This window comes from Neoarius graeffei, chromosome 1 (assembly GCF_027579695.1).
Source record: "Neoarius graeffei isolate fNeoGra1 chromosome 1, fNeoGra1.pri, whole genome shotgun sequence".
In the NCBI taxonomy this organism is placed as follows: Eukaryota; Metazoa; Chordata; class Actinopteri; order Siluriformes; family Ariidae; genus Neoarius; species Neoarius graeffei.
In genome coordinates this window covers 22676779-22820957 of record NC_083569.1, presented here as the reverse complement: position 1 = coordinate 22820957, position 144179 = coordinate 22676779, and the positions used below count along the sequence as shown (strand labels likewise).

The following is a 144179-nucleotide window of genomic DNA, read 5'->3' as shown; positions in this document are numbered from 1 at the left end:
AGAATACAGTTTTCATCGCAGACAGTGTTACAGCTGCACAGGGTGCTGTCTCTGATTCTTCTGAATGTAGTAAGGGTAGGAGGGGTGAGGTTTGCTCTGCTGTATTTACAGGAAATTAAGACAGTGCTGGGATTTTTCTGGCCCAGGTGAGATCTTCTGTGATGTGCCCCAAAGACTGTCTCCATGATCACAGCAGCAGAGGAACACAGATTGACCACTTGGGTTCTCCTGAGCTGTACTTTGCAGCAGTGTTGTGAGTCATCAGAGGAATTATGATCTCAGCATCTAATGAAATGTACAACCCCGATTCCAAAAAAGTTAGGACAAAGTACAAATTGTAAATAAAAATGGAATGCAATAATTTACAAATTTCAAAAACTGATATTGTATTCACAATAGAACATAGACAACATATCAAATGTCGAAAGTGAGACATTTTGAAATTTCATGTCAAATATTGGCTCATTTGAAATTTCATGACAGCAACACATCTCAAAAAAGTTGGGACAGGGGCAATAAGAGGCTGGAAAAGTTAAAGATACAAAAAAGGAACAGCTGGAGGACCAAATTGCAACTCATTAGGTCAATTGGCAATAGGTCATTAACATGACTGGGTATAAAAAGAGCATCTTGGAGTGGCAGCGGCTCTCAGAAGTAAAGATGGGAAGAGGATTACCAATCCCCCTAATTCTGAGCCGACAAATAGTGGAGCAATATCAGAAAGGAGTTCGACAGTGTAAAATTGCAAAGAGTTTGAACATATCATCATCTACAGTGCATAATATCATCAATAGATTCAGAGAATCTGGAAGAATCTCTGTGAGTAAGGGTCAAGGCCGGAAAACCATACTGGGTGCCTGTGATCTTCAGGCCCTTAGACGGCACTGCATCACATACAGGCATGCTTCTGTATTGGAAATCACAAAATGGGCTCAGGAATATTTCCAGAGAACATTATCTGTGAACACAATTCATCCGCCGTTGCCAGCTAAAACTCTATAGTTCAAAGAAGAAGAAGCCGTATCTAAACATGATCCAGAAGCGCAGACGTCTTCTCTGGGCCAAGGCTCATTTAAAATGGACTGTGGCAAAGTGGAAAACTGTTCTGTGGTCTGACGAATCAAAATTTGAAATTCTTTATGGAAATCAGGGACGCCGTGTCATTCGGACTAAAGAGGAGAAGGACGACCCAAGTTGTTATCAGCGTTCAGTTCAGAAGCCTGCATCTCTGATGGTATGGGGTTGCATTAGTGCATGTGGCATGGGCAGCTTACACATCTGGAAAGACACCATCAATGCTGAAAGGTATATCCAGGTTCTACAGCAACATATGCTCCCATCCAGACGACATTTCTTTCAGGGAAGACGTTCCATTTTCCAACATGACAATGCCAAACCACATACTGCATCAATTACAGCATCATGGCTGCGTAGAAGAAGGGTCCGGGTACTGAACTGGCCAGCCTGCAGTCCAGATCTTTCACCCATAGAAAACATTTGGCGCATCATAAAACAGAAGATACGACAAAAAAAGACCTAAGACAGTTGAGCAACTAGAATCCTACATTAGACAAGAATGGGTTAACATTCCTATCCCTAAACTTGAGCAACTTGTCTCCTCAGTCCCCAGACATTTACAGACTGCTGTAAAGAGAAAAGGGGATGTCTCACAGTGGTAAACATGGCCTTGTCCCAACTTTTTTGAGATGTGTTTGTAGTATGAGAGCGGGTGGGTGGAGCACAGAAGTACGGCAGGCCAGAACTGAGCTCCAAAAACTCTTTATTTTCCACTTTTCAGTGTAAACTTATTCTCCCAGGCACACACACACAAGTTGCCTGGTTGGGGAGAGAGCTCCCTTCATCTGCTCTTTCTCTCCTTATATAGGGTGCGGTCACTGGGGGAAGACACACAAACACAGATTAACAGACATCACGTGCAGTGATTCTGCCACGTACCTTCCCTGACTCTGCCATCCGGTCACAGACCGACGCTTGACCATGCCCCTGCTGCCACAGTGGTGTTGTCATGAAATTTAAAATCACCTAATCTTTCTCTTTAAATGATACATTTTCTCAGTTTAAACATTTGATATGTCCTCTATGTTCTATTCTGAATAAAATATGGAGTTTTGAAACTTCCACATCATTGCATTCCGTTTTTATTTACAATTTGTACTTTGCCCCAACTTTTTTGGAATCGGGGTTGTAGTGTTCAAACAGATTCGCAATTTCGAACTCCTGCCTAAAAACTCAAAACCAAATCAGAGTGAAAGTTACTCTTAAAATTTATCGTACTTATATTATTAGTTGCTGTGATTAAAAACAAAAGCCAAACCATTGTACAATTTCCACTTTTCAGGGACAGTTGAGCTGTGGGTAGTATTGCTGCCCAGTTCAATGCTGAGCTCAGGTTACTGTCGATGTCGAGGTTTGCATTTTCTCCCCATATTTGTTGAGGTTTCCTTCATGTTTTCTGCTTTAATCATATTCCTCCCTCACTCCCAGTTTTCCCATGAATGAATCATGGGATGAATGAATGAATGAATGAACTGATATCTAATAATCCAGTATATGCTAAGAATAGAAACTTCATAAATCATGAAATAATCACCCCCAAAAGTGCATGTAGATTTCTCAAAATCATTGGCAGAACTGCTTTCAAAGGAATAAAACTGTGTGAAAGTTTTTGTACAGTGCAGTGGGATTTCCTGTCACTGTGGGCTGCAGAGCACAGTAGTATAGTGCAGAGTCTGATACAGCAGCAGAGGAGATGAGCAGATGCACTTGGTTATTTTCCTGAACTTTAGCAGTCATTCGTGGGGGGAGGTCAGGACTTCGAAATCCAGTTGGAGAAATATAAAGAAGGAACTTGGGTTTAGATTTTGGATATTGCCTGTACCACTGCAGGTAGTTGTTTCCTGAAACACTGCTGAATTTGTAGCTGCAGGACAGAGTAACATCATCACCTTCATCAACAACTTTCTGAGTGAAAAGTGGCTCTATTGAATCTGCCATGGAGTCACCTGTCATACAGAAGAGAACATAATGTTTTTAATCAAGCCAGGACTACATGTCAGACCTATGTTCTGAATTAATCACTAGTTCAACACTTAATTTCTGAAACAACAAAAAGTCAAAGTAAACTCACTCAGTGAAAGCCACAGACAAAGGAATATAACAGTGAACATGCTGAATGTTGTTAGATGAATAAAAATATTCCGAGGTCTTTCTGTACTCTCATATGTTAACATCATAAAGCTTCATGAAGCTCCACCCCACAGCATCACATGACAGTGTCACCAATGTTACTGTCAGACTGTTGAGTTGCTGCAGCGTTCTGGCTTTACACTGAGCATCACGTGGGACCCTGACCAGGATAAATCACTGACTAAAGATGAATCAGCATGTGTGTATATTTGGGTGTGAGTGAGGTTTACTGAATCAAATAAAGTTTGCAGTGATATTTGCTTGGAGAGTGTGTGATAATTTGTTTTATGTGTTTTACTTCCTTCATGTGTGCAGCAGCAGCTTAATGTTAGAACTGCTAAGTGGAAGAGAACCAGGTTTACTTGAGAATTAGGAAGAAATTAATATATATTACATTTTTTTACTTGTTAACAGTGGCATCGTTAGGCCCTATCACTCGGGACTATAGCCCCGGGTATTTTCACTCTCAAAAAAGTAAGCCATTAATCGAAAACAACTGACTGAAACAGATTGGAACTTGACTTGCAGCGTCCAAAGACAAAGGGAGGAGGGGGACCAAAACTTTGGTGACTGCCAACAGAAGAACATTCAGAACTGGTTGGAAGATGGCTTAAAAAACAATCCACTATTGTTGGATTTTTCAAGCTGAAACCAGATAGTCAGTCACTGACCATGGGCGTATATAGAATGTATCAACAATTTAACCTGTCAAATTATGCTGATGCACAAAAACCACTCCATGTAGCCTGCTGATGTTGGATTTACAGCGTAGGCTCTGTATGATTAGTGTGCCAGGTGAGCTCAAAACTTCCAGTGGTTCAAAGGTAACTTTATTGTCCCCAAGGGGCAATTATTTGTGCAGCCAGCAGACAGGACAAGACACACAAAAATACAGCAAAAACATAAAATACCCACAATACTAAAACACAGTAATAAATAAAACTAAAAAAAAATAAATTTAAAATAATTCAGACAAATTATTTAAAATGGAGATGGAAAATGGGATAAAAGAATTCCTGAGTCTATTTGACCTACATCTGGGCATGGAGTACCTGCGGCCTGAGGGGAGTAGCTTGAACTGGCAAGACAAGGGGTGGCTAGAATCAGCTGCAATAGATTGGGCCTTCTTTGCCACTCTGTTTGAATAGATGTGGGAGAGAGTGGGGAAGTTAATGCCAGCAATCTTGCTACATGTCTTGACAATGCTCTCTAGTCTGTTTTTGTTTCTCATAGACAAACAACCAAACCACCAGATAAAACAGAAGGTTAAAACAGACTCAATAAAACAGGAATAAAACATCCTCATAAAAGTGGGATCAATGTTAAAATTTCTCAATTTGCGATAAAAGTACATGCGCTGATGGGCTTTGGCACATACAGCCTCAGAGTGTGATTCAAAACATAACTTGCTGTCAATTATTGTGCCAAGGTACTTGTACTCTTGTACTATCTCAACAAGTTGACCATCTATGGTAGTAGACGGAAGAGGGGGGCACTTTTTCCTAAAATCAATGACTAATTCTTTGGTCTTGGAGACATTTATGTTTAAAAAGGAGCACTTACACCAGTCGCTGAAATCCTTCACTACTGGTCCATGTTCAATCACACTTTCATCCAGAAGAGAGACAATAACAGAGTCATCTGCAAATTTAAAAATCTGACTTCCATCACATTGGGAACGGCATTCATTTGTATATAAAACAAAGAGGAGAGGGGAGAGGACACATCCTTGGGGGGAGCCAGTAGAGGATAAGAGATTACCAGATAGGACACCATTTACTTTAACCCTTTGGGATCTGGAGGTTAAAAAGCCAACTAGCCAGGCTATAAGCCCTGGGTTAATGTTGTGTGTCTTTAAAAGTCTGTCTGCTAAAATGTGAGGTTGAATACAATTAAAAGCTGATGAAAAATCAATAAACAATAAACGTGCAAATTTCTTTGCACCTTCCAAGTGGTCATTGTTTCCGAAAAAAACGTATGACATATAAAATTTTAAACTGACAATGAACTGTTAGTAATCACACACAATCATTAGAAAAAGCAAACAAACAAACTTAACGCGCACAACTGCTGCTGCGTGTCGCCATTGAACAGTGGTTTAATGAATATCAATCGTGGTCTATTTGTAGACACCAGTAGTTGCCCTGACATCATTTAACCATATGTTTTAATGCTTTGGGTAGCCTACGCAGAACCAGCCAGCCGACTGAACCATAGCCAGCCTTTAGCAGATTAGTCACATATAGGAAGAATTTTTTTTTTCCACACAATATTAATGTGAACATAAATTTGTGTTGTCCAGACATCACAAATGAGCTGCTGCAGTAAACTGAGCCTGCATGCATTGGAGAAAATGGTATTTATGTGTGTGCGAGAGAGACAGACAGAGAGAGAGACTTGGAAGACATAAATATGATCATAATCTTGTGAGATGGGATATCATTTGAGATTTTGAATACTGCAATATAATAATGTAGCTTAGAATGATTGTGGTCCTAAATTATATATTTTCAGTAAAATTTATCAGCACTTTAATCGTGATATTTAATAGTCAGTTGGCACATGCCTCAGTTTCCTGAGACATTATAGGTGTTGATGATAATAAAGGAAACAGAAACTGAACTACATACATTTAAAAAGATCAGTGCAAAAATCAGTAATAATAAAGATGAGTGTGGCAGTGAGGGTGTGGTCGAGTGTCGGCTGTGAACGGAGAGGAGTCAGATTGAACCAGCAGGCAACATGGGACGAGATCCAACTGTGTTTAATTACTGGCGGTCTATTAATGCGTGTCTCTGTGTGTCTTTCAGATGGCCAGGAATGAGAAAGAGAGTGAGTTGAAGTAGTGGCCCTGAAAATTGACCATTAGAAATAAAAGTGCACCTTGGATTGTAGCGCCTGTCTCCATTTCCTCATTTGTCCCAGCATAAACACTGTCACAATGATATAACCTGTGAATGTGTGTGGGTGATAATATTTCTTGTAAAGTTAGATATAACCTCCCCAACCTATCTATGCCAATCTCCTTTAAAAGAAATACAAGCCCCAGGAAAGCTTGACTGAGCCCCTGGTCTTTTCAATAGCTAGAAACGCCCCTGCTTGTTAATTAACGTTCATTAAAACCCTTAATACTCAGCCCTAACAACACAAGTTTATAGGGTGTTAGATATGAAAAATAAAACGTTCCTTTTCTCAAGATAGCATCAAGAGAGCAGAAGAGAACTACAGGTACTTCACTTTGTCAAAAAAACAAGAATGCCATTCGATGAATATGTATTCTTATTACAGTTTACTCTTAAGTGGACAGTTGTGTTGTTTTATCAGAATAGTATCTCTGTAAATGAGCTTAGCGACTCAGAGTAACCAGCGCAGCTACAAAAGCAAAATGTTTGTGGCAGATTTGCAGCAAACAAATTAGTTTGCCAAAAAAATGTTGTCACAAGTTTGCAATGTTCACCACTAGAGACAAACTTCCAGCAGCATTCTGGCAATAATGAGAAGTTTGCCACGACTAGCAAACATTCACCAGTGGAGGATGTAAGCAGGGTTGGACATTTCTGGAGGATGTAAGCAGGGTTGTGTGATCACTGACTGCGCCATCTTGTGTTCACCAAAGGGAAAAACCTTAACACATGAATAAATGTTCACCAATCATACAGAGCAGGGTTTTTTTTTAAATACATAAATTTAAAAATATTCATTCTTTCTCCCTCTCTCTCTCTTTCACACACACACACACACCAGATGCATCGTTTGTGCATTATGTGTGTGTTACAGAGAAAAGGAGACAAAGTTCATGTCTTAAATGAAGGGTCACTTGTTCGAATCTGCTATTCAAATCAGCAAACACCTTTGGAACACCTTCGTCTGTTTAGGTCTTCACACTAATATGGATCTGCACCTTGGAGAGTGCTGTATTAATCACACTTTTTTTTGCTTGTTTTTTTAATAACATTGCAGCAAATCATGAAGTATTGTAACACAGTAATAGTGTACCATGGTAAGACAAATGTTGACTATTAACCACAAAAATAAGTAAAGAGTTCAAAAAATAAATTCACAGCTTACGCAGGTGGCTGTTTGTAAACAGAAAAGATAAGTGACTATACAGTACATGCATGAATATTTAATGTAAGTGAATATAGTTTGATTTTATTTAATGTTTCTCAGGTTTCAGGCACAATTAAACTGTTCACATCCTGTGGCTCAGTCTTTCACCAAAGAGGTAATTCTTCTGCCAGACCATACATCTGCACGTGTGTCAAGAAAGCTTGGCTTTTTGAAAATGGACACATAAAGTCTGCCTTGGGATTTGGCTGTGACTGGGACTCCAACAGAGTAATGCAGGAAATAACGGCAACCTTCTATTCAATCGTGGAGGGATGCAGGTAAGCTTTTGATCTGTTTTGTCACATTTACCTGTTTTATGTGCTTTGTGTTTTTGCAATGATAACATGATGTACTATGAAAGGATAATTTTGAGTGTTTATTTTAAATTGAAATATTTTTGATATTCCCTTTTGCCTACTCATCACTCAGCTCTGTCCTCCCTCTCTTCTGCCAACCTCTGGCTGACTAAAACAGGTTTTCCTCCAGAACTGTCCTGTATTTAGTGCCATCCATCTTTCCTTCAGTCCTGACCAGCTTTCCTGTCCCTGCAGATGAAAAAATATCCCCACAGCATGATGCTGCCGCCACCATGCTTGACTGTAGGAATGGTGTTCTCAGGGTGTTGGGTTTGCGCCACACATGGCATTTCCCATGATGGCCAAAAAAATCAAGTCCAGGGTGTACCCGGCTTCTCGGTCATGGTCAGCTCGGATTGGCTCCAGCTCACTGATGACCTACAATGGAAATGCAGTATAGAAAATGGATGGAGGGAGAGAACAATATACTCTGATAAGTACATAAATGAATATTTTAATTATGTGTTTTAGTGGTGCCTCTACATGTGCCTTTACTCCAGATATCTGTTTTTTCATCTTAATTCTTGTTAGTGTCACAATAAAACAAATACAAAGGGAGATGAACACTTTTGCAAGACAATGTAAGTTTGATTCTTCAGATACAAATATGTGAAAGATGAATGAATAAGCATCTAAACTATTTAAAGAAGAATCTTGCCAGTAATCAGATATTGGCAATGACACATCTGGCTGTGAGAAGACCTCTGCACATCCATAAGGTATGAGAGGGTATTTTTGCACTGCCGGGATTTTTTATTTCTTAATTTTTTTTTTTTTTTATTGGAGAGTGATAAGTAGTTATTCAGTCACTTTCATCACCTTCTCTCTCACACAGCTCACCGTTTCCTGGCTCTGTGGGGTGGCTTCAGGCCGGTTTGTCTAGCCAAAGGCTGAACACCACTGGTGCCTGACTTTGATTAACCTGTAACATTAAAATGAGAAAATAACTAAACTTTCCAACCGTTTAATTTTTCGCGACTTGTTTGAGACCTGACCGTTTTTTTTTTTTCTTCTCCTACATGTAAAGATTTACGATGGAAGCTACTATAGTAGGCTACTATTATATACAGTATCTTGGCTATACATATCACAGATGTAGGCCTATAAATTAAATATGAAAACGTCAGCTGGAGTTTGATTATTGACAGGAACGCTGTTGACCCCAGCAGTAAGTGATTTCCATACCACATTTTTTCTGCCTTCCTGTGATGCTACTGTTCAGGCTGCCAAATAGAAATAATTTATTCCATTGGATTTGTGATTTTAAAGCTTCTATTCTGAGGGCAGATAAGTTTCTCTTCTTGACCATATTACGCCTCTCCATGCTGTAAAGTCAAGGAGCAAGGTCTCTAAACCGATAATATTTAGGATTGTGATATTTAAATGACAATGGTTTTCACCCACCACATTTATCAATGCCCAATCATTCTTACACTGTGATTGGCAAGATACAAACGTTTCATGAATCACACATGAACCCTGTCATATGGTGATTTCTACACTTTGACCTGCACTGGTTTCTACATTAGATTGATAAATGAGGATTATTGTATCATCCTTGTTAGTATAGTGGACAGTATCTCCACCTGTTATGTGGACAACCGGGGTTCAATTCCCTGATGGGGAGGCTTTAAAAATTTACTAATGTGGGTGGCTCAGTTTAAAGGCATGAAGTTTACATGGGCTGGTCTTGGGCTGAAGTGCCCTTGAGTAAGGTACTGAAAGGAGGTACACAGAATCATGGCCTCGCTTTTCAATGCCTTGGGACCTCAAGTATGGCATCGGAATAGATCATACACACCACCTAGTGGCCAGTGTTAGTAATTAGCAGTCATACACTCCGCCTAGTGGCCAGTGTTAGTAATTACCAGTCATGCACACCGCCTAGTGGACAGTGTTAGTAATTACCAGTCATACACACCGCCTAGTGGCCAGTGTTAGTAATTACCAGTCATACACACCATACACACCGCCTAGTGGCCAGTGTTAGTAATTACCAGTCATACACACCGCCTCGTGGCCAGTGCTAGCAGAGCCCCATATGCATAGAGTGTGGATATATAAAGAAACCCATCGAGTTGTTTTCTGATGGTTTTGGTTCTGTGCCACCACAGGAAACCCAACAACTGAGTCGTGAGAAACCCATCGAGTTGTTTTCTGATTTCTTGCCATGATGAATTTCATTGTACCGCTTACCTTTAACTGACAAGCGTAATTTTATCATTTAAAGAAGTGTATGCTTATTTACATATCTGATTTTCTTTCAGCTCACCAGCAACCAGTTACTTTCTCTTTTGGATGAAAAGAAGCCCAAAGATTCCAGCCTGCAGAAGTTGTCTAAAAATACAGCCAGATGCATACATGTCAACCTATACGGAATGTCCGTATTTTATACGGATTTGATTCAATAAACGTAGTATACGGGTGTATAAATAAAGTTATATGGATTCTTTAAAAAAACTTCAATATTTATTTAGAGCTATAATCAATTCCCACGATGATAAACGTACTGTACTGTACACCACAGACAGCCAGTAAAGAGTCTTATGAAATCGCGCGTTATCTTGTGGTAGCGAGACTTTGCTCCACTTTTGATCATGCGCACACCGCATTGCGAGAATCCCGCCAACCGTGAAGTCATAGACATATAAACATAGACGCCGCCTTCTGCGTAGACTCATACGTCATCCTCGCCGCCATATTGGATGTGGCAAAGTGGAGATTCTTCAACCATCTCTGGTATAGCGTCTAGACAGTAGCCGAGAATAAAGATGCCTCATTCATGTGCTGCGTTTAACTGTACCAACAGGTTTACTGCCCAAACGAGATCACATGGGATAACCTTTCACAGGTGAGACTGGAAAAATACTTTGTATTCATTCTGAAGGTTTATTGTTATTAATATTGAATAAAAAGTAACTGGGATATATCATTGTTAATTATCATTCAAATTTTAGGTAAATTATTTTAATTTGCATCTTATACGGATTTTATAAGGGAAATACGGATTTTGGAGGTTGGTTATACAGGTTTGATTGACCAAAGGTTGACATGTATGCAGATGGCCAATCACTGGAGTTCATTCTGTCTCAACATGCTATATTATGTGCATTATTCATTTTGATAACCGTGTAATAAGGACCTGAGACCTTCGTGCAAAACGTGCACACTTCTAAAAAAATATGTTCATCTTTTACAAACAAACTATAACTCAACTATAACTATAACTCAAACTATAACTCTTTAATGGTCTTTCTAGTTTCATAACACAATTTCTTAATATTAGTATGTTGATAATGCTGATGCTGAGGGTTTTAAATATTTCCTCAACTGCACTTTTTTTTGACAAAACCTCGATCATCTTTTCAAAGTTAAAGCTCGAATCCCCGGAGCTCCCTGTGCTGCATTCGGACGAGGAGTCCGTTCCCGGGAGGTTCTAATCCCACTGCGGTTTTATCCCTGGATTTTGTACCGGGCAGCGGATTCAATGTATTATATTTAGTTTTCAAAATGATATTATTTTTCCAATATGTTTTTTTTTGTATTCTTGTCTCAGCAATGGTGAAATCGAATTTGTAAGTAAAATCAGTGCCCTGACTCTACTCATCAGGCCAGAGCTATTCTCTTTCTGTGTCTGTTTTGTACAACATAAGGAAACAGTATAGTAACTATAACGGTAAAGAAATAAAACAAGAGAGGCTGGCTATGATATAAGAAAATTCTACAACCCAGAAACAGATGGGCTTTTAGGCAGTGCCTCAATCTATATATTACCGCTTAAAACTATCCCTATGCCATTCTTGAGGTCTCAAGGCATTTAAAAGCAAGAAGTGAGGCCATGGTTCTGCACATCTCCTTTCAGTACCTTAAACTCAAGGGCACTTCAGCCTGAGACCAGCCCATGTTAACTGAACTCCATGTCTTTGAACCGTGGGGTTAACCAGAGCTGACACAGGGAGAACACGCAAACTCCACACAGAAAGGCCCCCACCAGCCGCTGGGCTCAAACCCAGAACCTTCTTGCTGTGAGGCGACAGTGTGAACCACTCCATCCCCCTGCTGCACAAGTTAATAAATTGCTAAAGTCTCCCCGTCGGGGAATCGAACCCCGGTCTTCCGCGTGACAGGCGGAGATACTGTCCACTATACTAACGAGGATGACGCAACAACCCTCATTTATCAATCTAACATAGAAACCAGCGCAGATCAAAGTGTAGAAATCACCGTATGACAGGGTTCACTTCCGTTGATGAGGGAAAGGAACATACACCCTCCCGACAGTCAATGCGTTATTCGCTTAAAACACATTTGCAAATTGGTAGAATGAGTTAATCATCACATGCAAGATTTGCAATTAATCAAATGAATTTATTATTATTATTATTATTATTCATGAGTTAGTACAATTCTGAACTTCAAATTTTAAAAGTCTGGACTTTGGAGAGATGATGGATCTCTTTTGGTGGAACACAACGGGGCAAAATATTGTGACTCTAATGTTGACCGGAAGTTGGCGCCACTGGGGGTTGGCATTGGGTTTCTGTCCCCACCAGTGTTAAGACCAAACCTGCGCCCCTGGCTGAGAGTCTCCCAGCCTCCAATCCAGTGTCACTAACCTGATCCAGTGTTCAGTGCAGCTCAGGTTTCTCTGCACTGACCGCAAATCTTTTACTAAACATTTCCGGGGAGAGGGATGTTAATGAGCTCAGCTTATTTTTGCAGGCTTTGCTCTGGTAGAGCTGGACATGTTTCATGGTCAAATGTTAGAAATATCGAACCTTTTGCATGGAAACCACACACACACACACGGTGACATCTCTCTTCAAAAGGATCCAGCTGTTGGGGGCGGAGTCTAGCTGTGTTCACCTTTCTGGAGTTTAATATTTGGAAGTGGTTTATTTAAAGCTATTAACTACAGCAAGCTGTTGCTTTTTGGCTAAGATCAAGTGTGGTATCTGTTTTTATTAGTTTAATATCTGGTATGTTCTGTAAATATGAATGTTATATTAAGCAAATTTTTATAACAGAGCTAAAGTAGGAGCTTGTTCTATAGTATTGAAGTGTCTCCAAAAATAGAGTTTTTGTTCAAGAAAGATACCTTTTTTTTTAGTAGATGATTTCAATGTTTGGTATGTTTTCCTTATAAGAAGAGTAGCTAGATACAACCCCGATTCCAAAAAAGTTGGGACAAAGTACAAATTGTAAATAAAAACGGAATGCAATGATGTGGAAGTTTCAAAATTCCATATTTTATTCAGAATAGAACATAGATGACATATCAAATGTTTAAACTGAGAAAATGTATCATTTAAAGAGAAAAATTAGGTGATTTTAAATTTCATGACAACAACACATCTCAAAAAAGTTGGGACAAGGCCATGTTTCCCACTGTGAGACATCTTTTCTCTTTACAACAGTCTGTAAAAGTCTGGGGACTGAGGAGACAAGTTGCTCAAGTTTAGGGATAGGAATGTTAACCCATTCTTGTCTAATGGAGGATTCTAGTTGCTCAACTGTCTTAGGTCTTTTTTGTCGTATCTTCCGTTTTATGATGCGCCAAATGTTTTCTATGGGTGAAAGATCTGGACTGCAGGCTGGCCAGTTCAGTACCCGGACCCTTCTTCTACGCAGCCATGATGCTGTAATTGATGCAGTATGTGGTTTGGCATTGTCACGTTGGAAAATGCAAGGTCTTCCCTGAAAGAGACGTCGTCTGGATGGGAGCATATGTTGCTCTAGAACCTGGATATACCTTTCAGCATTGATGGTGTCTTTCCAGATGTGTAAGCTGCCCATGCCACACGCACTAATGCAACCCCATACCATCAGAGATGCAGGCTTCTGAACTGAGCGCTGATAACAAATCGGGTCATCCTTCTCCTCTTTAGTCCGAATGACACGGCGTCCCTGATTTCCATAAAGAACTTCAAATTTTGATTCGTCTGACCACAGAACAGTTTTCCACTTTGCCACAGTCCATTTTAAATGAGCCTTGGCCCAGAGAAGACGTCTGCGCTTCTGGATCATGTTTAGATATGGCTTCTTCTTTGAACTATAGAGTTTTAGCCGGCAACGGCGGATGGCACGGTGAATTGTGTTCACAGATAATGTTCTCTGGAAATATTCCTGAGCCCATTTTGTGATTTCCAATACAGAAGCATGCCTGTATGTGATGCAGTGCCGTCTAAGGGCCCGAAGATCACGGGCACCCAGTATGGTTTTCCGGCCTTGACCCTTACACACAGAGATTCTTCCAGATTCTCTGAATCTTTTGATGATATTATGCACTGTAGATGATGATATGTTCAAACTCTGCAATTTTACACTGTCGAACTCCTTTCTGATATTGCTCCACTATTTGTCGGCGCAGAATTAGGGGGATTGGTGATCCTCTTCCCATCTTTACTTCTGAGAGCCGCTACCACTCCAAGATGCTCTTTTTATACCCAGTCATGTTAATGACCTATTGCCAATTGACCTAATGAGTTGCAATTTGGTCCTCCAGCTGTTCCTTTTTTGTACTTTTAACTTTTCCAGCCTCTTATTGCCCCTGTCCCAACTTTTTTGAGATGTGTTGCTGTCATGAAATTTCAAATGAACCAATATTTGGCATGAAATTTCAAAATGTCTCACTTTCGACATTTTATATGTTGTCTATGTTCTATTGTGAATACAATATCAGTTTTTGAGATTTGTAAATTATTGCATTCTGTTTTTATTTACAATTTGTACTTTGTCCCAACTTTTTTGGAATTGGGGTTGTATTTTACAGTGAAAAATTAGTATTAGGGCTGGCTTTTACTATTCTATGCATCTTCATGGTGTTGGAGTAGTTCTAGAAATAGTTATCTTAAAAAAATTCTTTCTTTGCTTAGTTTAACTTTTCTCCATGCTCAACAAGCAACTGGACTGTTAGTCTGCAGTAATTCTTTTCCCTACTTTTTCATTAAACAGATCACACAACACCCCCTACCCCTTCTTTTTTATCTATCTATCTATCTATCTATCTATCTATCTATCAAGAACGCTTGTTGGCCAGACATTTCTCTGCCTGTTTGTAATGGCTAACAAAGCTGCAAAGGTGCAAGAGATGGGCCCAGGCCACCTTACCCTATACCAGCTTTCTGGACCTCCAATACAGTGTTCTCACTGATGCCACCAAAACATGAAAGTTCTGGATGCGTGCAATATTAGAGATATTGATTTCCATAAACAAACAATGCTTGCATTTCATGCAGAAAAGAAAAAAATCTTGATTTTGTAATAGTATTGACTAAAAAACTTTGCAATAAGAAGACAGAAGCTGCTAGAAAGTATGTAGAAAGCCTAGAGCCCAGTGCAAGAGCCTGCTATATGGCGAAATTGCAGTTAATCAATAGTCTGGAACCATATGAAATGGGAGAGGAGCTGAGTGAAGACAGCGCATTGCTGCTGGCTGTGACATACCCACACATCATCAACTACTTTTTTTTTTTGCTAAGTCCCCACACTGCTGAGGATCTGAAGTGTTTCAAGGGACCAGAAGCTTATTACCAGATGTGCTGTGGCTGGGTCAGGGAATGAAAAGCATGGAAATTTGGTGACAAATATCTGGTGAAAGCAAAGGTGTGTACTGTGTACATTACATGTACAGTGATATACTGTAGGTCATGAATCACATCCCCTGTGGGCCTACCTCAGCTGACAGCAGATGGCTGATTGTGATTTTTAACTTAACTTCCTCTCAAGAGAACATACAGAAGCACCATCACAGCTAGACAGTAGAAATATGGTGTCATGTTTAATTTTCAGGCATTGATCAAAACTTAAAAAAAAACTCATACCTGATACAAAGTGAACTGAACACGCTCTTATGTTGTGTGGATTTTTGTTGCTCAGATCTTGGTTTAGTTTGGCAAGCCAGAGACAACAACACTCCTCTGACAATTTTCTGATTTCCTCCCCCTGATTTTCAATTATTTTAGGTAATCGGTAGAAGTGCAGATGTTTCTCATGATCTGAGCGATTGTGGCAACCCAAAACTGTGCAAGTTAGGAGAGGTTGAATACAGAATCTTGCTTTAAGCTGACAACATATTACTGTTCATTAATAACCCTGAGAATTTCATCCCTACTTTAAAATAAATCATAAATCAATTTGACCTGATTTCAGGGTATAAAATTAGCTATAACAAGTTGAAGGCCTTACCGTTGGGTGACTTGGGGGACTGGGTAACTCCTGTCAGTTTCCTTTTCAGGTGGTCAACCTCAGGTTTTACATATCTGGGCATCAGAGTTTCAGCAGACATTAAAGAGCTGTATAAACGAAAATTTAAAGCAATTGTAACATCTGTCAAAGATAACCTTAACAGGTGGTTTGATCTTCCGATGTCTTGGATGGGTAGAATAAGTTTGATTACAATGAATATATTTCCCAGGATATTATACCCTACGCAAATGTTGCCACTTAAGATGAATAGGAAAGTCATTTTAGATGTTGAAGGATCTCTGTCAAAATTTATATGGCATGGAAAGAAACCTCGGAGAAGGATGAAGACCTTACAGATGTCAAAAGACAGTGGGGGTCAGGCACCTCCCAATTTCCTTTACTACAATTGGGCTCGTAATGCCCGAATAATATCAAGCTGGCTGAAAAATGTGAGTTGGAGATACTGAGGTCAGTCAGCAATTCAAGAAATAAAGACAAGCAAGCTGAAAGGAATCTGTGATAGCTAACCTTTGCAGTTCATCAGAGGAGCATATCAGCAGAAAAATAGTGTGCAATGAGTTGATTTGGTCATTGTTGCAAACAATGCCAAGGTTGTGGGTTTAATCCGAATAGTGGCTGTTTTCACAGATGTGCTGTTTTGAATGTGGTGAAAGAAATTTGATCTTGACTTGGCTGAAAGTGCAGAGGATTCAGATGGTTTGCAAGATGACAAGAAAGTTTTTCTCTCTAAAATGCAAGCAAGGTGGTAGTTGCTGCTTTGGAGAATGTGGGTATCGATCCCACTACCTCTTACATGCGAAGCAAGCGCTCTACCACTTGAGCTAATTCCCCTGCAGCTGGTTAGGGTTTGTCCAACTAACTACCATGAGTTTCCCAAACTGCCCTTCCTAACCTGCTCGTTGTTCTCTGGAACCATGCCTGAGTTTCCATTGGTTGGTTGTTTATTTTCAAGTGCGCGATTGCCCAGAAGCGGATTTTATTCTGGGGGAGTGTATTTTGACTCCCATTTGCATGAATACCAGTCAGTGAGCTTCAAGGGTTTTGCCACTAAAACAACCCAATCTCCTCACATGGAGTCCCTGGCATGCTTCTCACACTTTTGGGGCATGCCTCAGGAAGCATTTGTTGCTTCATTGTTCAATGAGAGCAGTTGGGTAGAAGGTGGTGAAAAGTGCCTTTTCAGGACAGCAGCTTGTTTTTCACCAGCAGGTTTAAGAATACAAGCAGGTAAGCATCATATTTTCACTTTGTAAAAGCTGTCTAAGCTGACTTTGCACACGAGCGAGAGTTAGAATTTCGTAGTGGATGGTGGGAATATGACAACCCTGTTGAAAAATGTGAGTCGGAGATACTGAGGTCAGTCGGCAATTCAAGAAATAAAGACAAGCAAACTGAAAGGAATCTGTGATAGCTAACCTTCAGAGCTCATCAGAGGAGTATATCAGCAGAAAAGTAGCGTGCAGTTAGTTGATTTGGTCATTGTTGCAAACAGTGCCAAGGTTGTGGGTTTAACCCAAATAATGGCTGTTTTCACAGATGTGCTGATTTGAATGTGGTGAAAGAAATTTGATTTTGACTTGGCTGAAAGTGCAGAGGATTCAGATGTTTTGCAAGATGACAAGAAAGTTTTTTTTTCTCTCTAAGATGTTAGCAAGGTAGCAGCTGCTGTTTTGGAGAACGTGGGCATCAATCCCACTACTGCTTACATGCTAAGCAAGCACTCTACCACTTGAGCTAATTCCCCTACTATGCTTCTGGGTTTGTCCAGCTAACTATGGCAAGCCCCCCAAACTGCCCTTCCTGGCCTGCTCGTTGGTCTCTGGAACCATGCCTGAGTTTCCATTGGTTCATGCAAAACATGCACACTTCTAAAACAATATTTTCATCTTTTACAAACAAACTATAACTCCAGAAAACTCTTTAATGGTCTTTCTAGTTTCATAACACAACTTCTTAATATTAGTATGCTGATAATGCCGATGCTGAGTGTTTTAAATATTTCCTCAATTGCATTTTTTTTTTAACAAAACCTTGATCATCTTTTCAAAATCAAAGCTTGAATCCCCGGAGCTACATGCACTGCATTCGGACAAGGAGTCCGTTCCCGGGAGGTTCTAATCCCACTGGGGTTTTATCCCGGGGTAAACTGTCATTTTGAAATAGCATTTTGCTTCTTGAAATAGCATCTAAATCCACCCTATATATTTCATAAATACATTCAGTCGGTAAACAGATAGTTGATGTGCTACAGACCTGAAAACGGTATACACAGTATAGAACCCCAAGTTGAAGTTCAGTACCAAATATCAAGCAGTTGTGATTTGTAGTTGCTGAGAAAAGTGTTTTGAAAATTTTGTAAATCCACCCTATATGTTTTGTAAATACATTCATTTGGTAAACAGGAAGTCGATGTGGGACAGACCTGAAAATGGTATACACGGTATAGAACCCCAAGCTGAAGTTTGGTACTAAGTGGCTATGATGGTTGCTGAGAAAAATGGTGTTTCGGATGGATGGAGATACAGACGGACAAATGGAGGTAAACCAGTATATCCCCCCATCTTTGGAGTGGGGGTATAAAAAAAATTAATTGTAATTATCAGGCTGTGTAATCACTAAGATAGATAGATAGCTCCCAAGCTGGGAATTTGTTTTGTTGCAGCAGCAAGTTATCAAACATGTGAAAAGAAAAAGACACACTGTGCAACATAAAATAGAATTAAAAAAAGAACAAGCTGACTTTACAATATACAGATAAAAATGTAACAGTAAAAAAAACCCTATATATGCACTTTGTACATGTGACTGTGCATTAATAGTGCTAAAATCAAGAATTGTGATAAATGAAGATAAAAACTGTGCAAAAGTGTCAGTATTGAACGGAAGACAAATAAATAAATAAAAACAAATCAACTCTAACAGTGCAAATGAGTAATGACAGTAAACCCAAAATTATACCTCTTCAGATAACTTTTTTTCCTTTGCCATGACCTGGATTCGAACCAGGGTTGCTGCAGCCACAACGCAGAGTACTAACCACTATACGATCATGGCAAACTACTCAGATACTTACTTTCAAGACCATACCACTCATAATTTTCACGTTCTGCTCCGGAAACAAAACCTCCCCCTCAGACTAACCTGAGAGACTAAGTCTGAAATTGTTTCCATGGAAACATGAAAAATTAAAATTTCTCAAATTTCTTTGTATGAAAAGACACATCTACATCACCTTCTTAATATGTATACCAAGTTTCAAATCCGTATCATGAATAGTTTTGGATATATGCTCCGGAAACAAACATTGCTCTTAAAAACTAAGTCAAAATCTATTTATGTAAAAATTTGAAAAATACTTGAGAAAGTAGCCAGAATGTACAGTCCACAGCCCACTCTACGATTGACACACTGCATTATTTAAAATGTGTGTCCTTTTTTTGTGAGGCAAATAGTAAACAGAAGCTAACTGCAGTTAGGAACTTAAGTTGTGAGTGATGTTCCAGTAGGTTCTGTGGGCCGTTTTGAGGATCAGCACAGGGGCTCCATAGCTCAGTGGTGAGAGCACTGGTCTAGTACAACCTTTCTCAACTGGGGTGCCATCAAAAAATTATATATTCTAACATTGAAATAAATAAAATGAATTAAAATTCCAAAAAATGATAGTTACACTAATGCAGATCATCGCCGCCTCATGCATTATCAAAATCTGTCTCATGGCCCCCTTTCCCCTATCACAATGTCACTGCCGGGGTCAGCGTGGCTGCGTATATTTTATATGGGGGTGCCTTGAGAATTTGCATACTTCTGAAGGGTGCCGTGACTGAAAAAAGGTTGAGAAATGCTGGTCTAGTAAACCAGGGGTTATGAGTTCAATCCTCACTGGGGCCTGTCAGGGATATTTTGAAGGTGGAAAGATGATCCAGATAAAAGAGGGGATATTGAGAACACTGACACCAGAAGGTGAGCAAGTGCTGCTCATGATTTCTCATCACCTGAAGACCACTTTCTGCTGGTGAGAATGGCCTCATATGGACAGTTTGAAGATCAGTGAGATCACTGTGGATGAGACTGAGGACCTGAAGGTGTCTTTGGTGTGCAATTTCTGCAAAGCACTTTGCCATCAATGCACATAGTCAGGTGGTGTTTGTTTATATTTGGAGGCTATTTTGCAAAATTTACCAAGTCTTGTTTTTGGTAATAATATACAAGTTCAGATATAAATTCATAAATCTGGACTTCTTGTAATGTTTGTAGGCTGCTGTTTCATAGTTAATTATGCAGCAGAACTTTGCGCATAAAAAGATCCCTGAAACCACATATAGGAAATTGGTATAAAAGTATTACATCATTAATATGCAATTATTATATCCATAATAGCGGAGCTCCCAGTGGAGCGCCACACCTCAGAAAAAATGGTAAACCCATCGAGTTGATTTTTTTTGTGGTTTGTCCGTGTACGTGTAACACCAGTCATGCACACCGCCTAGTGGTCAGTGCAAGTAATTACCAGTCATACACACCGCCTAGTGGTCAGTGTTAGTAATTACCAGTCATACACACCGCCTAGTGGTCAGTGTTAGTAATTACCAGTCATACACACCGCCTAGTGGTCAGTGTTCGTACCAGTCATACACACCGCCTAGTGGCCAGTGCAAGTAATTACCAGTCATACACACCGCCTAGTGGCAAGTGTTAGTAATTACCAGTCATACACACCGCCTAGTGGCAAGTGTTAGTAATTACCAGTCATACACACTGCCTAGTAGCCAGTGCTAGTCAGTAAAGAAATAAAACAAAGGAGACTGGCTATGATATAAGAAAATTCTACAACCCAGAAACAGATGGGAGCTCCGCTTTTAGGCAGAGCCTCAATCTATATATTAGGTGTTATTTGTGGCACACAAACTTTTTACTCAGGTCAAAAGCAGGGTTCATACATTAGATACCCATTTAACCCTAAAAGGACCTAAACTACTGAGTGGGATCAGTTAGAACCTCAGAGGTGGTGTGCTGCTCAGTCTATTCAACTGACATAACTTTTTGCTTTTAGGAGTTTGTTACTCTATAGATTCTTTATCTAAAAGTATGTTTGTTTCAAGATTGATGAAAAAAAGTGTTTAACAAGGTGACTGATTTTCTCTTTGGGTCCCATAACTCTGTGAGATTTGTTGCAAAAATATTTCAGCAAGTTAGTCGCTTCTTTGTGTGTCTATCTTTGCCTATCTGTATGTTTGCATGCTTGTCTCAGATATCTGCCATAATTAAGAATATAACTCTTTCTTACAAATTGTAGATAACTAGTGAACCTGTTAGTTATAGAGTTACTGAAATGTCTGATGTCTGATGCTTATCTGTCCATGCACTCTCCATACAGAACAACAGACAGTCCAGCAGGTACAGAGGAAACTGACATTGTCTAGTTGTGAAAGTGACATTGTTTACTTTTGAAAATAGTCCAGTGGCTGTTCTGGTCATAATATGTGTTACCAATAACTGCTTTTATCTTCGTGTTTTGTGTTTGAATCCTTACACAAAGTATTACTTCTTGATGTAGTTTGGACATTAAAAAAAAACTGTGAGCAGCTTTGTAATAAATGTATCATAGAAATTTCTAAAATGAGAGATTGTGAGCTGAGTTCTGGAATGTAGATAAGCTATAAATATTCTCAAGTTCTGTAGCAATAGTGTAAAATATTACTGGCTTTTTTATGTTCTCTGTACTTAAATGTCTCATTTTAAACTTAACTTGATAATATCATGTAAATATATGATTTCTATTCACATAAAGTTAGTAAATGGGTAATTTAAAAAAAATACAGATTTTATTATGGACTTAAGTGATACGGATATATGGTGGGGGTTTTTTTTACATTTTTCCATGCGATATTTAGCATTTCCTTTTTGGTGAAAATGGTGATTGCTTACATTACAACAAGTAAAAATAATTTGTTTGCGATGTCAATAAAGGATTAATACTGAGAAACCAGACTTGGCAAATTTTGCAAAGTAGGTTACATATGCTCCCTGACTATAAAGTTGATACGTCAACAACAAAAAAGACCTTGCTATGGAATTTGTCTCACATACAAAGACAATTTAATTATAGCCCTGGTTGAACAGAGCAAAATCAGTAAAGCCAGAGAGATTTTCTCAACTCAACTCAACTGAACTTTATTTATATAGCACTTTCAAACAACCGTAATTGAAAACAAGGTGCTGTACATAAAAGACATAAAACAATTAAAAGCAATGAAATAAATAAAAACAGACAGTTGAACAGTTGTTTCATTGTTTTTAAAAGCAATTAGAAACACTAAAACAATAAATAAAAGCAAAACATAAAACACTAAAACAAGAGCAGAGTCTCATGCGGAGTTAAAAGCCAAGGAGTAAAAATGGGTTTTAAGACTAGTTTTAAAAATGGACAGTGAGGAAGCTTGCCTAATGTGCAATGGTAGCTTGTTCCATAATTTTGGAGCAGCAGTGGAGAAAGCTCTGTCCCCTCTGAGCTTCCGTTTGGACCTCGGTACCTCCAGGAGCAGCAAGTCAGCTGACCTGAGGCACCGAGCAGGAGCATAGGGTTGAAGGAGCTCAGAGAGGCGGGGGGGGGGGGGGGGGGGCGAGACCATTTAAAGACTTAAAAACAAATAAAAGATTCTTAAAATGGACTCTAAAGTGCACAGGCAGCCAGTGGAGGGAGGCCAGGATGGGAGTTATGTGCTCCCTCTTACGTGCTCCAGTTAGGAGGCGAGCGGCTGCATTTTGCACCAGCTGGAGACGTGCGAGGGAGGACTGGCTAACTCTAAAATAAAGTGCATTACAGTAATCCAGCCGAGATGTTATGAAGGCGTGGATTACTGTCTCAAAGTGTGTTTGTGCAAGGAAAGGCTTCACCTTTGCCAGCTGCCTAATTTGAAAGAAGCTAGACTTCACTACGGAACTAATTTGCTGATCCAATTTAAAATCACTTTCCATCTTAAAACCCAAGTTTGTGACTGTTGGCTTTACATAGTCTGCCAAAGGGCCCAAATCAATGGACAAGGGTTCACAAGAGCCACTGGGGCCAAACACCATCACTTCTGTTTTATTTTCATTAATATTTAAAAAGTTCAGGGCCATCCAGGCCTTGATGTCTTCAAGACATGACAGAAGTGGTGTGAGGGAGAAAGCATTTTTTTCTTCAGTGGCACATATATCTGACTATCATCTGCGTAACAATGAAAGGAGATGCCATGCTTTCTCAGGATGGAGCCCAGGGGCAATAAATACAAAGAAAAAAGCAGCAGCCCTAAAATGGACCCCTGTGGAACCCCATACAACAGTGGAGCAGAACTGGACTCCAAATTTCCAAGGCTTACACTCATGCTTCTGTCAGCCAGATATGATTTTAACAATTCCAGAGCAGTACCATGAATACCCACTAGGCGGTGTAACCAAGCCACTAAGATGTTGTGGTCCACGGTGTCAAAGGCCGCAGTTAGGTCCAACAGAACAAGAATTACATGGTCACCAGAGTCATTAGCCTTGAGGATGTCATTAAAAACCCTTAATAGAGCTGACTCTGTGCTATGCAGAGTTTTAAAACCGGACTGAAAGACCTCCAGGACACCATGCTCATCTAAAAATGACTTCAACTGAGCATGAACAACTTTCTCCAAAATTTTTGAAATAAAAGGCAGCTTAGAGATGGGTCTGAAATTGACCAGCACACTACGATCAAGGCCAGGTTTCTTAAGTAGTGGTTGCACCACTGCATGTTTAAAACTCAGAGGGACAACACCAGAAGACAGACTGCTGTTTATGATAGCCAGGACTGACTGCCCTATACTAGGAAAAACCTCTTTAAAGAGACAAGGAGAGACAGCGTCACAGGGAGAACCTGAAGGCTTAATATGGCTGACCAGATCTTCTAAAAATGACAGAGACACAGGCTCAAATTTATCAAGAACTACAGAACAAGGAGCAGAGTCCAAGGGGTCCGATGCAGGAGCTGAGATGAGAGCCCTAGCAGTAGCAACCTTCTCAATAAAAAAGTGGAGGAAGCTATTGCACATTTCAGGAGATGCCTCCACGCTGACAGGCTGTGGGGCATTAAGAACAGTGTCAATGGTCTTAAATAGCACTCGTGGGTTTTGATGATTGGACTCAATGATATTTGACAGGTATTGTCTTTTGGTCTCCTTAACGGTGTTCTGGTAGCATCGCCAGCAGCTTTTTAGGATTTAGAAGGAAACCTCCAGCCTGTCCTTCTTCCACTTTCGCTCAGCTTTGCGGCACTCCCGCCTAGCCGGGCAAGTTTCCTCATTGAACCACGGCTCAGATTTAGTTTTGGACTGCACAGTTTTTATTGGAGCCACAGAGTCCAGTATGGTACGGCAGGAGGAATGAAACCAGGAGCTGAGCTCCTCTGTGTTAACAGAGGCAGGATGGTCACAGAGCTGATCAAAAGCAACAGAGAACTGACCAGCAGTACAAGAGTTAACAATCCAACGTTTCTGAACAGGAGCGCCAGTTTTAACCTCAGCACTGGAAAAGGCAACTTCAAACAACACAGGCATATGATCAGAAATCACACTGTCACAGATCTCCAAGTTACACACAGATAGACCATAAGAGGACAAGACCTAATGTGTGTCCTTGTTCATGTGTGGGACCAGACACACACTGCACCAAATTAAATGACTCAATAAGGCCTAAAAACTCCTTCACCAACAGCTTTTCAGGACAACACACGTGAATATTAAAGTCCCCAAGAAAAAGGGCACGGTCATACTTCGGCATAATTTCAGCCAAAAGAGCAGAAAAGTCATTCACGAAGTCCTTGTTGTATTTGGGGGGTCGGTAGCTGACGGCGCACAGCACCGGGTCGGAACAACCCATCTCAAATAAAGTCACCTCAAAGCTGGAGGGTGGGGATGAGACGATGCGCTGTTTACATTTAAAATCATTTTTGTAAACTATCGCTGTTTCCCCCACCACGACCCGACATCCGCAGGGAGTTGAAGTAAAAACAGTCAGCGGGTAAAAGTTGGACCAGAGCGCTGCACTCACCGGCACCGATCCAGGTCTCTGTCACACAGAGGAAATCCAGGTCACGGGAGCTGAAAAAATCCCTCAGGAGGAAAGTTTTGTTTGCCAGGGATCTAACGTTTACCAAGCCAGTCCTGGTGAGAGCTGGAGCCTGTGGTCCGGTGGATCGGGGAGCCCAGGGCAGTGTCCTCAGGAGCCGGTGGTTTACCCCGCGCTGAGACAGCTGAAGAGGGCAGCGGCGTCGGGGCTGGAGTCCATCAAAAACGCCAGCGACAGGTACCAGGCAGGCGTCGATTGGGTCCAGGAAGCACCGGGGCACCGCAGAAGGAGGGAATAACCCATGCCCTGTCCGGAAAGTGGACGAAGAGCGTGCCAGATAAAGTTTCAGCTTCAGCTGGAAGAGGAAGAGTGCATGGAGGAGATGGAGGAGGACGTGGGAGACGAGGAGGAGGACGTTGGAGATATGATAGGTTTTTTCTGATGTAAAAAAAATAGACCACGATAAATAATTTCAAAACATTTCCCACCTTTAATGTGACCTATAACCTGTACAATTCAATTGTACAACAAACAAATCTGTTAGGGGGAAAACATAAAGAAATAAAAAATGTACAGTAAACTGGTTGCATAAGTGTGCACACCCTTAAACTAATACTTTGTTGAAGCACCTTTTGATTTAATTATGGTATTCAGTATATAGCCTAGTGGCCAGTGTTATTAATTAGCAGTTCTAAACACCGCCTAGTGGCCAGTCGGCATAGAGTGTGGATACATAAAGAAACCCATCGAGTTGTTTTCTGATGGTTTTGGTTGTGTGTGTTTCTGCCACCACAGGAAACCCAACAACTAGTGAAGTGAGTAATGAAGTGTGAATGCCTAAGGCCTAATGGATGTGCAGAGGTCTTCTAACAGAGCCAGATGTGTCATTGCCAAGATCTGACTACTGGCAAGGCTCTTTAAATAGTTTAGATGCTTATTCATTCATCTTTCACATAATTGTATCTGAAGAATCAAACTTACATTGTCTTGCAAAAGTATTCATCTCCCTTCATTTTTGTTGCATTACAAGCTGGAATTAAAATGGATTTTTAGGGGTTAGCATCATTTGATTTACTCAACATGCCTCCCACTTTAAAGGTGAAAACTGTTGTTTTATTGTGACACAAACAATAATTAAGATGAAAAAAACAAACATCGAGAGGAGAGGCACATGATCTGCTTTGGTTTCTACGTTAGACTGATAAATGACATGATAATATTTAGGATTGTGATATTTAAATGACAATGGTTTTCACCCACCACATTTATCAATTCCCAAGCATTCTTACGCTGTGATTGGCAACATACAAACGTTTCATGAATCACATGTGAACCCTGTCATATGATAATTTCTGCACTTTGATCTGCGCTGGTTTCTACATTAGATCCATAAATGAAGCATCTAATGTCATCCTTGTTAGTATAGTGGACAGAATCTCTGCCTATCACGTGAAAGACTGGGGTTTGATTCCCTGAAGTGAAAAGGAAAACTGAGAGTTCATTGCTGCCGGTGGGGAATAAACCCAGCGGTGCTGCAGGAATAACCGCTGTGTCAGAGTCGCTGCTGGGATCCTGATCTCGCCGCTGCTACAAATGAGCGTTTTGTGGGGATTTCCAAACATTTAAACACAAACACCTTTCAATTTCAGCGAGGTGGGCGGGGATTTCATGAATATTCATGAGGAAAGTGCTGCCTGATTGGCCGGTGAAGTCTTTCTGTTCCACCGCGTTGCTTTATGAGGAAGCGGTTTTGTTTGGTTCCGAACCCATCAGTCCGAGTCCAATAATTATTCTACCATCAGGAAAAGCAGCACAGAATTTACTGCGATTGGTTTCAGCTGCATTTTGTTGTGGTTCGTGGATTATTATCCGTGAATAAAGTTGGACTTTTCTTCAAAAGGAGTGAAATAAAAGATTTGTACAAAACACAGGTTTATGGCCCAAACCAGCATTATGTAATAATTCATTTACTGTGTTTTGATCCAATCCTATAATTAGCCTCTGATCAGGAAAAGGAGCACAAAATTTACTGCGATTGGTTTCAAATGATGATAATTTCATTTTCAGTCAGACTTCAGATGAGCATTTTAGACGGATTTATTTTTGAATATGTAGTTTTCACATTTTCATAACAGGCTTATTAAATAAATATACAGCAATAATGTTCCAACAAATATTGTAATGAGTCTGAGTTTTGACTTTGACAGAGTTACTGACACACCAAAGATCATTGCATCAGACAAAATAAATAAGCACACACATATTAATGTGGCCGAGAGGTTAAGGCGATGGACTGCTAATCCATTGTACTCTGCATGCGTGGGTTCGCGTCCCACCCTCGTCGCATGCCTGTTGTTTTGCATGTTCTCCCCGTGTCTGTGTGGGTTTCCTCCGGGTGCTCTGGTTTCCCCCACAATCCAAAAACATGCAGTTAGGTTGACGTGGGGCGGTCTTGGGCTGAGGTGCCCTTGAGCAAGGTTCCGAACCCCCGGGCACTCTGGGCTGCTCACTGGGTGTGTGCATGTGTTCACTGCTTCAGATGGGTTAAATGCAGAGGATGAATTTCACTGTGCTTGAAGTGTGCATGTGACGAATAAAGGTTTAAAAATAAATATTAACATAGAGAATATAAAATGCAATTTTAACAAACAAACAAAGGTTTAGGAAAAATGTAAACACCTGTAACTGAATTCATGACACCTTTTCTCGTTATCTGTCCAAAGATCTGTACTATTAATTCAGATTTATTCCCTTTGCAGACTTTTTAATTCAAATCAATGTCTTTAAGTGTCAGATAGAAACACATCCTGGCTGATCGCTTCATCAGGGGGAAATGGGGGAACTGTCCTTAAACTGCTCACACACAAAATACATTATGATTTAATGCTGTGGCAAAATACAGACAGACAATAATCAGCAATTATTGGTCGATAGTGATGGCCGTCTGAAGCCGAGGCTCCGAAGCGCGTGCCAAGTATAAGGGGGCGTGGCAGATGAAGCCCCGCCTCGAGGCGTGGCAGAAAACCACATGAGCCATGATAAACAAGGCCTCGATTGTGATTCACTTAAAGGTTCATTACTCAGACTCTCATTCAGCAGACTTCACTAGCGACCTACTGCTAAGAGAAATGTACAGCATGTTTAATTTCTACCTCACGTCAATGTTCTGCCACTTTACATTATTATCACCCAGTGAGCAGCCCAGAATTATGAAATGTGAGGGGGACATGTCCCCTTCACATTCAATGGTGGCGACGCCCATGGTCTTTAGCTGATTTGAGGCCATCGCACACGTGCTACATGATGCAGCACGAGAGCTGCATCCAACGCTGGGATAAACCTAAAAGCTTCATAGCTCAGTGTTGAGAGCACTGGTCTTGTTCGTGAGTTCAATTCTCACTGGGGCCTGTAAAGGACATTTTGAAAGTAGAATGATGATCCAGACAGAAGAGAGAATATTAAGAACACTGCCACCAGAAGGTGAGCAAGTGTTGCTCATGATTTCTCATCACCTGAAGACCACTTTCTGCTGGTGAGAATGGCCCCATGTGGACAGTTTGAAGATCCATGAGATTAGAAATACTTTTATACTAATAAAATTCAATTCAAACCATTCTTGTCTACTGATAATTGAGTAAAATGATGTTCCTGCCTATCAAAAACAAGTAGACTTTACTTGATTTGTTTAAATAAATATAACTGAAAACTTAGATGTAATTAAGTAAATGTTACTTAATATCTTCACAACTGTTATGTTAAGTAAAATTTACTTAATACTGGCAAGTGAGTGTTACTTGATATTGCAGCATTAAATTTTACTTAAATCATTTGCGTGCAAATACTTACAATATTTTTTAAGTAAATGTTATGAGTTATTTTTGTCAGTGTCCCTCACTATCATGAGGCATGCAGTGGAACCCCTGGGCTACCGAGGCGCAGCTACTAAAGAGTCCCTGCCGTTTCCCCTTCACATAAATCACCTGTCAGATCTGTTGAATTAATGTTTAATTATATTGACATTGTGCAGCAGTGTTATGTTTCTTTCAGAAAACAATTCAAACTGGCTGTATGAGCGCATTAAAATCTTATGGCTTTTTAACTCGCGGTGAAAGTCCTCCGGGTTGAATTAACTCACTGAAATCAGCTGCTCTCAGCGTTTGATAAACCTGCTTTGTGAAACGGACAATCACTGCGCCTCCCCGTGGACAAATGAGGGATAGCAGCTGGTTTTCACACAAGCTGCTTAGGGGCGTCACCAGTCAGGACTGCATTGACTACGTCATTGTGGGGATAAATTACCTGCACTGACCAATCGGCAGACAGTCAAGAACCAGTCAGGGGCCGGCCAAGGGCCTGCAGAGGGCCAGTCACGGAAACACGGGGAAAAAAAACAATGGCTCCTAGGCGTATGACGTGGTGTTTCTGGTAATGATAATGTTTTGGTGATGACATCAATTAACAAAATAGCATATTATAATCAACCAAAATAGAGAGAACCGGGGTTAGATTCCCTGATGGGGAGGCTTTAAAAATTTATTAACTTGGTTAGCACTGTAGCCTCACAGCAAGAAGGTTCTGGCCTTTCTGTATGGAGTTTGCATGTTCTCCCTGTGTCAGTGTAGGATTTCCTTGAGGTGTTCTGGTGAGCCAGAGCTGACACAGGGAGAACATGCAAACTCCACACAGAAAGGCCCTCACCAGCCGCTGGGCTCAAACCCAGAACCTTCTTGCTGTGAGGCTACAGTGCGAACCACTCCATCCCCCTGCTGCACAAGTTAATACATTTTTAAAAGTCTCACCATCAGGGAATCGAACCCCAGTCTTCCGCATAACAGGCGGAGATACTGTACACTATACTAACGAAGATAACACAATAACCCTCATTTATCAATCTAACGTAGAAACCAGTGCAGATCAAAGTGTAGAAATCACCGTATTCACGTGTGATTCATGAAACGTTTGTATCTGGCCAATCACAGCGTAAGAATGATTGGGCATTGATAAATGTGATTGTCATTTAAATATCACAATCCTAAATATTATCAGTTTAGAGGCCTTGCAACTGAAAAAATTGTAAAGATTTAAACACAAACATTCCAAATGCATCTTTCAATTTCCGCGAGGTGGGAGGGGAAATCATGACTATTCATGAGGAAAGTGCTGCCTGATTGGCTGGTGAAGTCTTTCTGTTCCACCGCGTTGCTTTATGAGGAAGCGGTTTTGTTTGGTTCCGAACCCATCAGTCCGAGTCCAATAATTATTCTACCATCAGGAAAAGCAGCACAGAATTTATCGCGATTGGTTTCAACTGCATTTTGTTGTGGTTCGTGGATTATTATCCGTAAATAAAGTTGGACTTTTCTTCAAAAGGAATGAAATAAAAGATTTGTACAAAACACAGGTTTATGCCCCAAACCAGCATTATGTAATAATTCATTTACTGTGTTTTGATCCAATCCTATAATTAGCCTCTGATCAGGAAAAGCAGCACAGAATTTACTGCGATTGGTTTCAAATGATTATAATTTCATTTTCAGTCAGACTTCAGATGAGCATTTTAGACGGATTTATTTTTGAATATGTAGTTTTCACATTTTCATAACAGGCTTATTAAATAAATATACAGCAATAATGTTCCAACAAATATTTTAATGAGTCTGAGTTTTGACTTTGACAGAGTTACTCGCACGCCAAAGATCATTGCATCAGACAAAATAAATAAACACACACACATATATGTGGGCGAGGTGGCTGAGAGGTTAAGGCGATGGACTGCTAATCCATTGTGCTCTGCATGCGTGGGTTCGAGTCCCACCCTCGTCGCATGGTTGTTGTTTTGGGCGGCATGGCGTTGTAGTGGTTAGCACGGTTGTCTCACAGCAAGAAGGTTCTGGGTCGAACCCAGCGGCCGGTGAGGGCCTTTCTGTGTGGAGTTGGCATGTTCTGTCTGCGTGGGTTTCCTCCAGGTGCTCTGCTTTCCCCCACAATCCAAAGACATGCAGTTTGGTTGACGTGGGGCGGCCTTGAGCAAGGTGCTGAACCCCTGGCTGCTCACTGGGTGTGTGCGCGTGTGTTCACTGCTTCAGATGGGTTAAATGCAGCGAATGAATTTCACTGTGCTTGAAGTGTGCATGTGATGAATAAAGGTTTAAAAATAAATAAATATTAACACAGAGTATGTAAAATGCAATTTAAACAAACAAATGTTTAGGAAAAATGCTGTAACTGAATTCATGACACCTTTTCTCGTTATCTGTCCAGAGATCTGTACTATTAATTCAGATTTATTCCCTTTGCAGACTTTTTAATTCAAATCAATGTCTTTAAGTGTCAGATAGAAACACATCCTGGCTGATCGCTTCATCAGGGGGAAATGGGGGAACTGTCCTTAAACTGCTCACACACACAAAATACATTATGATTTAATGCTGTGGCAAAATACAGACAGACAATAATCAGCAATTATTGGTCGATAGTGATGGCCGTCTGAAGCCGAGGCTCCGAAGCGCGTGCCGAGTATAAGAGAAACTTTGGGTTTCTCTTACAGTCAGGTCTGAGCAGTATTTATTTGTCACATAATTCACTGTCACAATATTCATGCAGCTTGTGACAAATAAATACTGTTCAGACCTGACTGTAAGAGAAAGATAAACTGAAATAATTTCCGTAAAAATAATTATAGCAGTGGGAAAAAAGTCAGGAGAAACTTGTCTTGGGGCCAGTTTGATCGGATATGACGGTTTAACACACAAACCAAATCCCCGCGATGTGAGGGGTAAGATGGCGGCCAGATGGCTTCACTCTGACGAGCCTATGAGCTCTCGGTCCGGGAGAGAAGATGTAAAGCCGCCCACACAGAACACTGAATGGGCTACTGAGCAACACAGAGCGATCAGGATGCTCTCTCTCTCTCTCTCTCTCTCTCTCTCTCTCTCTCTCAGGGAGCTGATGTCACCTGGTCACATGACCTGGGTTTTCCCCTAAAGTTTAGGGGAAAACCCAGGTCACATGATTCAGACAGTTTAATTAGTTTAAATGAAAACAGTTTAATTAGTTATGTTTCAAAATCTGCAGCTATATAAGAGCCACACATCCACACAGAGCTTCAGAGTGACACAAACCTTCACAGCGAGTAACAGCGAGTTTCCAGCGATTTAATCTTCTCCTTCGTAGTAAGTCACCTTGTACTAACTGAGTGATTTGTATTTTTTTTTTTAAGTTTTAATAGTTTACTAACACGACACACACTAATCTCATGACTGTCTATTCTCATTCCTTGTTCTTTACCTTCATACTGATCAGGGATGGGTTTCCCAAAAGCCTCTTAACGCTAAGACATTCTTAACTAGGGGAGAGAGAGAGAGAGAGAGAGTGCATTGTGCTGCTTGCTCTACCATTTACCGATAATCTTTTTGCTGCGATGCTTTTGGGAAACCGACGTTCAGCCTTTACGTCCTTACGTTTTACGATTCCTCCAGTCTCCATCGAGAAATGCATTTTAGTGTACTTATCCTCAGCTTTGTCTGTTTAAAACAGGAGGTTACCGTGTCGATGCTGACAATGTTCTGTCCATCATTCAGTTGGTCTCCTTGCTTTTCTCCACCACTGAAAGTCTGATTTTTCTCTCTCTCTAGGTAAAATGAACTCAAACTCCACAATGACCTCACTGTATGTGGGTGATCTGCACCCTGATGTCACCGAGATGATGTTGGTGGAGATGGTGAGCCGTGCAGGACCCATTCACTCTGTCCACATGTGCAGGGACAAGAAGACCTTCTCCTCACGCGGCTACACTTTCATCAACTTTCTGCATCGAGCTGATGGTAAGACAGTACAAACCATACAAAAGACAGGAGAAGGCTGTTCCCGACACTATTTCTGCATTTTTAATACCAGTTTATATCCTGCTCAAGGATCCATGTGTGATTTATGTATGATGTTACTGCTTTCATACATGGATAAGTTAAAATCTGTGCCTCTAAAAAGCTTAATTTTTTGAAGTTTTTTAAATTCTCTTAGAATACATATAAAATCAGGGCTTTACATTAGCACCCGCCAAATGCGGAGAAAATTGGGCTTTGGCGAGTAATGACTTTAGTCTCACTAGCCACTTTGGCGGGAGGTTTATTCTGTGGTATGACAATATATTTTTTGTAGTTTTCTCTGAAGGCATCTGATATAATAAACACATTGCAATGTAATATTATGCGCCTACAACTCCCATGAGCACCTGCGTAAACATTCTGACAACATGTTAGAATTGTTTAGAACGTACTTTAACGTCTCAGGTAAAATCAGTGATGCGGTAACCTGCGGTTAATGACCGAAGCAACAAAGTTGCTGATGACTGACAAGTGCACTATGTGGCGGCATATAGCTGGAGTTTCAAACCCTGCTGCTCAGGGAAAAAGGGGCAGAGATGATCAGGGCCGGAGCAGCATTTTAAAATCACCGAGGTCCGTGATGCGCAAAGCGCGCGCCGAAACATTTTCTCCATATTTAAATGAGAGGGTGAATTACACATCACACAAGAGATCTATTCCTGAAGTTACTTTTAATGGTGTTTGAACTGAATATCATCAGTTTTGAAAAAAAAATCATGTATGTGGCAAGAGTAAGAATAATTGAAGCTTGTTTAATGGTTTCCTCTGGCCCAAGCAATGAGGACAAAAGATCCCCTAACCATGTAGCCTATGGAACTGAGATACATTAACAATCTGGCATCACCTTACACACAACACATACACCTCAGGACTGTGCACCTTACACACAACACATACACCTCAGGACTGTGCACCTTACACACAGCACATACACCTCAGGACTGTGCACCTTTCACACAACACATACACCTCAGACTGTGCACCTTACACCCCCCTTTTATTTTATTTATTTTTATTTATTTAATTAATTATTTTTCTTTTTCCCCCTTCCCCTCTCTCTCTCTCTCTCTGTCTCTACACGCTGTTTGCACTGTTATTGGAGATGCTTTAATCTCATTGTACATGTGTATAGTGACAATAAAGGCATTCTATCTACCTTCTATTCCATAATGGGGTGTAGGTGTGTGTGTGTGAGAGAGAGAGAGAGAGTGTTTGTGTGTGTGTGTGTGTGTGTGTGTGGGGGGGGGGGGGGTAGAGAAAGAGAGAGGTATGAGTTTTTAAAGGTTGCAGCCAGTACATTACTGAAAAGTCCTTAATCTCCAAATGTCCATTGTTCATCATAATCATATGAGAAAGAAAGTCCTACTTGAAAGTCTGCCTCCTCCACACGAACACATTCCTCAACAGAGTCAACAGCGGAGGTTGAGGCTGTAGCAGACTCAGGCGATTTGAAAAATGTAGTTAGTTTCAGAAGTGCAGCTGCATTCTTTTTGCTTTGTGCCCTTTTTTTTCGTTTAGCGCAACCACTGTCATAACTGCGCTTCATCTTGTTTACAGTTCCCTCTGCTTTGGTTTGAATTTCCGTCGCGCACCTGTCTATGTCTTCAGATCATGGACTAGTCCAGTGTAAAACAATCAGGGTGTGTGTGTGTGCTGGGACAAATACTATATACACATGAATTCGATATTCTGATGCTATTTTGGTGTGTTTTTCCATTTATATTGTTGACTACTTAATATCAGAGACAAATTAAGATTACATATATATTGTTTGGTGTTTACCGTGACGGGGCTGACCTTTAGGGGCCCCCAAATTTTGGGGGCCCTAGGCAACCGCCTTGGTTTGCCTAATGGTAAGTCCGCCCCTGCGGGGCCCTACGCAACGTGCGTAATGTGCGTATTGGGTGAACCGGTACTACACACACACACACACCAAGACGATGTCTGTCTTCAAAAGGATCCAGCTGTTGGGGGCGGAGTCTAGCTGTGTTTACCTTTCTGGAGTTTAATATTTGGAAGTGGTTTATTTAAAGCTATTGACTACAGCAGGATATCGCTTCTCAGCCTTTTGGCTAAGATCAAGTGTAGTATCTGTTCTTATCAGTTTAATATCTGATATGTTCTCTAAATGAAGACGATATATTAAACAGATTTTTAGAACAGAGAGCTGGAATAAGGGCTTGCTCTTTCTACTCCACGCATCAACCTGGTATTGCAGTATCTCCAAGAATGGTGCCTTTGTTTAAAAACTAAAAAAAAAAAAGCAAACTTTTCTTTAATATGTCAGTTTAATGCTTGTGTTTTTTATATAAGAGTATATGTTTGACAGTAGAGAGCTAAAAGAGGGGTTTGCTTTTTCTGTTCTATGTATCTGTGTGATATTATAGTAGTCCTAGAAAGAGTTATTTTGCTCAAAAAATAAAGAAAATTCTTTCTTTTTTTTGTCTGGTCTGATTCTTCCCTGTTTTCTGGTTTTCTCCATGTTTAACAAGCAACTGGACTGTTAGTCTGCAGTAATTATTTTTCTTACTTTTTCATGAGACACAATATTTCCTACCTTCTACTTTCTTTTTATTTACTTACTGGCTTATTTTTTTTTTCTCTGCCTGTTTGCAATGGCTAAGAAAGCTGTAAAGATGCAAGAGACTGGCCCAGGCCACCTTACCCTATATAGACAGGGCTGAGCCAGGTAAAAACTGCCCTTTTTTCCTGTCAAAGTTTTTTCAACAGATTCTGGTACTTCAGACCATACTGATCAAATTAAGATTTTGCGCCATCTTGAAATGTGCTCAGAATCCAAGATAGCTGCCAAAATTCCTAGATGGCCGCCAGGATACCTAAAATCGGTCCTGTGTGGGAGGAAATTGTCCAAAGATCTGTTTTTTTGGCCTAAATTGATGATTTATGGTGAGAGAAATAAGATTCCATGGCTTTCAAATCCTTACCCAGTTTTTTCATCATGCAAATCCAAGATGGCCGCCGTATGCGGCCCCCTAAACTACAAAGTATCATATCTCCTGTTCTAGAAGGACTACAGCCGTAATTCTGGTGTCTATTCATAGGTTTTCATGGTCAGGGAATCCATTTCTGAAGGTATTTTGCAAATCTGACCATTTGGTCAATCAGAAAATCCAAAATGGCGCCCCACCATGGAGAAATGGTCTTGTGTGATTTGTGATCAAGGGACATAGTTTGTTGAATTCAAATGAATTGTATGATATTCTCATGTTCATGTAAGGTTTCATGTCCTGTTTCTGTGTATTAGATAACTGCGGGATAACTGGTTATCTCTAATTGACATCTAATCTATCTCTAATCCCAGTTTTTAGAAAACTAAAATCATAGAAATATCACCCAGTTCACAAATTTTAATGGGGATAAATAACTGTGATTTCTTTTCCAGCATCACCAGAGTCTCTGTGATGCTGTTGGCAGGCAAGCAATAGACTTTTGTGTAAACCACAGTAATGGCAGCAAAACCGCTTTTGAGCCAGGGAGCCAGTGACGGAGAATTGTGTGTTCTTTGCAATAGTTGCATTAAAGCGAAAGAAGATTTTTCCAAAGTGGCAAAAGATGGGCTGAAACGGTATCAGGAGTTAGCAGACAGGTGGTCAAGAATAGATAGCAGTTTGGATGAGGAATAATTTCTGCAGACCAGAATACGGATGTACAGCAAGCAGAAGGTTAAATCGAGTTCAGGGATCTTGCCAGATGAGAGCAGCGCTGATGAGCACATAAAGAGGAGTAACTTCCAGGCACAGATATGGTACCAGTGTCTGCAGCCAAATATAGAGTACCCATCCATCGACAGTGGCAGCGGTTGGGAAAGAACAGACGAGGGTATCCAGCCAATTTGGTTTACATGTCCACAACTGCCACCAAGTCTCTCCAAGAAAAAGACCAAGAGAAAGGATCAACAGAAGGGTAAGCAGTGTTTCTCTAATTTGATCTAATTCTTTTCAAATTTAAGAACAAAGTGCATTTACATTGAATCCAATGTTCTGTCTTGCAGGCTCAGCTGAATATGATGCAGATCTTGAGACAGTAGATGAGAGTGGCCCAGCTCGACCAAAGAACAGGAAATCCTCCAGAAAACGACAAGTTTATGGTAGATAAATTTCTTTATCCAGGTCCAAGTCAGTTCTTTTCATTTTTCTTCTCTTAAATTTTCACCTTGCTCAAAATGTTAACATCACTTTCAGGTTCAACTGATTGTACAGATGAGACCCTGGAAGAGAGTGAACCACTTCATGAGGAACAAAGCGAAGGAGAACATGCTTCAAGAACTGGTGACGAGTGCTTTGGTGACGATGAAACGTCTGAAACAGAGGATACAGATACGGAGAATATTTCTGATAGTGACATTTCTGAATTTTTAACATCTGAGAGTGATGACTTTACTGATCTTGACATTAGTGATTAAGGAGACAGTGCATATTCATAGTTAACAGATGGAATATCCCAAAAGAATGGTGTACTGAATACTCAAGGGCCTTTGGACTTTTAATAGGACAGCAATGTTAGAGCTATTTTGTGCATAAGGTGTCCTATGATTACAAGAGCACTGAACAGACATTACCCACTTTTTGTTTTTTTGTATCAGTTGAATCAACAGGTCTTGAGTATGGTTGAATCAACAGACTGCGGCAATAGCCCCAATCACGGGCGTATCAAGCTTTCCAAAAGTGGGGGTGTTCTGGAATGGGGAAGCCATATCATTAGAAATCGGTTTATGGCTATATACACGCCTGGCGTGTACACTGTGATGTACTGTCAATGACCGATATGGAACTTTTTCATACCCATGGTCCATGGATGCAAATGAAAGGGAGGACAGCAGAAAGCCTATAAATCCAGTTGACTCCAGCCGAGTTCTGCATTTCATGCAGAGATCTATGGTATCATGTTGGGTTTTGGTGTTGTTACTGCCAGGGCTATGTAATTATTCAGTAAGTGAAGGCAAAAAGTATTGAGTGATAATTCTAGGTAACAGGATACTGTTCTATAACAGAGATGTCAGTATTGCTGCCTACACTGGTATACACTGATATAAACAAAACCAAAAACTTCACATAGCCCAAGAAGTCATACACAGTGTATAGATCATACACCATCATGCATAACAGTTTGGACTGGGATCGCTTTGTGTGAGCAGGAGGCATGGCTAATCAGTTCATGTTGGAGAAGCGCAGCATCCTGGAAGGACCTCTTTAGTATAGCATTCAAATAAGACGGGGCAGTTCCTGCTTTTAATGTCTTTAATTATTCAAACTCGTGTACAAAACTTGTTTGCATCATGCATTACATCAGGTTTAATGCTTAAAATTTGAAAATGATGCAATAGACTACACATACAACAAACACTTAATGGCCAAATAACATTACTGTACAACATTTATTGAACATTCATTCGATTTGAAATGCCTTTAAATCTCAATTGAAAAACTCTTCTAAAAAGTGATAAACAGTAATAATGCATGAAAAGTAGACTTGGTACAAACACACACACTTGTAATAAAAAACTTGCCTCAACTGACTTTACAACTAGTAACTACTACTATTTAACATCACTGTCAACAAATCCTGACAACCTTACTTTACCCTGACACACTATTTGTGTTTGAAACAACCAAATGTGTTTTTTCTTTGCTCCTTATAAGAAACAAATTGTTGAGCAATCATTTGTCTGTCCAACAGGTCAAGTTTGTTCTTCTGAACATGACACACAGCTACACTATTAAGACGTGTTTGTGTCATGCTACTTCGCAGCCATGTTTACAGCCTTCTTAGAATAGATCATTCATACATTACTCACTTTTTAATATTATACAGACATTTAAGTGCACATGTCAAGCAAACCTATCCAAGTTGCTTTGGATAAAAGTGTCTGCTGCTACTAAGTATAATGTAATGGAACTTAACATTTTTGGATGACATAATCAAGAGCAGTAATATAATCAATGTAGGTTCATATAATCAATCAAGGTTTTGGAGGTTGTTGATATGGACATGCACCATTAAAATGGTGTACCCCTACTTCAAAACCAAAAAGTTAGCCACTCACAGGAGATTGAGGAGGACTCAATATGGTTCTACAAAATAGCTTAATTATCCCCAACGTGATCACACAAAAGCCTAAAAACATGTTCTACTTCTCTATGTACTCAGGGACCTCGTGGCGCAATGGTAGCGCGTCTGACTCCAGATCAGAAGGCTGCGTGTTCAAATCACGTCGAGGTCAAGCTTATTTGGACCTTCCGGCAAGATGGCGTGCTGAGTAGTCACGCATTTGGTATGCTCTGCAAGCCTAGTCCAACATTAAAATATTCTCCCAACGTTTACCTCGTTTTTAGTCAGCCGAAGCCAGAAAAATGATGTTCGAGGAAGTTAAAGCCTCGGGAAGTGAAATAAAGTTGATGCTGGAAATAGGGGCCGAGCTGAGCCTAGCATTGGCTAACGAAGTTAACGTTCGCCAAGAAGAAACAGAGGATATGGAGGCAACTTGCTCTGTGGTAAGAAGAAGACAACACAGCCCTCCATCCAATGTCACCGTCTCTGCTAAGAAACAGAAGGGAATGCCGAAACTACAGCCGGAATTCGTGTCTAATGTGGACGTCCTAGCTGCTACCCAGAACTTAACGGCATTAGTAGAGGACTTCGGTGCACAGCTAAAACAGAACAACATCATGATAGCTAACGTCGCAAAGGCAGCGGAGTTTAACGCTGCGAACATCAAAGAGGGACAAGAAAAGACTAAATTGCTTGAAAATGCGGTGCAGGAGCTTCAGAAGGAGAATTTGGAGCTGCAAGAAAAAACTGAGGAATTGGAGCGATATCAAAGAAGATGGAACCTCCGTCTAAATGGGCTCCCCGAAACTGAGGGCGAGAATACCCGACAGGAGGTAGCAGAGCTAATAACAAGGATGATACCAGAATGGTCACACAAAATGGACATAATTCTGGACACTGTTCACAGACTGGGGAAACCAAAACCAGGAAAGACTCGTCAGATCATCTTACAATTCACCTCAAGAACCCACCGCGACGCACTTTGGAAACAAGCGAAGGACGACAGGGTGTGCGCCGAGAGGAAGGTACGCTTCAAAGAGGACCTCACCACAGCGGAACGAGATGCTCGCAACGCGCTCTGGCCAAAGATTGAAAGAGCGAGACAGCAGGGAATGAAGGCATTCTTCAGAGGACCCTTCGGATTCATCAACGGACAACGCATTCAGGAATAGGAAAGGTGATCGGGTATACCAGCTGACTACGATAAAATGTAAAGGGAGGAAAATGTTTATTAGGGGCGTTGCTGAAGTTAAAAACTTACCGTTACTTTTGACGGCAGGTGCTTGATTTAAAGCCACTAGAGTAGCCTGTTTGGCTCTTTTCTTTTATTTTTTTGTCCATCGTTCTTTTATTTATGTTGTTGTTTACCACAGAAGTTTCAGTTACATCTCTAAATGTAAGGGGTCTTAAAGACAACACGGAAAGGAAAACTTTGTTTTTGTTTTGCAAAGGGCAGAAAAATACTTTCACGTTTATGCAGGAGACACATTCTATGAGGGAGGATGAAACGTTTTGGACACAACAATGGGGAGAAAAGATTTTTTTCAGTCATGGCACAGAACGGTCAGGAGGAATGGCAATTTTGCTAAATAACTTCTGGGAAACACTTGTATGTGAAGGCAGACGAACATGGACATTGGTTGATTGCAGTGATGGACTTAGTAAGTAAGTAAGTAAGTAAGCTTAATTTGTATAGCACATTTAAACACAGCATACACTGACCAAAGTGCTGTACAGAGTCAGTATTAAAAGACAAATGATCAAAAAGAAAAATAAAAAGAAATAAATAAAATAAAACTATAATGATAACAACAATAACAATAAGCTGATGGTTAGGGAAAGGCCAAGGAATAGAGATGGGTTTTTAGCCTAGATTTAAAGGCAGAGATGGAGGGAGCAGATCTAATGTCCGGTGGGAGCTGATTCCAGAGACGTGGAGCAGCAACAGAAAAAGCTCTGTCACTTCTCTGCTTCAGCCGCGAGCGAGGTACATGAAGAAGCCCTGTGTTAGAGGATCTTAGAGACCTTTGGACTGAGTGGGGCTGTAAAAGGTCATTGATGTAGGCTGGGGCCAGCCCACTGAGTGCTTTAAAAACAAATAATAAGACTTTAAATTGTATTCTGAAAAAGATTGGGAGCCAGTGCAAGGAGGCCAGAATGGGAGTGATGTGCTCACGTCTCCTGGTGCCAGTTAACAGACGTGCAGCTGCATTTTGGACCAGCTGTAAACGTCTAAGTGAGGTTTGAGGGAGGCCAAGATAAAGGGAATTGCAGTAATCCAGTCGTGATGTGATAAAAGCATGGATGACTATTTCAAGATCATTATGAGATAGGAAGGATTTGAGGCAGGAAATCACTCTGAGTTGGTAAAAACTATTTTTGAGTCACTTAAATGACTCAAGGCTCATTTTGCTGAATGTGTATGGGTACAACAACAGACAGAAGAATTTGGACTTGTTAAAAGACATGACAAACGAAATAGAGAGATGCAAACTATCTTACCAATGTGAAAATGTATTAATAGGAGGGGATCTTAATTTGGTAAATGATGAATGGTTGGATAGGTCTCCCCCAAGAGGCCATACTTATTCACCGAATAAGACATTTCAAGAATTCTGCCATTCAAATGCGCTACAAGACGCCTGGAGGCACTACACAAAGTACAATTTTCTTGGTTTCAACCAAATGGGAGTCATCTGTCTAGGTTGGATTACTGGTTGCTATCAGACCCTCTTTTAGGACTGGTGTCTGATGTAAGAATGTCAGCAGCTCCGTTAACAGATCATTCAGTTATCTCTCTGGTACTAAAACCCCCGAACCACAATTTCATTCTAAGGGTTATTGGAAATTTAACTCAGAGTTACTTTCACATGATTGTTACTGTACGGGTGTCAATCAACTTATAAAAGAGGTTATGGATATGGAGGATTTTTCCTCATACATACTGAAATGGGAATTCTGTACGTATAAAATAAGACAATATTCAATCGCTTACAGTAAAAATCTTAAAAAGTCTCAAAGACAAGAGGAACTGCAGCTCATTAAGGAGCTGAATGCCACATGCAACAAGCCCACACTTACAGATAATGACAAACAAACTCTATTGACTCTGCAGACAAAGTTGGATGATATGTATGCAAGAAAAGCCAAGGGTGCTTGTGTTAGATCTCGGGCTAGGTGGATAGAAGAGGGGGAAAAAAACTCAGCATATTTTTGTCGCCTTGAAAAAACCAGACAGCAAAGGAATGAAATACGATCTTTACTGATTGATAATAACCTATGCAAGGATCAAAGGGTTATTTCTAAAGAGATTCTAACCTTCTATAGCCAACTGTATACTTCCAAGTTCTCAGAGAACGAGGCACTCACTTTCTTTGAAGGTATTAAACACCACATTCCACAAATTACAGAAGTATTCAGGGACACTTGTGATGGAGAGTTACAGATTCAAGAAATGGATGCAGTTATCAGTAAAATTAAAATTAACAAATCCCCGGGGGTTGATGGCTTAACTGCCAATTTCTACAAACATTTTTGGCCAGACGTGCACCATTTTCTTTTCCATACATTCCTTGAAATATTAAACAGCCACACACTTTCCCCATCCATGAAACAAGGTATTATAATACTAATTCCCAAACCAGGGAAAAATTCACTGGTTTTAGATAATAGAAGACCTATTACACTTCTCACAACAGACTACAAGATTTTAACTTATGTTTTTGCAAACCGTCTTAAAACAGGTATTGAACAATGTGTTAGTGAGTCTCAGTCAGGCTTTATGAAGAATAGATCTATTCATAATAACATCAAGTTAATTCTGGACATTATAGATTACAGTGATATGATAGAAAATGAAGGTTTTATACTGTTTCTAGATTTTTTCAAAGCATTTGATACTTTAGAACATAACTTCCTCTTTCAGTCTCTTGAATACTTTGGTTTTGGGAATGGATTCTGTAATTTTGTCAAGACATGTTACAAGGACATAAATGGTGTGGTTGCTCTACCCAGCGGAACAACCACACGTTTTCCAATTCAAGTAGGGGTAAGACAAGGCTGTCCTATTAGCCCATACCTATTTATCTTGGCAGTAGAAATGTTGGCTATTCATATTAAAAATTACACAGAACTAACAGCACTCCGTGTGCTTGATACAGATATAGTCATAAGTCAATTAGTGGATGACACAACAATTTTTCTGAAGGATAAACATCAAATCCCAGTGGCGATTAAAGGGATTGAAATGTTCTCCAAAGCCTCAGGTTTATGCCTTAAAGGAACAGTCCACCGTACTTCCATAATGAAATATGTTCTTATCTGAATTGAGACGAGCTGCTCCGTACCTCTCCGAGCTTTGCGCGACCTCCCAGTCAGTCAGATGCAGTCAGACGCGCTGTCACTCCTGTTAGCAATGTAGCTAGGCTCAGTATGGCCAATGGTATTTTTTGGGGCTGTAGTTAGATGCGACCAAACTCTTCCGCATTTTTCCTGTTTACATAGGTTATATGACCAGTGATATGAAACAAGTTCAGTTACACAAATTGAAACATAGCGATTTTCTATGCTATGGAAAGTCCGCACTATAATGACAGGCGTACTAACACCTTCTGCGCGCTTCGGCAGCGCATTGATATCTGAGCTCCGTATCAATGCGCTGCCGAAGCGCGCAGAAGGTGTTAGTACGCCTGTCATTATAGTGCGGACTTTCCATAGCATAGAAAATCGCTACGTTTCAATTTGTGTAATTGAACTTGTTTCATGTCACTGGTCATATAACCTATGTAAACAGGAAAAATGCGGAAGAGTTTGGTCGCATCTAACTACAGCCCCAAAAAATACCATTGGCCATACTGAGCCTAGCTACATTGCTAACAGGAGTGACAGCGCGTCTGACTGCGTCTGACTGACTGAGAGGTCGCGCAAAGCTCGGAGAGGTATGGAGCAGCTCGTCTCAATTCAGATAAGAGCATATTTCCTTATGGAAGTACGGTGGACTGTTCCTTTAATATCACCAAATGTGAGCTCATGCCTATCAAACAATGTGAAGAGTTGGTCATTAATAGTATACCAGTTAAAAGGGAAATAAAATACTTGACAAACAGAGAAGAATCAAGCTTAATATAACAGACACCATTCAGAAAGGGAAAACAAGGCTGGATATATGGCAGCAAAGAGACTTGTCTGTTTTTGGCAGGGTGTACCTAACAAAAATGGAATTTTTATCTAGGTGCATCTATCCTTCACACTCCTTAGCCATCCCAAAAGATGAAATTAAAGCTGTTAATCAAGCTAATTTCAGCTTTATATGGAGGAATAAAACTCACTATTTACAGAAAGCATACATTGTCAAGGACTTTAAAGAGGGGGGGGGGGGGTTAAAAGTTATTGACTTTAACTGTTTAAATGGCATGATTAAACTTAACTGGATTAAGGAGTACTTGAAGAAGAGTGAAGCCTTTTGGTACTGTATACCCAGACTGATCTTTAGTAGAGTTGGTGGCTTGCCTTATCTCCTGTCATGTGACTTTGCCATTTCAAAATTACCAATCAAATTGTCAGACTTTCACCAGCAAGTTCTAATGTACTGGAAACTTATCTACAAGCACAATTTCACACCCCATTCTTCCTCTATTTTGAACAATACATATGTTACATTGAGTCGTAAATCCTTGTATATAAAAGAATGGAAAGAGAAGAATATTTGTTCCATATTGGATATTTTGGATGATGAAGGGAACATTTTTTCTTATAATACATTTTGTGTTAAGTATGGTTCCCCCCCCCCCCCCCCCCGAAACGACAATTTCATAATGTCATTAAAGCTATCCCTGAAGGTTTGATTAAAACTATCCAAAACTATTTGAAATATGACAGTTTACAACCCAAGTTGCCTGATTTAATTGTGAAAGGTGTGCATCTACTAGATATTAAAAGTACAAACAAGTTTATAAGAGAATGCTTACGAGAAGAGTTTCACCCGGTGAGACCAATAAGAAATACAACTTCTTTTACTGAAAGCCAGTTAGTCTCACTCAGAACTAAATATTTGAAGTTCCCAATTCCACCAAAAGCAAAAGAGGTGCATTTTAAAACCATTAATAACATATATCCATCAAAAGAATTGCTACACCACAGATTTAATATTGATTTAGAGCTATGTGTGTTCTGTAAGAAAGAAATAGATGCAACTGTACACATTTTCAGTGATTGTTTGGGAACACAAAGTTTTTGGGTTGCTGTGAAGAACTGGTTGGCAATATCTGGACCTAGACTTACAGCTGAAGAAATTCTTTTTGGCACCACAAGGGGAAACTCAGAAGAGAATTACATGGTGAATGTTGTTATAATTTTAGGTAAATTCTTTATTCATAAAACCAGATATCTAAAAACGTTCCCTCACTTTATAGTATTTAAAACAGAATTTAATACATACTGGAATTCACTTAATAAAATGACAAGTAAGAAAGCAACTGTCCTTAAAAATATTATCTGCAATTTTATCTAACAGCCCTTGTACATGTAGAAATGAAATTACTGTCCTATTTTTATTGTCTGTGGTAGTTGTGTTAGTACAAAGAGACTTGGCTATGTAGATGGCAGTGTTTTTTTTCTTCTTTCTTTGTTCTTTTCTTTCTCTTTTTCTTTCTTTCTTTCTTTGTTTTGTGTTTGTCTTGTTTGTTTTATGTTTTTTGACTACAAGTGAGATGTAATGTTAAGTTCTTTAAAATACTCTTATATGAGCATGTAACATGTACTGGGTTATAATCTTAAGTGTGCACATGCTTTGTATTGAGATTGAATTTCAATTTAAAAAAAACTTTACATACTCGATTGGAATACTAAATACTGGCGTGGTGACACAAACAAGACAGTTTTGGTGACTGAGCGAGTCCGCCAAGTTCGGGTGAGAAAAACTGTTTTGAGTCCGTTGCGTGGCTGTTTTTTGTCTAACGTTATGGCAATAGTTTACTTCCTTGTTACACATTTTATAGTAGCTGTATAATTTTCATAATGATGTCATTTTAATCTGACAAAAGTGCGGGGGATGAAATTGTGTTTCAACAAAAGTGGGGGGGATGAAACGTACGCATCCCCCGCGGGTGATACGCCCCTGATCACAGGTGTTCAGCTGAGGCTTGTGCACTGAAACTCCTCCATATTCCTTGAATAAGTTAATGATATAATGCAATGTAGAGGGTGAAATATCCAAATCCCTTCCTTTATTTCTTTGAGGAACATTTGTTTTTCAACATTTCAATAATTTTCTCACGCATTTGTTGACAAACTGGAAATCCTCGGCCCATCTTTGCTCCTCAAAGACTAGGCTTTTCCTGGATATCGATTTTGTACCAAATCATGATTACAATCACCTGTTGGCATCATCTGTTTTAAATTACATCATTGTTTAATTGTTTTACCCCATCACTAGCCCTAAATTTCCCTGTCCCAACTTTTTTTTGGAATGTGTTGCAGACGTGAAATGCAGGAATTGATGTATATTAGTAAATGAAATGAAGTTGATCAGGCACATGCTCTCTCTCACAGCTCGTGGTTGGTTGGCTCTGTGGGTGGCTCCAGACCAGTTTGTCTAGCTGAAGGCTGAACACCACTGCTGCCTGAAACGTCATGAAAATGAGGAAATAAGAAACTCCACAACTGTATAATTTTTGTGGCTTGTTTGAGATCTGACAATTATTTCTTCACCCACATCTAAAGATTTGCGATATAAGCTAGTATATCCTTATTATTATGGACAGAATATAGGCTATATATCTCATGGATGTATAAATTAAATAATCAAACAGCTGGATTTCAGTTGTTGATGGCAAAATGCTGTTGACCGCAGCAGTGATTTCAATATAGCATTTTTCTGACTTTCTATGATGCTACTTTTCTGGCTGCCAAATAGAAATAATTTGTTCAATTGGACATTTGAGCTTCTATTTGGAGGGTGGAGAAATGTTTCTTCTTGAACGTATCATGCCTATCCATGTTGGAAAGTCTTGGGCACAGACTCTAAACCGAGAATATTTAGGGGTGTGATATTTAAATGACGATGATTTACAGATGCTACATTTATCAATGACCGATCAGTCTTATGCCGTGATTGGCAATATAGGAATGTTTCATGAATCACACATGAACACTGCCATATTCTGATTTCTACACTTGGACCTGGTTTCTATGCTTGATTGGTAAATGAGGGCCATTATACAAATTATTCACATGTTGGTAACATTACCATAAGCCTACAGCTTTACATAGCCAGCTACTCTGTGGCATAACACACCAATTTATGTGTAAGTTAGCTTATGCTGTTAAACTGTCCCTAGCTGGAGCTGTCTCTGGAAATGTCCCCATTTTTAACCATGACCACAAACCCGAAAAAAAAATACTGAAACATTTACCAGATTTCAGCAGACGCCTCACATATTGTTTTGTGGATCACTTTAAGATGGGCTCAGGCCGATAGCAGAGATGTTCTAGAACACCTCTGGCCATAGCCTTTCCAGTATTTTGATCGGTTGACCTGAGGAACAACTGTTTTAGCGGAGGGCTATAATCTTTGCCTAAACTCAAGTCATTTATTCAGCTTTGACAGACCACTTCATTCGCTCCTGGACAGGTGAACCATCATCTTTTCTTGTAGGCCTAAGTGACATTGTTTGTCATCTGTTATTTAACCTTTAAATGTGTAAGCTACATTTTGCGATCTTGTCACACTGCATTGAGATGTAGCGGTTGACCAAACAAACCGTAGCCTACTGCGGCCAATGCTAGCAGGAGAAAGCTCAGTGAGCGCCAATCAGTCAGCTGAAGTTGTTGCTAGATGTAGCGTTGCTGTAACAGAAATCCAGCTGAGCTAAAATTTTAACAGTTTAACAGCATAAGCTAACTTACACACAAATTGGTGTGTTATGCCACAGAGTAGCTGGCTCTGTAAAGCTGTAGGCTTATGGTAAGGTGACCAAAGTGTCAGTAATCTAAATAATTTTTTGTGATGTGTAGCGGACTACACGTTTTGCAGACTACACATTTTGCACACTACACGTTTTGATTAAGGCTACTCATTTACCGTAGGTGAGGCCATCAGTTCAGCTTTGGCTACAATTTAGGCTACAGGAGATTGGGAATCATATGTATCCTCAATAATAATAATAATAATAATAATAATGTTACCATAGGGGCGGCACGGTGGTGTAGTGGTTAGCGCTGTTGCCTCACAGCAAGAAGGTCCTGGGTTCGAGCCCCGGGGCTGGCGAGGGCCTTTCTGTGCGGAGTTTGCATGTTCTCCCCGTGTCCGCGTGGGTTTCCTCCGGGTGCTCCGTTTTCCCCCACAGTCCAAAGACATGCAAGTTAGGTTAACTGGTGACTCTAAATTGACCGTGAGTGTGAATGGTTGTCTGTGTCTATGTGTCAGCCCTGTGGTGACCTGGCGACTTGTCCAGGGTGTACCCCGCCTTTCGCCCATAGTCAGCTGGGATAGGCTCCAGCTTGCCTGCGACCCTGTAAAAGGATAAAGCGGCTAGAGATAATGAGATGAGATGTTACCATACCTTAAAATTGCTTGTATTGAAGTAAACTGTTTATTTATATTGTGTAGTGTGTTTTGTATATTTTTAAATACATTGTCCATTACTAGTGGCAGATATGGTAATTAATTTAAAATATTTACTTTGATAAATCTAAAACAGGGCGGCACGTGGTGTAGTGGTTAGCGCTGTCGCCTCACAGCAAGAAGGTCCTGGGTTTGAGCCCTGGGGCCGGCGAGGGCCTTTCTGTGTGGAGCTTGCATGTTCTCCCCGTGTCCGCGTGGGTTTCCTCCGGGTGCTCTGGTTTCCCCCACAGTCCAAAGACATGCAGGTTAGGTTAACTGGTGACTCTAAATTGACCGTGAGTGTGAATGGTTGTCTGTGTCTATGTGTCAGCCCTGTGATGACCTGGCAACTTGTCCAGGGTGTACCCCGCCTTTCACCCGTAGTCAGCTGGGATAGGCTCCAGCTTGCCTGCGACCCTGTAGAAGGATAAAGCGGCTTGAGATAATGAGATGAGAAATCTAAAACATCTATTTCAGCTCACCTACAATTTAAGAGTCTATAAATGTAAACTATGTACCCATACCAGAGATTTTCACATTGTCTTTAATGAATGTGATCCTAAAGCAGTTGCAGAATTGGCCTATGGTGCACTCAGTGAGGAAAATGCCACTTTTTATGCAATGCATGATCAAAATACATGAAGACCAGAAATGTTGCACCTTCTTATCACAAAGATGAAAACATTAGATGTTTTAATGATATTTTCACTGCTGAACCGAAAATGACCCCGGTTTTCTTCTCAGAAATCTGGTCACCTAATAATATGGCTCCAAAAGTAGCTGGGAGAAAAACTGTGGGGAAACTGGTGTGTTTTTCCATAATTATACTCTGTATGGATATTTTGTTTTGAATTCGGCAAATCTGTGTTTATTTACTGATCATCCCATGATCTCATGTTATTTCTCTCCTTTTTCTTCTTGCTTTGTTTCTTAAAGGAACAGTCCACCGTACTTCCATAATGAAATATGTTCTTCTCTGAATTGAGATGAGCTGATCCGTACCTCTCCGAGCTTTGCGCGACCTCCCAGTCAGTCAGACGCGCTGTTACTCCTGTTAGCAATGTAGCTAGGCTCAGCATGGCCAATGGTATTTTTTGGGGCTGTAGTTAGATGCGACCAAACTCTTCCACGTTTTTCCTGTTTACATAGGTTTATATGACCAGTGACATGAAACAAAGTTCAGTTACACAAATTGAAACGTAGTGATTTTCTATGCTATGGAAAGTCCGCACTATAATGGTACAACTCCTGAGTGAAGGTATCAATGCGCTGCCGAAGCGCGCAGAAGGTGTTAGTACGCCTGTCATTATAGTGCGGACTTTCCATAGCATAGAAAATCGCCACGTTTCAATTTGTGTAACTGAACTTTGTTTCATGTCACTGGTCATATAAACCTATGTAAACAGGAAAAACGTGGAAGAGTTTGGTCGCATCTAACTACAGCCCCAAAAAATACCATTGGCCATGCTGAGCCTAGCTACATTGCTAACAGGAGTAACAGCGCGTCTGACTGACTGGGAGGTCGCACAAAGTTCGGAGAGGTATGGATCAGCTCGTCTCAATTCAGAGAAGAACATATTTCATTATGGAAGTACGGTGGACTGTTCCTTTAACTGCTTCTTACTAGTTGTTCTTAACATATAAAAAAGGTTTAAAAATAAAAAGTTTAAAAAAAAGAGAGAATTCAGTAAAATTAGGTTCAGAGAGCATGCAAATTATGGAACTTATTAGTTCACTTGTCTTCAGTATAATAAAACTGTTTTAATGTTTTATGATACTATTATACAACATGTGGCATCAATATAATCCCTTTATAAATATTCAGAGAGAAAGTGAGATTCTCATCAAAAACTTCTCAAAATCATCAGCAGAACTGCCGACAGTATAAACAAAACTGTGTGAAAGTTTTTGTACAGTGCAGTTGGATTTCCTGTCACTGTGGGCTGCAGAGCACAGTAGTATAGTGCAGAGTCTGATACAGCAGCAGAGGAGATGAGCAGATCCACTTGTTTCTTCTTTTCATTAACTTTAGCAGACATTCTTGGGGGACGGTTGGGACTTAGAGTTCCACTTGGAAAAATATAAAGAAGGAACTCAGGTGTAGATTTTGGATGCTGTATGTACCAGTGCAGGTTGGTTACTGGATCAGTGAATTTTCTGTAGCTGCAGGACAGAGTGACATCATCACCTTCATGTACAACTTTACGAGTGAAAAGTGGCTCTATTGAATCTGCCATGGAGTCACCTGTCATAGAGAACATACTGTTTTTAACCTTTACATAATCAAGCCAGAACTACACAAGTCAGATCCACATTCTGCTGTTTCTTAACACCACACAGACTAATTAATTAATAATTCAACACATAATGTTTTTGAAAAAAAAAATCAGAACTCACCAAGTGAAAGCCACAGACACATTAATATAACAGTGAACATGATGAATGGGCTTAGCTGAATTAAACTATTCTGAGGACTTTCTGTAAGCTAATATGGAAACATCATAAAGGTTCAAGAAGCATCATGAAGCTCCGCCCCCACAACACATGACAGTGTCACTTACAGTGTTGTCAGATTGTTGAGTTGTTGCAGCATCCTTGCTTTACATTCAATTCAATTTAATTTGTATAGCACTTTTAATAATAGACATTGTCGCAAAGCAACTTTACAGAACTATATAAATGCCAGATATAAATTTATGCCGACTGAGCAAACCTGAGGTGACAGTGGCAACTCCTGAGACGACAAAAGGAAGAAACCTTGAGGGAACCCATCCTCATTTGGGTGATAACAGACAGTGTGATTATAAATACCTCACTTCTATAACTGTGTCCTATATAGTGAAAAGGGGCAACCGGGTAACCAGGAAATTCATTGTAGCTTTGGCATGAAGTCTATTTTGTTGAAGTTATCAACTGTTTACTGATTGAGACTTGAGTGCAAAACTGTTCATGGCAACTGCAGTCTTGAGCCATCGTAGCAAAACTGTTTTTCTCCAACACTATCTTCTAAGTGGATCTTTAGGCTGTCCATAAGGGGTCATCCTCCACAGGAGTGAAGAGATGAGAACTAAGTAACGCATCCGATCATCATCACTGGTATCTCAGGAGTGGCATGTGTAGCACGAGAGAGAGAGAAACACAGATTGATAGGTATGCTCACTGTCATGTAATGGTTACGAACAGTGAACATTGTGTGCTGAGTGCAAGTGGGGACTCCAGCAAGACTAAATATGATGGCATAACTAAAAGGGAGAGTCAGAACGTAACAGAGACTTGAGGGTGTACATAAGGCCATTCTACCGTCAACAAACCTCAATTAACGTGTAAGGGGGGCAGCATCCAAACATCCCATTTTACCATTACATTACATTACAGACATTTCACAGATTGATGTATGTGGCAGTGGGGGCGTGGTCAAGTGTCGGTCTGTGACAGGAGGGCGGAGTCAGGGAAGGTAAGTGACAGAATCACTACACCTGATGTTAGTTAACCTGTGTTTGTGTGTCTTCCCCAGGGACCGCACCCTATATAAAGAGAGAGAGAGCAGAGGAAGAGAGCTCTCTCCCCGACCAGATGACTTATGTGTGTGTGTATGCGTGTGGCTGGTAGAGTGTGTTTGCGACTGAAAAGTGCAAATAAAAAGAGTTTTTGGAACTCAGTTCTGGCCTGCCGTACTTCTGTGCTCCACCCACCCGCTCTGATTACCACAATCAGGTGTAGTGATTCTGCCACTTACCTTCCCTGACTCCGCCCTCCTGTCACAGACCGACGCTTGACCACGCCCCCACTGCCACAATGTACAACATACCCAGAGCAGTCTGTGGAGCAGTTGGGGGTTAGGTGCCTTGGTCAAGGGCACTTCAATACACTCTTCAAAACACTTATCAAAACATTCTCTGCCCAAGAACCCTCCATATCTGCTACTTTATGTCATAAAAAGCTGTTGACAAAAGGCTTGACTAAACAAATATATTTTCAGCCAAGACGTAAACACTGAGACTGTGTCTGAGACCCGAACACGACGTGGAAGGCTGTTGCATAACTGGGGGGATTTGTGAGAGAAGGCTGTCCCTCTACTGGAGCCTTCACTATTTGAGGTACCAACAGATAGCTTGCACCTTTTGATCTAAGTCAGTGTGGCAAGTCATGAAGGACCAGAAATTCATTCAGGTACTGTGGCGCAAGATCAAGCACATTTAGTGCTTTATAGTTAAATAGTAGTAGTTTATAATCAGTGTGAAATTTGATTGGGAGCCACTGCAGTGTGGATAAGATAGGGGTGATGTGGTCATATCTTCTAGTTTTAGTAAGGACTCTCGCTGGAGCTTGTATATGCATCTGTTAGATCATTCAGACAGTAAGGCATCACAATAATCCAACCTGGAGGTAAAAAAAGCATGAACTAGGTTTAATGCATCATGGAGTGGCATTATATTTCTTACCTGAGCAATATTTCTGAGATGAAAGAAGGCTATAGTGATATTATCTACATCCAGCCTCACATGGGGAACGTGTCCTGAGCACATTGAAGCAAACACATACTGAAAAGAGGGAATTCATGTTTTTACATAATTACAGTCATTTTAATGTATAAACTACACTCGGGTGGCACAGAGGTGCAGTGTCACCGTCGACTCACAGCAAGCAGGTTCCTAGTTTGAACACACCAGTCAATCGGGGGTCTTTCTGTGTGGAGTTTGCATGTTCTCCTTGTGCCTGTGTGGGTTTCCTCTGTGTGCTCCAGTTTCCTCCCCCCAGAGCACTTGCCCCCCAAAATGTCTGTGCACGCCACTGATTACTCCAGTCAGAACAGAGAGACTCATGGGTCCACAGTCATTGTGGAATTCTGGTATGAGGATTGAGCCAAGCCTTGTCTTTAGTGCACTGGCTATTGAGGAATATGGAATTGTACCATGAGGGTACAAAGATTTCTTTATGATAAAAAAATGACATAACAGCACACCGCAACACATTTTAAGCAGACAATTTGTAAAAATTTGATAATTTGATGAGAATTTGGGGTGGCATGGTGGTGTAGTGGTTAACGCTGTTGCCTCACAGCAAGAAAGTCCGGGTTCGAGCCCCATGGCAGGCGAGGGCCTTTCCGTGTGGAGTTTGCATGTTCTCCCCGTGTCTGCGTGGGTTTCCTCCGGGTGCTCTGGTTTCCCCCACAGTCCAAAGACATGCAGGTTAGGTTAACTGGTGACTCTAAATTGACCGTAGGTGTGAGTGTGAATGGTTGTCTGTGTCTATGTGTCAGCCCTGTGATGACCTGGCAACTTGTCCAGGGTGTACCCCACCTTTCGCCCATAGTCAGCTTGGATAGGCTCCAGCTTGCCCGCAACCCTGTAGAACAGGATAAAGCGGCTAGAGATAATGAGATGAGTATTTGTTTTACTGGCAGCACTGTGACGTGCGCAGTTTTACATGTTCACCCCACATGGGTTCTTTGTCCCTATGTGTGAATGAGCATGCGAAATGGTCTGTACATGGTGCTCTGTCAAGTTATAGTTATGGTAGCTAAGTTATAGGGCTAGTGGCGCAATGGATAATGTGTCTGACTACGGAGCAGAAGATTCTAGGTTTGACTCCTGGCTGGCTTGAAAACTTTAAAGGGTGGCATAGTGGTTAGCACTTTTGCCTTACAGCAAAAAGGTTCTGGGTTCGAGCCCAGTGGCTGGTGTGGGCCTTTCTGTGTGGAGTTTGCATGTTCTCCCTGTGTCTCCTCCGGGTGTTCCGGTTTCCCCCACAGTTCAAAGACATGCAGTTAGGTTAACATGGGGTGGCCTTGGGTTGAAGTGCCCTTGAGCAAGGTACCTAACCCCTGACTGCTCCCTGGGCGCTGTCGTGTGGCTGCCCACTGCTCTAGGTGTGTGTGCATGCGTTCACTGCTTCAGATGGGTTAAATGCAGAGGATAAATTTCACTGTGCTTGAAGTGTGCATGTGACAAATAAAGGTTTCTTCTTCTAAGTTAGCATATAAATAAAAAATTGGTTTGAAAAATAAATATTTGCATATGAATTCTGCTCCAAAAATCACTAAACTTTTCCACCATTATTAGATCGCAGCGATTTACAGGTTAGCGGTGCTGCATGCATGACGTCATGTGCACCAATGCCTTTTTTGTGTCCACATGGACTCTATACTATTCTCTGCAGTGGTGTCCGTTCTTGAAACCAATTCTGTTGAAAGAGACAAAAAGGCTCTTCAAATTCGTCCCCAATCTTTGGTTGGCTGTCTGAGGATGATTTAGAACCTATAGCCACGGAGAAAGAGGGGGACAAATATACAAGCCAAGTTGCTCGTGAAGAAGAAGAGCAACAGGGGGGCAGCCAACATGGCATCAGTGTAATATGTGATTTGTGGAGCTCCGCAACATGATAAACGAAACCTAATGTGCTGAATTGCTAAATATGCTTAAGGGCTGATTAGAATGAACCTAATTGATAAACTAAATAGCTACTACAAGGACCTCGCTCAGAAACAATTTTTTAATCCTTGTTTTCTTTCATTTTATTCACGGTTATCCAACTAGTGCCTCAAGTTAACCATTCAGTGAACCTGCTAACTAAAGGAGAAGTGAACATATCACTATACGAACTAAACCGACAGGAGTTGGTAAGCATACTTGCTACTTTTTTCAGGTTATCCATCAATATGGAAACAGAGGAAGGTAGCTGCGCTGTAATGCATTTCTATGCCAGAAAGTCTCTGAGTGAAAAGTTTGAACCAGATGCTTTACAAGACAAAATGGAACAGTGTTTGGTGCAACTACCAGAAACTCTGAAACCATGACCAGCCAAAAGGTCGAAGACACGTGCCAGTGACGAGGATTATAAAGAGGCTGTGCCCATCTCGCTTTTGCTAATAATAATGGAAAGAATTGAAAAGATGCAAGAAGAATCTCTCAAACGGCTGCAGTCACTTGAGGCAAAGGTTAAAGATAAGACAAATTCCATTAAAAGTGTCACTGACGTCCCTGATTCTATGGGGAAACAGGTAGAAGATGTGACAAATCAAGTCATCGCCTTACAAAGTAAAGTCCACATCTTAGAAACAGAGAACAGTGTCCTCAGAAACAATGCAGTGACCTGGATGCCTATAAAAGAAGATGGAATCTATGAGTGTCTGGCATTCCGGAGCAAGCAGGTGAGAAAGTGAAGAATATCATTGTTGACATTTTCAAACACGTCTCCCAGGACATTGTGAACCAGCTGGCTTACTCAGTGGACACTGCTCACAGATTAGGTCCCTGCTCTGCAGAGGTGCGCTCCAGCCGTTGCATCATAGTTCAATTCCTGTCACGAGCACACAGGGACATTGGCAGTGGCATTTCCAAAACCCAAGGGCTGTCTTGAGATCACTGAAATATGCACAACTCACAGCAAACCCAAGGAAGTGTGCAATTTGGTGGGTGGAAGTACAGTATCTGGGCTTTCACTTGGGTCATGGGCAGGTGCGTCCCTAAATTGATAAGAATGCAGTGGTTGTGGCCTGCTCAAGACCAAAAAGGGGGTGAGGCAGTTCCTGGGGCTGGCTGGCTATTACAGGAGGTTTTTCTTAATTTTTTGGACTTTACCAGCCTGCTGACTGAGCTCACTAAAAAGGGAGCACTAGAGCTTATCTAGTGAACAGAGCAACTATGCAACGGAAGACGGATCAATGCAAACAGGCTTTTTCACAGATTGAAATATTGTTTCTCCAAGACCCTCGGTGTAAACATAAATACACAAACAAAACAAGCACTGATCTTAAAAAAAAGCATACACATACAATACCACACAAGCAGAAATAGTGCAAATTATATTAGTGCAAATGGTAATTGTAACAGTGCAAAATGGCTAAGGATATGTGAGTATCTGCAATATGCAAATCATGATCCATTTACAGGATGAGTCGTGAGCAGATGTTGAGGTGAGGAAGTGTCATAAAGTGACAAGTGCTTTATTACTTGACAATACTACAGATGAATTGGAGTAACAGACTGAGTTATTTGGAGATAGGGGAGAGAGAGAGAATTCAGCATCCCAACAGCATGGTATATAAAGCTGTTCGCCAGTCTGGTGGAGCTAGCTTGGAGGCTCTGGTACCTTTTTCCAGAAGGCAGAGGACTGAAGAAGGTGTGTGAAGGGTTAGTAGGTCGATGTTTTGGTTGTACATGGCTGCCTGCATCACTGTCCCAGTCTGTAATGTCAAAAAAGTTCTGAAGTGCAGAAGTAGCACCTCTGGCTGCACACGTATCTCTTTCAGAACTGATTTGGTCACTTTCACCCTTGGCCTGTATGCTGGCTTTAGCATAACTGTGATGTGGTCAGAGAGTCCGAGGTGGGGGACGGGGGCAGCCTTGTATGCTCCTTTGTTGTTAGTGAAAACAAGGTCCAGTGTATTATTTCCTCTTGTCGGGAAATCAACATGTTTGTGTAGCTTGGGTAAAACAGACTTTGGATTGGCAGAGTTAAAATCCCCAGCAAGACTAAGAAATCTATCTGGGCGGGCTGGCTCTTGCTCACGGATAGCTTGGTACAGTTCACTTAGTGCTGCCTCTCTGTTGCTGTTATTAGTGCTGGGTGGAATGTATACAGTTACTAACAAAATAGCTGTAAATTCCATCAGCAGGTAAAAAGTTCAGCACTTCATGATCATAAACTCCACCAGAGCTGAACAGTGTTTAGAAACCACTATCATATCCCGACACTGAGCATTGCTTGGTCTTACCTCCCACTTCCCAGGCTCCGTCAGCTATGTGGCACATTAGCCAGTCTAGCTGTATGGCGGAGTCCGGGATGGTGTTATTTAGCCATGTTTCTGTGAAAATACAAACACATTTTCTTGTGTTGCACTGGGTGGCTCTCAGAAGGTGTGCATGGTCCATCTTATTGTCTATGGAATGAACATTGGCGAATATGATGGTACTGCCGGTCTATTTGGATGAGCCGCTAGCCTAGCCCATGTCCCTCTGCACTTTCCCGTTTCCTGCTTCCTCTCACAATGCCTGCAGTGCCCCCTCTCCTGATAGGAAACAGTACTTGAAGTCAGTGATGTTGTGTTCTGGCAGAGTCAGCTGAGGCTCTAGAGTTTTTGTTCTTGTGCTGCTTGTCAAGCTGTGTTCACTTGTTCTGCCAATATTCACCAGAAACTGGCGACTGTACTTGTGTCTTAACGTATACAGACATGTAGACATTGATGAAGAAACATTTCAAAACACCATGTTATTGGGTTTGCGAGGGGCTGCTGCATCCATACATGCCGCCGTCTTGAAACCATCTAATAACCATTAGATAAACCACCTTTTTTTTTTGAGTGTGTTGCAGGCATCAAATTCTGAGTTTGTTTATATTTACAAAATACAATTAAGTTGGTCAGTAAAATTATTGAAAATCTCTTCTTTGTCCTTTTGTCAGTTAAATAAAGGTTCACATGAATTAACACATCACAGATATTTGTTTTAATTGCTTTTTGGAAAATATCTAAACTTTTCTGGAAATGGGGTTAGTATTAGTCCATATGGAGATTATAACTAGGGGGTGGGTCACTCTGTGTAATCATCTGACAAGGCTGTTCCTGATTCACTGAGTGAATCTACAGCGCTGGGCTCATTCAGTTTGCCCAAAGCCTCATTTTATATCATTGTTTATTTTTCTTTTCTTCTTCTTTATGATGGTGCTGTTGTACTTGGCTTCACAAAAGTCCAAAATAGTAATCTTTAAAACATGTGTTAACCAAAATAAGACAATGTAGAAGCCAAAAAATGAAATATTATACTGATTTTTTTTCTTTGAAAGACAGGAGGGCTTAGTCCTGCTAGCCCACAAGCTGCCGCTGGTGATTATACAGTTGAAGATTACTGGGGAAAAAAATCTCGTCTGTCTCTAAATCTTCAACTGTCCAGTTTCAGTGAGTCTATTGCCATTGTATCCTCAGATTCCGGTTCTTGGCTGACAGGACTGGAACTTGATGTGGTCTTCTGCTGTTGTAGCTCATCCAACTTAATGTTCGATGTGTTGTGCATTTTGAGATGGTTTTCTGCTCACCATGATTGTAAAATTTGGTTATTTGAATTGTCAGAGTGTAACACTTTGGCAGCTTATGTAATTTCTAACAGCTGGAATACAGATATCACATTTCTGTATATTGTATATATCAGATACTCACTGTGAATGTCTAAAATTCCTCGTGGTGTTTGCTATTCAGTGGGGCATAGTGGTGTTTTCTCTGTTTCAGATTAGAAAACTGACATCAGGATGGATGCCTTAGGCCAAGCGGTCTAAGGTGCTATTGCAGTCTCCTCTGGAGTTGTGGGTTCAAATCCCACTTCTGACAGCCGCTGTAGCGGGTTGTTGATGGGCCTTGTGGCCTGTGCTTGGTGTGAAAACAGAGGCTTTGGCTGGTGTGCCTTTGCAAAAGAAAAAAAGTGCTCAAAGCAATTTTTTGTTGCACTTGAATTTCAGTGCCTCCAGTAGTCGTGGCCGAGTGGCGAAAGCGACGGACTTGAAATCCGTTGGGGTTTCCCCGCGCAGGTTCGAATCCTGCTGGCTACGTGCGGTGTGAAATTTGGGGCCTGTCGAGTGTTGCCCGGCTGGTGGTGGATGGGTTTCGCCAGGGCCCCTGTGCTCTCGGCCTGAAACGGGGCGGCGGTCTTCCTTTGATCAGCGAATATAGGCATTTGAGCAGTGAGCCTAGTGCATTGCCAACTCACGTGGCCGGCTCAAGACCTGGGCGTGGTCAACGATGCGTCTCGCTTTGGTGTCTGGCCGAGCGGACTAGGAGCAGCGTCCGGCTAGCGGTGTCCAGTGAAGAAGCGTTCTTCTATCTTGATCCTGAGGTCTGTTGAGTCCTGCTTACTAATGTTCGGGATGGTGTACTGATAGCACGCTGAAATCCAGTTTTGCATCTTAAGGTACTGAAACGGATGCCTTGAGGTTTCCCTACGCGATACAGCATGCTTACGAGTAAGTCTGAGATTCCGTTTGCCGTACGATGGGTGAAAACTGGTCATTGCAGTCCATTCAGGGGTTTCATTTTACAACCCTGGCTTTGTTTAGCAGCGCTGCCCACAGACGGTTGTACGTCCAGTGAATCAACGAGGCTAGGCCGTAGACTCGTTCATGTCCAACCTGAGGATTTTGCCTCCCTGAAGCGTATGCGTTTTGAAACGAAGTGCACCGAAGCGTCTCCTGATAATTCGTCCACGCTGTCCCGAGGCCCCGTGTGCAGTCGTGGCCACCTGCTTAAAGTGATGTCCTCGACGTCCGCTCGACGTCTCCCACGCTGCTTTGAGTGTGCTGCCGACGCCATCTGAAATCGGGTTTGTTGAAAGGCAGCCGGAGCCTTGTTCTGTGGCGGCTTTTACCCGAGCTTGTCTGGCAAAAGACGGAGCGGGTCCAAGTCCAGGAATCTGCCCGAAACGGAAAGGGCTCCTCTCCCGGACAGGTCGAGTCAAAGCACGGCCGTAAAACGTTTGCCGGAAAGTCCGTGTTTTCTGCAAACTTGTAAAAGCACTGCCCAGAGTATTGCAATAGTGAGCCAAGCGCATGGCCCACGCGAGAGCAGCATGAGACCTCAGCATGTTCCACGCCGGATTCGCGCTAGGCGTGGTGAGTCAGGGTGGCCGAGAGGTCTAAGGCGCTGCGTTCAAGTTGCAGTCTTCTCTGGAGGCGTGGGTTCGAATCCCACTTCTGACATTTGCTGCAGAGGGTTGTTGATGGGCCTCGTGGCGTGAAAACGGAGGCTTTGGCTGGTGTGCCTTTGCAAAAGAAAAAAAAGTTGCTCAAAGCAATTTTTTGTCGCACTTGAATTTCGGCGCCTCCAGTAGTCATGGCCGAGTGGTGAAGGCGACGGACTTGAAGTCCATTGGGGTTTCCCCGCGCAGGTTCGAATCCTGCTGGCTACGTGCGGTGTGAAATTTGGGGCCCGTCGAGTGTTGCCCGGCTGGCGGCGGATGGGTTTCGCCAGGGCCCCTGTGCTCTCGGCCTGAAACGGGGCGGCGGTCTTCCTTTGATCAGCGAATATAGGCATTTGAGCAGTGAGCCTAGTGCATTGCCAACTCACGTGGCCGGCTCAAGACCTGGGCGTGGTCAACGATGCGTCTCGCTTTGGTGTCTGGCCGAGCGGACTAGGAGCAGCGTCCGGCTAGCGGTGTCCAGTGAAGAAGCGTTCTTCTATCTTGATCCTGAGGTCTGTTGAGTCCTGCTTACTAATGTTCGGGATGGTGTACTGATAGCACGCTGAAATCCAGTTTTGCATCTTAAGGTACTGAAACGGATGCCTTGAGGTTTCCCTACGCGATACAGCATGCTTACGAATAAGTCTGAGATTCCGTTTGCCGTACGATGGGTGAAAACTGGTCATTGCAGTCCATTCAGGGGTTTCATTTTACAACCCTGGCTTTGTTTAGCAGCGCTGCCCACAGATGCACGCTGAAATCCAGTTTTGCATCTTAAGGTACTCAATGAATGAATGACCAAGTATAATATTTTTGTCTCATTTGTTTAACTGGGTTCTCTTTATCTACTTTTAGGACTTGTGTGAAAATCTGATGTTGTTTTAGGTCATATTTATGCAGAAATATAGAAAATTCTAAAGGGTTCACAAACTTTCAAGCACCACTGTACATGTAAAAAGAAATTGAATAAGTTTAATTCACATTTCATGGCACGAATTGGCAAGTTCAACTCCAAGCATAGGTCAACCATCACCGCTTCAGCACGTGTCACGTTCCGTGTCTTTTCATCCACAGATTTCGTAAAAAACTGCTGGATACCCCCAGATTTACTTTCCGCCTGACTCGCCATTTCAGCATACTCCATGTTTTTTTTGTAGTTGACATGCCGCATGCAGTCATCGCAACCACCATGAGTGATGTTAATGTCAGTTCTACACAGTTTGCAGTGCGCGTATCCGTTGCCCTTTTTACACCCAGTCATGCACGGCCATTCTACCGCATCGAAAATAGCGCGAACAAATGTGCGGAATCTGCGCATGTCACACACAGCATGTGCGATTGTCGGAAAAATAAATAGCCTAGCCGTGAATCGCGCATGGATTGAAAAAGTCGCTTGGACATTTAAAAACAACTCACTGGAATTTAAGACTTTATAATAATTCCATACAGAATAACACTGTTTGCCGTAACATCGTATTTACGTAACTTTTCCGTACAAAATACGGCCAATCCGTACTAGTAGGCATCTCTGGTAAAAGAAAGAAAGAGTACCTGGTGGCACTTTGCCTGTCCCACTCAGGTTCGCTTGCCTGTAAAACAAAGAGTACCTGGCTGCACTTTACCTGTCCCACTCACATTCGCTTGCCTGTAAAACAAAGAGTACCTGGCTGCACTTTGCCTGTCCCACTCACGTTCACTTGCCAGTAAAACAAAGAAAGAGTACCTGGCTGCACTTTGCCTGTCCCACTCACGTTCTCTTGCCTGTAAAAGAAAGAAAGAGTACCTGGCTGCAGTTTGCCTGTCCCACTCACGTTCGCTTGCCAGTAAAACAAAGAAAGAGTACCTCGCTGCACTTTGCCTGTCCCACTCACGTTCTCTTGCCTGTAAAAGAAAGAAAGAGTACCTGGCTGCAGTTTGCCTGTCCCACTCACGTTCGCTTGCCTGTAAAACAAAGAAAGAGTACCTGGCTGCAGTTTGCCTGTCCCACTCACGTTCGCTTGCCTGTAAAAGAAAGAAAGAGTACCTCGCTGCACTTTGCCTGTCCCACTCACATTCGCTTGCCTGTAAAACAAAGAAAGAGTACCTGGCTGCAGTTTGCCTGTCCCACTCACGTTCGCTTGCCTGTAAAAGAAAGAAAGAGTACCTCGCTGCACTTTGCCTGTCCCACTCACATTCGCTTGCCTGTAAAACAAAGAAAGAGTACCTGGCTGCAGTTTGCCTGTCCCACTCACGTTCGCTTGCCTGTAAAAGAAAGAAAGAGTAACTGGCGGCACTTTGCCTGTCCCACTCACATTCACTTGTCTGTAAAAGAAAGAAAGAGTACCTGGCTGCACTTTGCCTGTCCCACTCACGTTCGCTTGCCTGTAAAAGAAAGAAAGAGTACCTGGCTGCACTTTGCCTGTCCCACTCACAAATGAGCGTTAACTCTATACCTGAGAGCGTTTCCGCCTGTTCACTGCTATTTTTGACCCTTTTTGTAATAATGAGGTGTTTAAAGTGCTTGTTGTTGAAGTGAAAAGGAAAACTGAGAGTTCATTGCTGCCAGTGCGGGAATAAACCCAGTGGTGCTGCAGGAATAACCGCTGTGTCAGAGTCGCTGCTGGGATCCTGATCTCGCTGCTTCTACAAATGAGCGTTTTGTGGGGATTTCCAAACATTTAAACTAGTTCTGTCAAAAGTGTCGCGTTATTAACGCGTTAACTTGACTCAATTTTAATGGCGATAATTTTTTTATCGCGAGATTAACGCTCTGTGACATGATGTAGGTTTTTCATAAGCTTTTGAAACTGCCAGGAACTTGGAACAGAGACTTTGCTTAGAAAAACGATAGCAGCTAGACTGTAATGCCACACCCCGCACAGCCAGAGTCCTCTGCCCTCCCCGAAGAGCCACGGTGCTCGGCTTAGGTTTCGTTTTCCCATTGGCGGCTCCAGCCCCACTTTGCAGTGGCTCTGACACATTGGTACAACCAGTGTTCGAACTATGCCAATATTTTCGGGGGGTCCCTTTTTTTCCCTTGGGGGGGTGCTTGTGCTTGTCTCAGAGCGCGGATCTCCATTGCGCGCTCACTTCAGATATGCAAATGCTTCCCGTTACACACGATTGCTATGTCAATAAACATCATTTTGCCAATATTTTAGAGACCCCCCAACATTTCCCAAATCATGTTTTCAAGGGATCTCATGTCTGTTTCAGGGGATCTCGGATCCCCCAAGTACCCCCGTAGTTCGAACAGTGAGCAAGCCCATTCACTTTTTTATGCTGATAAGAGAATTACATGGTTTTTCATGTGACAAAAATGTGCGATTAAATTGCGATTAATCGCGAGTTAACTATGACAGTCGAGACATTAATCGCAATTAAATATTTTAATCGCTTGACAGCACTAATTTAAACACAAACACCTTTCAATTTCAGCGAGGTGGGCGGGGACTTCATGAATATTCATTAGGAAAGTGCCGCCTGATTGGCCAGTGAAGTCTTTCTGTTCCACCGCGTTACTTTATGAGGAAGCGGTTTTGTTTGGTTCCGAACCCATCAGTCCGAGTCCAATAATTATTCTACCATCAGGAAAAGCAGCACAGAATTTACTGCGATTGGTTTCAAATGCATGTTGTTGTGGTTCGTGGATTATTATCCGTAAATAAAGTTGGACTTTTCTTCAAAAGGAGCTAAATCAGTGGCGGATTTAGCAAATTGGGGGCCCCAGGCGAAGGTATGTATGGGGTCCCCCTCATCCGATCCGAAACAAAAAAAAAATGTACCGACTGCATGGTGGATAAGCAGGTAAAGCTAATCTATAGGGAAGTAAAGGTTGGAGAGGAGAAAAAAAAACATTCCCCTTTAAACCCTGCATACACTTCTTTACTCCAAAATGAAGATGGAAAGCAGAGAACACAAAAAGTGTAGCACTACACAAACTAATAGTCATGATGGAACCCAACAGAGAATAAGATTTCAGATAACATCTGTCTTTGCCAAAATGCCAGGAAAACCAGCACTGTTTATTTTTTTTTAAAGATCAGAACATTTCAAACATTCTATAAATAAAACTATGTACATAGTTGTGTGTGTGTGTGTGTGTGAGTGAGTTAGTGTTTGTGAGTGTATGTGTGAGTGAGTGAGTTAGTGTGTGTGTGAGTTAGTGTTTGTGAGAGGAGGTAAGAAGTGTGGACTGAGGAGAGATGAGGTGGCATTTGGCTCTAAGCAACTCCATATCCCTGTGAATGTATGTTTCAGTGAGTGAGAGAGAGTGTTCTGTGTGTGAGTGAGTGAGTGAGTGAGTGAATGAATGAGAGTCATTTTCTTCGTGGTGGTCAACAGAAACGGGACACGCGCTCACCACCTCCGCTATGTTTTTTTTTTCAGACTTATTAGTCTGCTGCTCGTCTGCTGTGTTGGAGCTCGATGCCGCTCGCTCCCCTCCTGAATCAACAGCAGCTCCTCCTGCTCCGCTACAGCATCCGAGTCAACCGACGGTGTTGACACATTAAAGAAAGTTGTAAGCTTGGGAAGCGCATCATTCTTTGATTTCGCCTCATCCCGCTTCCTCCTTTTCGTAGCACCACTTGGAAAGTGGCGCTTCATTTCGCTGATCACAAGTTCAAAACAATTCAGCACAGTCGCTATTAGAAGTTCCCTGAATTCACTCACTCAGGTTCAGTTCACGTTCGTCGCGCAATGTTCTCGGACTCGCGCGATCATTGCATGGAATAGTCCATTTCAACACAAACGGGGGGGGGGGGGGTGTACAAATACTTCATTCCTTTGTATTTTAGTTTTTTGTCTTTGTTTCCGATTTAAACATACGAAATTACAATTTACAAACACAATGGCTGAGGAATGGATCGCTGTCCAAAGGCCCCCAAATCCCCAGCTGATTCGGGAAGGGGCAGCTGGTCTGGGGCCCCTGCCGAATGGGAAAGTTGGAGGGGCCCAAGGCAATTGCCTACTTCGCCTCTATTGTAAGAGCGCCTCTGAGTGAAATAAAAGATTTGTACAAAACACAGGTTTATGGCCCAAACCAGCATTATGTAATAATTCATTTACTGTGTTTTGATCCAATCCTATAAGGGGGGTTAGACCAAAATTTTTTTCTACCCCCTCCAAAATATGGAGATGATCTATCTATGGAAATACCAATATTTGGCCAACTGAAAAATGCTAACCCCCCTGTACATACCCTCTGAAGTTAATAACCCCTCCAAATAGTCAAAAACTTCCTTTTTCACTAATATAAGCATTCCTTAACGGAAATAACTCTTAAACATAACATCAAAAATCACAGTAATAACATTTATTTCTCACAAAAAGAGTTGTTAGAAACCCTCATTTTGTCTCTGTTTACGGGTTTGAATCAGAGTAACAAATTCTCCATAAAGTTTCAGGATATGCTTCTTTATATGTCTGGTGTGGATGGTGTATAAGTTCCAAAATAACCAGTGCTCTTGAACAAGTTCTGCCAGCAACTGAGCAGCAGCATCCCTGGATCTCTGTGCTTGACCAGCACGCTTCGGCCGCAGCAGATCGAGCATATTCTGAATGATGTCCTTCCCTGTTGGAAGCATCCCAGAAGGGAACTCAGCCTGCTCTATGTACTCTACTACACCTAGTATCTTCTTAGCTTTTGACCGTGTTGCAACAGAAGCCATTATTTACCTGCAAGAATACAAATAATGACTATTTATACACTGGGAGATATAATTCAGATATGAATCATTTGTGCATACTGGTTCTTAAAACTAAATTAGTAACCTTAAGTAATGATCCTCTGTGCTTAAAAATAGTTCATATTTGAGGTATTACTGAAGAGTGTGACATTCATCAATAACTTTAAAACTTGCTGAAAAAGAGCAGAATTACCATATGTTTAATTTACTTGAATGTAAGTTTACGGTACTTACCACTAAGCTTATTACCTTAAAATAATGATCACCTGCACTGAAAATGTTGTAGTCGTACCTAGTGGCATACCTGAAGAGGTTCACATTCATCGATAACTTTAAAACACATTAAAAAAAGCAGCATTCTAATATCAAACAGCACTGTAATGTATTTTGTCATGAATGGAAACTTTCAGAGGGTATGTACAGGGGGGTTAGCAAGGTTCAATTTAATAAAATTTTACATTTTCCCACATAGATGGACCATCTCCATATTTCTAGGGGGGTAAAACATGGAAAAGTCAAAATTCTTAACCCACCACCACCACCACCTATAATTAGCCTCTGATCAGGAAAAGGAGCACAAAATTTACTGCGATTGGTTTCAAATGATTATAATTTCATTTTCAGTCAGACTTCAGATGAGCATTTTAGACAGATTTATTTTTGAATATGTAGTTTTCACATTTTCATAACAGGCTTATTAAATAAATATACAGCAACAATGTTCCAACAAATATTTTAATGAGTCTGAGTTTTGACTTTGACAGAATTACTCACTCTGTCAAAGTCCAAAGATCATTGCATCATACAAAATAGATAAACACACACATAAATGTGGGTGAGGTGGCCGAGAGGTTAAGGCGATGGACTGCTAATCCGTTGTGCTCTGCATGCGTGGGTTCGAGTCCCACCCTCACCGCATGTCTGTTCTTTTGGGTGGCACGGTGGTGTAGTGGTTAGCACGGTCGCCTCACAGCAAGAAGGTTCCAGGTTGAACCCAGCGGCTGGCGAGGGCCTTTCTGTGTGGAGTTTTCATGTTGTGTCTGTGTGGGTTTCCTCCGGGTGCTCCGGTTTCCCCCACAATCCAAAGACATGCAGTTGGGTTGACGTGGGGCGGCCTTGGGTTGAGGTGCCCTTGAGCAAGGTGCTGCTCACTGGGTGTGTGCGCATGTGTTCACTGCTTCAGATGGGTTAAATGCAGAGGATGAATTTCACTGTGCTTGAAGTGTGCATATGACAAAGGTTTAAAAATAAATATTAACATAGAGTATATAAAATGCAATTTTAACAAACAAAGGTTTAGGAAAAATGTAAACACCTGTAACTTAATTCATGACACCTTTTCTCGTTATCTGTGCAAAGATCTGTACTATTAATTCAGATTTATTCCCTTTGCAGACTTTTTAATTCAAATCAATGTCTTGAAGTGTCAGATAGAAACACATCCTGGCTGATCGCTTCATCAGGGGGAAATGGGGGAACTGTAGCCTGGGCCCGCCCATCCTAAGCGTGACGCAACACAAGGGCCTGTTCCGAGCTTAGTCTGGCCAGGCAGGCTATCTACAGCATTTCCAAGCTCCCGAAAAATCGGGAACCAATCAACTTTGAGCATCTCCAACGGCCCTGGGTAGAGGCGTGTTCAAGGCAGTGACGTAGTAGAACTGCGACCGGAAGCCATAGATTGTTTACAGAATCTATGCCGGAAGCGCTTCATTCACACCACGAACATGGAGCAGCGGCAAGCCTTTAACACAGCGGTAGATGCTGTATTGAAAGCATTCAACGGGAAGTTCTCATTGAAAACGGAGCAAAGAGCAGCCCTGGAGGTATTTATTGAAAGGAAGGACGTTTTTGCCTTGCTCCCGACCGGCTTCGGTAAGAGTTTAATCGACCAGTTAGCCCCGTCGCGTCGCATACGTCAGAGGAAAGAGTGATGTGATTGGTTTAAGCTTCGTCACAGCCTTTTCTGGCTTCAATCAGTAGCAAACTGAGGCATTTCAGGGAGGCGGGTCAACCACGGGCTCTGGGAAACGGTTTGGCTTAATAGCTTGGCCAGACCAAATGCTCGGAGAGCTTTGAAGTCGCGTTAGCCAGGCTAGGGGAACTGTCCTTAGACTGCTCACACACACAAAATACATTATGATTTAATGCTGTGACAAAACACAGACAGACAATAATCAGCAATTATTGGTCAGTAGTGATGGCCATCTGAAGCCGAGGCTCCGAAGCGCGTGTCGAGTATAAGGGGGTGTGGCAGATGAAGCCCCGCCTCGAGGCATGGATCGTTCGGAAGAAAACCACGTGAGGGAACCACGTGAGGCTGGGGAGGGAATTTCGAAGAAAAGGAATCACCTCAATCCAAACACAGTGAAAAAAAATCTGTTCCTCAACAAAAATCAATAAAGGTTCCCCTAAAAGTTACTCTGTGCACTGCACGGCTGCAGTAGCACTCACAGTCCCATCACACAAGCACTGAACACAAAGCTTACTCCGTTTATGTACACCTTTTTATTGTGCAGACAAAATTATACTGATCATTAATCCATAGAAAGACACAAAGTGTGTGTGTGTGTGTGTGTGTAAGAGAGAGACAGAGGGTCAACACCAAATAACATACAGGCAAATAAGTAAAACAAACAAGCAAAAAAAATCTGATGACATAAGTTATTTTAACCTCCTAAGGCCCAAGCTGTTTTTTTTTACATGCATTTTTTATTTCTCTTTGCTATTTGGGCTTATTAGAACCTGATTAGAATAAAAACTAAGCATCATCTTTTGATAAGATGTACTTTTAGAGAAAAAGTATGTCCACATATGTGGATTCTTGTTCCGAATTTCCATAAAGTGCTGTCCACGCATGTGACCACTAAGCCCTAGGAGGTTAAAATGGAACATTTTGCAAATTACTGTACATGTAAAGAATAATGTAAAATGGCAGAACATTGTAGTCGTACCTAGTGGCATACCTGAAGAGGTTCACATTCATCGATAACTTTAAAACACATTAAAAAAAGCAGCATTCTAATATCAAACAGCACTGTAATGTATTTTGTCATGAATGGAAACTTTCAGAGGGTATGTACAGGGGGGTTAGCAAGGTTCAATTTAATAAAATTTTACATTTTCCCACATAGATGGACCATCTCCATATTTCTAGGGGGGTAAAACATGGAAAAGTCAAAATTCTTAACCCACCACCACCACCACCTATAATTAGCCTCTGATCAGGAAAAGGAGCACAAAATTTACTGCGATTGGTTTCAAATGATTATAATTTCATTTTCAGTCAGACTTCAGATGAGCATTTTAGACAGATTTATTTTTGAATATGTAGTTTTCACATTTTCATAACAGGCTTATTAAATAAATATACAGCAACAATGTTCCAACAAATATTTTAATGAGTCTGAGTTTTGACTTTGACAGAATTACTCACTCTGTCAAAGTCCAAAGATCATTGCATCATACAAAATAGATAAACACACACATAAATGTGGGTGAGGTGGCCGAGAGGTTAAGGCGATGGACTGCTAATCCGTTGTGCTCTGCATGCGTGGGTTCGAGTCCCACCCTCACCGCATGTCTGTTCTTTTGGGTGGCACGGTGGTGTAGTGGTTAGCACGGTCGCCTCACAGCAAGAAGGTTCCAGGTTGAACCCAGCGGCTGGCGAGGGCCTTTCTGTGTGGAGTTTTCATGTTGTGTCTGTGTGGGTTTCCTCCGGGTGCTCCGGTTTCCCCCACAATCCAAAGACATGCAGTTGGGTTGACGTGGGGCGGCCTTGGGTTGAGGTGCCCTTGAGCAAGGTGCTGCTCACTGGGTGTGTGCGCATGTGTTCACTGCTTCAGATGGGTTAAATGCAGAGGATGAATTTCACTGTGCTTGAAGTGTGCATATGACAAAGGTTTAAAAATAAATATTAACATAGAGTATATAAAATGCAATTTTAACAAACAAAGGTTTAGGAAAAATGTAAACACCTGTAACTTAATTCATGACACCTTTTCTCGTTATCTGTGCAAAGATCTGTACTATTAATTCAGATTTATTCCCTTTGCAGACTTTTTAATTCAAATCAATGTCTTGAAGTGTCAGATAGAAACACATCCTGGCTGATCGCTTCATCAGGGGGAAATGGGGGAACTGTAGCCTGGGCCCGCCCATCCTAAGCGTGACGCAACACAAGGGCCTGTTCCGAGCTTAGTCTGGCCAGGCAGGCTATCTACAGCATTTCCAAGCTCCCGAAAAATCGGGAACCAATCAACTTTGAGCATCTCCAACGGCCCTGGGTAGAGGCGTGTTCAAGGCAGTGACGTAGTAGAACTGCGACCGGAAGCCATAGATTGTTTACAGAATCTATGCCGGAAGCGCTTCATTCACACCACGAACATGGAGCAGCGGCAAGCCTTTAACACAGCGGTAGATGCTGTATTGAAAGCATTCAACGGGAAGTTCTCATTGAAAACGGAGCAAAGAGCAGCCCTGGAGGTATTTATTGAAAGGAAGGACGTTTTTGCCTTGCTCCCGACCGGCTTCGGTAAGAGTTTAATCGACCAGTTAGCCCCGTCGCGTCGCATACGTCAGAGGAAAGAGTGATGTGATTGGTTTAAGCTTCGTCACAGCCTTTTCTGGCTTCAATCAGTAGCAAACTGAGGCATTTCAGGGAGGCGGGTCAACCACGGGCTCTGGGAAACGGTTTGGCTTAATAGCTTGGCCAGACCAAATGCTCGGAGAGCTTTGAAGTCGCGTTAGCCAGGCTAGGGGAACTGTCCTTAGACTGCTCACACACACAAAATACATTATGATTTAATGCTGTGACAAAACACAGACAGACAATAATCAGCAATTATTGGTCAGTAGTGATGGCCATCTGAAGCCGAGGCTCCGAAGCGCGTGTCGAGTATAAGGGGGTGTGGCAGATGAAGCCCCGCCTCGAGGCATGGATCGTTCGGAAGAAAACCACGTGAGGGAACCACGTGAGGCTGGGGAGGGAATTTCGAAGAAAAGGAATCACCTCAATCCAAACACAGTGAAAAAAAATCTGTTCCTCAACAAAAATCAATAAAGGTTCCCCTAAAAGTTACTCTGTGCACTGCACGGCTGCAGTAGCACTCACAGTCCCATCACACAAGCACTGAACACAAAGCTTACTCCGTTTATGTACACCTTTTTATTGTGCAGACAAAATTATACTGATCATTAATCCATAGAAAGACACAAAGTGTGTGTGTGTGTGTGTGTGTAAGAGAGAGACAGAGGGTCAACACCAAATAACATACAGGCAAATAAGTAAAACAAACAAGCAAAAAAAATCTGATGACATAAGTTATTTTAACCTCCTAAGGCCCAAGCTGTTTTTTTTTACATGCATTTTTTATTTCTCTTTGCTATTTGGGCTTATTAGAACCTGATTAGAATAAAAACTAAGCATCATCTTTTGATAAGATGTACTTTTAGAGAAAAAGTATGTCCACATATGTGGATTCTTGTTCCGAATTTCCATAAAGTGCTGTCCACGCATGTGACCACTAAGCCCTAGGAGGTTAAAATGGAACATTTTGCAAATTACTGTACATGTAAAGAATAATGTAAAATGGCAGAACATTGACGCGAGGTAGAAATTAAACATGCTGTACATTTCTCTTAGCAGTAGGTCGCAAGTGAAGTCTGCTGAATGAGAGTCTGAGTAATGAACCTTTTAGTGAATCACAACCGAGGCCTTGTTTATCATGGGTCATGTGGTTTTCTGCTCAATGATACAAAGCCTCAAAGCGGGGCTTCATCTGCCCCCTTATTCTTGATATGCGCTTCGAAGTCTCATTTGGCCATCACGATCTTTAAACAGTGATATCAATGAAAACTATGGTCAGGCAAGGCAAGACTAAAATGGCCATTATGAGTCTTGAAAGTATTTGTGTGTGTGTGTGTTTTGAATATATTATGAAGCCATTGACAACAATAACAAAAATCTACGAAATCATTGTACTTAGCAACCAAAAAGTGTGATCCTGAGTGTGAACATAGAGCTGGAGCAGGAAACCGAGCCAAGACACTTCATCTCATCTCATTATCTCTAGCCGCTTTATCCTGTTCTACAGGGTTGCAGGCAAGCTGGAGCCTATCCCAGCTGACTATGGGCGAAAGGCGGGGTACACCCTGGACAAGTCGCCAGGTCATCACAGGGCTGACACATAGACACAGACAACCATTCACGCTCACACCTATGGTCAATTTAGAGTCACCAGTTAACCTAACCTGCATGTCTTTGGACTGTGGGGGAAACCGGAGCACCCAGAAGAAACCCAAACGGACACGGCGAGAACATACAAACTCCACACAGAAAGGCCCTTGCCGGCTATGGGGCTCAAACACGGACCTCCTTGCAGGGAGGCGACAGCGCTAACCACTACACCACTGTGCCACCCCGAGCCAAGACACACTGAATATATATTTTATTGACTGATCTAACCCCCCAGTTATTTATTTTAACTCATTATATCATTGATATTATATCATCTGGAATTATGTAACTTTGACAAGTGATCAGCCTTCAGTATAACATAACTGTGTGAAAGTTTTTGTACAGTGCAGTTGGATTTCCTGTCACTGTGGGCTCCAGAGCACAGTAGTATAGTGCAGAGTCTGATACAGCAGCAGAGGAGATGAGCAGATCCACTTGGTTATTCTTTTCATCAACTTCAGCAGAGAGACGTGGTGGGATTGAATCACTTTTATGTCCACTTTGTGATATAAAAAGAAGGAAGTCAGGTTTAGATTTTGGATATTGTCTGTACCAGTGCAGGTAGTTTCCTGTACCACTTGATTTGTTGCTGCAGGACAGAGTAACGTCACTGCCTTCATCTATAATTGTATGAGTGAAAAGTGGCTTTATTGAAGCTGCCATGGAGTCACCTGTCATAGAGAAGAGAGCATGCACATTCTCATTTTTCTTCCCACCACAAAGATGAATAAATCACTAATTCAATGCTTAATATTTCTGCAATAACGAAAAGTCAAAGTTAACTCACCGAGTGAAAGCCACAGACACATGAATATAACAGTGAACATGATGAATGGTCTCAGCTGAGTGAAAGTATTCTTTCTGTACTATGATATGTTCACATCATAAAGGTTCATGAAGCTCCAGCCCACAGCACCACATGACAGTGTCACCATTGTTACTGACAGATTGTTGATTCTTATTGAAGCATCCTGGCTTTACATTCAGCCTCACATGGGGAACCTGTCTTCAACTCCGACTGTCAGCAGAATTCATGGAATTATGAAAAATCAATCATTCTGTTCTGTAAAAATATACCGTAATTGAATAAATAAATCATTAAATCTTTAAATTTCATGTTGCATTTGTTTTATAAGTGGTTTTGCTGCATTAGGGACTTTAGCCTTATCAGAAATTGCTGTGAATAAGTCATGATAAATAATTTAGTATAAAAGCTATTATTACTATTATTATAATGCGATTGATTTATTGACTTTGTAATAATGAAGCCTGAGGTGAGGAACAAACCAGCTGCTGCTCTTGGTAATATTACGAAAGATGCCACCAAGCCATTAGCTTATAATCAAAGGCTCGAATTTAGCTTTTCCCTGCTATTAAAAAACACAACCTACATAGTTACTGATATTACATTACTGCACCGACGCTTAATGGAAAAATAGTGAATTAAAGATTATTAAACTCAGCTGGCACTGATGCTGCATGAAAAACTCACGCGTCTCTCGACAATCCGGTTTTCCAGTTGCACTCAGTACAGACAGTGTTGTATTGCTCCGCTTATTTTAACAGGCCATTGTTAGGGAAATAGTCTTCTTCCGCCGGTGGAAGAAGTCCCTTCTTGTTTACTGCAAAATGTGTATATTTTGGATAGAATTCGAAATATGACTTATCTGCAATGTATTCCCATTCTTCAATGTTGCCTTAAAGACACTGCAAACAGTTGTTTTTTTCTGTAGCTCCCATCCCCCATTCCCGCCTTATTTTTCCTCTCCTTTTTTCCAACTGATGACTTACAAACCCAAGTTCAATCAACACATACAAATCTGCAAAATTCTCAAATAGTCAACACAATGGATAGCAATATGTTTTACTTTCTAAAACTCATAAAGTTGAGTTCAAAATCCAAAAATTGTCAGAGCTCTTTGTGTTAAAGAGAGGTAGTAAGTGGACAGAACTAAATGAGGCTGCAATTTTTTACAGTGTACGGTTATTCCGCAGTGCCAAATACATTACTGTTTCTGAAATGTGATCAGGAAATTTTACTGGATCACAGCAGATATATATTGGGGCATGTGCTCCAGTAAAATGGGTCTGGCGACACCGATGGACAACTCATAAATTCAAGCAACAGGTTAAACGCAAGCTTGACCCTTCCTGTGCGGTGAGCTCTTTGGGATGGCGCTTCTGACTTTTGTTTCCAGATCGTAGAAACTGCTCCACGTACCAGACATCAATCAAATCCTTCTATGTGAATCTGCCTCACAAATTTATCTTTTGCAAAATGTATGGAGCAGACACCAAACTGTCCTGTCGGCTTGAAGTTACCTCTCTTTGTTGGTACAAATCAAACCCATTCATTCTGCAAGTGTCCTGCTGACTTTGGGCTACAATGGATCAAAATTCTGCTTTTTTTCATCATCTACACTTGAACAACACACCTCTTAAGTGTCAAAGGCTTAGATGAACACACCCCAGTGCCAAAACCCGGGATTGAACCAGGGACCTTTAGATCTTCAGTCTAACGCTCTCCCTACTGAGCTATTTCGGCAAGATCATGCCACCATCTGAGCAGTCATGTCATCGATATAAACATGAGTAGTTGCTAAATCCAATCGGTAAGGTCACATGGTGTTCCTTTTGAACCAAAATCTAATGAAATATAAAGTGTTTAAAATAATAGATAGTATCATCTGGAAGCATTACATATGTAATGTGGTAATTGATTAATAAAACTCTTTTATGTTGTTGGCAATTTGTTTTATTCCAAGCATGTTTTTAATTAAATGAACAAATGTTCACATGAAAGAATGAGCAAATAATAAGCTAAATAATGAGGTAAATGTATTCTCTGTGCTCGCTCATTTCACTGTTACCCCCCAATCATGCAGTCTTGATTATTTCAACTGTTATCCACAGTGTCAAGTGGATAATGATCTCCCTTATAAGTGCACACACGCACACAGAGAGAGAGAGAGAGAGAGAGAGGTTTTGATCTGTGTGTAGTGTATAAAATAGATTGTGAAATAAAAAACTGAATAAAGAATAGGGAGATTTTGATTATATGATCAAAATCTTTGTCTCTCTCACACACACACACACACACAATGTTAGATGTGCAGGAGAGATGGCATGAGGTCGTTGCAGTGCAGTTCGAGGACAAAGCTGCGCACTGGTGTCGGCTCTACTCTCCCGTTTGCTGCCCTGTGTTTGGTCTGTCTGGGGTCCTGGAGGCGGTGATGTGGCCCATCAGTGGTTGCTGTGTCTGTATCGGGCCCCTGCCTGCTTCGCCGGTGGCTGGTGGGATGATGGGGTTTTTGCACTATCTTTTACTGTTCTTTTGTATTGTGATCATTGTGTAGGTATTGTGTAGGTTTTGTCATTGTTCTTTTATTTCTATTGTCCCTGTTGTTCTAATTTTTGTATCCCCTTGTTTCTTATGCGGTCTGTCATTCCTGTGGGAATTTTTTTTTTTACTTTTTTTGTATGTCACATAGTTCTGTGTGTGTTCCATATGTTTTGGGTTTTTTTTCAAAGTTTTGGTGTCTCCAGTATTGTTCTGCGGTGTAGAAAATGGTAATAGAAAAAAAAACTGATACAAATCACTGTATAAATCACTTAAGGATTTAATTTGCACTTTTGAAAATCTACCTATTCATTTGGTTCATTGCACATCTTGTGTTCATTGTTTGTGCACTGTTATCTTTGTCTATTGTCTTTGTTTTGTTGTACTGTATAGCTTTTGTGTTGGTATAAAAAAATAGATTATGAAAAAAAACCCTGAAAAAAGAATATAAACCCCAAATATCCAAACTCACTTTTAACAGAAGTCATCAAGGAATCACTGAACATTTTTGTGAAACAGTATTTTTCATTGAAAAACTGTCATTAAACATAAGAAGTACATTAAAAGGATGACTTAAAATCCAACAATCAAGACAATGATGGAATCAGTTTTCATGCTCTCATTATGTTAAAGAAGAGTTTTGCTTATGGATCCTCTCAGAAATGAAAGTTCTTATGAAAAGAACTGGTAACTGGTGCCAATGTTCGGCTGTTACCAATGTTGCTGAAAGATTTTCTCTCATCATTTCGTCTTTGTTCGCAGAAATATTTTTACAAGCCTTGAGACATATTGAAGCATTTAAGAATAATTCACCAATAAACAGTTTATTATAAAAAGAGGAAACACTGAAAGTAGATTGCACACAAGCATGACAATTTTCTCATTTTAAGTAAATATATAAAAGGTACAAGATTATATTCTGTGTAATAGCTGTTCCTAGTTGTACTGTGTATCCAGCAGGCTAATATATATCAGAAATTCTCAATAATGACTTCATTTCACTAAAACACACCTCACTGTGTAAAATCACTGTGGATTACAAAAAGCTAACACACAAATATCATTGTAAAATTCAGACTCTGCAGGATCTTGACTTTAGAAAGTGGGATGTATATGAACTTATTGAAAACTTGTTTAGTGCTTTTAGCAAGGATATCGCAACTCACAGCAACTCTTTACAACCATGGTGAGCAGAAAAGCAGCTCAGCAATCAACAGCAGAAGACCACACTGGGTTCCACTCCTGCAGCCAAGAACAGGAATCTTCAAATCAAGAACAAGTTCCTATTACACTGGCAGGTGAGTGTATATTTTTATTGACCTCTCAAACCATCCATTTATTTATTTTTAACTGATTATCATTGGTATTATATCATCCGGAATTGTGTAACCTTAGCAGTTGATCAGCCTTCAGTATAATATAACTGTGTGAAAGTTTTTGTACAGTGCAGTTGGATTTCCTGTCACTGTGGGCTGCAGAGCACAGTAGTATAGTGCAGAGTCTGATACAGCAGCAGAGGAGATGAGCAGATCCACTTGTTTCTTCTTTTCATCAACTTCAGCAGAGAGACGTGGTGGGATTGAATCACTTTTATGTCCACTTTGGGATATAAAAAGAAGGAACTCCAGTTTAGATTTTGTCTGTACCATTGCAGGTAGTTTCCTGTACCACTTGATTTGTAGCTGCAGGACAGAGTAACATCACTGCCTTCATCTATAACTGTACGTGTGAAAAGTGGCTTTGTTGAAGCTGCCATGGAGTCACCTGTCATGGAGAAGAGAGCATGCGCATTCTCATTTTTCTGACCACCACACAGAAGAATAAATCACTAATTCAACACTTAATATTTCTGCAGTGACAAAAAAAAGGTCAAAGTTAACTCACCGAGTGAAAGCCACAGACACATGAATATAACAGTGAACATGATGAATGGTCTCAGCTGAGTGAAAGTATTCTTTCTGTACTATGATATGTTCACATCATAAAGGTTCATGAAGCTCCAGCCCACAGCACCACATGACAGTGTCACCATTGTTACTGACAGATTGTTGATTCTTACTGAAGCATCCTGGCTTTACATTCAGCCTCACATGGGGAACCTGTCTTCAACTCCGACTGTCAGCAGAATTCATGGAATTATGAAAAATCAATCATTCTAATCTGTAAAAATATAATCTAATTAATACATTATTAAATGTTTAAATTCCCTGTTATATTTGTTTTATCAGTGGTTTTGCTGCATTAGGAGATTTGGCCTGATCTGAAATTGCTGTAAATAAGTATAAATCATGACAAATAATTTAGTATGACAAGTTATTATTATTATTACAATGTGATTGATTTATTGACTTTGTAAAAATGAAGCCTGTTATTTCACTGAGGTGAGGAAGAAACCAGCTGCTGCTCTTTGTAATATTATGAAAGATGCCACCAAGCCATTAGGCCTTAAGAGGTTTGATGCATTTTGTGTGTGTAGTTTGCTGGATCGAGTGAAGGTTGCACAGAGAGAGAGAAAGAAACTGGGTGTTTTATTTATTTGTGTTTCTTATTTCCTCCTTCAATCCTCATTGGGGCCTTTGACAGACCTGAAGGGAGAAAGATTCCGTCTCAGGTTCTGATCTAAAAATATTGGGACCTGAGAGAAGTGGTGCTTGTGAGTTCTTGCTGCTGAGGAAGGAGAAGTTTCTTCAAAACATGTTACACTTAAGTCTCTATCATCGAGCCTTTGACACCAACAAAAATACTTCAGTTAAAGCTCTAAAGGATTCTTATAATGCTGTAAATATTTGTAAGTTCCTGGTTACATAGCACTAGGAAACTCGGGACAAGAACTCCATGAGATGTACATGGAAAAAGCATGAGGTTGAGAAAATTACAAGTTAAAAAAGACAAGAAGACAGAGTCATCTATATCCCTCACCCTATATACCAACTATATACCAAGTTTCAAGATATTATTTGTCACATTTTTCAAGTTCTGCTGCAGGAAACCAACCCTACCTCTTTACACTGACCTCAGCAGCCCATGGCATAAGCCCACCAGACCTTTGGTCCAGGTGAGCTAAAAATTAAAATTTCTCACATTTCTTCATCTCAAAAGGCACATATACATTACTTAATCAACACATAAAGAAAAGAAAGAAAGCACAACTTTATTCATCATACACTTGTGAAATTTCCTCTCTGCATTTAACCCATCTGAAGCAGTGAACCCACACACGCATACCTAGAGCAGTGGGCAGCCATGCTAACAGTGCCCGGGGAGCAGTTGGGAGTTAGGTGCCTCGCTCAAGGCCATCCCATATTAACCTAATCGCATGTCTTTGAACTGTGGGGGAAACCAGAGCACCCAGACACAGGGAGAGCATGCAAACTCCATACAGAAAGGCCCCCTCTGGCTGCAAACCCAGAACCTTCTTGCTGTGAGGCAACCATGCTAACCACCATGCCACCCAAAATTATGCCTACTCAGGTAGCTTTTTTTTTTTCTTGCCATGACGCGGATTCAAACCTGGGTTGCTACAGCCACACCGCAGAGTACTAACCACTATATGACCATGGCAAACTACTCAGAGATAGGCATAGACAAATGCCGCTTTTCCACTACAAACGCGGCTGAGCCGTGCCGTGCCGAGTCGAGCTGAGTCGAGCTGAGCGGGGCTATTGAAGTTGCATTTCGACTACAACCGCGCTGAACCATGCTGGCTGGAAGTGGGTGGACACATTGGGTGGAGTTAGCGAAAGTGGGTGGACGTCATGTGATGTCGTTAAGCAGCGCAAACAGTGACATCAGTGACAGTGGCGGAACAAGTCAGAGCCGGGCCGGGGGTGGGGCAAATGACCGGGCCCTTTATTAAAGCTTATCATAACATCATTTTAGGCTACAAAATGTCCGCAACTGCGGTGTTTACCAATTTCAACACTACCGGGTGCAACTATGTTATTTAGTACATCAAGTCCTTCAAACGAACATGTAACTCAGAAACAAAAAACATTAGGATACTGTACATGGCTCATAATAAAACATCAATAGCCTATACTGCGCACATTATTTGAAGGGCATACGAATGCGCGCTCAGAGTGGTGACAGGAAGAGTCAGAAATAAAAGGAGGGTGGTGCAAACCTCACTGAATGCACTGTGTTTACCAATTTCAACACTACGGGGTGCAACTATGTTATTTTGTACATTAAGTCCTTCAAACGAACATGTAACTCAGAAACAAAAAAACATTAGGCGACATACTGTACATGGCTCATAATAAAACATCAATAGCCTATACTGCGCACATTATTTGAAGGGCATACGAATGAGCGCTCAGAGTGGTGACAGGAAGAGTCAGAAATAAAAGGAGGGCGGTGCAAACCTCACTGAATGCACTGTGTTTACCAATTTCAACACTACGGGGTGCAACTATGTTATTTTGTACATTAAGTCCTTCAAACGAACATGTAACTCAAACAAAAAAACATTCGGCGACATACTGTACATGGCTCATAATAAAACATCAATAGCCTACTGCGCGCATTATTTGAAGGGCATACGACGAGCCTTGCGCTCCGCGAACTCGTGCACGATGCTCTGTATGTCACTGATTCAGTGATCTTTTAAGCAGTAGTCTCACGACCCGAATAGTAAACAATAAACATGGAGGACATGGAGTCGTTAGTGTTGCTGGTCTTGGTGCTGTGGCTTGTTGTCACCGACAACGCCAACAGATACTGGCAAGAGCGTATAGATGAGGCGAGGCACATAAGGCTTCAGAAATTCTCGTAATTCGTAATTATTCTTCTTCCGGGTTTGCGGTGTTTACAGATCCCAGCGCGCTCGCGGGGCGTGTGTGGGCATGTGAGGACACGCCTCCTCACCAATCAGTGCACAGGGGAGTGTCTGCTCACGCCCCCAACCTCAGTCAGCACGGTTTGGCTCGCTTCAGCCCCACTCCAAAACGGTGCGAGTTTTAGGGGCTAAGCAGGGCTGAAACGAGCTGAGTCGTACTGGTTTTTGGTAGTCGAAACGCGAGCCGTGTCGGGCTGAAGTGAGCTGAAGCGAGCTGAAGTGAGCTGAAAAAGGGTAGTGGAAAAGGGCCATAACTTTCAAGACCATACCACTCACAGTTTTCAAGTTCTGCTCTGGAAACAAAACCTCAGACGAACCAGAGAGACTTAGTCTGAAATTGTTTCCATGGAAACATGAAAAATTTAAATTTCTCAAATTTCTTAGTATGAAAAGGCACATGTACATCACCTTGTTAATATGTATACCAAGTTTCAAATCCATATCATGAATAGTTTTGGATATATGCTCTGGAAACAAACATTGCTCTTAGAAACTAAGTCAAAATCTATTTATGTAAAAATTTGAAAAATACTTGAGCAAGTAGCCAGAATGTACAGTCCATTGACACACTGCATTATTTAAAATGTGTGGCCTTTTTTTGTGAGGCAAATAGTAATTATGATTATAAAATAAATTCATTGAAAGATGTGTAAAGTTGTGACACGGTGGTGTAGTGGTTAGCGCTGTCGTCTCACAGCAAGAAGGTCTGGGCTCGAGCCCTGTGGCCGGCGAGGGCTTTTCTGTGCGGAGTTTGCATGTTGTCTGCGTGGGTTTCCTCCAGGTGCTCCAGTTTCCCCTGCAGTCCAAAGACATGCAGGTTAGGTTAACTGGTGACTCTAAATTGACCGTGAGTGTGAATGGTTGTCTGTGTCTATGTGTCAGCCCTGTGATGACCTGGTGACTTGTCCAGGGTGTACCCTGCCTTTCGCCCGTAGTCAGCTGGGATAGGCTCCAGCTTGCCTGTGACCCTGTAGAACAGGATAAAGCGGCTAGAGATAATGAGATGTGTAAAGTACTTTTATATAACAATAAATTGCTTAACAATTGTTGTAATAATTACAACAATTGTTAAGCAATTTATTGTTATATAAAAGTACTTTACACATTTTTCAATGAATTTATTTTATAATCATGATTTATTTCTTTAATATACATGTATTTATCAAAAGTGAGGTGATGTTGGGTGGGGGAGGTTTTTGCATGACCCAATAAAAATAACTTCAAAAAAGTAATATATGAGTAAAAGTTCACCAAATGCAACATCAGGAAAGTAGAAATTTTGAAAACACTTTCACAATCATAACCCCAGTGCAGGGGCTTCAAGGTTCTGCTGTGGCCCCAAGCTTCAGCAGCTGTGAAAAAGAGTTAAGGCTCCATAGCTCAGTGGTGAGAGCACTGGTCTAGTCAACCAGGGGTTGTGAGTTCAATTCTCATTGGGGCCTGGAAGGAATGCTTTGAAGGTGGAAGGATGATCTAGGTAAAAGAGGGGATATTGAGAGCACTGACACCAGAAAGTGCTGCTCATGATTTTTCATCACCTGAAGACCACTTTCTGCTGGTCAGAAGGGCCTCATATGGACAGTTTGAAGATCAGTGAGATTGCTGAGGATCTGAAGGTGTCTTTGGTGTGTAATTTCTGCAAAGCACTTTGCCCTCAAGTCTCCATCAATGCCCATTGTCAGGTGGTATTTGTTTATATTTGGAGGCTACTTTGCAAAATTTACCAAATCTTGTTTTTGGTAATAATATACAAGTTCAGATATGAATTCATAAATCTGGGCTTGTTGTAATGTTTGTAGGCTGCTGTTTCATAGTTAATTATGCAGGGGAACTTTGCGCATAAAAAGAGCCCTGAAACCACATATAGAAACTTGGTATAAAAGTATTACATAATTAATATGCAATTATTATATTCTTAATAGGTGTTATTTGTGGCACGCAACCTTTTTACTCAGGTCAAAAGCAGGGTTCATACATTAGATACCCATTTAACCCTAAAAGGGCCTAAACTACTGAGTGGGATCAGTTAGAACCTCAGAGGTGGTGTGCTGCTCAGTCTATTCAACTGACATAACTTTTTGCTTTTAGGAGTATGTTACTCTATAGATTCTTTATCTAAAAAGTATGTTTGTTTCAAGATTGATGAAAAAAAGTGTTTAACAAGGTGACTGATTTTCTGTTGGGGTCCCATAACTGTGAGATTTGTTGCAAAAAATATTTCAGCAAGTTAGTCACTTCGTTGTGTGTCTATCTTTGCCTGTCTGTACGTTTGCATGCTTGTGTTAGATGTCTGCCATAATTAAGAATATAACTCTTTCTTACAAATTGTAGATAACTAGTGAACCTGTTAGTTATAGAGTTGCTGAAATGCCTGATGCTTATCTGTCCATGCACTCTCCATACAGAACAACAGACAGTCCAGCAGATACAGAGGAAACTGACATTGTCTAGTTGTGAAAGTGACATTGTTTACTTTTGAAAATAGTCCAGTGGCTGTTTTGGTCATAATGTGTTACCAATAACTGCTTTTATCTTCATGTTTTGTGTTTGAATCCTTAGGCAACGTGTTACTTCTTGATGTAGTTTGGAAATAAAAAAAATAAAAATAAAAACTGTGAGCAGCTTAGTAATAAATGTATCACAGAAATTTCTAAAATGAGAGATTGTGAGCTGAGTTCTGGAATGTAGATAAGCTATAAATATTCTCAAGTTCTGTAGCAATAGTGTAAAATATTTCTGGCTTTTTTATGTTCTCTATGTACTTAAATGTCTCATTTTAAACTTAACTTGATAATATGTAAATATATGATTTCTAAATCATATAAAAAGTTAGTAAATGGGTAATTTAAAAAAAATACAGATGCTATAATGGACTTAAGTGATACGGATATATGGTTGTTGTTGTTTTTTTTACATTTTTACATGCGATATTTAGCATTTCCTTTTTTTGGTGAAAATGGTGATTGCTAACATTACAACAAGTAAAAATAATTTGTTTGGGATGTAAATAAAGGGTTAATACTGAGAAACCAGACTTGGCAAATTTTGCAAAGTAGGTTACATATGCTCCCTGACTATAAAGTTTCTTCAAAGCATGTTGCACTCAAGTCTCTATCAGCGAGCCTTTGACATCATAAACAAAAGACTTCAATTAAAACTCTAAAGGATTCTTATCATGCTGCAAATATTTGTAAGTTCCTGGTTACACAATTCCAACTTTTAGCACTAGGAAACTCGGGACAAGAACTCTGAGATGTACATGGAAAAAGCATGAGGTTAAGAAAATTACAAGTTAAAAACGACAAGAAGACAGTCATATATATCCTCCACCCTATATGCCAACTATATACCAAGTTTCAAGATATTGTCACATTTTTCAAGTTCTGCTGCAGGAAACCAACCCTACCTCTTTACACTGACCTCAGCAGCCCATGGCATAAACCCACCGGACCTTTGGTCCAAGTGAGCTAAAAATTTAAATTTCTCACATTTCTTAGAATCAAAAGGCACATATACATTATCTTGTTAACATACATACCAAGTTTCAAATCTGTATCATGAATAGTTTTGGATATATGCTCTGGAAATGAACATTGTTCTTAGGAACTAATTCAACATCTATTTTTTTATGTAAAAATTTGAAAATTAATTTTTTCCAAAGGCGGCACAGTGGTGTAGTGGTTAGCGCTGTCGCCTCACAGCAAGAAGGTCCGGGTTTGAGCCCTGTGGCCGGCGAGGGCCTTTCTGTGTGGAGTTTGCACGTTGTCCGCGTGGGTTTTCACCGGGTGCTCCGGTTTCCCCCACAGTCCAAAGACATGCAGGTTTGGTTAACTGGTGACTCTAAATTGACCGTGAGTGTGAATGGTTGTCTGTGTCTATGTGTCAGCCCTGTGATGACCTGGCGACTTGTCCAGGATGTACCCTGCCTTTCGCCCGTAGTCAGCTGGGATAGGCTCCAGCTTGCCTGCGACCCTGTAGAACAGGATAAAGCGGCTAGAGATAATGAGATGAGAGTTTTTTCCAAAAATCCAAAATAGCAAAACACAGCAGTTCACATGTTGCTTGATACGTGTACAAAGTTTCATGAAAATATCTTCAGTAGTTTTAAAGATATGGCCTGGAAATGAAAACATGACCAGATGGAACCTGTTTCCATATTCCCCGCCAAACTTCGTTTGGGCAGAGGATAAAAAAAAGAACCAAAAATACTGTTGGTGGTAAAAGAGAGCAACAGGACTTGCTTGAAGATTCTTGAAGACGTTTCACCTCTCATCCGAATGGCTTCTTCTGTCTTAGAAGCCTTTCGGATGAGAGGTGAAACGTCTTCAAGAATCTTCAAGCAAGTCCAGTTGCTCTCTTTTACCACCCACAGTTTACTATGACCTGGATGACTGAGAATCTTCACAGACATGCAACCAAAAATACTGTTTGGATTTTTTTTGGTTGGAGTTCTCATCACGGGGCGGCACGGTGGTGTAGTGGTTAGCGCTGTCGCCTCACAGCAAGAAGGTCCTGGGTTCGAGCCCCGTGGCCGGCGAGGGCCTTTCTGTGTGGAGTTTGCATGTTCTCCCCGTGTCCGCGTGGGTTTCCTCCGGGTGCTCCGGTTTCCCCCACAGTCCAAAGACATGCAGGTTAGGTTAACTGGTGACTCTAAATTGACCGTAGGTGTGAATGTGAGTGTGAATGGTTGTCTGTGTCTATGTGTCAGCCCTGTGATGACCTGGCGACTTGTCCAGGGTGTACCCCGCCTTTCGCCCGTAGTCAGCTGGGATAGGCTCCAGCTTGCCTGCGACCCTGTAGAAGGATAAAGCGGCTAGAGATAATGAGATGAGATGAGTTCTCATCACCTGAAAACCATTGGCTGCTGTTGAGGATGACCCCACATGAAGAGCCTGAAGATCAGGAGGTCACTCATGGTGCGTCTCTTGAGGGCTTTCATTCTCATTATCTCTAGCTGCTTTATCCTTCTACAGGGTCACAGGCAAGCTGGAGCCTATCCCAGCTGATTACGGGCAAAAGGCAGGGTACACCCTGGACAAGTCGCCAGGTCATCACAGGGCTGACACATAGACAACCATTCACATCTACAGTCAATTTAGAGTCACCAGTTAACCTAACCTGCATGTCTTTGGACTGTGGGGGGAAAACCCACATGGACAACATGCAAACTCCACACAGAAAGGCCCTCGCCAGCCCTGGGGCTCAAACCCAGAACCTTCTTGCTGTGAGGCGACAGCGTAACCACTACACCACTGTGCTGCCCCAGGGCTTGGCCTGTCCAGTGTTTTTGTTAGCTCAGATGAGAAAGTAGCCAGAATGTACAGTCCACAGCCCACTCTATGATTGACACACCACATTATTTAAAATGTTTCTTTTTTTGTGAGACAAATAGTAAACAGAAGCTAACTGCAGCTAAGAACTAAGGCTACGTTTACATTAGACCGTATCTGTCTCATTTTCTTCGCGGATGCACTGTCCGTTTACATTAAACCACCTGGAAAAGCCGGGAAACGGGAATCCGCCAGTGTCCACGTATTCAATCCAGATCGTATCTGGTCCGGTGCTGTGTAAACATTGAGAATACGCGAATACGCTGTGCTGAGCTCTAGCTGGCGTCCTCATTGGACAGCGTCACTGTGACATCCACCTTCCTGATTCGCTGGCGTTGGTCGTGTGACACGACTGCTGAAAAACGGCGCGGACTTCCGCCTTGTATCACCTTTCATTAAAGAGTATAAAAGTATGAAAATACTGCAAATACTGATGCAAATACTGCCCATTGTGTAGTTATGATTGTCTTTAGGCTTGCCATCCTTCCACTTGCAAGTACTAAGTGATATGCGCTGGGATCTCACACACAGCGGCTCAGTCCCGAATCGTGGCTTGTGCACTTCACTTGCGCGCTCTGTGAGCTGCGCAAGGCCGGAGTGCGCACCCTACAGAGGGCACTCGCTGTTCAGGGCGGAGTGATTTGGAGCGCAGGATGCCTGCGGAGCCGAGCGTATCCGTGTATTGGCGTTGCTGTGTGCACGGCTAACGGTTTTAGTGCCAACGCGAATCGTTTTAAGAATGCTAATCTGATGATCCGCTGATTCAACATAATGTAAACGTAGCCTAAAGTTGTGAGTGATGTGACACCAATTTCTGTGGGCTGTTTTGAGGATCGGTGCAGGGGCTTCAAGGTTCTGCTGTGGCCCCAAGCTTCAGCAGCTATGAAAGAGTTAAGGCTCCATAGCTCAGTGGTGAGAGCACTGGTCTTGTAAACCAGGAGTCGTGAGTTCAATCCTCACTGGGGCCTGTAAGGCAGGGCTGCCAACTTTTCAAAATTCCTTGGAGTGAAATTTTTTTTTTGGGGGGGGGGATCCACGGCAAAATTTTTCCCCACACCATGCAGTAAGTGGGAATTTTGTATTCAGTTTGATATTCACTTGTCCCCCTGCATTCTGGTGTTTTGTTTGTGGGTCATCCAGCTGGAGATGGACAATGGGGGGGGGGGGGTTTGAGATTTTGGAATTAGTAGATGTTCCTGCATTCTGGTGGATTTTTGGAGTGGCCTGCTGTGCCATACATACATTCTTACACACTCTGACTTGCCAGGCCTTCAGCTTGTGGCCAACAAAAGCAACAAGTTTTGGCTTAAAAGCCCCCACACTTGAAAACTACAGATGACCGCCAATGTTCCTGTAGCCCTATAGACCTGTGTTTCAGATTTAAAGGCAAGTTCATGTTTGAAAATATTTCATCAGCTAAGCCTAAATACCTTCTGAATTGAAACTAAATGTTAAGTTTTTAATAACTGTTGCAAAAAATAAGATTGTCCCTCACTGACTATTCATTATGCATTTAAGGGCTTTCCCCACCACTGGGTTCAGCAGAAGATTGGCATGGGGGAAAAAATATCAACAGCAAAAGAACAAATAAAATGCTTAAACAGTAAGCAAAATGTGCAAGAAACATTAAAATGATTAAGTTTGAACAGTATCGAAACACAAAAAGCTGAACCTTGGCCATAGGTGGGAATGTGCACACAAAGTTGGGCTTAAAAATTTTGGTCATACTTAAATAAGCAATATTAATATATTTCTTATTAATTTATTTCTTATCCATGTTTCTTATTAGTAATAGAGCATTCGTCAGGGCCTGTTATCTGACAAATATTCTCTACCTGTCTTGCCCTCTTTGAAACCCTGTCTCCTCAGTATATTGTTCTCTGTCTTTTTTTTAATTATTCACAAGTTCAAGTTCTTTGATATTACAGGTGACCATGCTTTATTTACTTTAACTGAGCAATTACATACAACATAAATAATTAAAAATAAATACCCTGTAAATAAACAATAGGTATGGTGGCTAATGGCTCTTCTTGCATTTGTAATATCTCTTACTTGCTTTATTTTACAACATTTCCAGTATGGCTTCAAATAAAGTCATAAAGTATGATAACATACAGTAAACAAACTAAAAATGCACCTTAATAAACGTGTGCTAAGGAGGTGCTCTCCCGTGCTGCTTGTTAGGGAAGATAGAGGCTGTGGCACAGCAGTAGGCCTATAATGATTTAGCATGCCTAGTACACAGCTCTCAATATGGCATTAAATATTTTCACAACACTTATAGGCTAAAACAATTAAGAAACTTTATACAAGTTCATAATTACGCCAGTAACACCACACATTGGCGTGCATATGTACAAACCTGTCTGAGACACCCATCTTCAACTCGGATACCTTCTTCTCTCTCCTCTTCCTCTAAATTGACGGTAGGCAATTATCCAACTTCCGGCGAGTGCAGCATCATTAGATGCGCCACCTACCATAGGGGAGTGTGTACAGAAGGGAACACCTCTCTGCCTGTTTAGCCGTGCGTAAGGCTTAATTGATCGATCGCAAGTGGTTGGTGCGACGCAATGGGTAGCCTAGATCAGATAGATAAAATAGATTTTTTTCTAGCGTGAGTAATCGGAGGTATGGCGTGTGAGCGTGTGAAGACAATCAAATGCGTGTGTCTCATGCTCATTCCGTGAGAGTTGGTAGCCCAGCATTAACATGACTGGGTATAAAAAGAGCATCCTGGAGTGGCAGCGGCTCTCAGAAGTAAAGATGGGAAGAGGATCACCAATCCCCCTAATTTTGCGCCGACAACTAGTGGAGCAATATCAGAAAGGAGTTCAACAGTGTAAAATTGCAAAGAGTTTGAACATATCATCATCTACAGTGCATAATATCATCAAAAGATTCAGAGAATCTGGAAGAATCTCTGTGCGTAAGGGTCAAGGCCGGAAAACCATACTAAGGGCCCTTAGACGGCACTGCATCACATACAGGCATGCTTCTGTATTGGAAATCACAAAATGGGCTCAGGAATATTTCCAGAGAACATTATCTGTGAACACAATTCACCGTGCCATCTGCCGTTGCCAGCTAAAACTCTATAGTTCAAAGAAACAGCCGTATCTAAACATGATCCAGAAGCGCAGATGTCTTCTCTGGGCCAAGGCTCATTTAAAATGGACTGTGGCAAAGTGGAAAACTGTTCTGTGGTCAGACGAATCAAAATTTGTAGTTCTTTATGGAAATCAGGGATGCCGTGTCATTCGGACTAAAGAGGAGAAGGACAACCCAAGTTGTTATCAGAGCTCAGTTCAGAAGCCTGCATCTCTGATGGTATGGGGTTGCATTACTGCATGTGGCATGGGCAGCTTACACATCTGGAAAGACACCATCAATGCTGAAAGGTATATCCAGGTTCTAGAGCAACATATGCTCCCATCAAGATGACGTCTCTTTCAGGGAAGACCTTGCATTTTCCAACATGACAATGCCAAACCACATACTGCATCAATTACAGCATCATGGCTGCGTAGAAGAAGGGTCCGGGTACTGAACTGGCCAGCCTGCAGTCCAGATCTTTCACCCATAGAAAACATTTGGTGCATCATAAAACAGAAGATACGACAAAAAAGACCTAAGACAGTTGAGCAACTAGAATCCTACATTAGACAAGAATGGGTTAACATTCCTATCCCTAAACTTGAGCAACTTGTCTCCTCAGTCCCCAGACGTTTACAGACTGTTGTAAAGAGAAAAGGAGATGTCTCACAGTGGTAAACATGGCCTTGTCCCAACTTTTTTGAGATGTGTTGTTGTCATGAAGTTTAAAATCACCTAATTTTTCTCTTTAAATGATACATTTTCTCAGTTTAAACATTTGATATGTAATCTATGTTCTATTCTGAATAAAATATGGAATTTTGAAACTTCCACATCATTGCATTCCATTTTTATTTACAATTTGTACTTTGTCCCAACTTTTTTGGAATCGGGGTTGTACCTCTGCAGATGGACATCAGGAAATTCTTCATCCAAAACAGAGGCAGGGAGAGAAGCAGTAAGGAGAGATGTGGATAAGGTGGAGGGAGGTAAGATGATCTAGCTGTATGTTAATATTATCATCATTGATCTATGCTCGGTCAGCTGGCAACAGTGATGCTACAGTAGTTGTTGATGCTGTATGCATTTGATTTACGGCTGTCAACCTTCAGTAAGTTCACTGCATTGTCAAAAGTAGTTAGTTAGTTCTAATCTACAGAATCGCGTAGCATTCAAAAGTCAGTGCATACTAGCATTTATATAAGCTACAAAAACTATGCAGTCTTGCCAGGGTGAAAATCAATAACTACCATAAACCTTTGATATGGGGGGGCTGTGACCCAATAGAGCTTTATGTCTAGCAATGCCCCGGGTCTGTATTCATCTTCTAAAAATTAAAAGTGGAGCATAACGTGGTTCCATGGTGTAACGGTTAGCACTCTGGCCTTTGAATCCAGTCATCCGAGTCCAATTCTTGGTGGAACCTTTAAAAGCTTTTGCCCACTTTGAATGATGGACAAAGAAATAACTTTTGTTAAAGATGAAAATGGGTCATGGCTGTGAATTTTGGTCCATGCAGTTAAAGAAATGTGTGCATTGGGTGCAACATGGTGGCTCGGGGAGCATTAGAACAGAGCTCTGATGGTGGCATGGTCGGGCTTGTTCTACGAACGTGGTCATCAGATAAAATGGGATTCACCTTGCTCCTGGACCAAGCGTCTGATTTTTGCCTCATACGTTGCTGATTTTCAGGTAAAGCAGCTCAGTTGGGAGAGCATTGGAACACTATATGGACAAAATCTCAGCAAAGCTGCAAAGTCACATAATTCACTGTCACAATATTCATGCAGCTTGTGACCAATAAATACTGTTAAAACCTGACTGTAAGAATGAAGTGAAAATGGCAAATAACATGAGAAAATATTCCTGTTTCAACAGCTGTCCTAAACAGAAAGGAAGGATAGCCTTTGTGTTGGTATTTAAATAAACAGATAGAAAGGAAGGAAGAACTATACAAAAGAAAAAGATAAACTGAAATAAGGTCTGTAAAAATAATTATAGTAGTAAAAGAGCTGTTCATAAAATGACCAGAGACTGAAATGGAAAAGAAAAGAGGAGCGCTATAAAGATATGTAAGGAATGGGGGTAAAGTGAGAAAATAAGAGGAGGTAATGGGGATGGGGGTCAGGAGAAACTTGTCTTGGGCCCAGTTTGATCGGATATGACGGTTTAACACACAAACCAAATCCACGCGATGTGAGGGGTAAGATGGCGGCCAGATGGCTTCACTCTGACGAGCCTATGAGCTCTCGGTCCGGGAGAGAAGATGTAAAGCCGCCCACACAGAACACTGAATGGGCTACTGAGCAACACAGAGCAATCAGGATGCTCTCTCTCTCTCTCTCTCTCTCTCTCAGGGAGCTGATGTCACCTGGTCACATGACCTGGGTTTTCCCCTAAAGTTTAGGGGAAAACCCAGGTCACATGATTCAGACAATTTCATTGGTTCAATTAGTTTAAAAGAAGACAGTTTAATTCGTTTAAATGAAAACAGTTTAATTAGTTATGTTTCAAAATCTGCAGCTATATAAGAGCCACACATCCACACAGAGCTTCAGAGCGACACAAACCTTCACAGCGAGTAACAGCGAGTTTCCAGCGATTATCAGCAACTTATCAGCAATTCATCAGCAGCTATCAGCGATTTAATCTTCTCCTTCGTAGTAAGTCACCTTGTACTAACTGATTTGTATTTTTTTTAAAGTTTTAATAGTCTACTAACACGACACACACTAATCGCATGACTGTCTATTCTCATTCCTTCTTCTTTACCTTCATACTGATCAGGGCTGGGTTTCTCATTTGACTGGTAATTACTAACACTGGCCACTAGGCGGTGTGTATGCCTGGTAATTACTAACACTGGCCACTAGGCGGTGTGTCTGACTGGTAATTACTAACACTGGCCACTAGGCGGTGTGTTTGCCAGTTACTGTAATCTTCCAGTAAATGTTCCAGCTTATGGTGAGCTGGGATAGACTCCAGCTTGCCTGCGACCCTGTAGAACAGGATAAAGCGGCCACAGATAATGGATGGCTGGATGGACACCTGCTTTGAAATTTCCTGTGAAAGAAAATAACAGATTCACAAATGCAGTAATATTTTATATATACACACAGGACTGTGCAAAAGTCTTAGGCACCCTATTTTTTTTTTATACAAACTTTTGTTATATATTTTTATTTTATGATTTCTACATTATCGAGTGAGTACAAAAACATTTTAGAGTCCCAAACATTCATTTTCCAGCACAAAATTAAATGTTACAGAAAAAAAACCCAAAATATTTGAACAGCATATTACATAAGAGCACTTTTCAGATTAAAAAAGAAAACGTTATGAAGGCTGCTGGGTTTTGGTGCAAAATTAAGACGCGAGTGTGACAGTCAAAGTGTCCAGAAGAACTGTGGCTGGTTCTGTAAGATGCTCAGTAAAACCTACAGCTCATTTCCTTATAAAACTGCACTCATTGTACCTCAGACTACTATTTTTTTTTTAAAGCAAAGGGTCCTCTCACACCAAATATTGACTTTATTTCATATATATATGACTGAATTATAGTGAAGTGTATAAGTTACACCTATTCTTTGCCACTTGGCCACCCAGCTGCCTTCAGGACTCATCATTGCAATGACACTGTAAGGAAAACGCACAGAACGCAGCCTTATTTATTCAAAAATAAATAAATTAGTTAATTCGTTGGTTACTTAGTTTAGTTAATAAATAAAAAGGATTTATTAGAGGGAAAAAATCCAAAGGAATGCTGCATACCCATCAAAAAAGGAGCTTGTGCATCATAAACCATCTCCCAGTTCCCCTTCATTTGCAGTAAGACTGAGGCCCTGTCCACACGGCAACAGATTCAGGTGACTCCGATACAATTGCTTATCGTTTAGGCCTGGCGTCCACACGGCACCGGCGTTTTGGGTGCCCAAAACGCAATCTTTTTGAGAACGGGTTCCAGAGTGGAAAGATTTGGCAACGTTGCCGTTGTGAAGTCGTCTGGATGAGTAGAACGGATTTGTTTACGATGACGTCACAACCACATGACTGTCAGTGCTTCATGCCGGGTAGAAGTGTAACGAACTCAATGCGAGTTGTCAACAAATCCTATAACTTGGTTCATGAAACGCGCTTACAAAATATTTTCACTGTGAATATTTGTGTAATGGTGCAAAGTGAGAGAGAGAGAGAGAGAGAGAGAGAGAGAGAGAAAATAGCCCTTAGGGCAGAGTCAATCCCGCCAGCAAAAATAAGGAAAAAAAAAGGAGCGATCTCACCTCTTCAGATGTGGGTTTAAGTCCTACAATACATTCCTCAAAAAGGGCATAGAAGAAATTAATCCATCAACGTGTATCATTCAATTTATTCCGGACCATTAAAGACGCCGCCTTCCGCGTAGAATCATACGTCATCCTCGTCGCCATATTGGATAGGTCAAAGCGGAGAATAAAGATTCATGTGCTGTGTTTAACTGTACCAACAGGTTTACCATCCAAACGAGATCATATGGGATTACCTTTCACAGGTGAGAAACAACAAATTAATCCATCAACGTGTATCATTCAATTTATTCCGGACCATTAAAGACGCCGCCTTCCGCGTAGAATCATGTCATCCTCGCCGCCATTTTGGAGAGGTCAAAGCGGAGAATAAAGATTAGCTGCGTTTAACTGTACCAACAGGTTTGCTGTCCAAACGAGATCACATGGCATTACCTTTCACAGGATTACCTTTCACTGGAAAAATACTTTTCATTGTATTTGGTCATTATAATGTAATTTTACAAACAGATTTTCCTGACTTTGTGGCTAATATGAAGTCTTGTGCATAATAGTTTATGCGCATGCGTCCTTACTACTTCTATTGTTCTGGTGTCTCCGAAGGGACCGTCTTACAGCGCCCCTAGAGGTGTTGCATATGTATTGCATCGTTTTCAGCAAGCGTTGCGTTGCCATATGGACCTGATATTTTACTGATCGTTGCCCATTTGGACGCGATATATTTTTAAATAACATCTCGTTGCCGGTGCCGTGTGGACGCCAGGCCTAAACGATAAGCAATTGTATCGGAGTCACCTGAATCCGTTGCTGTCTGGACAGGGCCTCAGTTATCACAGCCATCGTACTCGAACTGGTCAATAGTCTGGTGAAGCAGAGAGAGAAAGTGTAACCATATCATGTTTCACTCCTCTGCCCTTTAACTCACGACAAAAAGACGTCAAACTTGCACATGCATTGTAAATACAATCATTTACCTCAAAGACTTCATGATTTGTAACTGTTATTCTATATTCATATACAGTACCAGTCAAAAGTTTGGACACCTCATTCAGTAGTTTCTTTATTTTTATTCATTAAAACACACTTCATGTCTTAAAGTAATGATGAATGTCGTTTCTCTTTACTTAGCTGAGCGGTTCTTGACATAATATGCATTACTACAGTTGTGGAGCAGGGCTGTTTACTGTATTTTTATTATTTGCCTGTTAATTGAAAAGCATTCCAGGTGACGACCTCATGAAGCTGGTTAAGATAATGCCAATAGTGTGCAAAGTGTCAAGGTAAACGGTGGCTACTCTGAAGAATCTAAAATATGAAACATTTTGGGTTTTTTTGTTTGTTTGTTTTTTACACTTTCTGTTTACTACATAATTCCATCTATGTTCCATATATTATTTGATAGTTTCCATCTCTTCAGTATTGTTCTACAATGTAGAAAATAGTCAGATATTTTACAGAGAGATCAGTGGGCCGGATGAAGTTGCATGCGCTTGTTACTCTGATTGGACAAGTCCACGCGCGCGCTCATTGAATATTCATGTTTTTCCACAGCGCGTGCTAGAGAAGAAAATGCGCATGCTTGTCTCCTTTTGAATGTAAACACGCGAGACTGGCGCGTGTGTAACGGTTCCTGCATAGTTTTAACGGTTCTGAGAAGAGGGGAGAACAGAGAACCTCCAAAAGGAACCAAAATAACAGGTGTACGTTTCCAGATATCAGACAATAAGCCACACATGATCGTGTAATTCAAACTGACTTTGGGTCTGTTTTTGTTTGATTATTTTAAAACAAAACAAACAAAAAGCAACAACAAAAAGGAGGCTGGTCAAGTCTCCACTGTCAGAAATAGTGTTACAGTAAGAGTTCATTTCTGTTCCCCAAGGTACAATCTACACTAATGTACCCTTAGGGCTCATTATTGGGCCTCAAGGTAATTATGGGTACTTCTTAGGATCAGAAAGGTCCATATGCGTTCCCAGGAAGTATATAAATGGGACAAATAAGCACATTAGAGGGTACTGTCCCAATGACCATGCATAATAGGACTACTACTGCACTTTATTTTCTGAGAGTGTGACATGTTGTCGTCCCCCCGCCCCGCCTTGCTAACTAGTCAACACTAAAGAGCAACTGTTATAATCAAGTTAGTTTACAAATGTCTATATAAATCAATAACTCCAGTTCACTAACCCTGAGCTCCTGTCCATTTTCACCAGGTGCTTGCAAATTCTTCAGCTGGTATGGAAGTCAAAGAAACATGCTTCACCGTCCCGATCAACCCCAACCATTTCCCCAGCAAGTTGTGGCATTTGGTGAACAATCCTCAAATTTGCTCAATCTGCTGGGACTCCAGTGGGGAACAAATACTCATCTATCAGGAACCCTTTGAAGAAGTGTTAGGTTCTCCTAATGAGCAGACGAGCGCGTACTTCAAAACCACTTCCATCATCAGTTTCTTTCGCCAGCTAAACCTGTATGGTTTCAGAAAAGTGCACCCAGATCATGACAGCTCAGAGAAGCAGCAACTCGGCAAAGCTTTCGCCTTGGCCCAGCGGCATCACTTTCACAACGAGTACTTCAGACGGGCAAACCCAGAGCTTCTGGTCAAACTAAAGCGACTCACGCCTGGCAACAAGGCCAAGATTGCTGCTGGGATAAAGGTGACCAGCAAGTCAACAAAGTGTTTCTGTTATCAGATGGTGAATTCACCCAAGGAAAACTCTGCTACGATGAAAAACGGTTGGTAGTTTAAAATACATATTTATTCATCTACATCGTTTCAGTATAATCGCCAAATGTGTGGTCTTGCACCTTGAATGAATCATCTGGTGTGTGCATTCTTACGATTAAAATACAAAAAAAATTTGAAATCTGTCTGTGGCCCACATTTTTAAACTTGGCTAAGATTTGAAAATCCTCGAATGTGCACGAGACATAAGATAACAGGTAAGAGAGTGGACTAAATTCCTTGAAAGGGGCATGAATGCTTCACGATTAACATTATGCCAACAAATATTGCAAATCAAGAGGGATCACCTTCCACACGCAAGTATTCTAGTTGAAAACATATTTTTGGGTTATTTATGGTATTTTTTTAATGATATTTATGGTAGTTTGGGTGTGGAGATTTTCATATGGTACGCCGATAAAGGGCTAGCTACAGTACCAATAAAAAGTTTGGACACACCTAAAACTACTATTTCACTAATTGGAGCATAGCCTTGAAAAAAAAGTGAGTCATCTACAGGAATTTGTAAAGACAATAGACAGAGAATAAGAAAAGGAAAGTCATCTTGCTTGTACAGTGCCAGCTAGCTAAGTTTTTGGTCTCTAGCAATCATCTGAATTTTTAGTACTTTTTATTCATTAATATCTGCCCTGTCTCTGTGTTTAGATTCAGTCTTGGTTGAGGAAACTCTTCACAACCATCATGGTGATGGCTCACAGAATGTGACGGATTGTGACAGGACATCCGAACCCTCCCAAGCATCCGTAATGGGCCATGGCAATCCAGGCTCTGGGTTCCACCACTTCCCGATGAACTCGCAGTGTTCGCACCAATCCAGCTGCAGGCACATCCATGAGGGCTCACCAAGCTCAATGCCTGCTGGGACGTTCGCACCTCATCACTCACATTACGGATTTTACGCACCAGGTAATGAATAGTATGATAGTTTAATTCTTGTAAATCTACTATACATCCCAATCGCATGCTTCTGAAGCAAATACTGTGTTATGGTGTATTTTGATGTACACTTGCATGCATGCAATTTGGGATGTCGCCCAGTGTATTGTTTCTCAGCATCAGTGTTGGTGTCTCTTATAAGCAGCAAGTACTACGATGTCTTGCAAAACTGCTTCTTTTTTTTGAACAAAATACAAGTGATTAATGCCATATGGTGCTTGGCAGTATGTTTTTGGCTTTTGTTTGAACTCATTAATGTGCTTTTTCATACTGAATATTTATTTTTTTAATGATATTAGAGGTGCTTCATGCACATGATTTCTGTTGATACCAATAATTTAACAGAGCCTTAATTTGGCCAACCAGTCTATCGGTCAGGCTTTATACTGCATGTGATTTCTTTCAATTGTTTCTGACACAACTATTTTAAAGCTTGATATGTCAGCACCATTTAGTACAGTAGGGAGGAAATAAGAGTGGCTATAGGAGCTGTATTGTAATATTTTCCAGAATAATGCTTTACTGAGATGGTGTTAATGTGTTCCCAAATGGGAAGTCATTTAATAACTTTTTTTTTTTTTGCAGGGTATCACTACTGTAGCCCAGGCTCCTTGGATTCAAACATGAACTTCTCCCAACACCCACCTGGGTCCAACATTTATTGTGGATATTACCCTGTGAGTGCTGAGAAACTTTTTCAGATTGTGTACTAATCAGAAGAAATTGCCAGTCATTATTTGAGGCTGTGCATCCATATTAAGATTTGATGATGCATGTTGTGTTGTGAAGGGAGTGTTGGGATGTCAAAAAAAGTGAAACCTTGATGTGCATTGTAACACAATTTTACCCCTTATTGTCCAGTATTCCTTCTTCAGCCACCACCATTACACTGGTCAGAATCCAAACTGGCAAGCAGGCGAATCTGCAGATCTCAGGGAGGGTGACATGATCCTGGAGAGTCTACTCAAACTGGCAGAAGAACTGCAGGTCAGATTAAATGTTCCCCATTAAAGAACACCCCTGAGTATCAGCGTTAATAATGTACTCTGTATAATCTATGCTGTAATTACAGTACCAGTCAAAAGTTTGTGTACCCCTACTCATTCACAGGGTTTTCTGTATTTTGACTATTTTCCACATTGTAGAACAATACTGATGACATCACAACTATGAAATAACACATGGAACATATATGGAATTATGTGGTAAACAAAGAAAATGTGAAAAGTGTTTCATATTTTAGATTCTTCAAAGTAGTCACTGTTTATCTTGATGACGCTTTGCACACTATTGGCATTATCTTCACCGGCTTCATGAGGTCGTCACCTGGAATGCTTTTCAATTAACAGGCGTGCTTCATCTAAAGTTAATTAGTGGACGAGTTTCTTGCCTTTTTAATGTGATTGAGATCAAATAGTAAATAATAAAAATACAGTAAATAGCCCTATTCTACGACTGTACTAATCCATATGATATCAAGACCCGCTCAACTAAGTAAAGAGAAACGACATCCATCATTAGTTTAAGACATGGTGTTGTAATAAATCTTTTAATAAAAATAAAGAAAAAACATTGAATTAGGTGTCCAAACCTTTGATTGGTTCTGTACGTGTGTGTACTATAAAGTCTGAATCCACCACCAAATTTACTCACTCAAACATTATTGTTCACAAACATGTTGTTTAAAAGGAAAATTTATAGCTATTTTTCTGTGTGAGAAATTCTCATATCTGGAAACTATACTATGTGCTTTATTTTAAAAATGTATACTTCAAACAAAATTATGATGCCACATTTCATGCAAATGCTAACACATGTGCTTCTAACACACCCAACAGTAGTGATGCACCTTATCATAATTTATGCAACTTTGATTTTGTCTGCCAGTGAAACTGAATTGCAAACAGGTATTGAAGGGAAATAAAAATCACAAAACCATCCATCCGTTATCTTTAGCCACTTATCCAGGTTGCAGGTGAGCTGCAGCCTATCCCAGTTGACTATGGGTGAGCAGCAGGGTACACCCTGGACAAGTCACCAGGTCATCGCAGGCACATAGAAACAAACAACCATTCACACTCACGGTCAATTTGGAGCTACCAATTAGCCTAACCTGCATGTCTTTGGACTGTGGGGGAAACCGGAGCACCCGGAGGAAACCCACACAGACAACATGCAAACTCCACACAGAAAGACCCTCGTCAGCTGCTGGGCTCAAACCGAGGACCTTCTTGCTGTGAGGCAACATGCTAACCACAACACCACCATGCTGCCTCACAAAACCATAACATAACCATAAAATGTTTGCAATTTAAATCAGTGTGTTCTGTTTATTGTTGCTCCATGCGAGGACATAGATCCTGAAGGAGCCACACTCGCTGTATCGCACTTGATAGCAAGCTGGCTCACACTGATTTGTGTGTTTTTCTCCTTATTCAGGCTGATGCTTCCGGCAGTCTGCTCACCACGTGAAGACAGTTTGACCAGGCACCTCATGTTTATTTTGAGTGGAAATATTGGAAATATGTTAACTGAGTGTCTGTCTTTTTATTCCGTTTCCTGACAAATATCACTCGGAAGGTACTGCATGAAGGCCAGCCATGTAACTGATTGTCTCTTGCATGTTTTTTTTGCTGTCTTGCTTTTCAATAAATCACTCTTACCTGCTGAACTGCTAGTCTTGCTTTTGAGTCCGGTCATCTCGACACACTTAACGTTTAGTTTATTACACAGGGTTTGGCATGCAGATATAACGAGCATGGCATTTAATTATAAAAGCGAACTTTAGTGTTTCCTGAACGATTTCTTTTACAAAAAATGCCTGTGCATATACCGACAAATGAACTGTAAATTATCAAACAGCTCTTTTACATTATCCACGAGGGGAAAAAAAAAAACTTGGACACAATCTTCTTTTAAAATAACATATGTATTTAAGACATTTAAAAAAATTGATGGATTTAAAACACTTTTTAGATTTAAGTATAATTTTAGTGTTAGATTATAAATTAATCATATAAGGACTCTTTCATCTGTACAGTTGTTACTCTGAAGTCAGTGAATCAAACATGTGATGTACTGCATTTCACTCTGATTTGGACAAGGCAAAACTAGTTTTAGGAGTAAAAGTGCCCTGAGTGTGTATAGACCTCTGTTCACTTGCAGTTCAAAAGAAATAACATTACATGCATAATCCACATGTTGCACTTCACAAAGAATCTTAAATAGTCAAATAAGTCATAAAGGAGATAGATTAATAAAAAAATGCCAGAAATAAATGCTGTACATCCTTGCCCAGAGAAATGAGTGTGGGAGGGGGTTCAGAAGTGATGTGTATATAGAGTATGTGCAATAAAGTGTGAAATTAAAAACAAATCAAAAGTGGCTCAAATCTGATTCAAAAGATCAGTTTGACAAAAAAAAAATAGTACAACTTCATTCAAAATTTGTAATGTGAACACATGAAATGAGATCATGGTAAGAATGTACAATCAAACCATTTCAAAAATACGAAGTACCAAATTAAATTTGGACTGATGTGACCATTTTGAATTCAGGACACACAAACACTAATACAGAAGATGAAACATTTCTTATGCTCTTATTTGACTGTCTTTGAGTAGGCACATTAATTGACACTGGAGGTAGCTTTCCTTAAGTTACTTCTCTGGTCACTAATCACATCCAGAGGTAACAATTCAACATGGAAGAAATAAAACATGCTGTTATTGGAAAATAACCAACAGTGACAGAGCATGAGATATTCCCTGATGCAAAGTGGCCACTTCATTAGTTGATCGTTACTTTAAGACATGAAGTGTCTTAATTCCAGTTTTTCCTCAGTTGCTAATGTGGCAGGGCCCAGTGCTTGGTGACAGTGACGGACTGAGCGGTCTGGCATTTGGGCACATGCCAGAGGGGCCGCGGCCCCGACAATGCCCATCGCGGCCCCGCAACCGCATTGCCGCGGCCCACCCTCAGCTACTCGGTCACTACGTGCCTTCGTCATCTTAAAAATTCCACCCTATTGACATATCAAGCAAGATATGTTCGCTATTTATACCACTTACAACTCCATATATTACAATGACGGTGGCACCATGATGATGTGTTTCAGGTTTTACATTAGCCTATTTTATTTTGCCGGGAAATTTCTTCCTACGATGTAAAAAATGTGCACAGTTTAAAATAAAACAAATATATCTGTATTTTGTGTTTGTTTGCGACAACTGAAGTAAAGCACTGCCTTGTGGGAATTTCATTTAGCCTACCGCCAAACTGACAGAAATAGAACGTTGAAGATTCAACATTCTGTAGCCTACTTCAGCGTTGTGGTAGTGGTCAAGTTGATGTTGGTCAAAGTAGAAGAGGAGATAAATGGACGGTAGAGGTCGGATACTTACCATAGTTTAGTAAAATGAATCGAGGAGGCACTAAACGACACAAGGGGGGAGCGGAGAAAAAGAGGGAAAAATTGAAGAGAGCACTGCTGTCGGGGAGTGAAAAATGTGCGAAACTGGATGTGTTTTTTTTCATCTACTGCAATCTCAACTAGCAGCGCTAGCATTGATGTTGGCGACACTGGCGAGGAGCAGGGGCGCAGATAGGATTTTTGAACTGGGGGGGACTGAGCTGTCAGCAAATGATTCCATTTTTTGTGTGTGTGTATATATATATATATATGTGTATGTACTACCGTTCAAAAGTTTGGGGTCACTTTGAAATGTCCTTATTTTTGAAAGAAAAGCACTGTTCTTTTCAATGAAGATCACTTTAAACTAATCAGAAATCCACTCTATACATTGCTAATGTGGTAAATGACTATTCTAGCTGCAAATGTCTGGTTTTTGGTTCAATATCTCCATAGGTGTATAGAGGCCCATTTCCAGCAACTATCACTCCAGTGTTCTAATGGTACAATGTGTTTGCTCATTGCCTCAGAAGGCTAATGGATGATTAGAAAACCCTTGTACAATCATGTTAGCACAGCTGAAAACAGTTTAGCTCTTTAGAGAAGCTATAAAACTGACCTTCCTTTGAGCAGATTGAGTTTCTGGAGCATCACATTTGTGGGGTCGATTAAATGCTCAAAATGGCCAGAAAAATGTCTTGACTATATTTTCTATTCATTTTACAACTTATGGTGGTAAATAAAAGTGTGACTTTTCATGGAAAACACAAAATTGTCTGGGTGACCCCAAACTTTTGAACGGTAGTGTGTATACATGTTATTTCACCTCCCTCACTGCCATCACCAGGAACTACCTGCAGGCCAGGACAATGATAACATTTTAACATAGCCTATGGAAATCCAAAGTTTACACATTATCATCACGCACAGAAATTGCAAAACTGCAAAACTAGTTTTAAAACCGCTAAGTTCCAACTGTTAAACATAGCGAGAGGCTGGGCTACGTGTGTGTGTGTAAAGTGTAAACCAGTGCATCCTGACTTTCTAACTATGCCTGTGTGCTGCGTGAGCGGCAGTCAGTCAACAACTCTTCGCAAAGTTTCCTTATGAAACAATATGCTCGCTGAAATTATGGCAGGGAACGCCAGATTAAACATTAAAACTGCCTTCTGAGCACTGTATCTACAGGCTACCACCGAAAGAAGGAGGCTACCAGAAAGGCATCTCTACTCCGTACGATTTTACTTTCACTACGACATTACTTTGAACAGACTATCAAAAAATTGCAAGGTGATATGATAAAGTAAGGCACAGTTTACTTACAGTCTTTTTTTTTAAAAAACGATGCAATCGTTTTCTGCCTTTTGGCACCCTTCATCATGCCGTGTTGGGGTCCTGAACTAGGAGGCGCTGTCCCCGATATGCCTGTCAAACTTGTTGTGGGTAACCATAGCAACCAAGCTCGAGCTCGCAACCCGTGCAGTCTGCGCAGTTGCAACTATGTATGTACTGCTGTGCACCTCAATAAACCGAATGGTAATTTGTCTTTTGATTTTTCCGTGAGGTTTGCCTTATGCAAAGAAAGACAGCATAGACGTTTTTTCCTCCCTATAAGTGGGGGGGACCGAACGAGGTGAATTTAAATCTGGGTGGGACGAATCCCCCCCGTCCCCCCCTCTATCTGCGCCCATGGCGAGGAGGGATATGATGAGCAAGAACAAAATGAGCAAAAGGAGGATGAACAAAATGAGCAAAAAGAGGATGAACAAGACATGGTGATGATGGTGGATAATGAATGCATGGAACTGGCAGTGGCAACCAACACACAACAAGCTCGTGGTGGGTCTGACTGTGTATTAGCCGGTGCAACCGAGATGGAGACCGATGCTGCAGGAGGAAGCATTGCAAATGTTGAAGGTAAGACACTTTTTTTTAATTATGGCTGGGTTGAGCATTGATTTCCATGATTTTAATGTAGTTGTTTAATGCGTGGGGCTGACGTCTGCCGCTGTTACCTGATGTGCTTTGTGTGTGTAGCCCACTGTTTTGTTTTTTTATTCTGCGCGGTTCTGTGCTGGCATGTTGTGGTTCTGGACTAAAGTCACGATTGATGGGTTAATCTGAGCGTAATGTATGGCATTGCACGTGTCCATAAATGCTTAATGTATAAATGCTTCATGTGTGGTGGCGTTCGTTGTCAGACCAAATTTCAACATAGGCCTGCCTGTGACTGTGACACTCTCTTGCGATTATGACACCCCCCCCTTTTTTTTGGTTCAAATGCGTTCCACGGTCTATGGGGCAAAATGCCAGGGCCATTTTTTTATCCCAGTCTGTCACTGATGGCATGTGAGAAAAGTTCTCTCCAAGGCCTGCCATACAGTCACAGTTTGCAACCACAATCTTGCCATTTTATTGACTGACAATCCACGGAGTTAGAAGTTTTTCAGTCGTTCTTTGCGAGTGCTTAACCTGGAATAGAACAGAGGTTGTATTCATTCACGTAACTTGCTTGCGAGTTTACTTCTGGTGAATGAAGTGGTGGTCAGGCAAACTGATTTGGCTGCTGGCATGAAAGGAGTTAGTGAAACTGTCTCCGATTCTTGCTTTTTCTAGGCATCTTTGCGGTGATTTCTAGGATGCTACAGGTTTTAGTATTGGGTGTAAACAAACCACAGCTCCTGGATTCTCAATCCTTCCTGCCCTTCTCTTTCAGTAAACAATAAGTTTTTTTTTTTTTTTAGTTTTTTTTATTATAACAGAGAAAATGCTGTGAGAAGGTACATTCCAACATCCATGTAGGTAAACCTTGGCCACGAATGGACATTACTCCAATCGTTTCGAGTAATTTTGCACGGATCATAGCCATAAATAAACTCTAACTTCTGCATGTATCTATCCTTTGCTTCTCTTATTCCAGCAATCCAGTAGTAAAGCTTTTTTCATGGTAGCTATCTTTGAACTGCAGATGTCTGACATCTTCAATATCGCTTGCCTTCAGTATATAAACAAAGTTCACTTCTCCCCCAGGACAAGGGCAGTAATGGTTGCTAATGTAAGTGTGAAATCAGTGCAAGGGGTCTGTTGCAAATTTTGGCAATGTGGCACAAAGTTATAGAAGGGAACTTATTTATAATCTCACTGTCTGGTGTGACCCAGATGAGGATGGGTTCTCTTTTGAGTCTGGTTGCTCTCAAGGTTTCTTCCTCATGTCATCTCGTGGAGTTTTTGGTTGTTTCTCAGAGACAAACTCTTAAATGTTGTTAAAAAAAAAAACTTCAAGATTGTTTCCCAGCAAAACAAGTCCTAGCCACTGATGAAAGCGGTTCTTGGTTCTAGACCAGCAATGATTTGGTGGCACTCTGGGACCAGTTTTCCCGGCTGAGAGCTGGTTCTTTGGCTGTGGAAACTTCAAGAACTGGCTCAAGATTAGGCACCAGCTCAGAACCAGCACTTAGTGGAAAAGTGGACAAGTGGTCGTTGAGGATCAGCAGAGGGGCTTCAAGGTTCTGCTTTGGGCTGAATCTATGATAGATAGGTGCTTGCTTAAGGCTCCATAGCTTAGTAGTTAGAGCACTGATCTTGTAACTCAGGGTGGTGAGTTCAATTCTCACTGGTGCCTTTGACCTACCTTCTGAAGATAGAGAGTTCTGATCTGAAATATTGGGGCTGAGGACACATATCTGTATTATTCCTTGCTTATAAGTTTTCACTGTTTCTTCAAAACAGTTCTGCTCAATTCTCTATCAGTGAGCCAGTTGATATCAACAAAAAGACTGCAGCTAAAACTCTAAAGGATTCTTATCATGCTGCACATATTTGTAAGTTCCTGGTTACACAATTATAATTTTGGACTATGTGCTGCTCATGATTTCTCATCACCTGAAGACCACTTTCTGCTGGGGAGAATGGCTCCCATGGACAGTTTGAAGATCAGTGAGAATATTGTGGATGAGACTGAGGACCTGAAGGTGTCTTTCATGTGCAATTTCTGCAAAACACTTTGCACCCAAGTCTCCATTAATGCACAGTTGATAACATCAACAAAAAAAAGACTTCAAGGGGGACCACGTGACTATGGCTGGCAAGAAGACATTTTTGGACAGCATGCAGTCATCTTATCAGAGAAGTTTGCTTTTTATCCAGTTGTCTTTAGGTTTAAACTTTTTATTTTATTTGATCTGATTATTATAATTTATTTATTTTTTAGTTCTAAAAAAAAATACTGAGGTCCAGATCTCAGTGACCTCATAGCTGGCAACCAGAGGTGGAAAAACTGGATTGACAAAGTAAAAGTCCTGCTTAGGTTTTCCTTCTGCCTGTGCTCTCATCACAGGTGATTTCACCAATTAGCTCATCAACCTGGCTTAGGGGATGTGGTAATTAGGATCAGCTGGTTCATTGAATTGGCTGGAGCAAAAATGTGGCAGGGTTTTTACTTTCTGCACCCAGGTTTTTCCACCTCTGCTGGCGACAGACATGATTTTCTCATCTTGTTATCTCTAGCCGCTTTATTCTTCTACAGGGTCGCAGGCAAGCTGGAGCCTATCCCAGCTGACTACGGGCAAAAGGCAGGGTACACCCTGGACAAGTCACCAGGTCATCACAAGGCTGACACATAGACACAGACAACCATTCACTTTAGAGTCACCAGTTAACCTAACCTGCATGTCTTTGGACTGTGGGGGAAACCGGAGCACCCAGAGGAAACCCACGTGGACACAGGGAGAACATGCAAACTCCACACAGAAAGGCCCTCGCCGGCCACAGGGCTCGAACCCGGACCTTCTTGCTGTGAGGCGACAGCGCTAACCACTACACCACCGTGCCGCCCCAGACATGATTTTAATACAGCCTAATTCCCAATAAAGCTGTTCTCATTTATATATTTTTTTCTGTTTCTGTTATCAGGCAATGGAACGAGTATGAAATAGTGACTAAAATGTGGCCCATTAAAACATGTTCACCAGCAGTCACATCCAAGCCATTTTCACGCTGCTGCTCTGCACTGAGAAAATTCCTATTTTATAACCTCAGTGTCATCTGACAAAATCAGCATGCACATAATTTTCAAGAAAACAACTGTGCTGTTACTGTAGTTACTGTATTTCCATATAAAATGATTACTCAGAGAGAAAGTTTGAAGAGACAAGGTGTTTTCCTTATTTTTTCTCTCACACAGTGCACAGCCTCTGTCTGCCTGGGAAACCAACCACAAGAAGGATGTTTCACTTTCAGTCAGGGATGATTCGGCCTCATCTGCCCTGTAGTGAATAAACCTTTTAATCCTCTGGAGACAAAGATATCGTCTTTCGAAAGTATCTAAGATTTGTCCAAAAAGTCACAAGATTTGTCGCTAGTCGCTTTGTTTTTTATTTAAAAAAGTCACTAAGTTGGCAATAATGCTTCGAGAACTGACTGTTCACTTGTTGCCTAATATTTCCCACTTCTTGTCAGGTGCCATTGTAACGAGATAATCAATGTAATTCACTTCACCTGCCAGTGGTGTTAATGTTATGGCTGATCGGTGAATATAAATGTACTATGCATGTATGACTGAAGAACAGATTGAGCCTATATAATTGTGTAAAGTGTTATTTATATAATGACAGAAGTCTATATCTCTGGGGTGTGTGTGCAGGATTCTAGTACTTGGCCCACAATAAGATAATTGACTATGCCATCTTGTGTAGAAAGGAGAAAGACTTTAACACACCACGGTTATCTATCTATCTATCTATCTATCTATCTATCTATCTATCTATCTATCTATCTATCTATCTATCTATTTTCTTTCACTCATCCCTACCCCATTTTCCTCCATTTTGCACAGATAAAAATGGATGCTGGGAAGAAGAATGACAATAAAATACAATTAAATTCAATTTTACCTATGAAATGCTTTTAACAGTGGACATCATCACAAAGCAGCTTTACAGAAATATATAAATTCTGGATATAAATTTTACATGTATAGAATTTATCCTGAAGGATCAAGCCAGAAGGCGATGGTGGCAAGACGGGGTCACTGGTATCTCAGGACTCACAAGTGTAGCGAGAGAGAGAAAAATTAAAAATAAAAACTCAGGCATGACGTGCACGTGTTGTGCATGGAGATTTTCCCGCCATGATTGGGTTGCCTGTAATGGCAGGCACGTGAGTATGCGACACATGGCAACATCGGGCGACAACAGCAACAAGTTATTCACTACTATACTGTCCTGACTACTACTCTACTTCACTACTCACTGCACTAGTTGTTGGGTTTCCTGTGGTGGCAGACACACACAGGACCAAAACCATCAGAAAACAACTCAATGGGTTTCTTTATGTATCCACACTCTGTGCTTATGGGGCTCCGCTTGCACGGGCTGGAGCTCTGCTAACACAGGCCACAAGGCGGTGTGTCTCATCTCATTATCTGTAGCCACTTTATCCTGTTCTACAGGGTCGCAGGCAACCTGGAGCCTATCCCAGCTGACTACGGGTGAAAGGCAGGGTACACCCTGGACAAGTTGCCAGGTCATCACAGGGCTGACACATAGACACAGACAACCATTCATACTCACACCTACGGTCAATTTAGAGTCACCAGTTAACCTAACCTGCATGTCTTTGGACTGTGGGGGAAACCAGAGCACCCAGAGGAAACCCACGCGGAGAGCATGCAAACTCCACACAGAAAGGCCCTCGCTGCCCACAGGGCTCGAACCCGGACCTTCTTGCTGTGAGGCAACAGCGCTAGCCACTACACCACCATGCCACCCAGCTGGATACGTTTGTTGGTCAAATGTTAGAAATATCGGGCTTTTTGCATAGAAACTCCCCCAAAGAGACACCCCCCCCAAGACGATGTCTCTCTTCAAAAGGATCCAGCTGTTGGGGGTGGAGTCTGGCTGTGTACTGTATACCTTTCTGGAATTTAATATTTGGAAGTGGTAAATTTAAAGCCAATGACTTTCGTGTAGTATTTTTTTTTATCAATTTATTGTTTGGTATGTTTTTTAAGTGAGAGTGTTTTATTAAACAGCTTTTTATAGCTGGGATAGGGACTTGCTTTTTTTGCTCCATGCATGAATTTGCTATTGTAGTACCTTCAGAAACAGTACCCTTGTTAAAAAAAAATGAAAAAAAAACTTTCTTTTTCACAGTGGAGTTCTATAGAAAGAGAGTGGATACATAAAGAAACCCATCCAGCTCTTTTCTGATGTTCTGTGTGTTTTTGCCATCACAGAAAACCCAACAACTAGTGAAGTGAGTAGTAGTCAGGACAGTATAGTAGTGAGTAACTTGTCGCTGTTGTCGCCCAACGTTTTGTACAACATAAGGAAACAGTATAGTAACTGTAACGGTAAAGAAATAAAACAAAAGAGGCTGGCTATGATATAAGAAAATTCTACAACCCAGAAACAGATGGAGCTCTGCTTTTAGGCAGTGCCTTAATCTATATATTAATGCTTAAAACTATTCCTTTGCCTTCTTTGAGGTCTCAAGGCATTTAAAAACAAAAAGTGAGGCTATGGTTCTGTGCATCTCCTTAAAGTACCTTGCTCAAGGTCACTTCAGCCCGAGACCAGCCCATGTTAACCGAGCTGCCTGTCTTTGAACTGTGGGGGAAACCAGAACACCCAGAGGAAACCCATGCTGACACAGAAAGGCCCTCACCAACCGCTGGGCTCAAACCCAGACCCTTCTTGCTGTAAGGCGATGGTGATCATCACTACATCCCCCTGCTGCCCAAGTTAATAAATTTTTAAAGCCTCCCCATCAGGGAATCAAACCCCAGTCTTCCATGTGTCAGGTAGAGATACTGTCCACTATACTAACGAGGATGACTCAATGGCCCTCCATGTAATGTTTGTATCTTGCCAATCACAGCATAAGAATGATTGGGCATTGATAAATGTGGTGGGTGAAAACCATTCTCATTTAAATATCACAATCCTAAATATTATCGGTTTAGGGGCCTTGCTCCTTGACTTTACGACATGGAGAGGCGTAATATGGTCAAGAAGAGAAGCTTTAACATCACAAATCCAATGGAATAAATTATTTCTATTTGGCAGCCTGAACAGTAGCATCACAGGAAGGCAGAAAAAATGTGGTATGGAAAGCACTTACTGCTGTGGTCAACAGCGTTCCTGTCAATAACCAAACTCCAGCTGATGTTTTCATATTTAATTTATAGGCCTACATCCGTGATATTGGACAGATCACACAGCACTCAACTGTTCCTTTTCAAAATTCAACACCCCCCCACCCTGCTTGCTTATCTATCTATCTATCTATCTATCTATCTATCTATCTGTCTGTCTGTCATTCTTTCAAAAAAGCTCGTTGGTCAGACATTTCTCTGCCTGTGTGCAATGCCTAACAAAGCTGTAAAGGTGTAAGAGATTGCCCCAGGCCACCTTACCCTATACCAGCTTTCTGCACCTCCGATACAGTGTCACTAACCTGATCCAGTATTAAGTGTAGATCAGGTTTCTCCTCATTGACGCATAAATCTTTTGCCTTTTACTAAAGATTTCCATGGAGAGAAATGTTAACGAGTTCACTGTATTTTTGCAGGCTTTGCTCTGGTAGAGCTGTACATTTTTGGTCATTAAATGTTAGAACTATTGATCTTTTTGCATGGAAGCTCCTCCCACAAGCCGATATCTCTCTTCAAAAGGATCCAGTTGTTGGGGGTGGAGTCTAGCTGTGTTTACCTTTCGAGATTTTAATATTTAGAGGTGGTATATTGAATGCAGCAAGTTATTGCTTCTCAGACTTTCGGCTAATGTAACCCAGTGATAATAAGGGGTTAAATAATGCATTAATGTTACTGTTCCTATTGAGCTAAGTAAAGAAATCATCATTCAAGAATGATACTTGTTGAGTGTTATAATTTGATGGTGCCCTTACGCCCTGTATTATGATAGACTGATGTACTGCACTGCTGTATTGTATGTTTACGGTATGTATAAGACATGACGTCACTACGCTCCCAGAGAGCACCAGTTGTTGTTCTGTGTTAGCCATGGTGAGGAGACGGCACCGTGACCATCCCTACCAGTTCGCACTTTATTGTTAAATAAATATGCCAAGAGGCTAAAGATGATCCGAGTTTGTTCTGCTTATTCTCCATACGCAGTAGAGGACTGCGCACTCCAATAAAAACCTTAACAGGTTATGGGTCCAGGCAGAGTTGGACACAAGATAACCGGAAGAAGTTTTATGCGATGTATAACGCAAAAGTCAGTGAACCAGCTTGGAGATAAGTGAACAATATAATCTCGGAAAAAGTTTTGCGTGACATATAACACAAAAGTCAGTGAAGCTAACAAGCTAGTTTAACAAAGACAAAGGCCACAATAAAGGACAAAATGTCAAACAGAGCAGTAGGAGCCCTGGCACCACAGCTTCTCTTCGACAGATCTGACGATAAGTATGACCTTTGGGAAACAAAGTTCCTTGGCCACTTGCATATTCTGAAGCTGAAAGACACTATCCTAAATGAGCCAAGGGGCGGTAATGAACAACAGCAAACTGAAGCTAGAAAGAAAAATGCAGACTGCTATGCTGAGCTAATCAGACTGATACTGTAGATGATAAAAGCCTGTCACTGATAAGGCATGAAGCAGCTGATGATGGCAGAAAGGCCTTGAAAATACTGAAAGAACATTATTCTGGGAAAAGTAAGCCAAGGATCATAAACCTGTATATGTCACTGACCAGGCTACACATGGCAGACAATGAGAGTGTTACTGACTACCTCATAAGGGCAGAGAACATCATTATGGCTCTGAAAGATGCAGGCAAAGCCATGAGTGATGGAGTAACTGTTGCCATGATACTAGATGGGCTTCCAGAATCCTTCAAGCCTCTAGCTGTCCATGTAATGCAAAACGAAGATAATGTTACATTGGCAGACTTTAAAAGAAGACTGTGAGTCTATGAAGAGGCAGAGAAAATGAATAAGGCAGAGTCTACAGATAATGTGATGAAGACACATGTGAGACAAGGCAGAGGTCCCACTAAGATGCATGCAGGCAACAGAAAAGAGGAAGATGCCAATGTGACATGCTACAAGTGTAGAATAAGAGGTCACAAGGCAAGAAAGTGTTACAGAAAAGTGTGGTGCAATTATTGCAAAAATAATACACACCAAGAATCCCTATGCAAGAAAAAGGGTGAACAAGATGGAGCCAGAAAAGTTGCAGAGGAAGAAAACCAAGATAATCTCTTCAAGGCCAAACACATAAAGAATGTGAGACCCCCAGACAACATAAAAATGAAAGGCATCATGGTGGATGGAGGAGCAACATCCCACATCGTGAACGACATAGGAAAGTTTGAAAGCTTTGATGACACCTTCCAGCCACAGACTCATTCAGTGGAGTTGGCTGATGGCACCAAATGCAGTGGAATAGCACAACGAAGGGGAAAGGCAGGGACGGACTGGGACCAAAAAACGGCCCTGGACTTTCCCCCCAAATAGGCCCACTATACTATAGTGCTATAGTAAAGTGCTATAGTGGTATATTGTCTGTCATAACAAAACCCACACAGATGAACTATTTTCATAACATTTTTTTTGTCAGAACAAAACCCATTTACAGATGAACAGGTTTTTGGGCTTTTGTTGGGGGTGGTAACTGAAAAACTGCTCCAGGCTGTAACTGTCTGAGCTGGGGCGGCTGAAATATTGGGGCACTGATCCCTCATTCTGGCACTTTCCTGGACTCTCCCTGTCATCTTCTGAGCTGCCACTATCTTCAACCTGAATAAACAAACAATTGAAAAGATGAAGTTGGATGCTAATGCTATTGGTGATTATATCTAAACTATGCAATGACATCTAGGAAAACCCTTCACACTGTGCACTGACATATGCTTGATTAGCATTTGTTTAATAGTATTATTTGGAATGACAGCCTTTAAACCTGTACTTATAGCTCAAAATTCTATTTTTAAAAACCAGCCAAAACTTTGGATAAACATAGCATTTGATACCTAGGCTAAAGACAAGAAGAATAAAACAAATTTGGAGGTTTTTCCTAAATCCCAATTACATTTTTAGCCTTTAAGGTCTATTCTGTGTAAGAATTAGCCTGCTTGACACATTTTATAGTTTTAATATTATGCTGATTTTTTGGTAGGTAAGCCTGACAAACAGATCTAAAATTAGGCTATTAACAAATTGCACAATGCAATGCTGCTGTGATTAGTTATGATACCATTCAACCAATCATCCTTCAAACAACATTTGTAGCCTATTCCACAGACATTCCACCACGCACCACGAAAGAGAAGACAGAGATAAATAGTGCCAAAATGGAAAACACTTCTCCCCCTCAAACTTTTGGTTAATGATCGGCTAGAGCTTTGGTTCTCTTGAACGTAAAGAGCCTAATCTGCATGAAATATGCAGAGGTGAACATATGAAATCGCAGCCATTTGTGCTTGCCTATCTATTTATAATTGGCTTGCTTGGTAGTTACGTGTTTGTTTTGACAGCAATAAAACACATATTTCTCAGCATCACACCACAAATCCAGTCAATAGAAGATTGGCCTACTATGAGAGGGGTCTATGAGTGGCCTTTACGTAACCTGTTTTATGCTATGGTTTTATGTCGTTGTCACTTACCGGTACCTCCTCCTCTGGTGAAATTCCCTCAGCTGCTTGCCCCTCATCATGACTATCATCATCAGCATGTGGTTGGTTAGGTTGGATGTCCACCTGGTTCTCAGTCTCGCTCAGTGATAACATGACATGAACATTACTGCTGCTGCTTGCAGTTGCACTGCTGCCAAAAAGCTCTGTGAGCTTTCTACATTTTGAAGCATCTTCTTCAAGTGACTTCACTTTCTTTTAACTTTTCCCATCCACCTTTCTCCTTACATTTTCTGCTTGCCATCTTTCTGTTGACAGACACTAACGTTACTCTTCTTTGTTGGCTTTTAGGCCTATGGAATAATCATTGACGGATAAATTATCATCTTAGCGCCACCTGTTGTTAGTTGATAGACTGAAAATTTTGGTTATTGAACAGGGTCGACAGCCGTAGACCGGACAGCCATTCTGGACTTTTCCTGAAAGCACAGATTGCCAGTCCGCCCCTGCTTCCCGGGTTCCAGAAAACAGCTGGCGCGGTTGTTGCTTTTCTTCTTCACGAGTGACTTGGCTTGTGTATTTGTCCGCCTCTTTCTCCGTGGCTATAGGTTCTAAATCATTCTCAGACAACTAACCAAAGATTGAGGATGAATCTGAAGAGCTTTGGTGTCTTTTTCAAAAGACTCGGTATTAAGAACGCACGCCACTGCAGGGAATAATGTAGAGTCCGTGTGGAAACAAAAGAACAGACTGGCGCAAATGACGTCACGCATGCAGCGCTGCCAACCTGTAAATCCCTGCGATCTAATAATGGTGGACAATCTTTTAGTGATTTTTGGAACAGATTTCAGACGCAAAAATCTTTTTTGAAGATTAATCTTTGAAGGATATAATGCAATTCCAGCAGCATAAGTGCAACTTTTTGTAGGTTGTTTGGCTTGTTGGTCTAGGGGTATGATTCTTGCTTTGGGTGTGAGAGATCCTGGACTAGCCCAGGTTTTACTTTAAATGATTGATCTGAACTGCCGGGGACATGGATTTCACTTGGCTGCATCATTCTAAAAGCACGAGTTTAATGAAAGTTTCATCAGAAAATCCCTGGTTTTCTGTGTGTGATGTGCTCAAATACCCTGTAAAGTTGGTGGATAAATAAAAGAAAATTTTTGCGTCTGAATTCTGTTCCAAAAATCACTAAAAGCTTGTCCGCCATTATTAGATTGCAGCAATTTACAGGTCGGCGGCGCTGCACATGTGACATCATTTGCGCCAGTGCCTTCTTTTGTTTCCACATGGACTCTATCCTACTCTCTCCAGTGGTGTGGGTTGTTGATACCAATTCTTTTGAAAAAGACATGAAAGCTCTTCAAATCCGTCCTCAATATTTGGTTAGTTGTCTGAGGATGATTTAGAACCTATAGCCATGGAGAAAGAGGCAGATGAATACACAAGCCAAGTCACTCGTGAAGAAGAAGAGCAACAACTGCGCCAGCTGTTTTCTGGAACCCGGGAAGTTAATACATGGTACAAATCATAGTTTGCTATTTTTTTCCTGATTTGGTGTTCAACTTTCACAGTTATGAAAAAGCAGTGTCTCTTTGTAATTGTGACCTTTGTAAGCTCACTTGCTCGGCAGAAGGCTCAATAATGGCAGTAAATAGACACTTACTCTCACTTTACAGTGCTGGAGCTTTCAAGCATTTCACATATGACGTCACCATGGCCGTAACTACCATTGGGGACACCAAGGTCATGTCCTCAGTATTTTTTTCAGAAATTTAAAATTGGTCTATGCTGAATTCGAGCAGTGATCAATGTAAAACGCAGTGTCTACATCCACATGTCATCTGTATTTCCCCCCAATAAAATTCACATTTGTCTAATGTCATCTGAAATCTCTCAGCCTCTATCTCTATCGTTGCCGTGTCTAACGCAGTGTCACGCGACGTAGCCTATACTAGTGTCAGCCGGGGAAGTTGGGTTTTGGATAAAACAGGCAGGATGTAGTCTATGCTCTATCACATATGCCTACCTAACCTAACGTAGGCTAATAGTCACATCGCATTATAGAGCTTTACCTGAGTGCAAAATGAAAACATTGCAACAAACTAAATTAAGGCTTGGACAGCCAACAGAAGAGCAGGGAAAGAGAAGGCGGGAAGGTGAGAAAATATTGTCAGTGCAGTGGCAGACCGTTCAGCGATGTCATGCCAACTTTCCAAGGGGAAACGTTTCATTGTCATTGCCTATTACATTTTAGTTAGCATTTCGAGAAACATTCAAAACTACGTTGTCACAGGCAGCCTTGTGCAGGGCTGACTAAACGGGCTTGTTTGAGTAACTCTCTTTCTCTCATAACTCTCTCTTTCTCTCTCACTCACTCACTCACACAGACACACACAAATAATACACTCTCACACACTCTCTCTAATACATAGTCTTCACACAGAACTAATAGCCCTACACTCTAATGTAATTTAAGATAATGAAATGTAAATAATGCCAATACTTCAGGTAGCTGAGCAATACACTCAGTTCACTTCAGTTTTGACTTTTATGTCAGACAAAACTCCACAGTTATGATGGCACAGTTTTAGAATTGTTGAAGTAAATGTGTTATGAGCCAAACTTACATTACAGGCAATGGTGAGAACACTCTGTTTCAGAGAATGCATGCAAATGGATCTCAATTCAAGACAGCCAGATAGACTGATGCCTTTACATTACTGCTCAGAATGTCTCTACACATACAGACACCCACAAATAACACACTAACTCTCAGTCTCTCTCTCTCTCTCTCTCTCACACACACACACATACTCACACTATTATTATAAGGTGTAATACTAAAGCTTACAATTCAGCAGTTCACACCCTTTCTGTCATGTGTATGCTGCAATGTAAATAATGCCAATACTTTAGGTAACTGGTACTTTAGGTATGTATACTCAGTTCAAGAGTTCACTACCTTTCTACTTTTATGTCAGATAAAACAGCACAGTTACGGTGCCACAGTTGTAGGATTGTTAAAATAAATGTGTCCACCACCAAATCTATCCTTGGTTTGTTATTTATTTATTTAAGTTGTGCCGGGGGGGCCTTCGGTGCTGTCAGCCATGCTTGACATCGGTATTTGAAAAATCCTGGTTACGGCCCTGGACGTCACTTCTTTGAATTAACAGTAACTTACCAGGAATGCGTTCGTGTAATGGCAGACTCAAAGAGCCAAACTTTACCAACTAAACAGAACATGTTCCTGGTCTTGTATTAAGATACAGTTTAGACAGTAAACTATTTAACATGTCTAGTTTTATAAGGTATAATTTCTAGGGGTAATGTAATTTTCATAAGACGAGCACTTTAACAGAAACAAAGGGTTTGGGGAATGACAGCGTGCTTGACCAAAAGGACCCTGTAGTTGAGACAATATGCGTATGTTACAAGCTGCAAACAAAGGCTCTACAGAGATTTGAACTCAGATCACTGGAGTCAAAGTCTACAGTGCTAACTATTACACAATGAAACAGAGGGCAAATTGTTTTCACCACCAAATTACTGGCATATACTGACAACGTCCTGGCAAAAAAAAAAAAAAATCAAACAGACCCTTGGTCAAAGGCTTAAATGAACACACACCACAATGCCGAAACCCAGGCTTAAACCAGGGACCTTTAGATCTTCAGTCTAACGCTCTCCCTACTGAGCAATTTCAGCAAAAGATTGCCACCATCTGAGCGGTCATGTCCCTGATATAAACATTAGTAGTTGCTAAATCCAATCAGTAAGGTCACATGGTGTTCCTTTTTAACCAAAATCTAATGAAATATAAAGTGATTAAAATAATATATAGTATCATCTGGAAGTATTGCATATATATTGTGCTAATTAATTGGTAAAGAAATAAAACAAGAGAGGCTGGCTATGATATAAGAAAATTCTACAACCCAGAAACAGATGGGCTTTTAGGCAGTGCCTCAATCTATATATTACAGATTTCCAGGGAGAGGAATGTTAATGAGTTCAGCTTATTTTTGCAGGCTTTGCTCTGGTAGAGCTGCACATTTTTGGTGGTCAAATGTTAGAAATATCGAACTTTTTGCATGGAAACCACACACACGCCCAAAGCCCAAAGCGATGTCTCAGTTCAAAAGGATCCAGCTGTTGGGGGTGGAGTCTAGCTGTGTTTACCTTTCTGGATTTTAATATTTGGAAGTGGTATATTTAAAGCCATTGACAGTAGCAAGTTGTTATTTCTCTGTTGTTTGTTTTAGATGAAGTATAGTGTTTGTTTTTATCACTTTAATATCTCAAGTGTTATATTAATTAGATTTTCAGACCAAGGAGCTGGAGTTGGGGTTTGCTTCTTCTGCTCCACTCATCAACCTGGTTTTATAGTATTTCCAGGAATAATGTGTTGTTCTAAATACAAAGAAACAGCTTTCTTATTTGGTATATTCTTTAAATAAAGATAATGTATGAGTTTTCTAAAGTAATGAGTGGGAATAGAGCTTTTTCTGTTCTATCTGTTCACATGACATTGTAGTAGATCTAGAAATTGTCTTGTTAAAAAAATAAGTAACAAAAAAAGTTATTTCTTTGCTGGGTTGACCTTTTCCCCATTTCCTGGTTTTCTCCATGTTCAACAAGCTACTGGACCGTTAGTCTGCAGTAATTCTCTCCCCTAGGTCACAACCGGCCGTACGATTTTTTGGCGTTTCCCAAATCACTGCGTTTTTTTTTTTTTTGTTCATGGAGAAAGACGTGCATTGGCCGTAAGTTTGTCTTGCAACCTGAAAAAAACGTAAGCACCCGTAGAGTTTGTTTGACATGACAAAGAACCTCTGCGGCCGGTCTGCGGCCAGTCTATGGTTCGAAAATCAGCACGTCACACGCGCGCCCTCCGTGCGTTTCTTGCGTTTTTTGCACATAGACCGGCCGTAGGAGCACATACGGCCGGTTGTGACCGAGGCTACAGATCACACAACACCCCAACCACTTCTTTCTTTCCATCAAAAACGCTCATTGGTCAGATATTTCTCTGCCTGTGTGCAATGGCTAATGCCACTTTTCCACTACAAACGCGGCTGAGTCGGGCTGAGCCGTGCCGTGCTGAGTCGGGCTGAGTCGAGCTGAGCGGGGCTGTTGGAGTTGCATTTCGACTACAACCACGCTGAACCGTGCTGGCTGGAAGTGGGTGGACACATTGGGTGGAGTTAGCGAAAGTGGGTGGACGTCACGTGATGTCGTCAGGCGGCGCAAACAGTGACATCAGTGAGCTTTTAAGCGGTAGTCTCACGACCCGGATAGTAAACAATAAACATGGAGGACATGGAGTCGTTAGTGTTGCTGGTCTTGGTGCTGTGCCTTGTTGTCACTGACAACGCCAACAGATACTGGCAAGAGCGTATAGATGAGGCGAGGCGCATAAGGCTTCATAATTCTCGTAATTCTCCTTCTTCCAGGTTTGCGGTGTTTACAGATCCCAGCGTGCTCGCGGGGCGTGTGTGGGCATGTGAGGACACTCCTCTTCACCAATCAGTGCACAGGGGAGTGTCTGCTCACGCCCCCAGCCTCACTCGGCACGGTTTGGCTCGCTTCAGCCCTACTCCAAAACGGTGCGAGTTTTAGGGGCTAAGCAGGGCTGAAGCGAGCTGAGTCGTGCTGTTTTTTGGTAGTCGAAACGCGAGCCATGTCGGGCTGAAGTGAGCTGAAGCGAGCTGAAGTGAGCTGAAAAAGGGTAGTGGAAAAGGGCCATAATAAAGCTGTAAAGGTGTAAGAGATTGGCCCAGGCCACCTTACCCTATACCAGCTTTCTGCACCTCCAATACAGTGTCACTAACCTGGTTAAGTATAACCTAGGTTTTGAGTGGTGTAAGGTGCTGTGTTTAGGTTGCAGTTTTTTCTGGAGGTGTGGGTTTGAATCCCACTTCTGACATTTGCTATCGCGGGTTATTAACGGGCCATGGGTTTTATGCTCATGGTTTGTGTTTAGTGAATGCTTGTCGGGAGTTTTGCCTGCACGTGAGTGAAAATGGAAGCTTCAGCTAGCATGCCTTTTCAGATAAATTTGTATTTTTTTTCAGTTTGTTGTGAATATCTGCCACATATTACAATATCAGTAGGTATTTTATGTTTTTAGATGTAAAAATATAAAGTTTTAGTTCGTGGAATGACATGTGACGTTTGAGTTGGATTATCATGTGGTTACAATGTCAATTGCCTGTTGACATTGATTGATAAATTACAAAACTAGAAATTAATGCAAACAACAACGAATGATTAACCATGTAGCCAGCAGTCAGGGTTCCGATATTTTTTTTTCCAACAGGTTGACGATTTCAGGTAAAACCTTCAATCATGTGTTCATGTGCTGCTGGAATTTCATTATATCATTCAAAGGTTTGACAGTGAAAACAACCTTTTGACTGTGTGTTGGTTCCATGGTGTAATGGTTAGCACCCTGGACTTTGATTCCAGTGATCTGAGTTCAAATCTCAGTGGAACCTCTGAAGCCTTTGTTTGTGGCTTCTGAACTCACATGCACGGACTGCCTCAACTGTATGCTCATTTTGGTCAAGCAAGCTGTCACGTCCCAAACCCTTTGTTTCCGTTAAAGTGCCAGTCTTCTGAAAATTATATTACCCCTGGGAATTATACCTGATAAAACTAGACATGTTTAATAGTTTACTGTCTAAATTGTATTTTAATACGAGACCAGGAACATGTTCTGTTTATTTGGTAAAGTTTGGCTCTTTGAGTCCACCATTACAAGAACACGTTCCTGGTAAGTTACTGTTTGTTCAAAGAAGTGACATCATGTGCGAAATGCTTAAAAGTTCGTTGGCATTTCTGGCTTCATCTGTTTTGCAAATTGGAGCATGTTTTTAACTATTTTTTTTATTTATTCTGCAACAAAACTAAAACCAAAGCATGCCTCCTAAGGGGTGTGTCCTTCAAGGCTGTTCAAGTGACATTTAGTGTCAATGCCAATTTGCAGCGTTCTGATGCCATGTGCAGCCCTGTTGACCTGACCTCACTCCGTAAACGAGCAACCAAGTGGTATTTGAGAACACCGCCTCCCCGTGACGAATTGCAATGTCCATGCTTCCACAGTCAACAGACATGGAGATAATGCCTGATTTTGTTTTTAAAGCAGCCGTCACGGACCTTGACGGAAAACCAGAGAGCCAGGGAAACCGTTCAAACGAGGTTTTGTCCCGATGGTCGTCTGCACGTAGGAGAACATGACAACCACTAATCCACAGAAAGCAATCCGGTCACGTTAAGGGTCTGTCTTTCTAGCTGTTTTGAGAGTACCTGATCTTAGCAAGGCGATAACTGGACGTTAACGAAAGCAGAGCTCAAAAGGCAAAGCATGGCTCTGCCAGGTTTCTCAGGAGCGTCTATTCGCTTTTTAGGTGCAAGGGGAAACCACTGCACAGCAGAAAACACGCGAAGCTTTTTCAGCGTTTCGGTTTGGTTTTGTTCCAAAAGGCACGGATGGAGCAGAGATGGCAGCTCGACATTTGTTCGCTGCCAAGTTCAAGAAAACCAGCACCGTTTCCGCCCGGTTTCGAATCGCAGACCGCTCTCGTGTTAAGCGAACGTGGTAACCAATACAATATGGACACCATGCGTATGTTAGCTCTTGCCTGGGCCTCAAGAAGAACGCGGGTCACACTTAAACAATTGTCACGAGAATAGGGGCACGGCCTTGGCATCGTAGAGATGAGCTGGTGGTCAAGTGTGACAAGGTTCAGCATCGAAAAGCGCTGCAACAACATCACGGGAAGAAATCAAATGCCTTGTTTGGACAGGCCAAGGAGGGGACTGAGGACTGGTCTTTACACTAGCAACGCAAGTACTTGTTTGCAGGTTTGAATGACATCAGTTTGCCCCTGCGTATGTTCAACCCATGAAGCGGTGAAGAACACGGGCTCCTGCGTGTTTTCCTTTCGTTGGCAACAAGCGACAGGTGTATATTTGTCCACAAACAGAGAACTGTAGAGTCACTGTTTAAGATTTGTTCAGCAAATGTGTCCATACCTTGGCTGGTCAAAAGCAAATACTTGCTTCCGTAGTCGGCACGGTCAGAGCAGAGATCACAGCTCAGCAGTCACTCACTGCCGAGTTCAAAAAATAAATAAATAAACCAACCCAGCACTGTTTCGAACCAGGGACCTTTCATGTGTGAGACAAACATGATAACCACTACACTCTTGGACCGATCAGCTGTTGCCTGGGCCTCAAATACAGAAGCAATGGCACTTAGGCATGTGTCCCCAGTGTAAGCCTGCAGCATTGATGGTATAGTGGCTAGCATCCAAACAGTTGACCCAGGTTCGGTTCCTGGCCAACGCACACCCTTTAACGCTTCGTTGCTCTGATGAAAGGCAGAGAGCATGGCGAGGCACTTGGGAGGAAACAGCAGGAATGGATCGGTTGCTCATCACTGCCTTGCCAAGGAGGTGACTGAGGGCTGCTCCTTCTGCTTTCCACTCGCATTGCATGTAGTCGAATAGCATCGGTTTGCGCAAACCTGGGCATGTCTGAAGGACACGGGCACCCGCGCGTTTGTCTTTCGTGTCTTTTTCAAAAGACTCGGTATCAAGAACGCACGCCACGGCAGAGAATAGGATACAGTCCGTGTGCAAACAAAAGAATGGACTGGCGCAAATGATGTCACGCGTGCAGCACCGCCGACCTGTAAATCGCTGCGAAATAATAATGGCGGCCGAGCTTTTAGTGATTTTTGGAACAGAATTCAGATGCAAAAAAGCAGTTTTCAAAATCATTTTTTGATTTATCCGGCAACTTTACAGTGTATTTGAGCACATCACACCTTCTGATGTAACTTTCATGAGATGAGCACTTGAAGAACAATTCAGCCAAGTGAAATCCCTGACACCCCCGTCCAGATCGACCATTTAAGGTAAAACCTGGGCTTGTGTAGGAGTTGAACCCAGGACCTCTCACACCCAAAGCAAGACTCATACTCCTAGACCAACGCACACCTCTCAAAAAAAAAAAATGTCCGCTTCTTCCCAATGTGAGTTTTGAATGAAAGACTAGGGTGAATAATCACTCTGAGGTCTTTTACTGCTACACGTGAAGAAACAGAAAGGCCATCCAGAGTTACTGTGGAATCAGAAAACTTACTTCAAGCTGCATGTGGTCCCAGGACAAGTACTTCAGTTTTGTCAGAGTTAAGCAGAAGCAAATTAATAAGCATCCAGTGTCTAATGTCCTTTACACATTCCTCAATTCAGGTGCAGAAAAAGAAATCCAAACCAATTTTTCATTTATTTGCCAACTTTACAGTGTATTCGAGCACATCACACACGGCAAGGCAGGGATTTTCTCATGTCACTTTCATTAGACTCGCACTTTAAGAAAGACGCACTCCAGCAACATCCCTGATACCCCAGTCCAGATCGACCATTTAAGGTAAAACCTGGGCTCATCTGGGAGTTGGACCCGGGACCTCTCGCACCCTAAGCGAGAATCATACCCCTAGACCAACGAGCCAAACTATCTAAAGCAAAGGATAAATTAGGAAAAAAAATCCATCCGCTTCTTTCTCCGTGGCAAAAGGTTCGATGTCATCCGAATCCAAAGAGCCAACGATTGAGGACGAGTTCGAAGAGCTTTCGTGTCTTTTTCAAAAGACTCAGTATCAAGAACGCACGCCACTGCAGAGAATAGGATACAGTCCGTGTGGAAACAAAAGAACGGACTGGCGCAAACGATGTCACGCGTGCAGCGCCACCGACCTGTAAATCGCTGCGAACTAATAATGGCGGCTGAGCTTTTAGTGATTTTTGGAACAGAATTCAGATGCAAAAAAGCAGTTTTCAAAATCATTTTTTGATTTATCCGGCAACTTTACAGTGTATTTGAGCATATCACACCTTCTGATGTAACTTTCATGAGATGAGCACTTGAAGAACAATTCAGCCAAGTGAAATCCCTGATACCCCAGTCCAGATCGACTATTTAAGGATAAACTTGGGCTTGTCCAGCAGTTGAACCTGGGACCTCTCGCACCCAAAGCAAGAATCATACCCCTAGACCAACAAGCCAACCTACAGCTCAACAACAGCAACAAAAAAAATCCGCTTCCTTCCCAATGTGAGTTTCGAATGAAAGGCTGGGGTGAATAATCACTCCGAGGTCTTTTACTGCTACACGTGAAGAAACAGAAAGGCCATCCAGAGTTACTGTGGAATCAGAAAACTTACTTCTAGCTGCATGTGGTCCCAGGACAAGTACTTCCGTTTTGTCAGAGTTAAGCAGAAGCAAATTAATAAGCATCCAGTGTCTAATGTCCTTTACACATTCCTCAATTCAGGTGCAGAAAAGGAAATCCAAACCAATTTTTCATTTATTTGCCAACTTTACAGTGTATTCGAGCACATCACACACGGCAAGGCAGGGATTTTCTGATGTCACTTTCATTAGACTCGCACTTTAAGAAAGACGCCCTCCAGTGACATCCCTGATACCCCAGTCCAGATCGACCATTAAAGGTAAAGCATGGGCTCGTCCGGGAGTTGAACCCAGGACCTCTCGCACCCTAAGCAAGAATCATACCCCTAGACCAACGAGCCAAACTATCTAAAGCAAAGGATAAATTAGGAAAAAAAAATCCATCCGCTTCTTTCTCCGTGGCAAAAGGTTCGATGTCATCCTAATCCAAAGAGCCAACGATTGAGGATGAGTTTGAAGAGCTTTCGTGTCTTTTTCAGAAGACTTGGTATCAAGAACGCACGCCACTGCAGAGAATAGGATACAGTCCGCGTGGAAACAAAAGAACGGACTGGCGCAAAAACCCTGTCAAGCTGATTTATTTTCAAATAAGGAATAAATTTACTATAAATGCCCAATGTGACATTTATGCAACTCTCCAGGTCTTTGCCAGTAGGGGTGAGAATAAAAAAAAAAAATTAGAAATGTGTGGTCCATTTGGTCTGTTTTACGGTATATTCCCTATAATTTTCCTTGAAGGGGAAATGGATCCGGGTTCTTATGAGTTAATACCTACCTATAATTTGTTTTTTTTAGGAACAAACTAAGCAATTCAGAGAAAAAATAGCTTGAGCATATAATAGCTAATAATTGTAATTCTGTGTTGTTTATAATATGCTTGTATGTCCAGAGCAACTTAGAGAGAACCAGCAATGTCCAAAAGCATCCAACTGAATATTTATTTTGAGAGTATATCATTTATATTACCATTTATTTTTATAGAGCATATCATTTATATTGCTAAAATACACTATAATTTTTCTAAACTTGCAAAACAAATCATGGTGTGCAGAAATATATTTAATAAATTAGTTCACAAATTATTGTCTGCACATCATTTTACGAGTAGCGCAGGCATCAGGATGAGAGACGGAGGGACTCGGGATTGTAAAGGAAAGGATTAACTGATTCAGGGAAGGTGGAAGTGTGTAAAGCACACACACAACTGTAATTACAACTTATATACAATTCACAGACTGACTGAAAACACACACACACACACAAAATGTATGATATGAACAAATCTACAGGAGATGTGATAATTATATAGTGGGGAAAGTCAAGAGCAAGAGTTGGCTTAGAGATTTCTTTTTCAGGTTCCTTTCTATCTGAATGATTGTATGCATGCACTGCTGCCATTTTATTATTCATCCATTTCATCTTTGTAAAAGGCCACTGCCTGAGCTCCCATCCAGCAAAATAACATGCATTTTTATGTACATGCATAATTAATTAATTAAAAATAATTAAAATTGAGCACTATGTATTGTGGGGAAAACTGGCCAGAAAAGGTCAGGACCTTTAATTCAGAGTAGTTCACACCAACAACACCTGACACAATGGCTCTGGTAATGTCAGTAAAACATTTTTGAAAAATGTCAGTTTGTGAATTTACTGTGATAAATGTGTCCTTGTTTAAAGTTGCACTACATTTAAACCCTCTTTATTTTAATTTGCTTTTACTTTTAGCTGCAGATGTTACCACAACCTTTGTTTGTGTGTGTGGTTAACTGATAATAATTTGGTAAAGAGAGTATCTTTGATGAGGTTTTAGAAACTTCCTGAATAACATTTGTATGTTTTTGTAAAGCCTTTCATTGACTCTGTATTACTGTGCTACATCTCTAAGAGCACAGTGATAGAGCGCAGAATCTGAGAGCTTTAGACCTCTGATAGTAAGTTCAGTGGAGTCTCTGGTTGTTTTTGACTCTAATCGACGATCATCAGGAGTGCTATCATAACCTGATCTTGACCTCGTGCCTTTATACAGTAAAAACTGTGGTGCACTGTTCGGATATTGTTTGTACCAGTAAAGCAAAATGTCATTGCTGCTTGACTCAAATGAACATTTCAGAGTAACAGTGTCTGTTTCTTTCCTGACAATGGCATCTTCATCTGTCGGCCAAATTTTATCAGCGAAACTGCCTGTTGTAAAGAGGAACATAAAGAAATAAATCTGTGAAGTATTTTTGTAAACAAACCAAAAACAATCATTTCAAGAATGTATGCTTAAAACATGGGTATTAAGGAATACAGTTAATTATCTGATGAAAGTTAATTACCTGTAGTGACAGTGAGAATCAGTGGGATGTATCTCATTATGTACAGGAAGTTGTATAGTTGAGCCATTTCTGAACACAGCTCTGTGAGGATCCTGTATAATAGTGCTTGCTGTATGTGCTGAACTTTACACATGAAGGAAACATTTCTAGAAGGCCACACCCAGGAAGTTCTGCTGTTGGAGCATAACGTTGTACAGATCATCACTTCTCAGTATCAGTCACAGTGAACTAAATCACCAATACAACACAGAACAATCCCACTGTTGCTGATCAACTCACTGCATCCAACTTCACCTCTCAAATAGATCTTTTGGAGTTAGAGGCCTGGGCTGTGTCTCAAGATTTAACATTTATACAAAAATATAACCCTCTTTCCAGTTTTGTTTTACTTTATTGGTCCATGAACAAAAAATTATAATTATTGTACGGTTTAAGTGTCCATTGTAGTATTTTTTTAACTCCTGAAAATAGTTCTTAACATTATAAATGTTAACACAACTGCTCTGACAAATTAGTTCAGTGACGACTCCAGTTGAGGTTTTTGTATGAAAGATGAATGTCCAACTGCCATTATGGTCATTCGCTAACAGCTGAACCAGATTTGAAAAAAAGCTACTGAGTCATCTTGAAGGCAGCATATGTTGCTCCAAAAATCTCAGTGTATTTTTCTGAATTAATGCTGCCATCACAGAAGTGTGTTACCAAGGGCACTGACACAACCCCATACCATGACAAACCCTGGCTTTCAGATTTGTTGTTGGTAACTGTCTGGATGGTCCTTCTCACGTTTGGTCCAAAGCCCACAGTGTCCATTTCTTATAAAAAAGACCTGGAATATTGATTCACCTGACCACAATACACATTTCCACTGTGAGATGGTCCATCCCAGATACCTCTGACCCCAGAGGAGTCAACAGCACATCTGGACATAGTCAACATCAGGTTTCTTTTTTGCACATTAAAGTTTTAACAGGCATTTGTGGATGTAACTCCTCATTGTAGTGCTTGACAAAGATTTGCCAAAGTAATCCTGAGCCCGTGTGGTTATATCAGCTATAGATCAATGATGGTTTTTGATGCAGTGCCGTCTGAGAGATCAGAGATCACAGGTGTTCAGCTGAGGCTTGTGCACTGAAACTCCTCCTTGAATTGTTTAATGATATTATGCAATGTAGAGGGTGAAATATCTTCCTATCTTTCTTTGAGGAACATTTGTTTCTCAACATTTCAATAATTTTCTCATGCATTTGTTGACAAACTGGAAATCCTCGGCCCATCTTTGCTCCTCAAAGACTAGGCCTTTCCTGGATATCGATTTTGTACCAAATCATGATTACAATCACCTGTTGGCATCATCTATTTCAAATTACATCATTGTTTAATTGTTTTACCTCATCACTAGCCCTAAATTTCCCCGTCCCAACTTTTCTTGGAATGTGATGCAGGCATGAAATGCAGGAATTGATGTATATTAACAAATGAAATGAGGTTGACCACATGCTCTCTCTCGCAGCTCGTGGTTGCTTGGCTCTGTGGGTGGCTCCAGACAAGTTTGTCTCGCTGAAGGTTGAACACCACTGCTGCCTGAAACATCATGAAAATGAGGAAATAAGAAAGTCCACAACTGTGTAATTTTTGTGGCATGTTTGAGATCTGACAATTGTTTCTTCACCCACATCTAAAGATTTGCGATATAAGCTATTATATCCTTATTATTCTGGACAGAATATAGGCTATATATCTCATCTCATTATCTCTAGCCGCTTTATCCTTCTACAGGGTCGCAGGCAAGCTGGAGCCTATCCCAGCTGACTACGGGCGAAAGGCGGGGTACACCCTGGACAAGTCGCCAGGTCATCACAGGGCTGACACATAGACACAGACAACCATTCACACTCACGGTCAATTTAGAGTCACCAGTTAACCTAACCTGCGTGTCTTTGGACTGTGGGGGAAACCGGAGCACCTGGAGGAAACCCACGCGGACACGGGGAGAACATGCAAACTCCACACAGAAAGGCCCTCGCCGGCCCCAGGGCTCGAACCCAGGACCTTCTTGCTGTGAGGCGACAGCGCTAACCACTACACCACCGTGCCGCCCTAGGCTATATATCTCATAGATATATACATTAAATAATTAAACAGCTGGATTTCAATTGTCGATGGCAATGCTGTTGACTGCAGCAGTGATTTCAATACTGCATTTTTCTGACTTTCTATGATGCTACTTTTCTGGCTGCCAAATAGAAATGATTTCTTCAATTGGACATTTGAGCTTCTATTTGGAGGGTGGAGAAATGTTTCTTCTTGAATGTATCACACCTCTCCATGTTGGAAAGTCTTGGGCACAGATGCTAAACTGAGTATATTTGGGGGTGTGATATTTAAATGATGATGATTTTCAGATGCCACATTTATCAATGGCCAATCATTCTTCTGCTGTGATTGGTCAGATAGCAATGTTTCATGAATCATACATGAACACTCTTGTATTCTGATTTCAACACTTGGACCTGGTCTCTTGCTTGATTAGTAAATGAGGGCCATTATTTTTGTTTATACTTGTGACCACTGAGTGGAATTCCACAGGTTTCACATACTTTTTCTAACCACTGTGTTTCTGTGTAAGCTGCGTTTTTTTTCTTTCCAACTATTTATGGTATATTATTCTTGACAAAAATTTGTACATTGTAAGACTGTTGTGAAAAGTAAAAACTAAATCAAGAAAAAGGTTGAATACTCATGTTTTCTTGTCTTGTCCCTATTTTCAGACTTGATGGAAGGAAATGGCGACAACCATTTGAAAAAAACATTGGGTTTTTTATATCAGTACAACATTCCCATCCCTCTGTCTTGGACATATTGCTGATGGATAAAGTAAAGATGACACTTTCCTCCAAAAGACAGTGTTGGCCACAAGTAAAAAAGCCATTACATAATACTGGCTTGAGAAAAAAATTGTCCTACTGTTGGCTTCTTTGTCGATATTTTTCAGCAACTACACCTTCTTCAACAGATGACTTACTCCATATGGCTCCAAAAAGAGCTGGGAGAAAAACTGTGGGGAAACTGGTGTGTTTTTCCATAATTATTCTCTGTATGGATATTTTTTTTTAAATTATGCAAATCTGTGTTTATTTACTGAACATCCCATGATCTCATGTTATTTCTCTCTTTTTTCTTCTTGCTTTGTTTCTTAACTGCATTTTACTAGTTGTTCTTAACATGTGAAAAGGTTTATAAATAAAAAGTAAAAAAAAAAGAGAGAATTCAGTAAAATTAGGTTCAGAGAGCATGCAAATTATGGAACTTATCAGTTAATTTGTCTTCAGTATAATAAAACTGCTTTACTGTTTTATGATACTATTATACAACATGTGGCATCAATATAATCCCTTTATAAATATTCAGAGAGAAAGTGAGATTCTCATCAAAAACTTCTCAAAATCATCCGCAGAACTGCCTACAGTATAAACAAAACTGTGTGAAAGTTTTTGTACAGTGCAGTTGGATTTCCTGTCACTGTGGGCGGCAGAGCGCAGTAGTATAGTGCAGAGTCTGATACAGCAGCAGAGGAGATGAGCAGATCCACTTGTTTCTTCTTTTCATCAGCTTCAGCAGACATTCTTGGAGGAAGGTTGGGACTTAGATCTCCACTTGGAAAAATATAAAGAAGGAACTCAGGTGTAGATTTTGGATGCTGTCTGTACCATTGCAAGTTTCTTACTGTACCAGTGAATTTTCTGTAGCTGCAGGACAGAGTGACATCATCACCTTCATGTACAACTTTACGAGTGAAAAGTGGCTCTATTGAATCTGCCATGGAGTCACCTGTCATAGAGAACATAATGTTTTTAACCTTTACATAATCAAGCCAGAACTACACAAGTCAGACCCACATTCTGCTGTTTCTTAACACCACACAGACTAATTAATCATTAATTCAACACACAATATTTTTGAAATAAAAAAAAAAAATCAAAACTCACCAAGTGAAAGCCACAGACACATTAATATAACAGTGAACATGATGAATGGTCTTAGCTGAATTAAAATATTCTGAGGACTTTCTGTAAGCTAATATGGTAACATCATAAAGATTCAAGAAGCATCATGAAGCTCCGCCCCCACAAGATCACATGATAGTGTCACTTACAGTGTTGACAGATTGTTGAGTTGCTGCAGCATCCTGGCTTTACATTCAATTTTATTTGTATAGCACTTTTAACAATAGACATTGTCGCAAAGCAACTTTACAGAATTATATAAATGCTAGAAATAAATTTATGCCAACTGAGCAAACCTGAGGTGACAGTGACAACTCCTGAGACGACAAAAGGAAAAAACCTTGAGGGAACCCATCCTCATTTGGGTGATAACAGACAGTGTGATTATAAATACCTCACTTCTATAACTGTGTCCTATATAGTGAAATGGGGCAACTGGGTAACCAGGAAATTCATTGTAGTTTTGGCGTGAAGTCTATTTTGTTGACTTACTGATTGAGATTTGAATCCAAAACTGTTCATGGCAACTGTAGTCCTGAGCCATCGTAGCAAAACTGTTTGTATTAATTCTCCAAAGCTATCTTCTAAGTGGATCTTTAGGCTGTCCATATGAGGTCATCCTCCACAGGAGTGAAGTGATGAGAACTCCAGCCAGAAGTAACGCATCAGTTCAGCATCACTAGTATCTCAGGAGTGGCATGTGTAGCATGAGAGAGAGAGAGAGAGAGAACACAGATTTTTAAGTATGCTCATTGTCATGTAATGGTTACGAACAGTGTACATTGTGTGCTGAGTGCAAGTGGGGACTCCAGCAAGACTAAATATGATGGCATAACTAAAAGGGAGAGTCAGAATGTAACAGAGACTTGAGGGCACCGTGGTACATAAAGTGTACATAAGGCCACTCTACCGTCTACAAACCTGAGTAAATGTGTAAGGGGGGGGGCAGCATCCAAACATCCCATTTTACCATTGCCTTACATTACATTACATTACAGGCATTTCACAGATCAACGTACAACATACCCAGAGCAGCCTACAGAGCAGTTGGGGGTTAGGTGCCTTGGTCAAGGGCACTTCAAAACACTCTTCAAAACGCTTATCAAAACACTCTCTGCCCAAGAACCCTCCAGATCTGCTACTTTATGTAATAAAAAGCTGTTGACAAAAGGCTTCACTAAACAAATATATTTTCAGCCAAGACTTAAACAATGAGACTGTGTCTGAGGCCCGAACACAACTTGTACGGCTGTTCCATAACTGTGGGGATTTGTAAAAGAAGGCTCTCCCTCTGCTGGAGCCTTCACTATTTGAGGTACCAACAGATAGCCTGCACCTTTTGATCTAAGTCGTTGTGGTGAGTCATAAAGGACCAGAAATATAGGTACTGTGGCGCGAGATAAAGCACATTTAGTGCTTTATAGTTAAATAGTAGTAGTTTATAATCAGTGTGAAATTTGATTGGGAGCCAGTGCAGTGTGGATAAGATAGGGGTGATGTGGTCATTTCTAGTTCTAGTAAGGACTCTTGCTGGAGCTTGTTTATGCACCTGTTAGATCATTCAGACAGTAAGGCATCACAATAATCCAACCTGGAGGTAACAAAAGCATGAACTAGGTTTAATGCATCATGAAGTGGCATTATATTTCTTACCTGAGCAATATTTCTGAGATGAAAGAAGGCTATAGTGATATTATCTACATCCAGCCTCACATGGGGAACCTGTCCTGAGCATATTGAAGCAAACACATACTGAAAGGAGGGAATTAATGTTTTTACATAATTACAGTCATTTTAATGTATAAACTACACTTGGGTGGCACAGAGGTGCAGTGTCACTGTCGCCTCACAGCAAGCAGGTTCCTGGTTTGAACATACCAGTCAATCAGGGATCTTTCTGTGTGGAGTTTGCATGTTCTCCTTGTGCCTGCATGGGTTTCCTCTGCATGTTCCAGTTTCCTCCTACAGTCCACAAGATGAGGTCAACTGGCTTCTCTATATTGCTTGTATGTGTAAATGTGAGTGTGAATGGCTGTCTGTCTCTCTGTGTTAAGCCTGCGATAGACTGGTGACTTGTCCAGGGTGTACCCGGCTTCTCCATCATCGTCAGCGAGGATTGGCTCCAGCTCACCGACGACCCACAATGGAAATGCAGTATAGAAAATGGATGAAGGGAGAGAAAAATATACTCTAATAATTACAGAATAGGGGCGGCACGGTGGTGTAGTGGTTAGCGCCGTCGCCTCACAGCAAGAAGGTCCGGGTTCGAGCCCTGTGGCCGACGAGGGCCTTTCTGTGCGGAGTTTGCATGTTCTCCCCGTGTCTGCGTGGGTTTCCTCCGGGTGCTCCGGTTTCCCCCAAAGATATGCAGGTTAGGTTAACTGGTGACTCTAAATTGACCGTAGGTGTGAATGGTTGTCTGTGTCTATGTGTCAGCCCTGTGATGACCTGGTGACTTGTCCAGGGTGTACCCTGCCTTTCACCCATAGTCAGCTGGGATAGACTCCAGCTTGCCTGCGACCCTGTAGAAGGATAAAGCGGCTAGAGATGATGAGATGAGAAAAGAAGCACAAAGCCTTGTTTTTAAGTGTTTTTACATAACAAATATTTTCTGAGGTGTTTCGCTGCTGGTCTTTCAAAGATGCCAGCAAGCCATTAGGCTTTGGAAGGGAGTGGTACATGCTGTGTGTGTGTGTGCGTGTGATATTTTTGTATTAAATGAACTGATATTCACTTTGAATGTGAATTTGTTTGGTGTCTTACTTTCTCCATGTGTCATATGTGCAGCAGCAGGCAGCTTAATGTTAGAGCTGCTAAGTGGAAGAGAATAGTTAAGGTTTATTTCACAGTTTAGTCATCCGTGGACAGTTATGTTGTTTTATCAGAATGGTGTCTCTGAACTTAACTGAGATACTAAGAGTAACCGGAGCAGGGGTTCGGATAATATATATGCAGTGTGTATGATAGAAGAGCAGGTATACTCTGTTACAGAGGTTTTATTGTGAAAAGTCGTGTTCTTCATCAAAGAACTGAACATCTCTGGAGGATGTGAGCAGGGTTGTGTGGGTCTCAGTACTTTGCCTACAATAAGATAACTGACTCCTCCATCTAGTGTTCACCAAGGAGAAAAACCTTTATACATTCATAATGTTTACTACATATACAGTGTAGACATTACAGAAAGACAAAATAGTTATGAGCTGTCAAAGATTAATTTAATTTAGCAAATTAATATCTGTGCAAAAAATACAGCACAAGTCAAACATTTGGACAAGCCTTCTAATTCAATGTTTTTTCTAATAAAATTAATAAAAAAAATTTAATAAATTAAAGCACACTTTGTCTTAAAGTAATGATGGACTGTCATTTCTCTTTACTTAGTTGAGCGATTCCTGACATGATATGGATTATTACCAGTGTTGAATTGAGCTAGTTACTGTATTTTTATCATTTACTATTTACTGTTTGATCTCAAACACATTAAGAAGGCAAGAAATTCCACTACTGTAATTAACATTTGATGAGGCAACACCTGTTAACTGAAAAGCATTCCACGTGACTGCCTCATGAAGCTGGTTAAGATAATGCCAACAGTATGTAAAGCATCATCAAGGTAAATGGTGGCTACTTTGGAGAATCAAAAATATGAAACATATGTTTGTTTTTTAACACTATTTTATTTACCACATAATTCCGTATATGTGCCATGTGTTATTTCATAGTTTTGATGTCTTCAGTATTGTTCTACAATGTAGAAAAGAGTCAAAATGCAGAAAAACCTATGAATGAGTCGGTGTGTCCAAACTTTTGACTGGTACTGTATATAAAACTCTATAAGGAAAGTTTTTGAATACAATTGTAAACATCAACAACTAAAATGAAATATTCACATGACATACTTTCTGATCTATCTGGGGGTTCAAAATGCAAAATTCTCTTTCCATAAATGTACTTAAATGCTTGATCATTCATACTTTTAAAAATTATTTTTAGTCTTTGCTTCATGCTTCATACTGAAGACTGTGTGGAACAAACAATGCATTAATAAATAGGCCAGTTCTATTCATTTGGTGAAAATACAAGTCATTGGTTTGTAGTGTTTATTCTAGCTGATACGTGAATAAGAAGATGTGGAGTGCAGGCCAGTCATTGGTTTCCTCTGTAAAGCTTTAATATTTAAAACAAATCAAAGTCCATGCCATATAAATTAATGTAACAAAACTTTAAATCACACAAACTGCAGTGGTAAATTACATGGGAAAACTCTGAAGTGCCAAAGTGTGTGAGGTTTATCCATCCAGTGGCAGTTCTTGCTTATATGGTGCCCTGAGCCAAATAGTAGAGCAGGAATCATAATCCGGAAACAAGAGAGGGTCAGTCAATCAGCAAACAATGCAACAGAGAGCAAGCAAAAGACAAGGTCGAGGATAAATGTAAACACGGGTCATACACTGGAAATCAGGCGGAAAACAAACAGCTCGGTAAAGTTAGACATGGGGGTACTAGACAATACTTTGCGAAGTGGGGAAGTGAGAGCTGAGTATATGTAGGAGAGAGGAGGGTGTACCCCGTCTCTCACCCATAGTCAGCTGGGATAGGCTCCAGCTTGCCTGCGACCCTGTACAGGATAAGTGGCTACAGATGATGGATGGATTAATGGATGATAACAGTGACCAGTGGGCAGCACTGCTGCATCACAGCTTCAGGGTTCTCAGTTGGATGCTGAGGTCAGGTTGCTGTCAATTTGTGTGCAGTTTTACAGGTTTACTCCGTGTCTGTGTTAGTTAAAATAAACAAAAAAAAAACTTGCAGTAGGAAGTTTGCTTGGAGAAATTGCCTGAAGGTGTGAATGAGTGTGTGAAAGGGTTTGTGCATGGTGCTCTACGAAGGGCTGACAGTCCATCCAGGGTGAATTCCCACCTCACAGCTGGGAGCCCCAGGACAGGCTTTGTGTTCACGACAACACTGACCAGCATACAGTGGTAACCAAAAAATAAATAAAACTGTTTACTAATAATGGAATATGTGCCAATAATATAACTCTTCATAAATTTTGAAAGAGATAGATTCCCACAAAAGTGCATGTCAATCTCTTAAAATCATCAGCAGAACAACCAACAATACTGTGTGAAAGTTTTTGTACAGTGCAGTTTGATTTCCTGTCACTGTGGGCTGCAGAGCACAGTAGTATAGTGCAGAGTCTGATACAGCAGCAGAGGAGATGAGCAGATCCACTTGTTTATTCTTTTCAACTTTAGCAGACATTCTTGGAGGAATGTTGGGACTTAAATCTCCACTTTGATGAATATAAAGAAGGAACTCAGGTTTAGATTTTGGATATTGTCTGTACCAGTGCAAGTAATTGTTTGTAGCACTTGAGTCATAGCTGCAGGACAGAGTAACATCACTGCCTTCATCTCTCACTGTCTGAGTGAAAAGTGGCTTTATTGACGCTGCCATGGAGTCACCTGTCATAGAGAAGAGAACATAATGTGTTTAACCTTTACACCATCAAACCAGAACTACATGTCAGACCCACATTCTGATTTTCTAACCACCACACAGACTAATTAATCACTCATTCTACAATTAATATTTCTGAAATAACACAAAAAAATGAATAAATGTATAACTCACCTAGTGAAAGCCACAGACCCATGAATATAACAGTGAACATGATGAACGGTCTCAGCTGAATGAAACTATTATTTGTGTCTCCAATATTGTTAACATCATGCAGGTTGATGAAGCTCCGCCCCACAGCATCACATGACAGACAGAATGAAACAGGTTGATTTTGGGGGTGTGCCTTTCAATTTAAATATGTAAATATATCCACTGTGATTGGCTAACAGAACCCCTTTGTGTGTGGATGGCAGAGTTGGATGTTAGCCAATCAGAGTGAAGCTATTTACATATTTTGAGAGTTCAAGCTGCAGCTGCATAATCAGCCTGGAGTGTTTACATCCCATGATAAAACAGCATGAGGCAAAAGAACCAAGGTGCTTTTTCAATAAAAACAATATCACAAACTTTACAAAAGCACCTCAGAGAATAATATAAATTAATTGAAAAGAGTATGGCATGTCCCTTTGAACACTCTCAATCAATTTATAATAATAATAATAATAATAATCAGCATGGTCTTGGAACATATGAGACACTGGTTTTGAACTTCCCATGTGAAGAATAAACATGTCAGGGTCTGTCCATTCTTCATCAAAAGCTCTGCTTTTTTTTGTCCATGTTTCTCTTTTTAGAGCACCATGTGAAATTACTTTCCTCTGTTTCTCTGACTGTCTCTTGTCTTTCCCCTGTGTGTGTGTGTGTTTCACTGACTCGAGTCCTTGACTTGAGGACTACACAGATTTCATTGGCCAAAGAAACACACAGAATAATTATTTTTTATATCCTTATCAGAAATTGCTGTGAATCAGTCATGATAAATAATTTAATATAACAAGTTATTATTACTATTATAATAATGTGATAGATTTATTGACTTTGTAATCACAAAGCCTGTTATTTCACTGAGGTGAGGAACAAACCAGCTGCTGCTCTTGGTAATAATATTAAAGATGCCAGTAAGTCATTAGGCCTTAAGGGAGGTGATGCATTTTGTGTGTGAAGTTTGCTGGATCGAGTGAAGGTTGCAGAGAGAGAGAGAGAGAGAGACTGGGTGTTTTATTTCTTTTGTGTTTCTCATTTCCTCTCTGTAGCCTCATGTTCTGCCTGGCCTACCTGTCCTCTTTCTCTTTTTATTTATTTTTTTATTAATTTGCCTCTAAAAAATAAATCTCATGATTGCTCGTTGTCATTTAAACATGAAACTCTGTAAGCACAATAAAGTATTTACATTATCCAATCACAAACACCTCCATTACAAGTGAACCTGTCCAGAGCCCATTTTATTCACTGCAGCTGTGATGTGCTTGTCCATGCTGGAGACAAATATATTACACATCACACATTATTAAGAAACTGTATTTATAGCCTGACTGCAATTTCAATTTTCTTCATTAATTAAGAGAGACAAGTCATTTTGTTGATGATGAGTTGACAGCTATATTTTTCAGCTTGATCGAATAATCAGATTTGATGCTGAAGCTCCAAAGATTGGAACACAACTGCAATAAGTCAAGTCAAGTCAAGTTTATTTGTATAGCACTTTTAACAATAAACATTGTCGCAAAGCAGCTTTACAGAATTTGAACGACTTAAAACATGAGCTAATTTATCCCTAATCTATCCCCAATGAGCAAGCCTGTGGCGACGGTGGCAAGGAAAAACTCCCTCAGACGACATGAGGAAGAAACCTCGAGAGGAACCAGACTCAAAAGGGAACCCATCCTCATTTGGGCAACAACAGACAGCCTGACTATAATATTAACAGTTTTAACATGAGGACAGTTTCGTTGATGTTATAACTCTTCATTGATGGAAACTTGAGTGCAAAACTGTTCATGATAACTGCAGTCCTAAAGTTAGCAAGACAACTGTAGTCCTCAGCCATAAAAGCATTACTGTAAGAGTCCAGAGCATCCTCCAGGTATAACCCTCAACTGTCCTCATGGGGCCGTCCTTCACAGGAGCAGTGCGATAAAACTCCGACCAGACACAGAGCACCAGGATGGATCAAGCAGGTCCGAGGGGCAGAAGAGGCCAGCATCTCAATCCCAGGACCAACATGTAACTCAGAGGGACAGATTGGGGGGGGGAAGAGAGAGAGAAAGAAAACACATGTTGTTAGGTATGCCCTAAAAATGACAAGTATTAAATCTGTGTGGTAGGCTCGCAGAGACGAGTGTCTTTACATCAGGCATAACACACAACAATGGCATGTTAATATGGTAAAAAATATATCATGACCTGCTCTGGCTGGATGCTTGATTGGGTGATGGGAGCACACTCCTCAGCAATGATGAGATGCAGATGGGACCCTTAGGGCTGGCCAAGACAATTCAGTTACATTTCACCGGGTCTGGGACATGCGACAGAATGTCTGACGGCCGATTCCCTGCAGGCTACGATAGCCAGTCGAGGTCTCCACCCTCTCCACCAAAAGATTTCCTGTTGACTCCATGTAACTCAGAGGGACAGATTTGGGGGAGGGGAGGGAAAGAAAACACAGGTTGTTAGGTACGCCCAATGTCACCTGAATAAGTAGGAGCAGTATACATATTGCACCGAGTACAAGCAGGGACTCCGGCAACTATGACAGCATAACTAAAAGGAGAGAGCCAAAAGGTAACACAGGCATGAGGGAGCCCTGGGACATAAAGCAGCCAGCCACTACACCGTCAACAAACTTGAGTGAGCAAGCGAGTGGGGACTGACAGCATCCATACATCCCAGTTTACCAAAACACTCTATGTCTGAGGACCCTCTAGATCTACACCTTTACCTCATAAACACCATTAACAAAAGGCTTGACTAAACAGATATGTTTTCAGCCTAGACTTAAATGCTGAGACTGTGTCTGATTCCCGAACATTACTTGGAAGGCTGTTCCATAACTGCGGGGCTTTGTAAGAAAAGGCTCTGCCCCCTGATGTAGCTTTCACTATACAAGGTACCAGCAGATAGCCTGCACCTTTTGATCTAAGTAGGCGTGGCGGGTCATAGAGGAGCAGAAGTTCACTCAGGTATTGTGGTGCGAGACCATTTAGTGCTTTAAAGGTCAATAGTAGTATTTTATAATCAATACAAAATTTGATTGGGAGCCAATGCAGTGTGGATAAGACAAGCGTGATGTGGTCATATTTTCTAGTTCTAGTAAGAACTCTTGCTGCTGCATTTTGAACTAACTGGAGCTTATTTATGCACTTATTGGAACATCCAGACAGTAAGGCATTACAGTAATCCAACCTGGAGGTAACGAAAGCATGGACTAGTTTTTCTGCATCACGCAATGACATTAAATTTCTTATCTTTGCAATATTTCTGAGATGAAAGAAAGCTATCTGGGTGATGTTATCAATGTGAGTTTCGAATGAAAGACTGGGGTCAATAATCACTCCGAGGTCTTTTACTACTGCACGTGAAGAAACAGAAGGGCCATCCAGAGTCACTGTGTAATCAGAAAACTTACTTCTAGCTGTATGTGGTCCTAGTACAAGTACTTCAGTCTTGTCAGAGTTAAGCAGAAGGAAATTAATAAGCATCCAGTGTCTAATGTCCTTAACACATTCCTCAATTCTATTAAGCTGGTGTCTCTCATCAGGTTTTGCAGAGACATACAACTGTGTGTCATCAGCATAACAGTGGAAACTAATACAATGTTTACGAATAATATCACCCAGAGGTAACATATATAAAGAAAAAAGCAGTGGACCCAAGACAGAACCTTGTGGAACACCAAACTTTACCTCAGTACGTCTAGAAATATCACCATTTATATCAACAAGGCATTACAGTAATCCAACCTGGAGGTAACGAAAGCATGGACTAATTTTTCTGCGCCAAGCAATGACATTAAATTTCAATAAGATCTCACATTTGTTCACATTGTTTTTTTTTTTGTACAGTACTATAAGTACTATGTGTGTATGGTTGAAGAGAGTCTATATTATAGTGAAAAGTAGTATTCATAATCAAAGATGTTGAACTCTTTGGGGATGTGATCAGGGCCCTCGTGCTTGGCCCACAGTAAGATAACTGACGGTGCCATCTTGTGGAGAAAGGTGAAAGACTTTAACACACCAAGGTTGTTTTGTTTTCTTAAAATGAATCTTGTCCCAGTTTACCCTGAAAACAAAAGTGTTGCTGGGAAAAAGAAGTCTTTTTTTTTTAAATTCACAAATCATTACAGCAAATAACCGTAACCGAGACATCTACTGTAACCGAGTAAGCTAGAAAGTCTTCATGTGTCCACAAAACCAGAAAATCTTTATGATTTCGACAGTGAAAATTGGTCCATGTAGACAGAAGAAGTTGAAAACTTTTGGCATTTGTATGAAAGTCTATCAAAATCAAATTTCTATATTTTGTTTTATTTTTTAATAATATATTTACATGTTTACACAGACAACTACTTTACACTTAAAGGGTGTAATTCAAAATGTGCCATTAATCCAATCATCCAAAAAATGTGTTTACCACCATGAGATAAAACTGACACAGATCAGTTATTGACTGACCTGAGAGTTATATTCACTATAGATCATCCCTGAAGCCTTTAGCAACCTGAGACCTTTAACTGTGAAATGTTACCATCTATTAAGATAATCTGCTTTGGAAATCCTGAGTAATGTGTATTCGTTTTTCCACAAAAAGGATATAATTCATAAGTATTGAAAATGTGTCTAAACTAGTAGCTTGCTGAATGCGTGTACATGCACTGAATATGGCAAAAATTCAACTGGGCATTTATATGCACAGCAATACCATGATTAGAATAAAAAAAGCAAACAAACAAACTCGATCAGTGAAGTAGAGCGGCGGCTACAATTATTGACACCTTAACGATCTTTTGGCCGTTGCAAAAGTATGCAGACTTTCAATGCGTAAATTGTGCATGAATAGTTACTCAAACTTCCACTGGAAAAAAAAAAGAGTTGATTCCCGATTACTTAGCGTATCAGATCACGTGACACCGTTCCACAAGTATTGACACCTTTGTCCACAGTTATCGACACCGTTCCACAATTATCAACACCCAGATGATTATTTATTTTAAAAAATAATCAGTATGTGGTATTAAGTTAACAAAACATAGTTTTTATTTAAAATTCGTTTTACATAGACTTATATTTCGTACCAAATATCATTTATATAAATATATCGATGTCTGTGCTTACGCAAATGAGGAAGTAATTCTAATGTTTGTAAACAAATGAACTGATAATGTTTAACCTGTCAGAAAATCTTTTTGTTCCACTTTCTACCCACTTTCTTAGTATTTTCGTAGATCACATTTTATTCATCATTCATCATTGTTTGTATTAATTTCTAGTTTTGTAGTTTACCAATAAATGTCAACAGGCAATAGACATTGTAACTGCATGAAACTCCAGGTCAAAGGTCGCGTGTCATTCCTTGAACCAAAATATAAAATGTCTACTGATATTGTAATATGTGGTCGATATTTACAACAAACTGAAAAAATATCTGAATGGAATAGAAAAATCTGAATATTTCAAGCATGTAATTTTCATATGCTAGGAATTTAATTCTGGTCTAATTCTATTTATTGCAATAAGAGTCCAAATACTCTATAAACATTCCATTCTGTTATGAATCAGAAAAAAAAAATTATAAATCACATCACTTTTAATTATTTTTTTTAAAAGTACTTCATCTACTTCAACAATGTTACACAAAGATCGATCCATAACAGTTGTAAATGTCAATTCCACAGTGTGTCGATAATGGTGGACACCAGTGAAAGTGATCACTATTATCGACATTCTCATGTGACTTCTCAAACACGTGTTTAGATACAAAATGGCGACTGTCAAATGAAAGAGTAAGAAATAAAGTAGGTTTAGACAGGATATCATGAAATATTGGTGAATTTGATAAGTAAAAAACATGTCCATGATCTTTCCACCATGCTTACCTGCGATGATAACATCCAGCATTTCCTCAACTTGCTGATCGCACTAAAAAAAAAATTCCATCTCGTGTAACGAGCTGTGTCATCAGATGACAAGATCAAAGGGTGAGGCGGATCTTCCGGTTGATTAATTAACCAATAAAAACTGTTGTAACTGAAACTCACCTTTGTAAAATTGTTTTTTATTGGTAAATCTGAAGAGGTGTTGATAATTATGGACTGTCTATAATTGTAGTCATATTAATAACACAAAAAAATTGGGAAAGGGAAAACCAAAGACTGGGAAAGTTGTGTAATGTTTAAAAAATAATAACACTAATTAAAAAACTAATAAAGTTAATTGGCAACAGGTCAGTAATACGATTGTGTATAAAAAGAGCATCCCAGAGAGGCTGAGTCTCTCAGAAGTAAAGATGAGGAGGGGTTCACCGCTCTGTGGAAGACTGTGTGGGCAAATAGTGCAACAATTTAAGAATAACTTTCCTCAAAGTTAAATTGCAAAGAATTTGGGATCACATCCTCTACGGGACATAATATCATTAAAAGATTCAGAGAACCTGAATAAATTTTTGTCCCGCAAGGGATGAACGTACGCACGTCGTATGGTCAAAGGCATCAAAAATCAGGCCAATGCATTATCATATTCTCTTAAGTCTGGGGCTACACTCTGCTATAAATGAATAAAAGTTGATTGGAATAAATCATGGGGTAAACTGGGCAACAAAGTAAACTACATTGAATTTAAAACAGGATGCAGCAGTAACACCTGACACACTCCCTCTTTATTTTTATTTTCTGTTATTCAGCTGCATCTGTTACCACAAATGTTTATATCTGTGGTTAACTGATAACAAGTTGGTAAAGGAAGTATCTTTGATAAAAACCTTTTAACTTCACATGTACTGTTCTTAGGTTTTTGTACAGCCTCTAATTGACTCTGTATTACTGTGCTACTATTAAAAGAGCGCAGTGATAGAGTGCAGAATCTGAGATCTGTAGATCTTTAATAGTAAGTTCAGTCGAATCTGAGGATGTTTCTGAATTGAATCGAGCGCCAGAAGGGTTGTAGTCATCAGAACTTCGTGACTTTGCGCCTTTAAGCAGTAAAAACTGTGGTGCGCTGTTAGGATATTGTTTGTACCAGTAAAGCCGAATGTAATCACTGTTTGACTGATATGAACATTTCAGAGTAACGGTGTCTGTTTCTTTCCCCACAATGTTGGTATCTTTGTCCATCGGCCCAATGTTATCTGCAAAACTGCCTGTTTGCAAAGAAGAATAGAAAGAAATAGATCTGTGAAATATTTCTGTAAACAAAATACTGACTTACAAAAATAAGAAATTAATAGATTAATACACACATGAGTATTAGTTAATACAATGAATGAGCTGATGAAGGTTAATTACCTGTTGCTACAGTGAGAATCAGGGGGATGTATCTCACTGTGTACAGTAAGTTGTATAATTGAGCCATTTCTGAACACAGCTCTGTGAGGATTCTGTATAATAGTGCTGTATGTGCTGAAGCTGAGGTTGAAACAAGGTTTACACATGAGGGAACATGTGTCTCTAGAAGGCCACACCCAGGAAGTGCAGCTGTTGTAGCAGAACGTTACACAGATCATCACTTCACAGCATCAGTGACAGTGAACTGAGTCACCAGTACAACACAGAACAAGTCCTGCTGCTGATCAACCCAAAGCATCTGATTTTTTTCCCATCGCAATTGTAATTCATGATGATTTTATCCATGAAATTGATGGATGATCATGATTTGACTCTTAAACAGCATTATTTTAAAAAAAAACAGTACACATCCAGAACTGAATATTTCCGCCTACATACATCCCTTTATCTTTACTAAGTGCACAGTGGATCTGGAACCTTTTCCTGAACACACTGAGCGAGTCTCAGAAATTATCTTCATTTTATTTCAGAGTTTTTGGAGCTTCACAAAAGAAGACTTTTTTGTCGCAATTTGAGGCACAAGCACCTCTGCCAGTTTCTCTGAAATAAAATTTTTCTGAACAGGACTTAAACAAGGTGTGGAAAAAGGTTTACACACAGTGGGTTAGTATATTTTTTTAAACAAAACAAAATATCTTTGGCAGTTCATCAGTAGATATCGCCAATGTGGAATAAACACTGCAGCAGATAATTATTATACAACAATCCTAAAATACCCTAATGATACCCTGAATATGCTGCTGGTGTGAAATTATTTTTCTTGTACATTGCACGTACATCAAGTTAATTATTAAATAAATATATGCAAAATATTCTGACTATATTTCCATGTGTTATGGAATTATGTATGGATATTGTAATGTCACATTGATATCACCACATTTTAATCAAATTTAACTCCATTAGCCAAGTGATTATCTCATTTAGTGTCAAATTTCTGCACCTGTAACATTGTGTGTGTGTGTGTGTGTGTGTGTGTGTTTATATATGAGAGACCATTGCCAACTTGGCATTGTGAATAACAGTTAAAATAATCATAACTCCGTGAATCCACTCTGAAGCTCCACTTCTCTGACCAGCAGGTCTAGTTTTGCCTGTTTAAGGCCCATCCGCTCCTGATGGTGCCACTCATACAGGTCTCGGAGTAACTGGAGCCGCTCCTTCTCAATGCTGATCAGCTCCCGGGTGCACTGACGCTCTCGGCCAGCTGTATTCTGGCTGCCTGCAATCTGGGAAGCGGCACTGCGGTCTGGGGAAGTGATGGGATCGATACTGTACCTCCTTCATATGCCAAACACCACTCAGCTGCATGCCAGTGTATAAGGGACATTAAGCTCTTGACTGGGTAACAATGAAATGAGCAGGCAAAGGAAAAAAAAATTAACTGAACTACAACCCCGATTCCAAAAAAGTTGGGACAAAGTACAAATTATAAATAAAAACAGAATGCAATAATTTACAAATCTCAAAAACTGATATTGTATTCACAATAGAACATAGACAACATATCAAATGTCGAAAGTGAGACATTTTGAAATTTCATGCCAAATATTCGCTCATTTGAAATTTCATGACAGCAACACATCTCAAAAAAGTTGGGACAGGGGCAATAGAGGCTGGAAAAGTTAAAGGTACAAAAAAGGAACAGCTGGAGGACCAAATTGCAACTCATTAGGTCAATTGGCAATAGGTCATTAACATGACTGGGTATAAAAAGAGCATCTTGGAGTGGCAGCGGCTCTCAGAAGTAAAGATGGGAAGAGGATCACCAATCCCCCTAATTCTGCGCCGACAAATAGTGGAGCAATATCAGAAAGGAGTTAGACAGTGTAAAATTGCAAAGAGTTTGAACATATCATCATCTACAGTGCATAATATCATCAAAAGATTCAGAGAATCAGGAAG

The 144179-nt window shown here is 40.9% G+C and overlaps 19 non-coding genes, 1 pseudogene and 5 gene segments (V, D, J or C); 15 read left to right on the top strand and 10 right to left on the bottom strand.

Moving 5' to 3' along the window:
• Positions 1-11759: 11759 nt before the first annotated feature.
• On the bottom strand, positions 11760-11831 carry trnad-guc (transfer RNA aspartic acid (anticodon GUC)). Its single transcript has one exon. It is a non-coding gene; the product is annotated as a tRNA-Asp (tRNA).
• A 756-nt stretch (positions 11832-12587) lies between these two features.
• LOC132898491 (U2 spliceosomal RNA) lies at positions 12588-12778 on the top strand. The gene has a single exon (XR_009656537.1). It is a non-coding gene; the product is annotated as a U2 spliceosomal RNA (small nuclear RNA).
• A 3861-nt stretch (positions 12779-16639) lies between these two features.
• On the bottom strand, positions 16640-16712 carry trnaa-cgc (transfer RNA alanine (anticodon CGC)). The gene has a single exon. It is a non-coding gene; the product is annotated as a tRNA-Ala (tRNA).
• Positions 16713-19419: 2707 nt separating this feature from the next.
• trnat-agu (transfer RNA threonine (anticodon AGU)) lies at positions 19420-19769 on the top strand. The gene is made up of 2 exons: positions 19420-19456; positions 19734-19769. It is a non-coding gene; the product is annotated as a tRNA-Thr (tRNA).
• A 10922-nt stretch (positions 19770-30691) lies between these two features.
• trnas-gcu (transfer RNA serine (anticodon GCU)) lies at positions 30692-30773 on the top strand. The gene has a single exon. It is a non-coding gene; the product is annotated as a tRNA-Ser (tRNA).
• A 4112-nt stretch (positions 30774-34885) lies between these two features.
• On the top strand, positions 34886-35076 carry LOC132897142 (U2 spliceosomal RNA). The gene has a single exon (XR_009656252.1). It is a non-coding gene; the product is annotated as a U2 spliceosomal RNA (small nuclear RNA).
• Positions 35077-39002: 3926 nt separating this feature from the next.
• trnaw-cca (transfer RNA tryptophan (anticodon CCA)) lies at positions 39003-39074 on the top strand. The gene has a single exon. It is a non-coding gene; the product is annotated as a tRNA-Trp (tRNA).
• An 11273-nt stretch (positions 39075-50347) lies between these two features.
• Positions 50348-50940, bottom strand: LOC132884137 (T cell receptor alpha variable 36/delta variable 7-like). The segment is given in 2 exon segments: positions 50348-50748; positions 50901-50940. Coding segments are annotated over 2 exon segments (441 nt in total).
• Positions 50941-58960: 8020 nt separating this feature from the next.
• trnas-uga (transfer RNA serine (anticodon UGA)) lies at positions 58961-59042 on the top strand. Its single transcript has one exon. It is a non-coding gene; the product is annotated as a tRNA-Ser (tRNA).
• A 1060-nt stretch (positions 59043-60102) lies between these two features.
• On the top strand, positions 60103-60185 carry trnal-caa (transfer RNA leucine (anticodon CAA)). Its single transcript has one exon. It is a non-coding gene; the product is annotated as a tRNA-Leu (tRNA).
• A 127-nt stretch (positions 60186-60312) lies between these two features.
• On the top strand, positions 60313-60394 carry trnas-uga (transfer RNA serine (anticodon UGA)). Its single transcript has one exon. It is a non-coding gene; the product is annotated as a tRNA-Ser (tRNA).
• A 6275-nt stretch (positions 60395-66669) lies between these two features.
• trnas-gcu (transfer RNA serine (anticodon GCU)) lies at positions 66670-66751 on the top strand. The gene has a single exon. It is a non-coding gene; the product is annotated as a tRNA-Ser (tRNA).
• Positions 66752-69328: 2577 nt separating this feature from the next.
• On the top strand, positions 69329-69410 carry trnas-gcu (transfer RNA serine (anticodon GCU)). The gene has a single exon. It is a non-coding gene; the product is annotated as a tRNA-Ser (tRNA).
• Positions 69411-70682: 1272 nt separating this feature from the next.
• On the bottom strand, positions 70683-72897 carry LOC132884121 (T cell receptor alpha variable 12-3-like). The segment is given in 3 exon segments: positions 70683-70811; positions 72452-72741; positions 72858-72897. Coding segments are annotated over 3 exon segments (459 nt in total).
• A 1645-nt stretch (positions 72898-74542) lies between these two features.
• On the bottom strand, positions 74543-74615 carry trnaf-gaa (transfer RNA phenylalanine (anticodon GAA)). Its single transcript has one exon. It is a non-coding gene; the product is annotated as a tRNA-Phe (tRNA).
• A 7001-nt stretch (positions 74616-81616) lies between these two features.
• On the top strand, positions 81617-81689 carry trnat-agu (transfer RNA threonine (anticodon AGU)). The gene has a single exon. It is a non-coding gene; the product is annotated as a tRNA-Thr (tRNA).
• Positions 81690-86472: 4783 nt separating this feature from the next.
• On the top strand, positions 86473-86545 carry trnat-ugu (transfer RNA threonine (anticodon UGU)). The gene has a single exon. It is a non-coding gene; the product is annotated as a tRNA-Thr (tRNA).
• A 22985-nt stretch (positions 86546-109530) lies between these two features.
• Positions 109531-109645, top strand: LOC132896038 (U5 spliceosomal RNA). Its single transcript, XR_009655915.1, has one exon. It is a non-coding gene; the product is annotated as a U5 spliceosomal RNA (small nuclear RNA).
• A 6649-nt stretch (positions 109646-116294) lies between these two features.
• On the bottom strand, positions 116295-116367 carry trnaf-gaa (transfer RNA phenylalanine (anticodon GAA)). The gene has a single exon. It is a non-coding gene; the product is annotated as a tRNA-Phe (tRNA).
• A 535-nt stretch (positions 116368-116902) lies between these two features.
• LOC132898630 (U2 spliceosomal RNA) lies at positions 116903-117073 on the top strand (annotated as a pseudogene).
• Positions 117074-119087: 2014 nt separating this feature from the next.
• Positions 119088-119159, top strand: trnaq-uug (transfer RNA glutamine (anticodon UUG)). Its single transcript has one exon. It is a non-coding gene; the product is annotated as a tRNA-Gln (tRNA).
• A 4032-nt stretch (positions 119160-123191) lies between these two features.
• On the bottom strand, positions 123192-123263 carry trnap-agg (transfer RNA proline (anticodon AGG)). The gene has a single exon. It is a non-coding gene; the product is annotated as a tRNA-Pro (tRNA).
• A 1526-nt stretch (positions 123264-124789) lies between these two features.
• Positions 124790-125310, bottom strand: LOC132884105 (T cell receptor alpha variable 14/delta variable 4-like). The segment is given in 2 exon segments: positions 124790-125106; positions 125244-125310. Coding segments are annotated over 2 exon segments (384 nt in total).
• A 3396-nt stretch (positions 125311-128706) lies between these two features.
• LOC132884089 (T cell receptor alpha variable 25-like) lies at positions 128707-129272 on the bottom strand. The segment is given in 2 exon segments: positions 128707-129074; positions 129233-129272. Coding segments are annotated over 2 exon segments (408 nt in total).
• Positions 129273-141749: 12477 nt separating this feature from the next.
• Positions 141750-142281, bottom strand: LOC132884073 (immunoglobulin lambda variable 2-23-like). The segment is given in 2 exon segments: positions 141750-142069; positions 142215-142281. Coding segments are annotated over 2 exon segments (387 nt in total).
• Between the last annotated feature and the right edge of the window lie 1898 nt (positions 142282-144179).